Source organism: Anopheles coustani, chromosome 2, assembly GCF_943734705.1.
Source record: "Anopheles coustani chromosome 2, idAnoCousDA_361_x.2, whole genome shotgun sequence".
NCBI classification, from domain to species: Eukaryota; Metazoa; Arthropoda; class Insecta; order Diptera; family Culicidae; genus Anopheles; species Anopheles coustani.
In genome coordinates this window covers 76,248,246-76,391,797 of record NC_071289.1, presented here as the reverse complement: position 1 = coordinate 76,391,797, position 143,552 = coordinate 76,248,246, and the positions used below count along the sequence as shown (strand labels likewise).

Sequence of the window (143,552 nt, the reverse complement as noted above, 5' to 3'; positions counted from 1 at the left end):
AGGAAATTAGTTGATTTCAATTTGCTTCGCCAGAACGAGGGACGATCGATTCGGTTTGGTAGCATGGTCGTTTTCTAAGGTTACTCCCGGGGTGTAGCCTCAGGAACTCGCTGCTCGCAGCATGTTGTAGCTGTGCGCGGCCATGTCGGGCTGTCCATCACGCTGTGGCGAGCCTTTCCGCAACTTCACATTCGTAACGACCGCCCGGAAGCCTCGCTCACCGTCTGCCTCGTACTCGACGATGCGCTGCGTTCCGTCGGCCTCCTCGAGCATGTACACACCCTTCACAACGTCTCCGGTGCGCCGCTCCCACTGGTCTTTGTGGTCACCGGTCACCGGATCCCGCACGCCGTACGCAAACTCGTACTCCGGCCCGTGACCGGATGGTTCCTCCTGCGCGCTTCCCAGTTTGGCAGCCTGCGGCGAACGTTGATCGATGTCGTTGAGTGAGGTGGACTCCCGCACACCGATCGATGGAAGGGCCGCCACGATCGATAGAACCACCAGCATCGGGATCAATTGCTGCAGAACACTTTGCTGGAAGTGGGCTGGCATTTTTTCGTTCTAAAGTTTCACAGCTCGAAATGGAATGTAGCAACGACTCCGCCGCACCACGATTGGCCGCAACTAAGCTGCCGAACAAGTCCGAGCCCCGTTTATAAGTATCCTTAGGTGGCGGAACCTTCGCGAGAACTTCCTTAGCCTACTTCCAAGCTTCGTGCTCCAGCTCGGGGGCACCGCGATGTTATAATTATCGAATCGATCGACGGTAAATCATATGCAAATGGTGCGCACGTCCATTATGCATCGGGCCGGCGAGCTTCGGATGCACTGGATGGTGCCAAATGCACCAAAGCCCATCGTTAAGCGTGGGCCGTTGGGTTTGATTGCAGACGATCGAATGCAGTCGCGTGTGCAAGGCGAAGACGCGCTATCGAACGCAATGCGGTACAAGGCATGAACATTCAATTTTGATTGCGCGTTCTCATTTTTGGCCGTTGTAAACATCGGTTCCACCTTGTAGAACAATTCATTTCCTCAAAGAACAGTTTACTTTACATGTTGGAATTTCCTGCCGAATTGGTTGCGGTGGAGAAACGCACGAACACAGACTGCTTTGATAACGATTTGAATAAAACAATTTAATAAAAAGTGGATTGTTTTTCATTAAAATCAAAGTCAATCAACAGACAGGTCGCAGCATACCATGTAACGAGCCGAAAACCGTGGGAAAATTGTTGACAGTTGGTTAAAATTTTTTTTACCTCTCACGAACAGCGAAGAAAGTGGGGTAAAACTGCAAATTTGGTATGTTTCATCAACAGAACAAAGAGTTGAGGCGTTCGAAATATGTTCTAGAGGAAGGCTCCGTATAAGGCAGACCAACACACTTAATTTCGGCAATCACGGCGAGCAAAAGGATCCATATCCCATGATTTCACACAGAAGAGCAGTTTCTATTAGCAAGACCATGGATACTGTGATCTAGAATTACCAACTACCTATTTCGCGAAGATTTTAGTGGAGAATCTCCCACAAGTATGCTGGAAATTTTTGTAAACACTTTTTTAACCAACTGTCACAACAATGGCGGAGCAAAAAAAAGCTTTGACCCGACCTGTCTGTTGATTGTCTTTGATTAAAATGAAGATTTTAAAATCAACATCAATCAACATTTGGGGGTTGGTTTAAAACAGCGCATCCCTATTTTACAACTTTCATATTTTTATTTTAGTCTTCATAATGATTTGATAATCTGTACATTTACTTTTTCTCTCTGTTTACTTCTTTTTGATACCAATGGGTTTACAGTATTTTTCTAAAACTTATGTCCAATCGTAAAAATTCAGCTTCTTTGCTGTGTTATTTCATTTAGCACTTTCGCCGCTTAAGGATCATAATCAGCATTATTTTGGCAGATGGGTCTCTTTATAACTGCCAACTCGTTAAAGTGCGGCCCCGTTTTGTTCGACTGTGTAAGCGGTGCATTAGAGAGACAATTTCCCACGATCATTTTCTCCATTCAATCATTTTATGTTACTGTTCACAAGCTTCACCCGCGGCCCATCAAGATCAATTTGGCAACACGAACCACAACATTGCAAAAAAACCCGACGCCTCCACGTGCGATCACGATCCGCGGGATGTAATTATCGGGCGCCCAAAAAACAAAAAAATGCATTTACCGCGGGGGGTTTTCAGCGAACCGAAACGAATTTTATGACCACTGATTAAACCGCTCGCTTTTGTCTCCGAAAAGGAAACCGGTCGGATGGGGCGGTCACTGTTTCGCACATAATTTCGCACCGGACCCAGCCCGCGCGCAATGAGTTCGAACCGGCGATGCAACGGTGACCTTAGCGGCCACCTGGCCAGCCGTTCACCCGGCGGCTCATTTCCAATCGGGCGTCATGGGAAAAATGTGATGCTCGCGCCGGTTGCCAAAAAAGCTTTCCCCCCCGCTGCCATCGATGCGCGGCGTCGTTGTTTTTCCCCCCCGAAAGCCGTTACAATTAGTTTCAAATAAACATTTCAACACGTCGGACACCTTTTAAAACACCGTGCATTCCACCAATTCCACTCCGTGACTCAACGCGTGGAAGAGACCGTTGCGGACGGATTTCCACGAGCGATCACGTTGATGCGGCTTTTAAAATCGCTAGAAGCGTGTGAGAATGTCATCGGGTGCGTGAACCTCAAGCCGGTCGACAACGGCGTTCTTGTGAAATGCATCCACTGGTCGTGATGGAGAAAATTGCATTAGGCAACGCGAGGCGGACGCAACCGGGAACATGTTTCCGAAGAAGTCCTCATCATGCTGGTAGTGGCGCCACGCGAATTTTCCGCATACACTACCGACTTGATCGATCGATCGATTGGCAAGCACAATCAATCAAGGGTTCGGTGTTCGAACGGATACAAACGCAAAGATTCTCTCGTCTCGTCTTACATCCAATTCGGGACCGATCTCGCTGACGTTGGGCGTGTTTTTCCCATCGAACCCATCGATTCACCAGCACTTACTCGTTTGACGAATTGCATCAATCTTACTTCACGAACGTGAGTGTGTGTCTGATGAACTGTGACTGTGTAGGGTTATCTTTTTTCATTTTACACGATGTAACTAACCCGGTGACATACCTGACCTCCGTTTATGATCGCGTGCGCCTGCTCTGTGCGTACGTATGGTTCATATTTATGCTTCGCAAACGTAATAACAGTAATAGTCGGTCGAGAACCATGAATCATGTCAAATCGACGCCACGGGGGCTCGGGGAAGGGAGGTCAGCTGGCCAGCTGATCGTTTGTCCGAAACGGAACTGCCCAAAGGGACGGGAGGCCTTTTGCGGGAGATTTCTTGCCGCTCCCACATCCCACCTCCCGCCGAGCGTATATTAAGCAAAAATAAAACGGTATTTAGCTCCGAGGGTGATTAGCTAAAATCGCGAGCCACCCTTCGGGTTGTCCGGTGTTTTCTTGCTGCTGCTGCTGCTGCTGCGTACGCGAAAAGAAACGTTCACACGCAGACGGACGCGTATGGCACTCTGCCATTCTGTGACCCGCATCGGTCAGTGCAATTGGTCATAGTATCAACAAATTGGTTTGGGTCTTTTACAGCTTGGAGGCGATCAGAAGTATCGATTTGTGAGAAGAAGGTTTCGTTGCGGAACTCTGCAGCGGGCTACGTTGTCGTTGCAAAATTGTCCACCATTTTCAAACTGAAGTAACTGAAGTAATCGTCAATTCCACCGCTGAAGAACGTCGGCAATTAAAGGCACTTTGGGTTGGAATTCCTAAAATGTCTTTTCGCACAGTATTTTCTACATTTTACAGCCAACAAGCATATGGGTGGTTTAAATATTGCAGGTGTTACAGCAGTTAATGTCATCAGATGTCAATATTAAAATGAGACACACATGTGGTCTGTAGCGATCTACGTGAAGCAATTTCTGGAATGGGTCATAATATTCGCTGCTTGATTGCAATGTGCTCTTCACCATTGGTGTACATGAGATCGAACCGTCTGTCTAAAGCATGTTGATAGAGATATTAATGTACAGTACGATCGTTCTTAAACATCTAGTTTCATGGTCCAGCGTTTTGACTTGGAATGATCTGCAATTGCTGGTTGCATCCAAAGCTTAAAAAGCTTCTTTTCCTAGGTGTACTACATAGTATACATTTAGGCGTTTTCTGGTGATTGTTACTAACATACATAGTTAGTATAACAGTTTCAAAATAGCAAACTTCATTGCATGAATTATGGACCCAAAAATAAAAAGAATCATACATCAGCAAACATTTGAGCCAACGAAGAATAAAAAGTTTGATAAATTTTTGTGACACTGGTTGAACATAAAGTAATCATGGTTTCACATTAGCAATTTTTAGTTCTTTTTCTTTTGATATGATTGTTATTCCAACGGTTTCGATAACAGTTTCAGAAATTGAGGAATGGATTGAATGGATATAAGATAACAGTGTAATACAAAAACTGTCAATTTGTAAAGTTTTTCTAAAGTTTATTAACGCCATTGACGTTTAACAACTGGACGAGCAAATCCGAAGTAGAAGTAATGATTAAACACACTGTAGAACAATCGATATCGGCGACACAAAGTTCGTGAATGTTCGAATAATTCAAAAGGATAGTAACTAATCGCAAATAAACATGAAGTTAGTATATGTAAGTGGTACACTTAAACTTGCTAGAGTACTGTCAAATCCTGAAGATTACGTTATATCATTCTGTGCACTGATATTTATTCAATGTTTAACTTCAATTTCCTAATCATTCTTCTACATTCGTAATAATAAATCATTATCAGATGAGAATTTTCAAACATAACGTTTCTGTATCGTGATCAGATTGATCTCCAGAATCAGACCAAAAGACATCGAATTATAATCATGATGCATGCCTCATTAGAGGTTTGGAGAAAACGTGTATTCTGAAATGAATTGTTGAGTATGTTCTGTTAATGATGTTTAGTTTTTAATTATTTTTATACAAAATTATAAGTAGTGAACAAAAAGCAGCAATGAACATCTAATGTTTAATGTAGTTTGCAGTAACCGCAATTAAATTTTCTAAGTAGGTTCGGAATGGCATGATCAAACAATAGCCTTGTGCGTTATCTTCGATGGATGCCCATCGTGTGCTTGTTTTATAAGCCGGGTAGGGCTGATTAGGGCAATTATATGGTTAAGTCACTGCATAATTATCTTTTATCTTGTGAACGATTCTTCGGTGTGCTATGAGTATTCATTGTTGAGGTTGAAAAGTGATGCTTAAGGCGAAAGATACATTGTAGCAATTATTATATTTACAATCACAGTTAAATTTTCTTCAATTGCAGCACACTGTCTAAAACCAAATCAAAACAATGCAATGAAATCAAAATCTGTGAGCAAACCTAGTGAAAGAAAGTTGTGAAAGAACTATTACTAAGCCTTGGTCCAGAAAGAAAATAAAATAAACGAAAACATATTTCTCGAGTGAAGGAAACATCAACATTGGAGAGTTCGGCATGGAAATCAATAACTGTACAAGGGATTTAAGGAGACAGGTAACAACATCATAATCAGTGTCATTCTTATTATTTACATGCAACAGTAATTGTCTTTCTTCTTGCTCGCTCCGTTCATCTTACGCATCTAACTTCATACAAACTAATGCTATTACGCAATACTGGTGTGAACGCGTTAACGAGAGGTGTATGATATGGTTTTGGAGCGTCGCTGAGTAGCCACCGAGGGCGATCCTCTTCCTGGGACTGTCCCGGACGCAACGAGAGCACCGTCACATCCAGCCTTACGAGCTAACGAGGCTTTACTGGCGATGGTTCCGCCGGCTTCAGTTAGTAGTAGTGGCTGTCATCGTAGTGGCCATAGTATCCGTCGTGGTAGTCACCGTAGTGCACGGCCGGGGCATGCTCCGTGTAGTGGCCAGTCTTGGCAACGTGTACTGAAAATGGGAAGAAAAATTAATCGAAATAAGTTCATCTGGAAATGATAAATGACAACGAACAAGTAGAAGAAAAAAGAGCAAAGTCACCAATCGGCCAAAGGTCAGGACAATTTGCTCCTCTGCCCTTTTGATTAAATGGATCCGGTCTGTAACTAGCCGCTATCCTACTCATACGTGAAATTATGCTTCACTGATGCGTTTTGACATTTGACGAATCGATCAGATCGCTATGTTTCACAAACCGATGCAGCTACATCGCAATAGATCGTGGCCATCAAGTGAAACTTCTCGCTCGTGATCCAAATTGAACGAACACGACCGCCGGCAACCGACGCTGCCGCTAGGATCGTGATGTCACGAACCATTTTCCTCCGGCAGAAGAGGACGCAATCGCGGGACCGACTGTCCGACAACCTGCTCAATTTTTCCCGATGTTCCACCATCGACCTGTGGACGGGCGCCATTCAAAAGCCGATTACGGTGATGCAAATGCAAAGACACGAAACCCGTAAAACAAACTCGTTTGTCACAAAGGCAAACAAAATGTCAGTGGGGATGCATTCAATCTTCGCGCCCGAGTGGACCACGATTGATGGCGACGTGCTGTTCGCTTCTGCTAGTAATTATTTTGTTATGCAAAATAACATAACTGAATTGTTTGTGTCGACAAGAAAAAATCAGCGATTATGATTGCTCTTTATGCGATTAAAATCGCGTAGATTCCCTGAGAAAGCGATGGAACGAGGGTTCGTCGCTTAAGTTTCGATAGCATCTCCGTTGAAGTCTTTTGATCGTTAAGCGCTCAGTACATGGCTCAATTTCCGTCAAATGGCATATTAATTATTTTCCGTAATCGATTCCAAAGCAGACCAGTACGGGGCAAAGGCAACCTCGTCACGTCAGCCGTTCTAAAATTGAATGCTGCAGAACGATCGTGCGATCGATCTCATTTACATCGACAAGCGGTGAAGTGACCCTTGCGGCGATCACGACACTGGACGTGCGGAAAAGCATAGAAAAGGACAGAGAGTGCTTCGTCGCATCGAGCCACCGAGGAGTGCATTATGATGGAATGTTTCGGAAAAAGGTGTACAAAGGGCAAATGATTTCCGCGCAACGGTCGAGCAATGGTGGGAGACAACTTAAAGAAACATACACACATTCTTGAGCTCATTATGTTCGTCCGGCGGTGGGTAGGTGTGTAATTAACCTTTAAACAGAACCGTCCGGCCTGTTTACATGCCGGTTACATGCAAATTAAGAAAAGGCCCCGAACGAGCCAGTGTGGACTGTGTGGTAGTGACAGTAGAACGAGCTGTTAAAGAATATAGACCTTCGGCCGTGCCACTGGCACAATGTTGCATTGTTTCCGTCGCGGCGAAGATTCGCATCTCAAGAACGGTGGTGAAAAAATGTGTGGCGGTTTTTCCTCCCCCCCCAACAAGCGGATGGGAACTAAAAAGGTTTAGAAGTGCGGTGCGTTTGTCGCCCCGACTGGCATGCACGTGACTTAGACATCGGTGTGGCGTCTCTTCACACGGTCTCTTTGGCATTGACCTGATTATTGCAAATCTATTTTCGACCGGAGCCTCCACTAACAACGTTCGTTGCGTGTCGTTTACACTTCAGGGTGCGAACGGGGTACGTACGAAAATATTCAAATTATAGAGGCTCCTGCAGGGCTTGAGCGATTGGCCTCATTTCGGCCCAGCAGCGGATGCGCTTGATGAAAGGCCAATTCGGTCGTTCGAAAGATTTACGATAGAACCAAACGACCGAGAAAGCCTTCTGAGGAGGGCTTAGTGATGAGCGTTAATACTGACTAATTGGTTTATATGGATCCTGCAGATTGATTTAATAAGGAATAGTAAAAGTGGTATATTTCTCATTGAAGTAAAAACTACCCTTGGGTGTAGTCTAGAGAAGAGTGAGAGTATCAACATCATTATTTTAATTTACCAAAACTCGATCTGGGAATTGGAGAACTGTTTTAGTCGGCCTTTAAAACAATCGAATGCAAATGGTGTAACTCGAAACGATTTTAGTTTAAAATATGATTTGTTTCGCAACCTACTCCTCTACTTTCTTTCCCCGAGAGGTAAAATATCCTGAGGTGAAAATCATTAAACAGCACCACTAGGAAGTCCGGAAGCAAATCCGTAAAAGTGAAAGGATTCGTGCCGGGCACCGATCGGGCATGAAACGGAATTATATCATTCCCCCCGAATCCTCCAAAAATCCATTCGTTGGCACAATCCCACAGGTTGACACATAATTGCCCCGTTAAACATGAAACCAGTATAACTGGCCGACAGTATCGCAAAACCCCGGCGGAAAGGGGTGGGAAGAGGTGGGAAAAAACAACTCACACCTCGCGCGGGAAAGCATCTCGTTTTTCGTGGAAGATTACCGCCAAGACGCCGAAAGTATCAGAGGGGTTTTATTTGGGAGAGTTTTGGCAACAACAGAAAAAAAACAGAGGCACACAATTATCAAATGAGATCGGTTTGTGAAAAGTTTTAACTGCCTCGTCGGAAGGTTCAATAAAGACTTCCGAACCGGTCCCAAAGTGTTCGAAGGTGATGGGAGATGTTCCGCTTACGTAAAGTGAAGCGAACGTGGATTTTCAAGTTATCAAATAAAGGACTTCGTGCGTCATCACTCTTTAAACATAACAATGGAAGCTAAAATATGATCAAGTTCACAACTGAATAACCGCTTGTTACATATCGTCAAGCCTTAGTTGGCCTAGTTTTGTCTCGGAGGAGCCGCGTTTGTAGGATGCTCCAAATAAAAGTGATCCGATGATCTTTCGATCGTCCAACAGTGAATGTCATGCAAGCGCAATGCCTTTTTCGGAATGGAACATGACCATCGAACATAAGTGTGTACCGTGCCTCTGCACCCATTATGCTCGGCATAAGTGTTTTCCGTAGGTTTTTCCGAAGTGCTCGCGCGAGTTGGTGAAGTTCAGCGCCACCACCGTATTTACTTACCGACGGGCTCGTGAGCGTAGACGACCTTCTGCAGGACCGGGGCAGGTTGCACATGATGGACGGCCTTCACCGCCGGGACGACGTGCTTGACGACGGGGGCGTGGTGGTGGACGAGCGGGGCCGTCTTCGACACTACCGCGTTGAATCCGTTGATCGGATCGGCGGTGTAGTCGACGGTGCGCACGGAACCGTCCGGCTCGACCAGAGAGTACTGGCCTGTGAAGGGGAGGGGTGGAAAGAAAAGTGCATTGCAATTAAAAGATTCAACAACAAATTAGTTTTCTTCGATCATACGCATTGCACCACTGCTCTCTGCGATTCGTTACCGAGTTTTTGATTTCCTTTTCAAAAATATCTTCATGTTTAAACCTCCTTTAAACTTGACTATTGTTAAACATTGTTATCGCTTTTCTAAATTATATCATGTTTCATCAATATGAATAACAATCTTCAATCTTTAACCAATTGTTTATAACAATGTCGATGATAAATCAACGGAAAAAGATGTAAACCGAAAAACAATTTCTTTCTGTGCTCACTAGAGTTGTGAAAATTTGATTCAGATTCATGAATCGCTGCGTTTTAAGGGATTCATAAATCTATCGTCGAGAGATTCATGAATCCTAAAGAAACACTAACTGATACTAACCTGCCTTGCCCACACCTATGAAAGGCTATGATTCATGAATCCATCGGAATGAATCTTAGGTAAAAGATTCATATGAATGAATCTCGGCAAAAGATTCATTAAGCACAACACTAGTGCTCGCCATGAAAACAATACTCGACAATGTTACGTCCCGTGGTGCGTGAAAAAATCATGATACTATCAAACAAATACCCCCTGCTTGATCGTGTACGTGATGAATCGGGAGGATAAATTCGTTAGCTTCGTTTTTTTCGATAAGATAGTCCATAGCAGCTCGCTAGGAGGCCACCACAATGAGGCGGCTAATTTAGCATACGCACGCCGCGTTTATGCTGCGCCAATCATCAGCGAAACATCGGCAACGAAAAGGGGCGGCAAATAATTTGGGCCTCCCAACGCTCCCTCTCCCCTCGGGCACGTGCCCCAAGCGATGAGCAAAAGATGCCCCCGGAGATGAGATGTGGAGAGTTTGCAAATTAATTTTCAGTATTGTGTTTCCCACCCGTTCTTCTCCTTCGGCCCGAGCCGTTTTCACGCCTCCCAACCAACCGCCGATCAAATAATGGTTATGCAATGAGGCATGTCGGTTGTTTCGCGGCTTTGCACAATTTTCTCTTGCTCTTCCCACCCGCTTTGGGTGAAATTATGGTTCATTAGCGGCTTAAATGTGTGAACCGGTCAGTGCAGCGCCGAGCGAAGATGAGTTAATTTTCGCTGCAGTTCTCGCGTTGCAGCGGAGTAAATCACCTTCGATTGACGCTGAACCGGAGCCAAACGGTCGCCATTGGTTTTTGAGAGTTGCCTCTGTTGAAGTGTTTGAGGATCGAACCTGGCAGTACTTCGAGGGAGGTATTTTCGAACGGCTTCAGGAAAAATAAGGTGCTAATCGGGTGCCTCAATCGGATGAATGGACGTGCGAATGGGTGAATGAATAAAGAGATTCACCACACCCCGTACTTTGTATTGTGTGGCTGTGTTGACGCCCTGCCCGAAAGTATGATGCTGAGGTGGTACCAATCGCTGTTGGTTTGTTGATTTAGGGGGCAGACTGTTTGCTTGAACCTGTTAAGGTGCTGTTTGCGCTTATGCTTTGCAACCTACGCCAACCAAGGTGGGCAGAAAATGGTGCAATCGTGCGAAAAACTGCAGCCACATTATGCGAAGCAGATCGGCGGCTAAATAATGTGACGGAATGTGTGAAATATGGAACTGGAACACAATGACAATGGTGTTTTTCATCAACCGTTGCAACTATTTTTCCAGGGTTAAAGGCGTTCTGCTGAACTCCGTCTTGTTTTCAGAGACACCCGGCGAGCTTGTTCCATGTCACCATGGCCACACCGATACTACAAAAGAGCATGAAAGTGTGTTGTGAATCCACAACATGCTGCCAGAGATCCGCAGGCAGATGTACTATACGGCGCTGAGATCTAGTTCTGCCATTTTGCAATTGCATCGAGGGTGACTTATGGCCGCACTTACCTTTGACGACGTCTCCGTCACGAGTTTCGTGTTGCGACTTCACGTCACCGGTGCTGTGATCGGCCACACCGTAGTTGAAAGCGTACTTGGGATGGTCCTGAAAAGTGGAGCAGACGCGGATGGATACGGATTATTCAAACAATTCTTGAGTGCATCATTCGAAAATAGTCGGTTTAAATGTCAAAACTAGATAATTCTTTTCGATACAAGAAAAGATCCTTTAAGTTATAGTAAGGAATAAGTTACAACTTGATTCATTCATCAAACGTTGATCGAACTATGAAATTCTTATAAACATTTTTGTAGTTGTGTTATTTTACAGCTTTTTACAAATTCGTATCATGACTCAGCAATTTTTCTAAGTTTTATCTTTTAAAACTTATGGTCGTTTGCTAGCAAATTAAGTCCTCAAAAGGAACGTTAGAGAAACAAGTTTGAAACAATTAATGCAGAATATTTTGAATAACCTAACTCTTTTCATGTGATCATGTTGATCAGTCTTCATTTTTCTAACACAAAATTATTACTTTCAAAGCACGTATCTCGACGTGCTTCATGATTCATAACTTTTATGTCATCTTGTACAAACAACCAACTTGTTACAACAAAATCTCCTTGTTTTTTCACACCAAACCGTCACATATCTTCCACATTTCGACACTTGCACCTTTCCATCCCCGGGGGCGTCCCATGGAGTGGAGCGATTTTTCAGAAGTTGCGACGGAGGAGCAAAAGTAAGAAGTTCTAATCGGTGTTGTTTGTCTTAACGTGACGCGTTGGAGTGCGTAGAACGATTCTCACATAGTAATCGACGGCGTAACCCGGGCGTGCCAGGGCGCAGCTTCCGAACATGGCCAACGCCAGCAGCAGAGTAGCGCAGGTGCGGGAAACCATTTTGCAAAACGTAGTTTGTGTTGGCTTTCGTGTTAACTTTTCACTAAACGAACGAACTGAACTGAAACACTTTGCTTTTCCGGATCGGTTGTTCTTCGGGATCGATGCGATGCTACTCGAGCGACGGCTATTCCTGACCTATCCTGCGCGTTGCTTGACGAGACACTGTACGGTTGTTGGCTGGTAATTTTGGTTTTATATAGTTTTGCCGTGCACTGCAACGGCGACCACAGCGGTGGCCGACCACGACGGCGATGGGCTTCAAAACCCCCTCTCTTTCACGGCTTTTCGTTAGCGTGAGCCAGCGTCACAGTCCACCATCACCACCTCCACCGCTAGCCTCGATAGCCATTGTGCCCCGGCCGATGGAATTGCGCGGGATTTCAGTCGCGCTCGACGCGAGAGGAGTGCTTTCTTGCGCGGGGAAGCTTATTCCCAGCGGCTCGGACGGCCTTTCGGTCGGTCGGTTCCGAGTTGGAGGTTATGGTCGGATCGGTGTTTGTCATCGATGGTCGATGGTTGACACATCAGTGTGTTGTTTTTTTTCCCCTTATGCCAATGGACCGCAGCAAGAATTTGGATGCGGTTAGTAATTAGCTTTAATTTCAGGGAATATAATCGTCATTCAGCTATTACGCTTTGATTTCCTAATCAAACGAGTGGCGGCGAGAAATTTGCAACGGTGTTCATAGCCAAGAGTTTCGCTAAATTAATCATCTAAATGTAAATTGTGTAAATTAGAGTTAGGGAATTGCATTTTTCATGAACCGTACGATCGTTTGGCAGCAATTATGCTAAATACATCTGTGTCGAGCTGAATTGACTGAGTTCGACATTTCTCTTCTCTGGCAGTTTCTTGAAATCTTTCAACAATGGTTCAATTTTCAAAGTGTTTTGAACTGCGTGAAATATTTTTATAAATTTATTTTACTTTTTCTACACTTTACTTTTTGAAAAACTGTGTTATTTTGAGTTGCTATCCGGTAATCCTTTATTAACAACTGGTTGAAGTTTTATAGTTTCTCTTTGCTCGGAATTATGAATTCCTCATATTTTCTGGAATATGTATTTGTTAAAACATCGTTCTTGAAGAAAGTAAAGAAACATTTCACAATTAAAATATATTTAACGGACCAGTTTTGAGATAGTTAAAGAAAATAATAATCATGATTCAGAAATGATTTCACCATGCTTGTTCAATAATTTTATCTCTCATTCTTCAACAACCCCAAGACGCAGTTGAGCTAATCTCTATAATAAGTTACACGTTTGTTCTTTGCTCTTAACGCTACTCTTTTTCCAGGCCGACCACTGTTTAATCAAGCAACCAGATTGAGTGGGCGGAGGACTGCAATCTCACGGTGGCACTGTCGACGTGCAGACGGGTTCAACACCGGTGGAGGTCGCGTCAGTCCCATAACGCGGTGTCCCATTCGGACACCGTCACCCGGGAGATGCATTAGGTCACCGCAAGGAGGTCGCTCGATCGACCCGTCGGTTACTTTTTCGGCCAAGCGTTGTCGAAATTCGCCCGTTAGATGCTCAGTGCTCTGGGTTGATTAATTGCCGGCGAATTGTGGCCACCATCAGCGGAGTCGTGACGGATCTCTTACTTCTGGCGTTTTTACATCGCGGACTCGGACCGAGTCGAGTTTGATCTCCCTGCACTGATGGGTTCGGTGGGTGATGATTTACATTGTAAGTTCAAGACCGTCACCGGACGCGCCGATGCCGCAACCGGTCGACATTCCCAACCGGATCGGATGAGAACTTCTGTCCATCTCGACCGAATCAAACACGACCTCTCGCCGACATTTGCCTAGCCGTCCGGTGAACCTCGGGTGCGACTAAATATGAAGCGGTAAGGGACCACAAGGCCACGCCGGCAATCCGGTTAGCATGCCTTTAATCTGTCTGATCTGGATTCCACACGATCGAACCATGGTTCCCTCTAAAATGCGGCATTAAAAGGGGGAAAAATGGGTCCCTCCGAGAAACAAACAAAACCACCAAAGCAGGCGTTGGTGGATTGTTTTGAAACAATCAAACAATCGCTCCCAAATTAGCGGTTGATGAAAATTGAATCCCAAGCGAAACACAGAGGTGTGTACCGGCCAACACCTTCGTTGTGGCGGGAATTTGGGCTACCGTCCGACAGCTGGGCCCCATTATTATTATTGCTACCATTCCGAGCAACCCAACAAGGGATGATATAATAACACGCCACCGATTGGTTTTGTTGTGGGCGTTGATAATGTCATCCAGGGACGGCTACTGGAACCGATTTACTCGAACCTTAGAAGCCCCACATCGAGTTTCAAGGACTTTGCTAATTTGCTTTGTCGAGCAATTGGTCTAGCAAAATAAAGTAGTTCAAACCCGAAGTGTTGCCATTTTTTAACGCTTTTTTAATTGAAGGTTTAACCCTTCGGTTCATGCAAAGAGAGATTCAAAAAGGGAGAAAACTCCCTCCACCGTTTGAAGAAACCAAAGAAGAATTGCTTGCATGTCCGTACCTATCCCGTCAAGGTACTCCGATGGCCGACACCGTGCAGGGGGAAGACAACAAAAAACAACAACACCCCATCAAAAGACAAACCTTTCTCAGCCTCCGAGTGCTGGGCTTGGTGCGAAAAATTCGCCCAAAGACGCTGGCCGAGCCGGGAAAACGGACGGCCAGACAATGGGTGACGGTGAGTAAACAAAATGGTCCTCCACGGGCACATTTTCCGCCCCGTTCACTCGCCCCATCGCGTCGTTTCGTGGGTTTACGGATTGTTTCTTTGGCGCACCGCTTCGGATTGCAATCGTGGCTAGGTTGCATGCTAATTAACACTCTCAGGAGCTGCACGTTGGGCGTTTCGGGCGGGGAGTTTTCAAGGCCCGATTCTGGGGTCGCAGCGGGTAAAAAGGTGCGGGCAGAACATGTTTTTTTTCGGACGAGTTTCCACAGAAGGCCCGGCTCCGTGGCGTGGTACAAAGGCAAAGACACCCCGGTCCGATGGGAGAGTTTCGAGCGATATAAAACCACCCCTCCCTCGGTTGGGGCGGATGCCTACAATTATCGCGTGCACACAACGACAGCTGTAAGCTTTAGAAGATTTTTCTCCCCCTCCCCTTCAGCTCCTCCCAAGGTTCTGTGAGTCGCGAGTGCCTTCGAACCGCCATTTTCTTCTGGCCGGAAACGCTCTACAATCGGCTGCGAGGAGTGGTGCCGGGTAGGAATGCATGCTTCATGGAAGGCTTTTTGTAGTTGCAGCTCGCGAGACAAACCGTTTTAACGCGCCACCGAAAAAAAGGCATACAAGACCGACACACCACTAACAATGTTCCCCTGGTATTCCGGATCCGACCAGGGACGAACTCCTGCATTCGTCGTCCCGCCAACCAAAAGCGGATGGAAACGGTTAAAGGTTATTTGCTAAGGGTAATGCGAGCAATTTGTTGCAGATCGCGAGGCGCGAATTGATTTTCTATTTCGTAGACAAGGTACAAGATCATTAGGTGACTTGAGCTAGGTTGGCGTATTTCGCAATTGGACGGTTTCGATCTGATAGAATCAGTGCAAATTTTGCTTTTTCTTTCGCTTCAATCCTTGACCGTTTGGTATAAATTCGTCAAGATTGTATTTTTCACTCAAAGTATCATCATGAAGGAAAATCAAAATTTTAAATTAAAATGGCGTCAGAATTTGTTACGACTTTATGCCTCTTATTCAAATAACATCTCTTGCTCTAAACTAGCTATCTTGCTTTATGATGTTGCTTAGTTCGATCTGCAACGAAACCGCCAGCGGCAAGGCCAAAACAATCATGTTTATAGCATGCCTGGCACCGATGCACGTTTTCGAAATGCCACCGACCGGTGGCAGCCTCAAATGTGGCTAATTTCACCCGTGGCCGAGTAATGCCTCGGATCATGATTTCATCCATTGCTCCTTCGCGATGGGCCAAACAAAGACACACCATTGTTATCAGAATGGGATTGCGGCAGAGATGCAGTTTTCCATCCCACCTCGGGGCCCGACATTGCTCATAATTTCCGCGCCATTGACAAACTCGGCCCAAGAGTGTCTCGTGGTTTGATGTTTCTTTCTTCTCGTGCCTGTTCAAAAGGGTAGCCTTTGTCGTCTCCAGCTGCTCCAAAATTCGCTCTCCGGGGCGGCGAAGTGTTGACGAAGTACTCCCATCGGTTCCAGCCCGATTTAAACCGAAGCATTCCCAGGTCGCCGAAGGGCCAAGATGCACCGATTTAGGAGTCACTTGTCGGCACGGGGTCACCGGCGCAGCAGCGCGTTGCTCAATCGGTCGGAGGTGCAGGAAATTGGTGGTTCAAATTGGACGCCGCATGGTACCAATTAAAAGGCCCTCCAATTCCACCCACAACGGCACGGTGTCTCTCCCGGGTAATAAGGGGGGACTTTTTACGACACCCTGAGTGTGACGGGGTAGGAGGAGGGGGAGGGAGGGGCGTTTTTCAGTGCCGCGCATTATGCAACGGCGGCTGCATGCAGCTTGCACGTACGACAAACATTGCTCTCGGTCCGGGTCGGAAGGCGGCGTGGCGGTGGCGATCGTAAAAAAGGACCACTTAATTTCAAGAGCATCGACGCGCGGACTGTGTCGTCCTGCTAACGCGCCGGACCCGGAGGTCGGTCGGAAAATGGTTCAACCTTCCGTCTGGCACGAAAACGGTCAACACCGCATTGGATGCTGAAGCTTGATTATTTGCTTCGACACGTGATTAAGCCGCTAACGATCACTAAACTTGGTCGTTTTTCCTTCATCTTTCAGCCAAGTTGAAGTTTTAAAAGCAGACAAAGGCCAATGGCATGTTTTATGACTTCGAATATTCAATTTTCTAACACCAAGTGGTTCTGGAGTTCGAAGGCATCGTATCGTATTAAAACAGCAAGTTTGTTTTTACCCAAATTCCTAGAGAAAGACGTCCATTTGATAAAAAATTGTAAAGGTCCGATGATTAATTCATAGTCAGCTCTATAAAATTACAATCAAATCAAACATACCAAACCATACTAATCAAGATCAATGAAAAAAGAGGTCGCAGCATACGCTGTAACGATCCAGAAAACGGGAATATTTTTGACAGTTGGTTGGAATTTTGTTTACCTTTTACGAGTAATGGGGTAAAACTGCAAATTTGGTTTGTTTCATCAACTGATCAAGCAATTGAGTAGTTCGGTATCCGATGACTTCACACATAAGAGCAGTTTCTATCACCAGTACATTTAGACTGTGATCTAGAAATCTCAATTACCTATTTATGCGAAGATCTCCCACATACTGCAAGTATGTTTGTAAACACTATTCAAACCAACTATCACAATAATGGCAGAGCAGAAAATAGCTTTGACCCAACCTTTCTTGGTACTGATGTTTTCTTTGCGTCCAAAGCCTACTGCGTCCAACTCAGCTTCTCTGTAAGAAAGACTTAATTGAATACAAGCTACAAAAGGTATGTGCGATCGAACAACAACACGCGCGAAGAGAAGCTAATTCCTTCCAATGTCATCGTATTCGCTTTCGGCCGATTATTGCTCCAGTAACATTTGCTCTTGGGTAGAAAAACGTAACATTCTTCAAGACACGATCCGCGGGATGACGGCTCCGTGCCTAAGCTGGGCCAGCTACCGTGAAGATCTACTTCACCACGCGACACTCCACTCGTGGCCACACGTAGGAATGTTCATTCGCTACGTCAAGGTGTTTTTTCCAGCTGCTAGTTTCATATTCCTCTTGCACGGCGTTTCAATTCGAGTCAAATTTGGAGCAAACAAGTCGCAAAGTTCATGAACACGTGTCTTCGGGACGGAAGAGGTGATGCTTCGGAGACTGAAGTGCTGTTACCCTTTGGGAACTTGCTGGACATGATGTGACGGACGAATGGATTTTTGCAACACTCCCAACGCGCTGGTTCATGGAGTGTCGCGGGAGCGCGCACACGCGTTACTTTTATTACAGCACATTAGTGGCGCCCGAGTAATTGCAACGGTAGATAAAAGTGGTAGGTTGCCCCCGTTTGGAAGCGGTACGAGTCCATCTGCATGCACCCATTTGGTGGGATGCATTTTTGAGGGAGATTTCACCGCCGCGAACAAGGAAGGATGACATGTGGTGAAACATTAAAACTCTAATGGTGTCAGCGCATCACCAAATAGTTGTCCGTTTGGTTTGCGTAATGCATCATACTGGGAAGAAGGGTAACATCTTTCAACGCGGACTTATGTATAAAGTTATGATTAACAGTTGCGATTAATGTGTAGGTGATAAAACCGAATGCTTTAAATGAATGAAGGGATATTTTTTACCTCGTATTTGAGTTTTAAAAAAAATTATTGGGACAAACCTTTTGGAAATTTGTATCAAACAGGAAGACGTACATTAAAACGGACAAACTTTCAACGATCACGACTCAATAAAAAAAAAATTGTAACATTTAATCCACTTGACATTCCTCAAACGCGCGTGATTTTTCTCTCACGTTCTCATTCATAATTGAACTAATAGCCACTATTTTAGTCGCTGGCGTCGATGTTAGAATTGCGTAAACTCTAGCGCTCCGCACTGCACACACAAAAGTGTGCCCATGAGAGATGTATCGACAATTCAATTAATGCCCTTCAATTGTTAATCCAACGAAGCAGAATGCATTAGCAAAAAAAAAGAAGCAAGCTGAGGAGTAGGAAAAATCTTGAAACCACGTCCCGGGTGAGCTTCAGTTCCATGCGTTGACAAACCTTACCGGTGGGTTTTCGGTTTCGGTTTGCAACCATGATAATTATGAGCTACGCAGCGGAGCGCAAAACGATGCCCGTTCACCTTGTGTCTGTATGTGCGGCTTATTCTTCGGTTGGTTTTGAAGGTTTTCAATGCCAATTAAGAGTTTTCCCGATGAAGGGTTTTTTTTCTTTTGCACATTGAATGAAGATGCTGTGCTTTTGTAAAGAAGATCAAGGTACATATTTTTATATATCTTGTTCATTCAAAATAAATTACTTACACTGCTTTACCAAAGCCTCATCGTTTTATGATCTGATTTAATGCTGTTTCAAAACCTTCTAATAATCACGTATTATGAGTGAGATTAATAGGAGATTAATTCCGCTAAATTAGGTACATATTATCGAACCTTACGGAAAATTGCACCCTCGTCTTTAATTGCCTTACCACCATCGATACTAAAACCAACTCCTCTCACATGCCCTGAAAACATGGTCACCCACTGCCCTAAAGGCCGGAGAAAAAAAATACAGATCTCCACCATCCAAACCCGAGATGCAAACGAAGATGATGAGTGGCCATAAGTGGATGACCGGCCGTCGGTCTGCGAGTGACATAAGCCACATACACAAGCCACCATCGCCAGCTGGTCGCGCGCGGGGCCCGTAATCTATTTATCGTCGGAGGGCCACCCCGTTACAATCTGCGTTCGTTCGATTGCTGCTCGTTTTGTTCGATTTGTTCCCGGTATCGGTGGGTGCTTTGCAACATCACGGTTTTCACCCATTTTCCACCTGCTTCGTTGAATGGCTTCTCGATCGTAATAGATCCATCAACCTCATTCCGGGGCACCCGTACAAGCGAGGGAAAAGCTGAAAACTCACCCGTGGACGCCGTCCGGCTCGGATGACTTTTGTTGTTGGGTCCAGTTATTATTTAATCAGCCAGCTAGACGCCGCCCCGACGGTGTCTTCCCGGCCGACGAAGATTCGCCTGACGGCTGACGAAAGATGGCAGTTGTGGTTGTGTGTGATTTTGTTTTTTCTAGCGACAACAAACATAAATCTTCCCGAAGCGGGAAATTTTGCATATCTAGCTGTGGTGAGGTGCAACAATTTGCGGTTTTTATTTCTGGTTGGCTTTGGGTGCCATATGCAAAAGTCGTTTCTTCCGAAGAGGGCCCGCTCATAATAGTCGCTTGACGAAGCTCGAGCACGATAATAAAGTCGCACTTTGCGGCCATTTCGGCAAATGAGAACGATCAATTAGGAAAGCGAAGCAAAGCCGGTTGGGTTAATAATACACGTGTTTAAGTTGCTCCCCGCCGAGTGGCCGAAGTCGAGTGGATTTTGTTAAGTTTTCACCTCGAAAGCGAGATGCCACCCGTTATGGAGAGAGGCTCGTTCACAGAAGCTTCACTTGCATAAAATGGTTTTTGGCGAGGCTCCGATTACAATCAACAACCTCCCAGTTAACAGATGCAGCACAAAACCAGCTGAAGATCAGATCGTTGTCAACTCTTGAGAAAATGCTACATAATGTACACTCGAACCCGGTGAACGTTCCTAGGTCGGAACGCGGTGAAACAAAAAGCTGCCACCTTTTTGCAAATCCGCAACCGTTTGTTTAGTAATGAGAACCGAAAGTATAAATGCAGCGATACTAGTGGCGAGATAAGCGGCGGCTAACGTGCTTTCAACTTGCGCAAAACGTTCCTCTCGACAGGTGATTAGCCTGATTTGCATTATTTGCAACGATGCCGTGCATCATGCGATTGGAGCAAAGATTGTGACAATTTTTCTCACCACAAAATAAGTATTGTAACAGAATAGTCAGAAGCAAACTTCATGGAACGAAGTAGGAAATAATAACGAGCCAAAAATGTTCCATGTACCATCCCAAGTCTTTTTAGCACACGACCTTGTCTATGTCTTCCGACATCAAATGTAGTTGTTAACGCCACAAGACAGTGAGACGAATTAGCAAATTTGCTGCAGAAGTGGTTAGTAAATGGAATGCAACTGGAATGTGCAACCCATCAGTGCCGCCAACCAGAGTTGTCAAATCGTCAAACGTCCGCTCGTTTGTCGGACTGTTCGATCAAGCGAAACGAAAGTGATGGGATAGTAACGGCTTTCAACAACCATGTTTCAACAGCCATTGTACGGTGAGTTGCGGCTTAGTTGTTAATTTGTTCTGGACGATGCAACAAAAGGTTTTGCAAACACTTTAAGGAGTAATTTAACACGAATATTATTTTAAAATGTATATCTTGAATGACAGTGGCTTTGTAGATTAATAATTAATGCGTATATTGGTTGGTATCTTCAAAATCTCGAATAAATTATTCCAAGTCGAAAATATTGGGCTTCAATACATTCCAATTTTGTACGATTTCAATTTCATTCAAAGAAAAACATTGCGCCTAGATGTAGGCAACCTACATGGCAGCTACTACATTCCGCATGACGGACGTGATCTGATTGTGAATACATTTCGATTATCATAAATAATTGTTTCAGTACTGAAATATGCTGTACTTTCGTTTTTCTCAAGTTTTAAAGTTTAACTCAAACTACTGCAGATGAGAATCTCATCGCTATTTTAGTCTGTTTTTGGTATGCAATTGCAATTCACAAAACATTGTAAATTATCTTCAACTGATCAACAACATCTTCCTTCGGTATTTAGTCCAGAGCGTTTTTGTTTGGCTGTTATCAAATCTTTTCACAATTTATTTTTCTAATTGAATCTCTACATTTATCAAATTTTTCAAATTGACTACAAGTATTAGCTATCGAACGTTGTAATTAAAACTATTTTTCATAAATATAAAAATCATCAAAAAAGCGATAGTTCGAATTTGCTAATCAAATTGAAATGAATCAAAACAATGTGAGTATTTTTTCGCACATTTGAGTTTTATTCTTCGCATTAAATTAATATCATCATCGGTATTCATCAGGTTTCTGTACAAAGTTGGCTTCCTCCCCGGGTCGCCATGCTGCGCGGGGGCAGTAGGCAAGTCGTGAGAAGAGCCGAGAAGAGAAGAGAACCGGAAGCACGCCCAGCTCGTCCGCCGTGAGTTTTTTTTTCGTTTGTTTTTGCTCGGTGTACATACTGAGTATTGCGATTATGAAATCAAGCCCCAAACGCAACCGGAAAGGGGGGAACGGAACGCGGGTGCAAAGCAAAGCGGCTATAACGTTGAAAATCGTCGAGAACAGTGGAGCACAGCGAACCGAGCGCCATCGATCGTCCCGAGTAGCAGTTCACAAAACCGTCCGTCCGTCGTTCGCGTGCCGCCCGTGATGCGTCCTTACATATATACAAGCAACTGGTTGCACCGGAGAGCGTTACCCAGGTGCTCCGAGAACTCTTCCCTCTATGGGATAGCGTTGGCCGTTGTGGGTGGATGGGGAGAATGAAGCTGCTGCTCATCGTCGCCACCGACGGCGCCAAAGAACTCGTAAGGGAGGCAAGAAAGAGCTGAAGGGGATGAAATAAATATCCGCACACGTTTGGCAGTGAGGTTTTGGGCAGGTTCCGAGGGGCAGCTAGCGGAGTTTGGATGCGGAAGAGGGCGGGATGCATTGGGATAGGATGCGTGGCTTAGTGGTAGTAGGCCAGCGGGGCGGCGGCCTTGCCGTGGTACTCGACGGTTCCGTGGGCCGGGGCGTAGGCGTGCGAGGCGTAGACCGGGGCGGCGTGGTGCGCGGCGTACACAGCCTGGGCCGGGGCGGACACGACGGTCTTCAGGACCGGGGCGGCGTGGCTGGCATAGACGGCCGGGGCGGCGTGGCTGGCGTAGACGGCCGGGGCGGCGTGGCTAGCGTAGACGGCCGGGGCGGCATGGGTGGCGTAGACGGCCGGGGCGGCGGCGTGGTGGGCAACGACGGCCGGGGCGGCATGGGCGACGACGGTCTTGGCGTGGACGGACGGGGCCGACTTGCTGACGACGGCGTTGAATCCGTTCACATCATCGGCGGTGTAGTCGACGGTGCGCACGGAACCGTCCGGCTCGACGAGGGAGTACTGGCCCTTCACGACATCTCCGTCGCGGCTCTCGACCTGCGACTTGACATCTCCGGTCAAACTATCGTGGACACCATAGTTGTAGGAGTATTTGGGGTGAGCCTAGGGAGGGAGGAAACCAGAACAGGAAGCGGGCGGTTAATAGCGTGCGTGAACACGAATCCGGTGACCTTCACCCAAGGGTGGGTGGGCCCAGCCTACATTCGGAAGGCAAGACAATCGCTTGCTACCGTTCCGGGCCGAGAGGGTGCGTCCACTGAATGGATTCACTCGTTATCACATTTTCCTTATCTTGCATTCGAGATGAGAACGGCTTCGCTTTTCGGTAGCCGATTTTTCATTCGCCTTTTTAACGATCCCATCCGCCAGGCGTGAATCGTTTCAAGAAACATCGCTTCAACAAGCAATAAAAAAAGGCCATCAAATTCGAAGCGATCGAAGCGTAACGCCGACGATACCACTAATTAAATCACGATATTACAATCCAATCAAGCCGAAATGGTTTAAAGCACACACTCTTCAATCTCCGGTCGTGAACGGGAGTGATTCGTTGGATGATCGAAAGCATTGTCAGTCACCTTCGATAGAGCACATCCATAAAATATAAAGGAAATTGACTCTGATCAGTTGAAAAACGCTATCAAGGGCAGGCGTAACGCGTTTGTAACGCAATATTGCAGTTACAGTTACGTTCACGATCATCAACATTAGGGGTTGAGAAATATTAAAACGCTGCTTGATTGTCTCAAAAGCATTCAAAATTCATTACACAAAGTTTTTAGTTCGAGAAGGGATCTAAGAATATTGTCTGAGAAGGGATCTAAGAATATTGCAATAAGAACCATGATTTTTTTTTTAAGGTAAAGGAGACGAACCCGAATTGTTGTACATAACAGAGTTTACAAATTTCATCAAGCAAATTAATTTTGCAGAAATTCGTTTATGTAAATTGAATGTATTAAATTACAATTATGCTTAAGACTTGCCAAAATCGCACAACAGACATGTATTTTCATCCAAAAGTTATTGGATCGCATGAAATTAAAACAAAATACTTAAAGTGACGAACCTCAACGAAATAGTTAAACTACAAATTTTATCCGTTCATGTGAATCATTCCTTGGCAAACCAAAAAGATCAGAATGTACTGCCACAAAATACCATTCTTGAGTAGGAAAACACAATTGAGAGCACTTTTCGTTTTGGTTACTTACGTAGTAGTCTCCATCGTGGGAGTACTCATGGGCGAGCGGGACCAGGCCAGCGGCGGCGACTCCGAGGACGGCCAGGCACACAAACGACTGCGAAAGAGTCAGATGATGAAGATTGGATTAGAACACTGCACTAGCTTTAACACTTTTCTTCCTCGAGAACCGTTCTCCGGAACGATCCTGAGCCGGTTCGCCGATCGGATGGGAAACTCACTTTGATGAAAGCCATTGTAGTAGGTTTGAGGGTTTTTTAAAACAAGCGTTTGCTTTGCTTTGCACTAGGACGAGTTCTGAACTGCGAATGATATCTGACCGATTTGTGCTGACCGCTTTTATAGTCAACTCCACCCGTGGCCGCGTACTGGCCGTGTTTGGAGCGAAGCCGGTAGCGTCTCGGGTGGATTTCGTTGTTCCTCATCTCCCTCTCGTCCGGGGGCCGCCTCGTGGCCTCCAGCATCACCGCCATGACGGTACGGCTTGCTTCATTCCGTTTCCCTTTCACTCTCAACTGGCGGTTCGCGCCGTTTCTGTTTCGTGTGTGCCTTCTGAATCGTTCGCTCCTTACGCCCGAGCGGCCAGGCAGCGGTGACGTCTCATGAGATTCTTTAGACCCGTCGCCGACTGCGGGGATGTGGAGGAAAAGAGACGCTTGGCGATCGACGCACAATACGAGCAACAGAGCCAGCGAGCGAGTGCGAGATTGATCGTGTACTAATCGTAATAGTGTCCGGCGTTAAGCTTGAGGGGTTGCAAAATGTTGGCCGGCAGGGGGTGTTGAGTGGACAATTGGGAGTGGACGGTGGTGTATCATGCGAGGTACCGTTCCGTCAAGTGACGTCAGGACCGGTTGAAAGCGTAAGGGAGGGAAACTGTAGCAGTCGATCATTATTTTACCACTCAATCGATCATTACAAGACCGATCTCGTGGCCAACAGGGTTCTAGGGGCAGACGAAAGGGTGTGGAAGAACAAGACAAGGTATATTTGATGTGACCAACACGATGCTGTTTTGGGGCGGATGTCTTTGGCCACACTACCGGATGCGTTTTGCGGTGCTCGTTTGTAAAACGTCACGAAGCCACCCTTTATTCAAGAAGGATAGACCACGAGGGAGAAAAAAAGCGCCAACAAAGAACTTCGGAGAATGAAGCATGAAATGAGATGTAAACCTCAACCGGATGGCTTGATCCGGCTGTGATCATATGCATAGTCCAAATACCGATCTATATTCATGCCTGATGTTGATCACTTCGGGGAGTGATTCGAGTTTTGTGGGTTTCTTGAGCTTCGTAAAACGGGCCTTTGTAGACACTTGGCTTCTAGTGATTCCGGTAATGGAATACGATCTGATGGCTAGCTGAAGGTCAAGCTGTGAACCCTTTATAATAGTGCGAAAAGATATGCTTGGTCATAAGGTTACGATGGCTATTGGTTGTGTTACATTTTTAATTTATATCGGTAGTTGTAATAATAACTTATGTTTCAGTACTATTTTTAGGTAAACTTATTAGATAAACAAGTCAGTGCACTTTCCCTAAAATAAGTTCAAATGTAATACATTTAATAAAAGTGCACCAACTTCGTTAAACAATTTCGTCTTGATCCCTAAATATTGCGATTAACTTATTTGAAAGATTTAAACAAAAGACTTAAAGCGACGAACCCGACGAAGGCAGCAATTAGACAATTAAAACAGTAACAGTTTTGGTTTTGAGCTGAAAGATAATACATCAATTTATTCGTATTTGCAAGCCCCTGACATGTTGCCAAATATTAGCTCAACCCATTGGTGAACCACAATTTGAAAGTAGGAAGCTAAAATTTGGTTTACGTATTCAAACTCATTTGTTGAAAACAAACATTCCCATTAGCTTCAATCTGATACTTTTTATAACCGTTATAATCATCGGTTTCAACGTGCATTGTGTTCGTTTATGTCGCTTCCAGAACCCAGTGTCCCTCTAATGCGTTTTTAAAGCCAACTCCGTTCTTAGCGTTCTCGCTTAAAGAAACCATAAAATTTACTGTACTGACGGGTGGAACAAAAAATAAAAATACTAATGCACACCCCTGGCACCAACCACCCACGGAAGAGGTACGTCAGAGGTGTGATTGACCACCGGTACGGTTGGAAGCGGCGAAACGGGTGCGGTACAGAAGTTCAAACTTCACTTCCCGAAACAACCGCTCGGCGATCCGGTTGGCAGCCTGAGACGCCCCGAGACGCAGCCCATCAAAGCCGCGAGACAAGACAAATGAACGACAACGCGCGCGCCGGTGAACACGGAGACGCCCAAGTCCCACACCCCGAGGGCAGAAACATAAAAGATCGCGTTCGATCGTATGCGCCACGAGCTGAACGGCCCCTCACACGGCCCGGTTGAGGCTTTCGGAGCGAGCATTCGACATAAAGCATCGTTTCGAAATGGCTATGCGTGTTTCGCGAGTGCGTAAAGCTACGGTCGGCACGGAGAACGGCACGGAGGGAAGGGTGCCCGGGCCGCGGGACGCCTCGAGTTCAATGTCAATGGTAAAGTTCTCGGGCAAGGAAAAAGTCACCCTGCGGGCTCGCTCCGAACCGTTGCTTTGACTTGCCATTTTTCTTGTTACTGTATTTTTGCTACACTTGCAAAACCTGCAAGAAACCGGCGAACACCAACAAGCCGCGATCATTGATCCGTCGGTAAAAGTCGTGCCGGGTCGCGGGTCAACAATCGGCGAAGAGCTCGTAAATCCCTTTTCCCGCTCAAGTGGCGCGTCTCTGATTGATTCGCCAAGAGAGCGCACTTCAATTAAAAGGCCGACGCTAACGGTGCACTAAAGATGCACTGGGATGCCTTTGCTGTGTGCACCCTCGATCGGGTTGCAATTGCATCGGTTTGCCGGGAATGGGGTGGAACACTTCCCGTGCCTTCGATCGGGTCGAAGCGCTGATTTATAGCGATAGAATCATACCAACATCGTCGATACTCTGTTCCAAACCGCAACCAAGCTTTCGAGTGCGCAATGGTAGGAAAATTATGAGCTCAGTTCTTCCGGGGCAAGAGCACTATTTCACGGTACTGTTATCTTTTCTCTTGTCAAGACAAACTCCATTTTATGGACTGTGTCAGTTCGGTTCCATTTGCTCTATTTTATGTGTACCACTTCTATTTGGTATCAAATATGTTCATCCCAGTAGGCATTTCCCATGCGAAAGGTTTCCGTTACATCTGGATCTGTTTTCGTTCGGTTTACATTTTAGCTTCCATTGGAAGTCTCTTGTCGTAGCAACGCTATTGAAATTTGCGTAGGGAGCTTAGCAGGCCATGTTCTGTTTGTTTCTGCATTGACAGCATCGAATAATTCAATGTACAATCAACTGTGCTAAGGATTGGTAGGTACAACACACTTTTCTACCATTTCAAATGCTCATGCTGCCTCATTCCCAACCGTTTTCCCCTCTGCAGCAACCTCCTGAACACCAGGCGTGCCGGATGATCTTGAACTTTGTGCACAAGCGCCCTCACGAAGCATTCTGCCCGTGGAAGGAATAATCCCACTGCAAGGTAAGTACCGTCCGCTCCCGAAGCAGACGACAAGCTCGGAGCGCGTGATCGGGCGCCAAAAATGGAATCCCCGTGGTTGTTGGCTGCCGTAGAACAGCTGCAGTGCATGGGTCGATCCAGATACAGGTTTTGTCGTGGGCACATTCTGCAACAGCATGGCGAACGTTCGGTTCCACGCAGCCAGCGGAAACGGTGTAGATCCAATTCGGATGATTGATACATCGGCCGGGCGAGGGTGTTCGAAAGGTGGGGGTGGGTGACAATTCGGTACACCCTTGCCACCCTTAAGTAGCAAAATCCAAAACATCTTGTTTACCGAGCCTGTGTTGGAGCGGCCCACGTCAACCAGCGAACCGAGTTCTTTACTCGGCATGAGCGACGTTTCTGTCACAAAACACTTACCCCGAAAAAGTTGGTTCCGATCGTCGGCCCCAAAAACGTGGGGTGCGTCGGGAGATAGTGCGCTGGCCTCGACCCGGCCAGCAAAAACTGCGCCACTATCCCGCGATATTCGAACGACGATTGTAAGTGAGATTATTCTCCAAGCTGGATGTTCATTGACCCGGATCTGCAAAGGTGCCGAGCGTGATCTGGGGCCAAACCGATTCTAGACACGGGTTTCGGACGATAATTTACCGCCCCGCTGATCTGTTTTAATGGCGCGCCGGTTGAGATTCGTTTCGATTCGTTCGGTTTCGTTCGCGCACGAAGGGATTTATCATCCACGTGAAAAACGGACTCTTGCAAACCTGCTCCGGACAAATGTCACTGCAGTGTATTTTTGGCCTCCCCTCCTGGATCATTAAGCATAATGCCATTCCCAGTGCCTTTATCTCACGCAGTAAAGCTGCGTGACATTTCGATCTTTTCTTTTGCTACGCAGCATTGGTTTTACGGGTGAGAAATGAATAGAATCCATTTTCAAATTTCTAGCGTTTTTGTGAGGTTATTTTACCCGCAAACAAATCGTCCGATTGGTTTGACTCATTTGAATCCTTTTCTTCCCGCGGTTCGGTTTATCTACACGATGTTTACTGTCGTTGGAAGTTTGTTTCGTGTAACTAAATTCATTTTAACTTATCATGGACATTTCCGGTCAAATAAATCCCTAATTAAAGTGTTCCGTGTGTCTAGACAACAAACGAACTTTTATTTCGTTAGTTCTCGTGTTGATTTATATCTCATTTCGATTTTCTCAAACCTCAACACATCTGCTTAGTTGAAAAGGTTAAACTATTTCTGGATCGTGATGTCGTATTAAAAAGTAAAACAAGCCTAAAGAAAACTATAACTTTAGCTCGATACGCTTTGGTAGTAACCATTGTGCAATAAAGTTTATTGGAGGCCAACGATTTCTAAATAGGAAAAACTGGTTTATTCTACGACTTCTTACGATTACGGTTTCTGAAATCATTACAACCGCCTCCCCACACTTCCGTCCTATAAGGAACGCCTAATGGGGGAAGGTGAGTGGGCGCCGACTTCTTGGCTATTGTCTCCATTTAATGGATACGAATACACGCTCGGAATCGGTCAATCGAACGGGACTTAGCGTGAAGTTGTACACCATTCTGCACACTCCCGGGATCGATCGAACGAAATGCGTTCATTAGCATCCGGCCGAAGATCATTATTTTGCAATTGGTGCTTTGCAGCCGTTGGCGGTGGAAGCACCCGGTCAACTTCGGCCAGTTACACCTCGTGACTCATCGACAATAGAGTTTCTAGGAGCTCGTGGATCCCCCGTAGGGTTTTAGATTAAGATCTCCTCCAGTGCTTACCGCATAGGTCCGCATCCTTGACTTGCACGAGCCGATCGGTGATCGATAGTGGAGTCGGCTTCCCCGAAGGAACAATTTTCAATACCTCTGAGGTACTGTGGTTCGTTCTCGCCTCGTTCCATTTTTCTGCAGGCTGCCATTTGCTGTCGGTCGATTACGTAATACGTTCTAGTTTCCTCGGTTCTGGCTAGCAGCTGTTGATGCTGATTGTCTTTTACGTGGGAACAATTAAACGGTAATTGTGGTATTTGTTTGTACAAAGTCTGTAAGTGTTTCAAGTCTCCACTCGACCCGGATCCGAATGAATGATATTTTGAGTTAAATATCATTATTGAACAAATTTTAGTACTAACTTATACAGAGGATGCTAAAATTAATATTTATTACAAATCTTTATTTTTAAAATCTTAGTTTTATAACTTTAATAATGAATACTTATTCCTTCCAGCTTCTTTCCCCTTAAGCATTGATCCTTTCTCCAACATTGCTTTCTTAGTAGACAGAACGTTTAAATAAGAACCGATCCGTGGGAGAGATCGCTTGTAGCCAGCAAAGATTGTTTGATTGAAATTTTTATTAACATATCAATTCTCCTACTCATGCCATTCCACTAGACACCATGGGTTCAGTGGGAAAAAGAACGCCCCTTCATCGAGACAGTTCTGTCAAGGGAGTTTTCTCAACCAGCATGCCGGTCAATAGCTCCGGGGAACGGACAACTCATGCTGCCAGATGTGGACGGGATTGCGCGTTGGGCGCGTTTGTCGATTGATTTTCATGGTTCGATAATACCGATTTTTACGACCTGCTTAAATTATGAGAAACTGATAATTTCCAGTCCCAAATTGCCGCGAAGGCGACGGTGCAAAAGCTGGCCACCCGGCGAAACGAGCCGTAGCCAGCTGTTGGTTTTCTTTTTTCGCGCGCGTCGTTTTTCGCGAGCTTGGAACGGGGAAGTATGTCCGTCGGCCGTTGAAGGCAATCGCTTTCGTAATACGCTCCGCAAAAGACCTTGTCGAGGTCGGGCACGGGTACAACGTTGGCCGGCACGGTTGTCCGGGTTTTCCCAGCTCAACCCCACGATCGGCTCGCCAGTGGAAACGGTTAGGTTCTGGTTAAATTGCTTTCTGGCCAGCGAGTGCCAACGGTCAGTGAACGGATCGTATTTGATCGCATTATTTGAGTCGTTGGAAATCCCGAATCGAAAAGGGCATGGCATGAGTTGTCGTGCTACTTTGATGTTTGATTAACGGCACGCTTTCGTAGTGGAAAAACAAACCCAATAGTGTACGTTCTAATTTTCATGGGTTGGTTCCAATTTCACAAAAGGGGCGTAATAGTTATTTGTGTATACATATGTTCAAAACTACAAATAGAAATAGAATAATTGTTTTATTGTTTTGCGTAAACTTCAGTTAAATTTTTCTGTTTCTACTTCAAAATATATATTAAGCTTAGTGCTCCTATAGTGGTGCTAGTACCAACAGTGGATGTAGTGGAATAAAATTCTAGCTCTACGACGAAATAAATACAATGGAGATATTTGTTCTTCTATGAAATGTTCTTTGATCTTCTGTGATGTGTTTAAACGATAAACCTTCTCATTCCGTAATAAATTAGGGCTCCAAAATTAATATTTTCCAAACAGGTTGTACTAATATGCTTGATTTCTTTAGAATTCATCAGGTATGCCATGATTTCCTTCAGGGCTAAAAATCACTGAAAAATGAATTGGTTTATGAGATTTCTATGAGGCCAATGCATTGGTCTATGACCAAGACAATGCATTGGCTTATGAGTATTTGGCCATTCTGTTTTAAATATGCTTCAAAAATAAGTCACAGTCAAAATATATTCAGTCATTTCCAAGTACTACCACCACTATAGGAACACGATATCACCATTATAGGAGCAACCAAATCGGAAGAAATATACGCTTTTTTCGTGTATAATAGATGTTTTCCAGAAGAAAAGTCGTGTTTCGATCATAATTAATTCAAATATGAAAAATATTCTGTTCTTAACACTTATAACTTACCGCATATTGTTAGTTACATTACTAATTGCACAACTATTGGTACCGTTACCCTAGTAGCTTGATAAAAAGAAAAAGTATTTATATTTTCTCGTATGCTTAAAAAAATTATGTATTACCGAAGGACTTTGCAATCGACCAGCAATGAAAGAACTTTTAATAGAACGGTGAAATACAAAATCTTAACGTTTGAAACAGTTAGACAACCTGCTGTGGATAGCTTTCATCGATCTGCCACATGCAGCCACATGAAACGGTATACGACTACGAGCAAAATCCTTTCCACTGATGACAAATGATCTGAGCAGCATTAGATCAGCCCAGTAACGATTTTCTGCCCTGGCAGAACTGTTCTGAACAGTAATAGCTTCGAATGCCGCGAGACGTAAACTCCAACTTCAAAGGCCAGGAGCAAAGATATGGAGACACACCGATGGGAAGCGGTCATCGGAAGCGGGGTATAATGAGTTGAATGTTTCAATTACTCAGCCGGTTCGCTCACACACCGCCCGGGAATCCGTCCCGACTCGGGACAGAATGCTCCGAAGATCATTTACTTATGGATGTCTGCCAATCTGCACTTTGATCTTGAGCATTATCTAGCATACGCCCTGGTCAGCTCTAGGTCCAGCCCGTTCTTGTCGTTCTATCTTCAGCGAAGCAACGAGTGTACACTTGCCATATAACAGCATCGTCGATCGTTGAGAGCGACGTAAATTAAATGCACCCCATGCACTGTGGAACACTGATTGGCGACGGAGGGCTCCTGAGAATACCGCGTTCCATTCAGACAGCTTTATTAGCAGTCATTAGGGAAATGGGCTTATGACAACTTAGCCGATGCACGCGGGCTTTTCGTACGATCACACGGTCCGTTCCATAGGGCTTCGAGGTCGTTCGGAGCGAGAAATCGTTACAAATGGATCAATTTTTGTACGCTACATCAGCTGAGTAAACGATTGATCGATCCCGTTTCTACCGTCACGGTCTTAGGGCAAACGACGTGTTAGACAAATTGGGACAATTATCGCAGCAGTGAATTCAATTCCTGATCCACCGTTCCCTTTGCCGACCGATTGACACAATCTCGGCCGTTTGGAATCGAAAAAAAACCACCCAAAGTAGACGCCTTGCCGCTTTTATTGCACAATTTTCTCACCTCTCCCCTCCACGTCCCTCGATCGGCTCGACCACCTGCTGGCCACCGCCCGCGCTGCCCGCCCGCGAAGTAATGTCAAGGACTGCGCCGGTCAGCGTAGAATTTATTGATCGTTATAAAATAACTGCCTCCAAGTGATCCAATACAATTCCGCCCGATCGCTCGAAAGCTGCTAATGATTGTGAACCCCGATGAAGCCGACGCACCGCACCGCTGGTGCAATATCTGTCCGGCGAAATCGGTCGTTTTTCCGCCGACACCCGCTGGAAATCGATCGTCGATGGACAATGTTTAATTTAAGCGTTCCGTACCATTCGTGGCTCCGTTCGGGTGTGCTATCATCATTAAGCTTTAATTATCGCTGAAATGTGACCCATTGTCGTATTTCTCCCGATTTTATGTCCCGAAAAACAGCTTTTCTAGCTCACGTTTAGACTGATTTGATGGTATATTATATGGAAATGTTATTGTATTGACAGCTTTGGTTATTACCATATTTTTAATTGTTCATAAAGTCATGAGAACTCGTTCAACATTATTGCGGATGTTAATTTATCATGCGTGGACGAGGTTGTACTATTTAAATAAACCCGAATGGAATCACTGCTTCGCGTGACCTAGGGCCCATAATCCCTCGTCCGGAAGCGGTTCGCTTTCGATCGGTTCAACGAATTCCCTCGAGGATAAACGCTTGGAACCGAACCGATCCGCCTCCAAAATTCCAACAATTCGTCAACGGTTGACGATCATGTTCTAAGCTTTCATTCGTTGGCGCCTTAAGCTGGCGTTGTTCGCTCCTTAATCTGGGCCACCAGGTGTTGTGCATGTGAAGTTCCTGTTGCAACCGTTTTGATTGATCTATTTCTGCTACCAGCTGGACATGTGTTTTCGTCGACCTCTTTCGAACCGGCCCGGAGGATTGATGGAGATGGCCTTGTAAGGCCGTGTAGAGAAGAAGGTGGATGGATGATGGATAATGTGGGATGGGATCGACAAGGAGTTACATCAACTTTATTGTTGCAATTGCAAATGGAACTAGTGGATTTATTTTCTGTCTCTTTTTGGACTGTTTTTAAAATATTAATCTTTAATGTGCTGCTTTTCCTTAATTTTGAAAGTCTTCTGTTTAACGTAGAAGAATAAATAAAAACTGAATATTTTATCCATCTAATTGTTTTCCATTCTAAAATCGTTCTCGTTAAACTAATTTATTAGGTATGTTAAAACAACAATTCGCAGATCGAACCGTTTACGGACGTGTCCGAGGTGGAATACGAAAAAGTACGATTTCGAGGGGTTCGTGCCGCACGCTGGCGTTGATGTCTTTCAACCCCGAGACCTTGGATGGCCTTGACGGTCAATTGCTCCTTGCCGCTCCTCCGTCGGCCGTTAGCAACGGTTGACCGCGTAAAGCCGTCTGACCGTTTGGGCCAAGCTCGAGATTTCGAGTTTTTTCTCCCCTTCCACTCCTCCACCTCGTGCCAGCCAGATGGCTTTCCGTTCGATGTTGATACGGTTCATGTAAAACCAAATGGTTTCCCGAACCCGTGGTCAACATTCATTACGCTTGTTTGAAACTCGTTTCAGCGAGACTATTTTCGAACCAAGAAGTGCCGGCTCCCGTTCCCTTCCTCTCCCTTCCCCCTCCCCCTTGCAGTCCTCCTTTTTTGGGGGAGACTCTGGTGAAGTGGAACTGTTTTTGTGTGTCACCGATAGTTTTTCCCGTCATGATAGTATGGGCAAGATATGATCGTGATCACCGGTAGATGCTGGTTGTGTTACTTTTTCTGTGTTTTTTTTTGTCCTCTAGCTCTTTCTATTTTTTCGTATAATTAATCTCATAGAATTTGTTGGCAGGTCGCAACCGAAACTAAACGTATGATATAAAAAAGAAGAAAAAAATCCTACAGAACTACAAACCGGCAGCAATCAAAAACGACAATCGAAAAAGGGCTCACCGAACCGCTGGGCCCCATTTCGGTTACGTTGCATAAGATCATAAGGTGACCCCAGCCGCACTAAAAAAAAAGTGTAGGGCCCCCGTTTGCCGTCCGAGGTCCTGTCTTTCTTTATTTTATTTCACCACCGAGATTGTCAAATTGAAGGCACGAGAGTGGAATGGAGTTGTTTTTATTTTATTTTTAGCTTTCCTGCTATCCTCCACCGAGTGTGTGTGTTATTGTGCGGCCAGCAATGGTACACCGGTGGCACGTTCGACAGGTCTGCAACCTAATCGGTGTGGCGGTATCAAATAAACGGAACGGTAACCGAATCGCAACGCATCCAACCACCGCGTCGAATGCAATTATGAAGGGCCGAGCGGAGGCCGCCTCAACAATCGCTTGGCGTGTTGGGTGATTTTTATGCTCGTTTCATCACCACACCTTCGCACCGGAGGCTACCGAAGGGTCCTTGTCGGGGCGGTAAGTGTCAAACCGGCGCCCGGCGCAATGTAATGCACAAACACAGGCACGCACACGACACGCAACTTCGGGCCGACAAAATATTGGGCAATTCGATTTGAGGATGCATTGAATTCGTATCGATTCGATTCCGAAGGGTCTAGGAGCTTTGTTTTCGACAAGGTCGCTCTGAAGGAAATCAATTCTTATTACATTGAAGTACAACTGGGAGTGTTATTAAGATCAAATGTAAGGGATAAGAAAGACAATGGTAGAAAATGATACACTTAATAGGAGTTATATGCTTTTGAATCTTGAGCCCTTCAAAGTATGAAGTTTTTGATAAGAAAACAGGGTTAAAATATTTCCTTCAAAAGCAATACACAGGAACAATTGAACACGTGTTTGGATGAAGGTTTCCACTATGAGGAATAAGAATCGTAAATTAATTGCTACCGATTGCCTTTGCTAAATCAATGTCAAACAAGTTGTTAGTTAAAATATAGACAAATCGACTCTTTTCTTTAACTACCACACACACTGACGGGCCGGGGTCACAATTGACTACAATTTCTGAGTACTCTCCCCGCCATTTACCCCACGTCTGGCGCGAAGGACGTTACCTCGAATTTTTAACCCTTCCCGTACCTACCGGCATCAAGCATCTCGTCCAATCGTGATCTAATCACTGTACGTATGGTATCAATTTGCATACCTCGTGGTTTGATTCAGCTATGATTGTGACTCGTTTATAATAAAAAAAATACAGTCAAACGTGTTACAGAATTAGAAGCAGACATTTTCTCATGGTCCTCAACGCTGCAGAGTTGGGCACGAGAAACGGTATAATTACATTAACCACACCATCGGCACCGCAAGCCGTTGACGACGTTGGTTTCTGGCCTGGGACACGTCACCGAAGTTGCAGCAGGCTAAAGTGAAGCCTCGGACCAGAAGCGGAAAAAGGAACACGGGGGTCGAACCGGCACCCAGAACTAGTGTCTTAAGTCACACCAGGTAGTGATACAGTTCACTGCCGGACCGGCGGAGACTGCAATTATCCGACTGCGGGACGGCACACACATTTGTTGCTTGCATCGATCGCCAACCGGTTGTGGCGTCAAGTTCTAGGTGAATCACGCAGCGAATCACCAGCTTTGTCCCAGGAAAGGAAATCGTGATTTGGAGTACGTTTGCACGAAACTCCCACCGTCGTTGGAGGTGTGTGCTCATTGTGACCTTCTCCCACCGCGCACTCGGTATCGAATAGACGTGCCGCTTTAATTTTCTACCAGCGAACTAGGTTACAACTGATCGAAGTCAGCTGGATCCGGTTTCCCTTTCATTGAATGAAATCCCCGGCGAGGGACTATCGAACGCTGGTCAGCACGTTCCCACTTGGGGTTCGTGGGTGGCATGAGAACCTGCCTGCTCGCTTGATATATGATTGACTTCCCTTGGTGACAACCGACTATGTAAGCGCACTCTTATGTCATAAGCTAACTGGCCTTAGCGGAGCGTTCTTGCAGATCATCAACAAATCATCAAAACCTTAACTTTTGCCGATAAAGAGGCTCGTTTGGAACGCATATAAATTACCTTTAATTAATTTGTCTTCAAATGTTGTACCTCATCAAGCAACTTCCTGGCGATGGTCGGTCGTAAAGGATAAAAAAACCAAATAACATCCATCCAAACCGTACGCAAGAACAACTTATCTTCCACATTGAAATATAAACAAAAACTGGAAGCTTACAGTTGGGTTTACGATCAATTTAGAACGAAACGACTCGTCCAGTGCATCACCGTTGGCCCCACCGGGGGTTAGTCAAATATTTCGGCAATTAGCTGCCACCTTTTGAATACCGCGGATCAGTAGCGCTCGTTGGCGTGTGGCATAAAAATTAATTAAATCTTCATTCTTCCCCCCCAAGCAAACCACCGTCGGGTTCACAGGCCCCCCCTCGCAATCATTTTCCTTCTCTTTTTTCCCCCGTTCCAAACCTTTCACAACAGTGATTCGCAACGCTCGTTGAAGCATTCGGTTCGCTTGTCGAGCGTTACACGATTTTGGCGGCAAAACTAACCTTTCCAAACCAGCCAACCCATCCAACGTTAAGCCTAAAGCCATTAGGTGGGCCTGCCTTTGTTTGTTGGGGGATTTTAATTTTGCAGCTACATTGTGACTTCCGTCTTGCAAACACACACACACAAAATAGCACGCGTCTAGACATTCTTCATTTTCAGCGGGTTCGTCGCTTGTTTCGAGGGGTTTAAATCTTTCGTCTTGAAGAGAAGTATCAATCAAAAACAAACGATGCTTACGCTTTTGTAGCGATAACTCATTGTTCTAAGCCACCCCCCCTCGGGAAAGGATTTCATGCCAGGTGTGCAGGAAATATCATTCCCGACACAATTTAAATCAAGCGAATAATCTACCCGACGAAAAAGGTATGAAACGGATGAATTCATAATTTGGCATAAAATCATCATTTTCCAAATTGAAATTCGCTGTTGCCGGGCCACCAGGTTCGTGGCGGGCAGTTGCTTTGCAGCTCGGTTTAAATCGAGTCTTACCACAATATCCGCTAATGGATTGAATTGGTTTGCTTAACCGAAGAACGGGCAGGGGAAAAAAACCCGCCCATTCTTCATCAAGCCCCGCGATTGTATCGTTCTTGAGATTTCTTTTTGTTCGGCTGCTTTTCTGGCGGAAGTGACGCGGCGGCACAAACGGTGGTCGGCGACATCGGTGTGGCTAAGCCGCAAACCCCGGCGCGACCCTAGGAGTTGTTGGACCGTCCCGGTAGAAGTAAGTTACCACATCGACCGAGCGGCGACCTTGACGGTAAGGTGTGTCTTCGTCAATTGAATGGCGCCTACTGGCGGAGTTAAAGTTGCGCCCTTAGGAGACACACTCACCGTATTATTACGGGAGCGGATTTTTCTTCCATCCACCGTCGCTTTTGTTCCCCTGCCGCCCTTACTTCCACGGTGTCCCACTGTGGAAATGTCGGGATATATGGAGGGAATAGAATCGTCAAGACACGAACTTTTCGTTCACGACCGTTATTATGCTTTAGTGCAGGTCAAGTGGGAAGTGTTTGCGAACAAAGGCGTTAGGAAAACGAACTTAGAAAAAGGAAGTTCATGATCATGAACCCAACTCTTAAAGGCCGCATCGAGTACTTCCATCTGTTGCTTTTAATTTATATTAATTGTGGATTTATTGTTGATCATGATGGTCTTGGAAAATTCGGCCCGTTGGTAGATTTATACAAGTTTTTCTTGTTATGCCCTTGAAAGCCTTACGAGCTCGTTTATTTCTTTTTTAATTTTTCTAGTGTGTTGACATAAAAGTCAATCAAACATTTTACTACCCAATGTAGATTAGAGCGTCGCAGTGGTTCACCTTCACGCAATCGTCGTCACGTTGAATGATTTCGGTCGCTCTACCCTTTTATGATCGATCCTGAAAGTGCGCGCTAAGCTTTCACACCTTGTCTTGAAGCAATACAAATGATTATCTGTATGCAACGCCTCCGCACGTCAAGCCGAAAACGGTGGACATTTCTTTATCTCTTCTCGATCGCGGGTGCGAGTGCGAGTTCCTCGGGTCCGGGCCATTCGAACGCTACTTGACCGCAGGTTCAGTGTCTCTGCACGCGACCCAGTAAGAGTCGGTCGGACGCCGGCTTTGCTCTGCTCTCATTTCCTTGATCTGCTTTTCGATCGCACCGCAAACGATTCGCGATTCACGATTCCAACGCATTCCTCACCGGTGACGATCGCATACCGCCGAAGGTTGGCCACTAACGAACATGGCCACGTGCCTTTGAAGGTCCCGTTCAGGCTAGTTGGTCGTTTGTCGCGTCGAGGAAAGCATTCCTTCGGTGCTGCTGCGGCCGCCTGCACCGAACGAAGGGCATCAGGTGGCAGTCCATCAACATCGCCATCGGCCCGCGCAAACATATAAAGTTATTAATTAAGCGAATATACACACGTCACCCTTGCGGGCTCGTGTCGTCAACGGTAACATTAAATTAGTAAAACTAAAATCAAATCCTCCTTGGTACTTGGCCGCGAAGTTGTGATGTGTAATGGTATCAAGGCGCTTTGTATGCGTTTTCAGCGCCATTTAATTGAGCCTGATCGGACGTGTCGATGTTGGAAATCTGGAGGGTATGATTAATGGCAGATGAAAAATCAAGCTATCGAAACACTTCCATCGGGACAATCGATGAGAGATTGGATATGAGCCTAATTGATGGATGATGTTATTTTTAAAGGAGAGTATTGATTATAGCATAAAATGCACCATAGAAACAAATCATATACGATAATTGTTTTGGGAAGTTTCCAAACAATAAACATTTTCAGGAAATTTCCTCCCGAATAAAATCGCTCGAAACTAACAAAAAAATTGTAAATTTAAAGAACACTCACGGAAATCGTTATTATTAGACATTCCATGTTAAGACATGGTTCCATGTTCCTCTTGCATCCTCCTTCCGCTACTCTGGAGAAAAACATGCATCGCCGATACGCCACGCGACCGCTGCTACGGATCATTAGGGGCGAGCCACTTTTCGCTAGTGGCGATCCTCCGACCTTAGTGGAACCGGTAGCCGGGCAGCGATGGAATGGAATGCGTTACGAGCGGCTTGAACGGTGACAAAAACATAAAACCTTAAAATGGCGTTAACATAGTTTTCAAGTACGCGCCTTAAACCCTTGACTGCACTGCTCCGAGCAGCATTTTCCTTGCACCATGTGCACACGCGGCCGCCGTTAACAACGTGTTCCACCCTACCGCCAACGAGTGCGACCTCGGTGTACAGCTGACTTCGGTTAGCTGCCGGTTTGGCTTTTTTTCGATTCGTGTCATTTGCGCATATGTGCACATGAGTGTACGAGTAGTTGACGCGTCCACCGCTCAGCGGAATGGCGGAATTGTATGCTAATAGGGCATTGCCACGGTTTTCGAATGAACAAATTACCGCTGCTCCGGTTGTCCGCCGAAAAGCACTTTCCTCTCGCGGGCAACAGCGTCGGTCAATGAAACGATCACGAAAATGCGAAGGTCCTTTAAGGTGGCTTAAATGCTACCACAATGGTGGACTACTGCTGCGGCGTAGGATGAAAAGTGCGGCCTATGTTTTCCGTAACCCGGTGACGACAACGGACAAATAGTAATCCGATAGAGTGAAAAACTACTAATCGGATCACACATAGTGCAAGAGTCTTTTGTTTAAGTCGTTAGATTTACGCTAAGCAGCAAACGGGTTACCCGTAAAAAGGGGTAGGATGATTGAAACGGTGGAAGCGGAGGAAGCACACATCGTATCCAAGCCGTTTCTGGTAATAAAAATGCCCTCACTGGGCGGATGGTCGGGCGTACAGGCGCAGCATTAACCAGACGGCCTTCGCCGACCTTGCACGCGGTAGAAAATGAAACAAGGTAGTAATTATGCAACATTGCAGTACCTCAGCAAGTAAGAGTTTTTTCAGAACTGTAAACAAAGTGGTTTTTCCTAACAATGCTTTAACCTTTAGTCCTTTGGTTTTTTCCGTCGTTGAAATTCTTCTGCTGAATAGAATCCGTTCAATTTATTATCAGATCAACTTATTTGATAATAAATTCTGTTTTCCAGAAATGAGCAATATTACACTATTTAAACAATTTTTTAAAGAAACAATCAACTCGTACAATAACATTAGTCAATAACTGCATGCGTAACGTGCGTTACGTCTTGCATGCTTGTAGTGTTGCATACATTTAGGCGTAAAGCGTTGGTTTCATCTTAAACAGGCTATACAGCAGAATATATTTTGAGTTGTATTTCGTTTGGTTTGTTTAATCTTATAAATAAAATATGTAAAAAATATTAAAACTTAGTTTAAAAAAAAAATCACTCCACGACAGACACTTTCGAACAGAAATGACATGAACGAAATGACAATTTAAACCTTGTTTCAATTTTGGATTTAACTAAAACTGCCTTGCCATTTTTCTGGAAAATGTTCACATGAAGGTGAATTGAATATCCATTCAACATAACGCAGCTCTCCTCGACATTCGATATCGATCATGGTTTGGTAGGCTTGTTAGACTTTAAGTAAAACATGCTACGCGTTTTTCCTATCATAATAAGGCTTCCGCCTAAATAAACCACGATCATAATAGTTGACTCGAATCCCTAACATGGCATCCTGCGGTTTACACACGGTTGACCACCAGTCTACAAAATACTGCAAACAGATCAAAGAAACTTTTCTTGGAGAAGACCAGGCAAGTAGAAGAACCAGGGCAAAGGTGTCATGCAACGTAAGCTTCACCGAGAAAAATATCGCTACAATTTTCCCAACCTCCCCTTTCCCAGTAAACACGTTTCAACTACATTTTAACTTCCTCTTTATTCGCTTTGATAACGGATAACAAGACAAACATTATAATTACATAAATACAAGTCAACAAGTCTCGCGAGATGGAAACGTAACGGGTTGTGGTGTAATAGAAGCTGAAAGAAACTAACAGGAACGGCGCCAAAAGGTGGACCACCAACTATGCCGACCGTCGCGTGCCGGGAGTGTTTGTGTCCGTAACCGGCAAGCGTAAACGTTTCCTCCGCAGCATCACGTACGTGTTTTCCATTCGGGCGGGACCTCCCCCGAAACGGCGGCGCGTAAGTGAGCGTTTGCGTAATCCAGGAAATGTGGACTCGACTCCGACAGTGTTCAGGAAGAGAACCTGCCACGGTACGCAAACCGGTTCGGTAAGGGAAGCAGGTGGGATGTTGTTCCGTTACGCGGCGCGTTCCTAGAGCGCTCCCGGAGGGGAAAGTCATTGGCGCAGCTTCCAGCATCCATCGATTAGATTTAAATTTGCTCGTTCAATTTCGTTCCTTCCTAGTCCTGGTCCAGGTGAGGGTCGTGCCTCCCAGGAAGCGGGCCCGAGTGGCCAGCACCAACATGGGGAGGAGCACCGGCACACTCTCGATTCTTCGATGCAGAATTTGTTAATATCACAGCTTGCTCGATGGAGATAGAGAGCCGTCGCAAATGGAACGCTTTTCCCAGAGTTCTCTGTCGGGGTTAGTTCTTCTAATGTTGAGGCATGTAGATGGGTTTTCCCAAGATGGGAAAGAAGATGGCAGCAGGGTAGCAGAGAGGAAACGTTTCAGAAGATTACTTGGCTACGTAGTTGTCCTAGGCACTAAGAACTTGGCTCGCTATCGGGCAGTTCGGCGGCCCACTCCACCTCCTTCCGGAAGGGGGCCGCTGTTTGGAATGTGTTGTGCTGGGTGGCTCTCCGCGCTTAGTAGTGTCCGCCCTGGTGGTGGCTGACCGGGGCCGTCTTGTGCACAACCGCGTTGAAACCGGAGTGCTTGTCGGCGGTGTAGTCGACGGTGCGCACGGAACCGTCCGGCTCGACCAGAGAGTACTGACCCTTGACGACATCACCGTCGCGCGTCTCGTGCTGCGACTTCACGTCACCGGTGTGGAAGTCGTTGACTCCGTACTTGAACGCGTACTTCGGCGGGGCCTGTAGATAGGGGGAGGAGGGTGTGATTAGGGCGTGATAACGAACCACAAGGAGTGAAAGCGGGGTGACACAGCTTCGAAGAAGCCTGTGCAATTACTTACGTAGTAGTCAACGTGCTCATCCTCATGGTAGTCGTGGTGTCCGTGGCTGTCGCCGAGGGAAATGCGGGCAACCTGGCCGTACTGGTGGCCACCTTCCAGCTGGTGCTCGCCACCGTAGTACTCCTCGTAGCCACCGGGGAAGGCCGCGGCGAAGGCGACGATCGATGCAAATAGCACAAACTGAAAACGAAAGCGGAAAACAAAACACGGGCTGATTAGAGACGATAGGAAGTAAAGGGAAATGGCGTTATCTCATCGGTGGTTACGCAACCATCACGGTGCGTACTCTTCAGTTCTCCACGAATGCATGATCGTGTGTAATCTTGCCTTCTTTGGCTTGGTGCATTACTACACGCAAAATTCCGAAGGAGACAGGCTAAACGGCTAAACGTCTCTACTCCTGCCTATCAAAGATCGTCAACCACTCTTCCGGAGCGTAGCTCTTCGAACTCGATCTGACCGGCTCTCTACCGCATCCAACCACTGCGGGTCATCAACACGCACGCGTGCGTTTCCCCACCCCAGCGAAGGAAAACCCAACCAGTTCAGGTGTGGGAAAACCGACCACCCCCTTTGATTGGCCTCACACCTTTTCACCACACCACACCGGGAGAAAGGTGGCAGAACTTGTACCGCGTCGGGGCGCATTGCACCGCGTGATTATGCACGGCAGCTCGGATGCAGCGCCGGGCTGTGCAAACGGAGAAAAACAAGCAATAGCAACCCCATCGCGCCGATGGGAAACCGGTAATTACGAAACTCGCGCTGCCAGCGGCCGGAACTGGACCGTTGTCGCCTTGTTAGTTGGGGAGTGGCTTGTGGTCGGCCACTCGAGAGGAGAGGGGGGAGGGGAGCGCGATTAAGCGGAAAGTATCATCCTGTCGCGACCGACGTATGGGTGACATCGTTACGATCGAAGCCTGTTTTGGAGCCGGATTCACACTAATGAGGCGGCAAAGAAAGTAACAACTATTGGAAAATTGACATTAATTGAAGGGGGCACCCTCGGCAATTATGTGATCATTGCATAGAAAGATGAAAGTAGCAGAAAAATAAAAAATTTCTCTTTCTAGAAACATCCCCAATTGGTTTATTCGCATTAGGTGGCACTCCTGATTTTATTTATGTTTATTGCTACCGTAGGTGAGCTATATTCAATTTTTTTAACTGACGCTGCTCCTTAGACCCATTCTTATTACCCAAAGTGTAATTTATTTTTAAAAAGGACACTCCAAAGGGTCTTTTTGTGAGAGTTGTGTAAAGAATCAGTATTAATAAATCATCAAAAGGGGAAAATTAACCTAGATGCAACCTTCAGTCGATCATTTTATATCGGATTTTAAACAATTATTTTCAGGAAACATTCTAACGAAGCATACCCTACAGCCATTAAAATGGCAAACGTGACAGAGCATTTCATCTTAAAGCACGATTTCTTTGAAAAACTAAAAAAAGGAAAGGATTTATGCTAGCATGAACAACAATTTAAAACAATCAAACTGGTTCAAGTGGTAAAAAAATGGTGGTAAAAGAAATGTAAAAGATTTATGCAAAAATTGAACAACAATATAAAACAATCAAACTGGTTCAAGTGGTAAAAAAATGTGGTAAAAAGAAATGTAGATAAATCCTTTACATTGTCCATGCAAAAATGAACAACAATATAAAACAATCAAACTGGTTCAAGTGGTAAAAAAAAATGTGGTAAAACGAAATGAAGATAAATCCTTTACATTGTCCATGCCAAATTGAACAACAATATAAAACAATCAAACTGGTACAAGTGGCTTCCAATTTCTTGCAAACTTAATGGACAAAAGCTGGCGACGGTGGTTACGAAAATAATGTTCTTTTTCATAAGAAACATTTGTAAGTTTTAACAGCACACTGAAGAAATCACCTTTCGTTTGATTCTTCTTACAAGAACATAAGGTGGAAAAAAATACTTTAACAAATTAAAAGAAAAATTGAACGAAACGAAAAACCCGCTTTGATGCTTTTATAAAACCAATGGTTCACATGCACCGTTCGCTCTTAGTAACTCGTATATTACTAATATTGCTCCATTAGTTTTCAGTAATGTGAATGTAAAGTCGAAATATTACAAATCGCTACACTGTTTTTTCTATGCGATGGACAGTTTTGTCTGTTGAACGTCCCATATATGTTTTTATACAAACAGTCACTAAGCCACACTAGTTACAAGATGATCGGGTCAATACAGAATCCTTTCACACAGCTACCGAAACGCTCCTATAAACACTAGCTTATTCCATTACCTTGAAGGCCATTGTTGTTGAGTAATGCGAGCAAACTTCACTGCACCGAGTTAATCCTCTAAACTTCCGACTTTGTTCGGGCACCGTTTGGTGTGTTTTGGTGGACGGTTTGTATAGCGTTTGTCTTCACTGACTGTGCACTGCGCGGCGGACGACGGCTGACTGATGTTCGAACCATAAAATTTCACCTTCTTTATATAGGACGAAGCGGTCCCGCGGCCGGCACGCGAAAGAAAGCGAAAACCGACGAGTTTTCCACCGCCTTCTCGCCGCGACGCAACGGTACGAGCCGGCCGAGCCGGCCGTTCACAGACCGCGTCACGTCACGAAACACGGCGCTTACACCGCGCCCGCTTTTTCCCAACCCCTGGCCCACTCCAATGGCTTACGAGAAACGGCAGTGGAAGTGGAGATGGAAACCGAGCCGTGCTGCTGGCTGCTCTCCCAGTTGCATCCGTGACCTCGCTCGAAGGAGCCCAAAGACCGATGGAAGGAAGGGAAGGAAACTTGCACGGGAAGATGAGAAGCACGTGCATCGCGAAAAGTGCAGGGAAATACCGTGGCGCGCGGCGACGGTTCGGAGCCGGCCAGGTGCATTTTGATGGTCGGAATCGGGATTCACACGACGTAAGATTTAAACATTTATGCAGCCGCAGTTGGGAATGCTGTGTGCGGCATACGAATGCAACGATTTCATATTTGAGACATTTGCAAAAGTTTTTCATATGAATCCCATTGTAAACGAGCATAATTTTTAGATGAGAAGCATAATGTTTAAGATAAATCATATGCTTAGAAATATTAAAAATTTATCATTTTTGAAACCCAAAGCAATATCAACGGTAAAAAATCCAGCCTCGCGAATTCGCAAACCAATTTTACATCGAGTACGAGTTTTTCCATGAAAAGTTTTCCATTTTCATCGGAATCACTTATCGCAACAAGGCCTAATAATGATCACGATTCCGAACCATCGGAGACACAAACAATTATTGCTCCCGTAACAACCAGGGGGGGGAGGCCCGAAACGCTCGTCAAAGCAATGCAGCTCGACGAAAATTGCAGCACCACCTGGCACAGTTTCCACCGAAAATTGCCCGCTTGCATTTACCCGGCCGACGGCAAAATGATTGTCCCGTGTACGGTTGCGTTTTGCATCCGAAATGGGTGTCGCTCGGAGGAGGTGCACACACAAACAACAAAGAACTCTCCTCAAAACAAACAACCTCACACCAGCGACAATTGAAAATGCGGCAGTAAAACGTTACGGCTTAAATTACTATTATCTCATCTCGGGCACGATCTGCACATCCACGCGACGGTCAGTCGAAGTGTGAGGTCATTTTCAGGGATAAGGTCACAAGCCGTCATCATTCAGATTGGTGGACCAGTTTGCAAACCCTTCTCGGCGTTCGGTGGGTTGGTTGGGCAACGAAAGCCCGATAGGCTTTTCCAGCATCCGAAAACTCAACCTATTGTTTTGCTTGATTCTTTCTTGCCATTCTCAATTTGACTCGACCTAATTGCATCGCAGCCCGGCGCTTTGTGCTCCAATGTTGAGCACCGAAATCGAATCGGTTTTGTCATCGAATTGCACAAACATCTCAAACGCCCCCAAACTTCCCGCCGGCGGAAGATTTGGCAAAGGATAGCAATTGGAAGGCCGTTGGGTTTCTGACGTTTTTCTTTTTCGCCCCAAACCGAACCGTGTGACTAATCATTAGCATCGGCGTTTTGGTTATGCCTCGCTGGGAGCTCACGAATGCAAGAAAACCGTCCGACTTACTATCGAAATGAAATGCAGGGCCAACGAACGATTTTTTTCGTGCCGAGGTGCATTGAATGTGTCTAATTTCATGCTCCACATTCGGGGGTGAACGTTGGTTTGGGGTGCAGGACGTTTGTGTTCGCCACGGGGGGAACGGAAAACAATAACCGCTGCGTCTTGGACGGGCGGATTCGCTTGATTATCGTGTTTTCGCGCGTGCATCTCTCCCTGCGCTGAAAGTCATCCATATTGCAAGGCGTTTGATTTGTTGTGAATGGAAGGTGATGGTCCAAGCTTTCTATTAATTTCTCACAACAAATATGCATATTTAGATGTGCTTAGTTATTCAATTTCTTTAAACTGAATATTTGTGAGCGTGAGTTTGGCACAGCGTCCGCAGAGAAAAGCGTGAGTTTGGCACAGCGTCCGCATTTATGATAAGGTTCACATAATGCTTTTAAGGACCACTACATTACACCCACGGACAGCAATACATGCTGCGTTAAAAAGCTACAAACGCTGCTCTAACATTCGTGAAAGACAGCTTGTCAGCGGGAAGGAAAATAGGAGAAGAAAAATGTTGCAGTACGCAAAGGCAATTACTCTCGGTGCGATCGCGAAAACTGCAGCATTTTCTTCCCGTACACCGCATCGAACACCATCGACGGTAATCGATTATGCAACGCAGTTACAATTGTGTGCCGCATGCACGGCCAATCCGGTGGGTTTCGGGAGATCAACCACTCTTCCCGAGCCGGGCGTTTATGACAAAGCAGCACGGTGGCTGGCTGCACAGTGGGCGAAAAATAGGCCACTACCGTTGGCCGAGAGGGAAATGGGAAAACGTGATCCGCGGTTCGGTCAGCTCTAAGAAGGAGGAAGAGTAGGAGGTGGTGGTGGTGAAAAACATGCGGTGATGCGATCGGAATAAAAAGAGAGCATGCCCATCCGAGCAGGCGTAGGGAATAGATGATCTAAAGTGGTGCCATGAAACAACGCGCACCTGGACCGTTTATAATGAGTTGGTACTTGTGCAGGGTCAGTATGTTGTAGAAGCGATTCTCAAGTTCATTTTGGTATTTAATAACCAATGGAAAAGTTTTCACAATCAAGAAAACTTGCTGTTTTATCTCGCCAAATATATCCTAGGTTTGAAATAAAATTAATTCCCTGAAACATTCCACATCGTTGAAGTCTGCATAGATTAGTTTGAGAAAGGCTGTGTTGCAAAAATAAAGCCCCACTGGTGGGAGGTAGTGCACCCATTTTTCTTCCGCAACCCGAGCCGTACTTCATTACTTTTGATCCCGGGCCGATGTGGCACATTTGCCTCCTAACCCACTGCCCGGTCGGACCAACCCCGGCCTCCCGGCGAGGTGCAGTGGCACCCGAAGACAAGCATAAATAGCACAAGGGATCACTAAAATCCAGCGTACGTCCTTCGCCCGGTCGCGAACGATGAATGCACAATTGCTACCGCGTAATACCAGCAAGACCGGGTAGATTAATTGGATGATTGACAGTGGGACACTTTCCATCGAGCGAGGAAAACCGGGGGGTTCGCAAACAAGATAAAAGATAATTTCCCCCTTTCAGCGACGGAGTGTTATTTATTTATTCCGCAGCACTCCACCGTTCGGCCGGTCTGGTGGATCGATTTCGGCCCGAATCCCGATTAAACCCTCCCCCCCGTTGGACGATGGTTACTTTACATAAACGGTTCGATAGACGCGGCAAAGGCAATTGATCTTCGGGTGGAAAAGTAGATTTACCCAAGATTCTACTTTTTCTTCGCACAACCCGGTGAGATACCGCACGATGGCGAACGTGTAATTTTGAGCGAACCGTTGCGCACTGCAAAAAGTCCTTTCTCCGTTTATTATTAGGCAGCAAAATTGCTGCTTTAGGCCTTCTGAAACGATGGAGGTTTTTTTTTATCGTATCGTACGCTCTACCCCAGTGCACATTTTTGAGGGAGGATTGGTGTGAAACGTTATGAGAAGCAAACTAGAGGCAAATGGATGATTGATTGTGACTTGATCATAAAGAGCTTAAGCCTGAACGGTGCTTCATTAGTCTGTGCAGAAAGCTGATAATTATACGATCGAATAATTTGACGAGCAATAAACCCGATTTGTTTGAGGCGGCTTTAAAATTGGGTTAACATTTCTGCAATTAAACCGACACATACAAAATCCTTACCCTTCTTTAACACACAGTATGCTCGAATTATCAGTCCAAATTATGTAACAATCTCAAGAGATAAATAAGCTACCAAGCACTCAAGCAGCATTTAAAGCTTAAGATAAGCACTTGATGTTTGTTTTTCGCTCGCGCAAAGGAATCTGGGAAAGAAAATGTCAAAAATCGGTTTATGAAGCAAATCGAAGCTGTAATTCATTGTTTAACCAGTTTTTCCCCAAAGAATTGTTTAATTGTTTTTAGCCTGTACATAATTTATCTCATACCTTTACCTTTTTTCAATCACTGCGTGCACCAACGTTGTGTTATGGCGTTGTTCACCAACGATTGCAAGCTTCTTGGCGATCCCACATAAACAATGGGGTAAAAAAACAAACAAAACAAAAAAATCACAAACCCCCGAAAACCGATGCTAGCGCTTTTTTCCGTTTGAATTATTCGAGCGTTTTTGGGGGGTTGGAAGTTGCGTCACCGTGTCTCGCACCCCCTCGCAAGGGTGAGATCCAATGTTTAATGCATACGGTCGCGTGATGATTTAGGACCAATTAAGGAATTCCACTCAACACCATCGCTACCGGCCGGACAGGTGGGGCGGCGATGCTCAAGAGGGGGGAAGTTGAAGCAACATAAATTTGGAAGAAACTAATCCGAAATTGAAACTGTCCAAGAACCATCATCGTTTTTCAAAATCAACTTTATCGGTGATCGCCATCGTGAGACGGCATTGTTTACGTCAACCCAGCGAACTTTATGACAGCCATTTTTATCGATAAAGATATCAACCATGCTGAGAAGGCCGACGAGCGCTTTTTCTTTTATGCACATCTTGTCATCGAGTGAGATATTTATTTAAGCAGGATCGGCGTAGAGATTGTGATAGAGGAAAAGCAACTCCACTTCGATCAATGTGTATTTTTCGGTTTTTTAGTATTTTCCGCCGGATGTAGAGTGAACGGAACGGTTATTAAATTAATTACAACGATGACTCAATCAATGATGACAGAGCGAGATTGGGGTTTGGTGGATGTAATGACGTATTTGATAAAGAAATGTGAATTATTATTCGTAAAATAAATGTTTATATAATTTTCACTGCTTTAGAACCATGATATTTTTTCGATTTGCTTAAAAGTTATTATTATTATATTTTTAATGTCGAAATTGTTGCTAACCCTACTTTGTAAAGTCTCTTGAAAGCCAGCCAGAACATCCATTGACAAACTCAACGTCACCCGGGGGGTGACCGGGCTTCGGATGGGAAGCGGAAATGCTCAGCAACTGCTCGGGACGATAAATTGCGCAACGCTCGGTGGCACGCTGGTGTCGTACGCAACCTCATGGCTACGCACGTTGCTCCAGGGGCGAGCTCATGATCGAATCAAGACTTAACAGGCAAACGGCTCTGTATCAGCACCGCCAGCCACCAGTTGGCCACTTTTCTTCAGGTGGAAGTTGTGCCTTCCCTTTCCCATTAGGCAGCCACCGCACGGCAAACGTTACGATCGGAAGTAGGCAACGGTCCGTGGGAAGGGTGGCGGAACTTGGAACGAGCCCCAAGAGCGGTCGGAAGGAAATGAAGGAAAACGTGCGAATTAACCTGTTGACGCTGCTAAATGATGTAAAATGTTGCAGCCCGCTAAAGTCGTTAAGAAGTTCGGAAAGTGAGCCTGTTGGAGGGTTGCGGGTTTCAGTTCGAAACTTGTTAATTGAGACATAAAAATGATAAATCTTTTTTGTTTCGCTCTCGGGTGTTTAGCTATCTTACACTAGTTAGTTTGGATATAGATTAGGAAAAGCACTTTCCTTTCGGCACGGTAGCTCGAGTGTTTGCTAGTTTTTCTTCACTTTATTAATGCTATGTTTCGATCTTGAAACGGGCATTGTTTTATGCAACGATAGTTTTCGGGTGACATCCGTTTTCAATCCGAGCACGGTTGACGCAATCGCCGTTCGCCCGTGTGCGTCAGTTTCGTTCGCATCTGCAGACAACCGTTTCGCGAAGTGGAACTTGTGACAAAAACCTCGATTACCGTTTCCTCCGTGTTTTGGGCCAAACCGACAATCATTTTTTGAGTTTTGAGCTATTCAACAAATGGAATATGATGAAAATGCGCCACCACACGGCGCCGTAGCCTTCGTGTGGCCCGCCCGGTCGCATTGTTCTTCGTCACACGCGAGCTAATCAGCGAATAATGATGGCGCCCTTGTGGAAGGGGCACGTCTGATAATTAGATTGTCTTTTTCCTCCCCTATCTTTCTTCAGTAGACGATGCGTGGAAATTACGGAGATTGCTGCTACTTGTGATTGCTCAACCGAGGTTGGTCTAATTTTTGGAAAGCGAAATCTGCAACAATGATCATATCTAGGCGTTTTTGACGAAATGGCATAACTTATGTTTGCATAATCGACGAAATTTATTAACGCCACGAGTATGTGGTGGAGAAATGATGCTATGCTAAATCCGCGTGGGTTTGCTAAATGAGTGCAACTTTTCGCTAATTATTGCGCTGGGAACGATCGATCTGGTTCCGAAAACGTGCTGCCTGCCTACCTCGGAAAATATGTGCGACGTATTGCGTTCAAACACGCATACCTCGTTGATTTATGGTACACCCACCGTACGGCCAGTTTTAATCGTATCTGTGGCGTATTTCTTCCATGCATGAGTCTAGTAGACAAAATTAAAACCCTTCAAAATCCCGCACCGGTCGATTATGTAGGAGAGACGTGGCCGAACAGTGATTCAACATTTTATCCGGCTCAAGTAGGAGCACTGGGAAATGAGATCTTTGCCATGAAACAAACGTACTCAGCCCCAGTAAGGGATAGTCGAGGCGATTGGACAAGGGTCTGGGATGTTGAGGATCACCACGCTGTGCATAAGTCGAAACGTATGTAGAGCGGTGTTTAACATTATTTAATGAATAATTGACATTGACATGTGCATGAACGGTTCAGTTTGTTGGAGCAGTATTATGCAAGTGAAAACAGTGTGTCCGCTTGTTGCAATGAAACCGCTACTAAAGTGAAATAAATAATCCCAGTGGACGTCGTAAACTTGTGCTGATAGAAAACCAAATGAACGAAATATAAATCAATTATTTAAGATAATACAACTAGAAAGATCAAAAGACTTTGAAGCGAATATTTCTCCAACTAAAAAGGTGTGAGAAACCAAAAGAAAAGTTGTTGTAACATGCAAAATGAGCGAAAAGCTCATAAAACGAACCTTAGTCTGAAACAACGGCTGCGAATTGGACACCCCGAACCAGGAAATGAACAAGATTCGCAGCAACACCGGTACCGCCGCCGTTACCCAATTCCTGCACAATCTGGTTGCACCGATTTGCATGACAATATTATGTCGGACCGGCGGCGGACCCCGTCCGGGAAAAGCGAAATGCACGTGCGACCAGCCCGAGCGGCCCGAGGTGCTTCACGGGGAGATGTTTGTACGCGTACGAACAGCGAGACGATTTTATGTCATCGTAAAGCCCCGATCCCATCTCCGCCGTGGACCGGGCCGCAGTTAATTCCTGGTCGGCGATACAACCGATTAACCTCCGATTGAAATCACCGGCCGGCCGAGGAATTGGAGGTTTGGTTTCGAATTGCCCCTTGGTAATCCATCGTTTTCTAGCATCGTTTTGTGTCTTAACATGCGGCTTATGCCACCTTAACGGACTTAGGAAGAAGGGTTCGCGGGAAGCAGACGGAAAGCCAAAACTGTCAAAACGACGTTCGTCACTTCATCGTGTGTTCAAGTCACCGTAGTCACTCTTTAATCTTCTAGTGAAACTAGCGAATTTCTCCAATGGCAAACGACCACCTGTCAATAGTGGGTTATAGTTCCACTCAACTTTATAGTTCCACTCCCTCATACGAGTTGATCCGATATGATCTGATTATCTTGAGTGTGTTGATTGTACTTAATAATTTAAGCTAGGACCAAGGAATTTTAAACGCCGTACGTCTTTGTGCAATATAATTGTCGCGCCATCATTTAGAAGCTGTTTATGTAACCTCTTATTCATGGTTTTGAAAGATTGTTAAAGAATACTCTACATAAAAAATAATGAATGTTACTTGAAAATAGTTAAAATTCGATTATACAACTATTAATATTGATCTGTGATGACAACGGTTGAAGTTGCATTGGTTATTTCATCTCTTCAAATCGATCTTCTCAAGTAATATTGCACTCCACTGTCTTCGTACCCCCCACGCTCTAAGCCTTTTATTTATCCCCGCGACTTCAATTTCATTGATGAAAATTGAGCAATATGAACAACGTTTCGGATTTCCACCCATTTTCACCGGATTAAGTTGTCGTTTAACAGCGACCACGATTCCTTCACGCTCGGTCAACCAGCAACCGTTTGCGGTTAATAAACTAAATGATCGAACGAAGAAAGAGACAAACGAGCTGGCGAGTGATCGAGTTAACCTTGAAAATATTTCTTCCATGTAAGAGGATGACGTCGAAATGTAATAAATTGATGAACGACGATTGCTACAATCTTGGCGTTATAGATGCTTATGTACTTGTTGTACCTTCCCTTTCGCAAAACTTTTCCACAAAAAGCGAAGATGACCCGAAACCAGTGCACCGCATTCATCAAACCATCGTGTTCCTCTCGATTGCCTCACAGCACGGTTTTTCTCCCAATTCACTTTCGGTGGACAAACGAAAGCGAATGAACTCCTCGCACGGAGCGCGCCGTTCCGTCGGCGCAGATAATTGGGTTCGAGTTTCAGGAAACCCGGCGGGTTTTACTGCACCACGGCAGCAAGGGCAGCATTTCTCTGCACGCAGCCCTACGTAATCCCAACCACCCACAACAACGGACGCCGCACGGTACACGGCCGGTACGTACACACGGGACTAATTAGTAGCTTCGTAAACTGTGATCACGCTCGTCCACGGTAACCGATCCGTCACTCCGGCTCGAGCTGACACTGTGTGGTCGAGTGCATCGTGGCACATAATTTCTCTGTCCCGATGTTCGAGTGGGGCTCTAATATTTTTACATTACCTCCGGCCCGGTGCAGGTGGTAAGTGATTGAATTTTTAATGGTCCAATGCACCACCGACCGATGCTGTTATATGATCCCCGACCATTTTTGCACTCCTTTTCTGGGGGCGACTCTTTTCGGCGCTGAAGAACAATTTTCTAAGTGTTCCATCTCAAGAGGAGCGAAAAAAAAGGTAGAACTCCACCACAGTATGGCAAAACAATACGATGCAAATGCATGTTGCTGGTAACCATAAAAAGGAGCTCCCGACATGGAGGACGGTTTGAGAAGCAATTACCAGAAAAATGAAACGGCATTGCGAAAACTGAAGCATAAAGTTTTCATTTCCAACACGATGTGTGCCATGTTGTGGCACGATCGATGAGGAAATCGAGGGAATTTTGGTTTCTTTATTTATTTATTTGTTTATTTATTTTTTAATTATTTTTTTTATTTATTTTTTACATAATAATAAACTATGATATAATTTATACAAAACCATAAATTTGCACAGACACGTTATTTAGTTGTAACTATATTAAGTTGAATCGGGCGCGTTCTGCGCGAATGTCGTTCTGTAGTTGGTTCATGCATTCTAATAATGAAAAAATGTTTCTTTTGTCCATGTTTTTAGTTTTCATTTTTCTACCATCTTATTCTCTAGCGTTCTCTTATGTTTCTCTTCTTTTATTTCCTTCAAACTACATGTCTACTACTTCGCATTTTACAATTTTAGGTGTTAAGCCTTATTATTTTTATATATTGATGAACTGAAGGAATGCTCTTATGTATCTCTTCTTTTATTTCCTTCAAACTGCTTGTCTACTACTTCGCATTTTACAATTTTATGTGCTAAGCCTTATTAGTTTTATCTATTTATGAACTGAAGGAATATCTGCAACAATTGGTGGAGTGTCAACCTTAGTATTAAATCCCTTCTACATGGAAAACAATCTACTACTTGCAAGTGTCTGTTGAATACACTTTCTCTTTCCTCTCAATGATTCATTTGTTCTCAAAAAGAAAACCCTATTCCAATTCCAATTCTCATTGATTCATACAGTGGGATTCAATTCACCATAATGTGAATTAAAAAAAGAATAACCTCTTTCAATATTATATAAATAAATTTCGGACAGTTTCTTCCATCTCGCACAGCACTGTAGTCCGCGCTCTAGCATCCATCCATCCTCCGATGCACGTGCGCATGGTGCAACCCGACTTTTCCTCCCGGCTGACGCGGATGCAGGTGCAGCAGGCAACACTTCCCACGGCTGCCGGCAGAGAGCGGCCTACATTAAACGCAGAAGTACCCATCACCGGGGACTCCCAAACGGTGTGTCGGCCGAGGAGTGTGAGGTTCATCCGCGTGAAAATCAATACGCCGTCGCCGTCGCGGTGGCGCGTCGGTCGCTTTTACCACCAGCTCACGGAACGCTGGCCAAACATCGCCGGTGTGATGTGGGTGAAATGAGCCTTCCCTTCTCCCAGCCCAATGTTCGTAAAGACTCTTGCGCAATCAATCCGGGCTGCGATCTTCCAATTTGCATTTCGCGCACACCGAAAGGCGCAAGGTGGAAGATGAGGAAGATGAAGCTGCAGTTCGCGCGGAGGTCGCACTCACTCCGGAACACCTTAAGCCGACAGCAGTTTCTCATTACAACTAGGTGACCAGCTATAGATTTCCATCGGTTTTCACCTTTCGTTTATGATTCACTTTTCCATGGCCTACTCTGGTCAATCGTTTGCTTGGGAAAACTCTTTTCCTTAGAGACCAATCTTACGGCACGTAGATCTTCCAGGTCGAAAGGGCTTTCTCTGATCCGCGGACTTACCACCAGGGGTAGATTAGTTCGAAATTTGCATTCCAAAGGAAAAGGAAGAGTACCATCCGGCACATCCAATCATTTCCACTTCCGATCCGTCGTCTCGCGAGTTTCTCGTAACCCCGTTGCATTCCGAAACAATGATCACGAATTAAGTAGGGGAGGGAAGGCAAAACAGCACCCACCTTCTGCGCGATCCTCGCGATAGAGAAGCACCTTAAACAAGAGCATGCAGCAGAGGAGGAAGAAAAATGTGCAATTGATATTCCCCCGATGATGCAACTGCCTGCTCGGGCCGACTGGGAAGGGGTGGAAGCTTGCAGCTGGTTTGTAAAAGTGAAAAGAAAAGAAACGCTCACGCGAATGAAAGTGCACCGAAAGTGTCCAAGTGGACTGCGGGTCCGGCGCCCGAGAAGTCATTAGAGAAGCTAAGTGCATAACTCTCCACCTGCCTGGGGTTGTGATGCGTTACCCCGTTACGGATTTCGGTATGTGACGGCGAGCAAGATGCTAACGTGCCTACTTTGTTGCACCCCAACCTTCTTGCCCTCATGTGCATGGCGTACACTAGACATGATTTGTGGGACATCTATCGGGTCGAGGGACCAGATCAAGATTGGACTCCCGTTGTGGCAACGAATTCACATATGCTTGGATGTGGATGGAATTGCTCCCAAACCTACGGGAAACTCACACATCGTAGGATTTATTACTCCTAATTTACATAACACCCGGTGATGGGTCGGCGGAAAATAGGAAGTTAGTACCGGTATGCTGCGTGCCGTACATACTTATCTTGCACCAAACGGACCCAATCCGGGACGGGAGACCCGAAGGAAACTGTGGAAGAGTGGTATAGCACGTGATGGAAGCAGGAAATATCAGCACGGTAAACGATTCGATTAAAAACCGATTGGAGGTGTTTTGAAAGAAATTAGTTAGATGATCGTATAGTACAAACCATATCGTTACATCTTCATTCTATGCGTCCTTTGCATGAAAGTGAATCAGTAAGATAGTGAAATTTGGAAACCTTTTGTGTTGTTGTTGTGTGAGAAAACTAAACAAAGTTCACTGTCTATAAAACTGAAATAATTTAATGTTTTTACTTTCGATAGACTCCAGAAAGTTGGTTTAATGTTAACTAAATCAAATGTGCTGTACCACGCATACATGCAGGCGCAATCACCAAAAGCGCCGATCAACATAAGCTTAATGCTATTTTACTTCAAGCTCCACTGCAGAACTTTGTCTTGTAAGAAATAGTACAACATTGAATGCAACACAAATGAAAGGCAAGATAAAACGCAAAAGCACAACGAAAGCACAATCGAAGCCAAACAGGCACGCTTGCAAATTGTAAAATGATATTGTTTACCGCTAACAAATTCATCCTCGCAAAATCCAAATTTTATTGTGTAATAAACCAAATGCAAAGAAGCAATGTACGGGTAGTTGAAAACGCGTTCCCACGCTTCCAAGTAGCATACGACTCATCTCAATATGACACCGCAAGATAATTCTCACGATTTTGGGTGCACATGCAACCGCGCCAATAAACAACATAATATGTTCAACAATAAAAGTACGTTTATAAACACATCAGATACAATGTATGGATTCCCACACTTTCAGGTAAAATAATGAACCCCAAGTTAGGCAATCGAACATGTTCAATTATGATAGACACGAGTAGCATTATACCAATACGTGTAGCAAACAAACCAATCATAGTTAAGTAAACAGAAAGTTAGCAAGACAGTAAATTGATATCAAATCTTTAAACAAAAAATCAAAATTCAGACAAAACTGTCAAATTGTAGTGACAAACAAAAGTGTTAAATGCAATATTGTTTTCTTTATAAAAATGCTTAGTAATTCAGAGCAAGACTCGTGGGAACCCATTAGAAATAATCCAAAAAGAAATGTTAAACATAAGGAAGTTGTACTATAAATAAGGGGCCAAAGACTGATCGAACAAGTCTCAGTTGAGGAGAAGGCTCAGTCCAGTAGAAATCTCAGTTTAGAACTGAGCGCAGGCTCAATTTCGTCCCAATATGAAGGCAGGCAACAAGGTACTATTGAAAGAAGGTGCATAAGGTGTCTCTAATAAAAAGAAGGATGACACAATTCTGTTGAATGTACATAAATTTCCTCGCGCATTTCGAAATGTTTGCGCATAATGTTTCGATAACATTATACACACTGCACCTCATTGGGAAAGGGATAGAAAGTGGTTCTCCAAGGGCGTTCTTGTCCAACGACATCTATTTGGTCAGAGGTCAGCCAACATTATGTTTACAGTTTCCATCGATGCCCTTATGATGCAATCCGATCGACCGGCGGTGTGCAGTGTGTGTGTGTGCTTCTTAAAGAGGACCGTTTTTAGCAAGGGCGTGATAATTTCCATTTCCGTCGCTCAATTGTGCATCAAAACATTACTTCACGCACTGTTTGATCGATCCATTGAAGCAGTGGATGGAAAAGGTTTACCTCGAATCATTGAAGCAGCATTGCCGAAACAAGCATCGCTTATCTCCAGCCCCTTCCGGCGTCTGTAATGGTCGCTCACCACCGGACGGCGTGGCCTACGGATATGCTAATTTTTTCCGATTTTGTCACACAAATCGCACCTGTGTGTTACCCCACGCGGTACTGAAATGAAGGAGTCTGTGAACTCGTGTGAAGCGCATGAACCAAACCGCGGTCCGGTGACGATCACCGTCGGGATCCATTTGGGGGCCAATGTCAGTGTCACGTCGACTGACGGTCGTCTCCGGGTTTCACCGCACGGACACGGCTACAGACTCCAATGTGCTACGTTAGCAAACCGGCAAGCGTCATGTTCGGTCGCTCCGTGATGTGATCTCGCTATTTCGGAAACAGTTCCGTGGCGAGAAACGCACACCAGGTGTTGGTCACATCATTTTTTTTATTGAATATTAAATGATTGCTCACGTCGAATATCGGTAAACATTTATGAAAAATATTAATCAAACCATCGTGCAGATAAGATGGAGATATCTAGGTGAAGATTTAGCATAAACACCTCCACCGATTAACGCACCCATACACCTGCTTATGGTGCTTGTGAAATCATTTTTCCCTTCTGCAGACCGAGAGAAGGTTGTATCTTTTCCGAACTCTTGACGCTGTGAGATTTTGGTTCAAGGTACAGAAATTTGCTCAATTTCCCGATACCCCTTCGGCGTAAGCTATGGGTAAATATTGACCCTTCAATATATGTATTTGTTTGCCCCAGCCAATGTATCCGCCTTTGAAGAGCGATGCTGGATGAATGAACCTACGTTATGAGAAGGCAAACAGATTGACCCCTCCCAGTTAAAGTGCACTGAAATTCGTAGTACATCTTTTGTATTTTCATAGACTAATGGATACTGCTTTACCACGTTTTTGTTAAAAAATTTGTACAATAGTATCAATTTTAATAAGAAAAATAATAATGATTTCATTCATTTAGGTATGTAATTTTAACTTAACGCCAATACCTAAATAGTGCTTGCTGTAACTTCTCTTACATATTTGTTTGAAATTTGCAAATTAAATTTGAACTCTCATACTACTGCTTGAGAGAATTTCTTGACACAAACCTGACAAAATGATGATAAGAAGAAATTATAAGCAGATAGAAAAATTATCTCTTCATTATAAAGAGACAATTTTATTAGAAACAATTAGGAAAAAATTGACAACGTTTACTACTTTTCAAGTCAATCTAGCCATTAAGTTTGTATTAAAACCATCAAAACATAAACATAAAATATAAAGTTCTATTTTGAAACTAACATTACTCGAAAGTAAAGTTGTACATCGGACATGCTTAATTAGACGTCAATATATCCATTATACGTCAGTACACCGCAGTACGTAGCTATTCTTAAATTGAATATTCAAAATATGATAGCCAAAAATCCCCTTCAAGAACCGTTTCCCTTTCATGCCAAACCATTAAGTGTTACATCATCAGTTGACGGACTTCATTCATGGTAGAGGATACCGTAGAGTCTTCGTGACTCGCACCGTACACACACACACACGCACCGTTGAACGCTGATACAGCAACACCGATGCTAATTTATGCGACTTTGACCATCGTCGAGCCGGCTTCAGCGGCTTAAGAATACGAAATCAAGTGCGCTATCGTCGCCCATCCTGCGACAGACACGTTTGTTCGACAGGTTAACGCGTGTACCGGTGATTATCTTGGCAATCCATCATTCGATACCGTACCTCCTGTATGTGTGTGTGTGCGTGTGTATGTACTGCAGCGTGCGGTAGGTAGGCTGCATTTTGTTGCGACACTTTGCACGCTTAGAATTCAATCCGAACCTGCCGAAAGCCGCTATTTGGCGCTTGTTTGTCAAATAAAACCGCGTGTTTGTTGGATCAATACTCACAGCGGATCTAAGTTGGCTTTGGAGGATGACACCATCCGATGGTGTGAAGAAGTGGACCGATCGAGGCGGATTTATGTCTGGTTGCTACGTGCGAGATGGAAATTCACGATCGCACCAGCTACGTCTGTCAAGGCCTCCGTGATCTTACCGATTCCATCGATTTTTAGGTCATAATTTCTTTCCATCTATCAATGCCATTTATAGTTCGAAATAAATATACGCAACGTTGTTTCGTTTTCGGTACATTAATTTTATTACTGTCATGTTGTACACATCCCAAAGAATCGACACAGTTCCTCACGGTTCTGTGAGGGTGAAGAACCATTGATTTGGCAGTACCCGATCGAACCCGTGCCGAAATGCTATTCCGACTCTTCCCGAACCGTACACGTGGCCGTTTCCGGCGAAGAAAGCGCCTCGTAATGTTCCACTCGGTTTTGTTGGTTTTTCATATTAGTTTTTATTCCAAAAACGTTACCCTTTGGTTCCCCGTCTCTTCCGTGTAGTTACGCTATAAATAATCCCACTTTGACACAAACACGCCCATTGCCTCATTCGGTGACTTAGTTGTCAATCACGGAGGGACCTAGAGTTGACGAGAAAAACAAGAAAGAAATGTTAGGAAACATTGATTTCGTGTGTCGTAAGCTAAATTTTTAGTGAAGCAAGATTTAATGAAAAGGTTCACTCACTAATATCCACTTCCGTGGTTGCAGTTAGACGCTGGTGGAGGTCCGTAGACTGGAGCCGGGACTGGTGCTGGAGCCGAGTACAGAGCCTTCGGAGCCGGAGCGGGAGCTGGAGCGTAGATCTGAGGCTCGGGAGCAGGTGCAGAGTATAGGACGGGAGTTTCAACGCGTGCCGGAGCGGGAGCCGGTGCAAACTGTTGAACAGGAGCTGGAGCTGCGGCAGCATAGCGGACTGGAGCTGGAGCGGGTGCCGGTGGGGCGTAGTGGACTGGTGCCGGAGCTGGGGCAGAATAAGCCACAGGAGCAGGAGCAGGAGCTGAATAAGCCACAGGAGCCGGAGCTGGAGCAGCATAAGACACAGGAGCTGGAGCAGGTGCGGAATAAGCCACAGGAGCTGGAGCTGGAGCAGCATAGGCTACCGGAGCAGGTGCCTGATATGCCACCGACACGGATGCGTGCACTGGCGCAGGCTGAGCGTAGTACGATTGGTGTCCCGAAGCGTATCCTTGCTTCATACCAAACAGTTTGTTCAGCAGCTCCTTCTTTTTGGCGAAAAGATCGAAATCATAGCCACCACCACCGCCTCCGCTTCCGTAGCTGCTGTAGCTGCTATATCCGCCTCCGTGGCCACCTCCAAAGTCCTTCTCGAGGTTGAACTTCGAGAACAGCTTATCGAACGTTGCCTCACCGAGGGAGGCAACCACCACGAGCAGACACACCACCGACAGGACACGCGTCATCTTCAATCTGAACTGGGCGATGGCACTGAAGGAACCGAGCACTGGAGATCTGCCTCTCGTTAGACCGTTTGACAAGAACCGCGACCACACCGAAACTGACGCTCGCGGATCCGGATGTTGGTCTTTTTGTTGCGGCGGTCATCTGTCCCACCGGCTCATTCTTGGGGACGCTCGGATCGGCTCACCAACACACGGGACCGACACACCTAAACCTTCACACCGAATCCGGGCGTTAGATGATACCACCGCAACGGGCAGATGGGTTGGTCCGGGGCCCGTGTAAAGCGTTAGAAACCAGTTTGTGAAGATGTTTGGAGGCTGCGCGGGGTTAGGCAATCGAACGATCTTCGGCTCGCGACCGAACTTCGCCACCCCTAGGCCGAGGGCGAGCTGGTGGGAGAACCGAACGGTCAACAGCTCTGCGCGCTTGTGATAATAGATTTATGCTAATTCCTCATCTTGATTCATTCTGTGCCGCGAAACGGTCGCCACACTCCCCATGGGCGATATCGTTCGGTTCCTGGTTCGCAACCCCGTAGTCCCCGGGGAGAGATCGAAGTCCCAAACGATTCTGTCAGCTGGCATTGATCTCCCCCTTTCGGGTGGGAACCAGTTTTTATATGTTAGAAAATCTCTTTTCTTCACTTCTCTCATTTGCCAAATGGTTCCCAATGTTCCTAACGCTAGAAAAGAAAAAGCGTAAGCTCAACAGCACATCGTTGTGCCGTTTGTCACTCTCTCCGTTGCCGGTGGAACGCGGAAGAACTCCACCGGCAAGCCATCCCATTTACCATAAACCCATAGAGGGCCGTTTTGGCAGACTTTCTTTGATCTGTAAATTTTGTCATCTTTACCCAGTCCGTCCCGTATAATAATGCATGTAAATGAGTAAAACTGGTTTTTTTTTCTTCGGCACTGTTTCGTCTTTTCTTTCCTCACTTTTTGGTGTCATGTTGCGAAAAAAAAAAGCGAATGAGTCGAGCCCGGAGGGAGGAAAGGAACCTGTTTCCATCCTATCTGTGAAATCGTTCTGGGGTCAGGAGCGCTTCCTGGTTCTTCGTTCGAGCAAACTGACACATTTTGCGAATCAATAATGGGATGTCATTTAATCAGGCTTATATTCCAGAACGTGACCGAATCTTGACCGGATTGGAAATGTGATTTCGTTGACAAAATTGAGATTCCTCGGAACTGGGTGCCTCACTTTTAGATAACGTGCCCATCGTCCTCTTTTTCAATCAAGCGTTGCATATTCATTCAAAAAAGTCATCCAGAACAGGTCTTCGTTACCTGATATGTATATCCTGTGGTGCTTTAAAATAAAAATAGCACAAACATTTCAAGAATCTGTCTTTTGAATACGAATGTACAACCAAAAAATCCGGCAACTCCTGAAAAAGAAAACTTGCCAACCCTCACACCTTCAAGAATGGAAACGACCTCATAAAATCTGATGATCGTCCGTTAAGCTTTTTCTACTTTCAAAAGGGAAATCACATGGCTTAATATTAAACACTTGTTCGGACAGTCTTTCCTGTTGTGTTCCAGGCAGTTGATGCGGTTGAAGGTGATTACAAAATTAAATTAACACCCCAACGCTAACACCTTCTGTCCACACCGACCTAATCCGATGTAGTACAAATGTGTACATCACACGCTGTTGCATCAATTTATTATTTCATTCTTTCAAAACCCATCAACTGCTCGCACTTACCCTTCCTTGTGCCAAGGGTTTGGAGTAGAGTTGTGTATTTCAGATTCAGATTCATGAATCTGAATGAATCTTTCAACAAAATTAATGAATCTGAATCTCTGAACGAAAGATTCATGAATCTTTGGGGATTCATGAAGATTCATGAATCTCTCGGGATTCATGAATCTTTCGGGATTCATGAATCTCTCAGGATTCATGAATCTCTCAGGATTCATGAATCTCTCAGGATTCATGAATCTCTCAGGATTCATGAATCTCTCAGGATTCATGAATCTCTCAGGATTCATGAATCTCTCGGGATTCATGAATCTCTCGGGATTCATGAATCTCTCGGTATTAATGAATCTTCATTGACTAATGAATCTTCATTGATTAATGAATCCTTAGGGATAGGAATCTTTAGGGAACAGCAAAGCGCGATAGAGGTAGGGAGTTTTGGGAAATATATATTACATTTGAGCACAAATTCGGCCCAAAAAGTTTGTTGAATTTTGACACATTTATTTACCCAAGTAACATTTTAAGTTTTATCATGGTTCTAACGTTGTTGTTCATGCTCATCATTAAGTCTCATCTGAAGAGTTAAATATCTTAAAGGTTGTGATAAAACCTTCATAAACCCGTTTTAAGTGTAAGAGGGCCCACTCTACAGAACGTTGTCAAATCCATCCCTTAAAACCTTTTCTAGACCAAAAATCACTGATTGGTTTTAAGAGAAGGTTTTAAGAAGGACTTTACAGCGTATTTACAGACTCTTCAAGTCTACTAAGATTTTAAACTTAATGAGCGGTTTTATAGCTATCCTCAAAAGGTTTTAAGGATGCCAAAATTATTAAAACTATTTTGCCTGCTAGGAAACCTCTATAAAACAAATTGGACTTGGTACACCCATGTTAAAACATTGATAAAACTTGTTGAAGTATAATAGGTCTTGGAAATGTTACTTGGGTAGTTACGTATTTCATTCAACCTTGGTTAGTTTGGCGCAAAAGAAATTCACTGAGAAAACAAACTAAAACAGACAACGACGATGTTTTGCCCCACCGTAGGAGGTATATATTTTCCCATCATCTCCTATTTTAATGAAGTGCACCCGGTTGACAAAAATTCAAATTTTTTGCAGCTGTCATGTAGTAACAGCAAGTTTTTCCATGGCAGATTGCTGGGACTCTTGCTGGAACTACATGATAGCAGTAAAAAATTAAATTTCTGTCAACCGGCCAGTTTGTTTTCGTTTCGGCACCGGAAAAACGTTGGTAAGAATATCAATTAAAACGGAGTTTTATAACTGAACTACATTTCAGAAGAGTAGAAATAAGTAGTAAAACAAAAACTCCGATGTTTCGTGAAGAATATTGCTCGTTTTGTTCGCGTTTGTGTTTCGGTTTGTCTACCCGGTTGACAAAAATTCAATTTTTTTGCAGCTGTCATGTAGTACCAGCAAGTTTTTCCATGGTAGATTGCTTGGACTCTTGCTGGAACTACATAGTACCAGCAACAATGTCAATTTCTGTCAACCGGGTACATTTTGTCCAGTTGTCGGTTTGTTTACGTTTTGAATTGACATTTGACAAGAGCTAAAGCGACGTCGCGTTTTTCGCGAGCTAATTTACCAAACTTAAAATTTCGAATCTTCCCGACGTCTAGATAAAAAGTTATTTGGTCTGAAGTACAGGAAAACGGAATCTCCCATACAAAATGTATGGACTACCCGGGTAGTCCGGTTGAACGTTTGAGGGGTATCAACCGAAAAACTCGAATAAAAATTATTTAAATTCCTTGGAAATTTTTTTTTATTTAGTAAAACGATAGAAAGTGAGTTTTTCTAGGCATTCTAAAAGTTTCATGCCGATACGCCAATCCAATCCAGAGTTATTTAAAAACATAAATCCAAAAACTACCCAGGTAGGCGGTTGAACGGGTAACGGTTAACATGTCTATAAATAATATGTATAATTAATAGTAAAGATATATTATCAAAATGGGGGTCCGCGACAGCCGAGCGGTAGCGCCGGTTAGAAAATCGGCCCATGAGCGCCGAGGCTCAGCACCTCGACGGCGTGGGTTCGAATCCCAACCGAGACCGGACCCTCCCCTGTACGAGAGGACTGACTATCCACGTACAACAGGGAAACAAGTCTCGTAAGCCCTTAACGGGCAGGCATGACCAAGAGGTCGTTACGCCAAGAAGAAGAAGAAGATATTATCAAATATATATATTATTATATATAACGTCTGGAGTATGCGTTTCGAGTATGCGTTCTTGCTAAGCGAACCGATCATGCGTTCCAAGTGCATTCTTCGGTAATCGTAACTACATGAAAGCTGCAAAAAATTTGAATTTTTGTCAACCGCAACCACTACATTAAAATAGGAGATGATGGGAAAATATATACAGTCTGACAAGAAAGTATCCGTACAGTCACCAATTTCAACTTCAAGCCTAGTTATCTCAGCGACTACGTGACCTAGGACAATCATTTAAACGACATCTCGTAGATAAACTTCTATTCTATCCAATGAGGTCTTAACATTTCGAAAAAGTTACTTGTAGGTCACTTTGTTCTATAGAAACTCAAAAAAAGGCTCAAAATCGATGACAAAAAAGTATTCATACACCCGACTTTCTTGACCAAAAACACCGGTTTGGTGAGGTTCTAGTAGTCAAAATATCAGCCTAGTCATTATTTAGAGTTATCAAGTGTCTAAAAGTATGGCGGCAACAATTTTATATCTACTATTTTTATATTTTAACGTGAAATGGCCGGTGAAACTAGGCAAACAGCTGCAACCGATAGAGAGCTATCTTTTTCTTGTGATGTAAAGGGAACCTAACTTGGCAAGTTTATGAACCCTGTGAAAAATCTCATGCTAAGTCTCAGGAACTTATAATTTGTCGAATTAACCAGGATGCAACTAGACTAAACCCCGCAAACAGACACCTTTCGTGGTTACTCAATCGCTATGGGAGGGTGATTGCTCGAAAAGCTATTAAGTTCTTCATACTTCGAGTCCTCAAACATGACGAACGAAGTGTCTAGTGCATCAATCATATGATTTGGATTTCAACTCTTAAGAAGGTTTTTTGTAAATAACAATTACATTGCATTATTGTAAGTTGCAAACTTTTCATTTCCTAGGAAAGAATAAGAAAGACTGGGGATTTGCAAATCGCTGTATTTTGATGCCATTGGCGTGTAGGGTCAATGTTTTATACACTATATACAGACAAAATTAAGCAATTTTGGCCAAAAAACGAGTAACAATAGACACCAGACGTCGAACTCAACCATCATTACGAGCAACGTTGTTCCAACTATAAAACACAGTAGTTGAGAGTTTGTGTTATGGTGTTCCATTAAGACCATTAATCGAACTGGAAATATTGAATTAAATATGAATCATCTGTGGGACATAGTATACTTCGCCCATTTTGTCACTTGGACAAGCCAGGGCTAGGTTAAACTTTAAATGTTCAATAATATGCTCTCTGAGTAAAATAACGATCCCAAGAATAGACCATGTATTGTCCAAGAAATACCACTTTATGAGACTGTACAAGTGTTGACGATACTCCCAAAGTCTACGGAATCGATCTCTGAACAACATTTGTCGAAAGACCCCTTTAGAAACATTATAGAAATCGGGTCAAATTTCCAGCATCTTTCGAAAAAAAAAAATGATGCCTTGGCACTTGCTGGCCATTATTGAGGCAAGTGGCATTGATTGTAACATATTGGCACATCAGGTACCGATGGCACATCATCAATACTCATCATGTACGGATACTTTTTTGCCATCGATTTTGAGCCTTTTTTATGGTTTCTATAAAACAAAGTGACCTACAAGTAACTTTTTCGAAATGTTAAGACCTCATTGGATATAGTAGAAGTTTATCTACGATATGTCGTTTAAATGGTTGTCCTAGGTCACGTAGTCGCTGAGATAACTAGGCTTGAAGTTAAAATTGATGACTGTACGGATACTTTCTTGTCAGACTGTACCTCCTACGGTGGGGCAAAGCATCGTCGTTATCTGTTTTAGTTTGTTCCCTAAAGATTCCTATCCCTAAGGATTCATTAATCAACGAAGATTCATGAATCTCTCAATGAAGATTCATGAATCTGAAGATTCATGAATCCCGAAAGATTCATGAATCCCAAGAGATTCATGAATCCCAAGAGATTCATGAATCCCAAGAGATTCATGAATCCCGAGAGATTCATGAATCCCGAGAGATTCATGAATCCCGAGAGATTCATGAATCCCAAGAGATTCATGAATCCCGAGAGATTCATGAATCCCAAGAGATTCATGAGTCCCGAGAGATTCATGAATCCCGAGAGATTCATGAATGATTCTGAATGAATCTTCCGTAAAAGATTCATGTGAATGAATCTCGTCGAAAGATTCATATGACCCAACACTAGTTTGGAGTTATTTTATGCTTCCGTGCATGCCAAGCTCTCGTCACGTCTTAAGGAGTGGCCAGTTTTTTGGAGGCTGGAAAATTTCGGAGCTTTTAAAGCACAACAACGCGTCGGGATTATTTTTTTATTATCTGAAGCTTCGTGTTGCTCAACCGTTGGGCTCGGCCGGCCACGAGCTCGTGGCGGGCAAGTTCTTCCTCGAGCTGGGCGATGTTTTTCCGCTGCTGCTGGTTGAAGCTCTTGTACGCCTCGATCAGCCCGATGTAGGTGCTCATCAGTGTGCGCAGCTCCTTCGGCTTCAGGTTGACCATCACGTCGGTGCGAAGGGTCGAGCCGAACGCGGGAAGGGTTGGTGGCTGTGGCAGTGGCTGCAGCTTACGAAGGACAGATACCGGGGCGCGGCATCCGTTGGGTAGCGTCTTATGCTGATGTGCTTCGGAGATCGTTGATCCGGGATCGATCGTTTCACTTGTACCTTCGCGCTCTGGTGGTGGTGGTGGTGTATTTTTAAGCGTGGTAGTTTCTATTTTTGATAAATCGACAGAGTGATCGGTCGTCGGCTCCAACAGGGTCATGGTTCCATTTGCAGGTCCTTCATGATATGGTACCGTATTATCTTTAGTGTCGTTTTTAACATTGACACGATCCGCCAGGTTCGTGGTTGCTGTAGATGTCTTCCTTTCATCAACCGATGTAGAGTCGGTAGTATCACTGACATAAACTGCAGTAACTTTTTCCTTCACTAGGCCACTTTCAGTCTCTGCAAGCGTCGTTCGATCGTCTTTCAAATACTTCTCCGTACTGATTATCGTTTGAATGGTCGTATTTCCCGGCACTTCGACCGATGCAACGACACGATCTTTCACATCTAGATCACTACCATTTCCCGACGAATTCTGCTGCTCAAAAACCGTGTGAACACCGGGACCGTACTGTAACAGGTACGAAACCTTCTCTATACCCTCCCCGGTGCCAAAGTGTGGCGCTATCAAGCATTGAACCACAACCAAGCAAAACACTCTTTGGATCATTTCTGTTCCGATCTACATTGCCTCTTCTCGGTGGCGAAACACAAACTGAACAAGTTAAAATACGAAGCATGTGATGCCAAACTTACCTTCTCTGCGTACTCACTCTGATACCACCGTGGGGTCTTCAAGGTGGGTCCTCGGGCTTGAACTTCGACTAAAGAAGAACGCGATAAGATCTTGTTCTCACGCGTGAATGTCGGGGTAGAATGTTCTTTCCTTTTTGTTTCTCAGCTTCCCGGATGTGTTCTTGTTTCGATGAGGTTTCTTTTCCCCAAACAGGAATAAGAAAATCATGCAACGTCAAGGTATGTAAAGTGAAAGGGCTGCAATTTGCCGTCTTTAGACTTTTTCCAAGCTGGAAAAACTTTTTAGTATCGGGAGGAAACAAAATTTACTAACAAATCGAAGCTATATACGTATTTTATTAATAGATTTTTGTTGCTCGTCTATCTAGACAATTTTAATAAAATCGTGATCAATCAATCGATCAAATCTACCAAATTTTTTAACTAAACCTAAAATGCAATGAATAGTTACAAATCTAAAAATTGAAAAGAAAACCTGTTCATTTATCGTTCTGAAATCTATTTTTAGCACCTTCTTTCACGGCACGTTTCACTCTGATCATAAGCAAAGCGTTCAAAAACCAATAATTACTAACGGTACTCTCAAACTTGACTCGTTCAAAATTGCCTTAAATTGATCAGCTTTCACTCCATTCTCGATGAGCGTTAATATACTGCATGAAAAAATAACTTTTCAAATCAACAGTGTTTCCTCCATTCTTATAAAATACGTCCAACTCCTGCCAAAACTCATCAGTTTGTTGAAAAGAAAGCAACAAAAATGTCCAGCTCGTCATCTTCGATCTCGGTGATCTTTATCCTTACATTTCTCCTGGCTGCAGTTTGCTGGAATGTTTCAGCCACCGACCAATTGGACGCCAAGCCAGGATATGGCGAATACTACAGCAAACCGAGAGACTCCTACAGGAAGCTGACCGAAACCGTGCGCGAACGATGTGATGAAATTCGACCAGAGTGCGAAAAGCTGAACGCGAAGGTTAAAGAACTGCACGCTCGAGTAGTGAATTGGAAGAATAAAGAACCCTACGGGTACTATCCCTAAGTTCCGGAACCTCACAGATGGAACAATTCTTCTACCTAAGCGCCCATCTAATAGTTCTAGAAGCTACCCTACGGGTACTATCCCTAAGTTCCGGAACCTCACAGATGGAACTATTCTTCCCTACGAACCTAAGCGCTCGTCTAATAATTCTAGAAGCTACCGAAGCGGAAGATCGGCCCCAACGTTCTTGAACAATCGTAAAACTTTTGGTTACAGAACACAACCACCAGCTCGTATACCTTTCACCAGAATGTAGAATAACATGATGCCCGACATAAATGATCCGTTCTTGTTTTAACGGAACATCAGTATCCAAAAGCTGTTCAGACAAAAAAGACGTAACAATGTTCGGTTGCTCGCCAAAAGTGGTTCTGACGTTTGCCTGCCTGCTGATATGCTCTGTCCTCGTGGATTCTTTGAAGTTCGTCAATCTGAAACAGCGGCCCGACTACAAACAGCTCACTGTAACGTCTACGCACCACGTGGATGGACTCATTTTGGAATTTGCCAAGTTCGTGGAACAAATCCAGCGGCTGTACGAACGAATGCAACGCTTCTCCAATTATAACTACTCTTATCGACGAATGTGGTTCTATTGAAACTGTTCCACTAGAAATACATTGAAATAAATTATCTTCTATAGTTTTAACAATATATGTACTGGCATCATTATTTTATATCACACTACATAAATTATGGAATATTGCTGATGGTTTTCTTATGGTCCGTCTATATTCTAACACATTTTTCGAGGGTGAGCTAAATAAAATATGTTAAAAGTTTGTAATGATTTATTCAACCCGGTCTTTTCTTTCTATCTTGTTCATTTTTTTTCAATTATCTCATGCTGATAAGTTGAACATTGAACATTCAAAACCATTATATAAAAATACTTTGAATGAAAAAATCTCACATAATCCATAGTACATAAAGTAGGTTAGCGTGTTAAGGTTTCATGTTTCCCTTCGGCAACTCCAAAGCACATGACCGTTTTTATTATATTTTTTACATTCTATCAAAAATGTGAAGCAAAAGGAGAAAGGATGTACCAGATGGCAGGTGATTGGTGAAAGTAAATTTTCAAAATTTCAGGGAGGAGCAAACGTACCAAAGAAAGTTCATATAAAGAAGCATTCGTCTGCGTGCGAAACGCTTATTGCATCGCTAACAGTTCATGAGGTGAGTTTACCGGAAGGACGACAAATGTCTTACAACAAACCAATATTTTATTTTCGCTCCATTTTCCATCCTAAGAATAACACCACGATGTCCTGCAAACAGCTTGCCTACCTGTCAGCCTTCACGGTGTTGTTGATGCTGCTCCTGAACGTATCCAGTACCACAGCCGCCTCCAGCGCGTCCGAAGCAACGCACGAGGAAAACGAGGCCAAATCGTACTTCGGTTATCAGCCGCCGCAGCCGAAAGACTCCTACAAAAAGCTAGTGGAGGACGTGAATGAGTTCGTGTCGCTGTACTCGGGCGAATGGACGCGGCTTTGGGAGAAAATCGACGCTCTACACAAGAAGCTGTACTACCGGAAGGACAAGGACTATGGTGGCGGTGGCTACGATTACAACAAGTTGCAGAGGATGGAGCAGCTGCTAAGTGACCAGAAGGCCACGATCGATGCGCTGCGCAGCCAACGGTTACAAGTGCCAACGGCTTAAGGCAAACGACGGTTTCAAAGGACACTTACATGCTGGAATTATGTTAAGGAAAATCATTATGTTAACTAAAAATGGGCAGAAAATTTCGAAATAAATAAAAAAGCATACAATATCATTCAAATTTTGTATAATTTTTTAAATTTGTGTGTTGCATTAAGCTATTCAATTTATAATGGGAGGCGAATTTGTTCTTTTCCTCTTTCTTCATTCCCAGATCTAATTGTCTTTGTTTGAAGCTAAGAATTCATGGGACTATTTCATTTCAAGTGTTATATTTGTGCAATAAACAATTTAAAACTACACAATTTTCGTTGTTTTTATTTTATTCGTTAAAGTTATGAGTTTGACTGATAAATTTTCAGCTTGTGGTATTTATCTAACTACCTAATCTAATTACCAATTTACGAAAAGATGACATATACAGCTAACTAAAAACAATCTGCCGAGTTTTGCTACCCAGGCTTTAATTGAATACAATTACTTATTTCTGCTATCTTGGCTTATTTAAGAGTTATATTATGCGTTCTACATTTACTTGACATTTGAATTTACCTTCAAATTTTATGTTGAGAAAATGTGCGATGGTTTGAGCAAATGTGTCCATCAAATGTCTAATGTTAATCAATTTTATCTTCACTAGCATAATCAAAACATAAGGCATAAGTTGAACAAATGGTCAAACATTTGTTTTACAATATTTTTGTAATTTTTGAGACAGTTCTTAACAATATAGTTTACTGATACTTTAGAAAACAGATTGGCAATGTGAATTCAAATGAATTCCAACTGTAAATGTCATCAGGATCATTATTAGCAGAGAGTTAGTTAATATAACCCTTCAATCTACAAATAGATAAGGAAAGAGACATGAAAAAAGCCTCCTTTCAAGCGGTATCAAATTACAAAAAAATAATTACTATCCGGTATAGTAGCCTAACAATATTTCAACTCCCTTCATTTTTGGCGCATGCAACAAATGTAATAGGAACAAATAATTGTCAACTCTACGGAACAACGTTTTGTTTCAGTAAAAACACGTGTCATCGATTCGGTGAATGAAATAGCAGCACAATTTAGAAAAGGAATGAACGATATATTTTCTTCTGTGGTTGGTGAAAGGGCAGGACACCTTTTCCTGGAAGGAGCCAATGGGAGGAGCTAGAACTTTCTTTTGGAAAGAGTTGGCAGACGAAAATCGCGTCCATATAAAAACGAATGCACTGCGCAACGGTATGCTTATTGCATTAGCAGTACTCTCGGCCAACAGAGCACGTGAGGTAAGATCGTCGCTTCCCAATAAATCCTATCCAAGATCGAAAGAATGAAGATTAATGTGTGTTCTGTAATTTTTCCTTTATTTTTTCCAATCATTTTAGACAGAAAAGCACTGATGGGTTTGACAGGCAAGGTGATTCTCCCGCTGTTCGGGGCGTTGATGCTCTGCGGGCTCGTTATCGGTGCCTATTCCGGATACGATGACGTCAACAGCCTGCCACCCGAGGAGAAGCGTCGCATCATTCGCGAACTGATACGCGCTCAAAAGGACATCCGGAGGGCCCTGCTGAAGGTGCACTACAGCCTGAATGGTGAGGAATCCGAAGGATACGATGACGATGATGACGAATTCAGGCACGGCTGCTGGGACAAGGAGCTGGCCGGCTTCCGCGCAAACCTGGAGGAAAAGATGGCCTCCCTATCGAGCGGTCTTAAGCTATCGAACGAAATGATGGACGAGATCGCGGAGCGCATCAAACCTGGCCATCATGGCAATTACGAGTCGGGCTACGGAGGAGGGCCGGAGTATGGAGGAGGCCCGGCGTACGGTGGAGGCCCGGAGTACGGATACGGCCCAGGATATGGCGGTGACTACGGAAACCCCGGATACGGACCGGGCTATGGCCCGAAGCCACGACCACCGCGACCAACGAAGCCCCCACTAACGACGACACCGGAAACGACCAGCTGGAGGCCCACGACCACGGAATCCTATGGAACGGGTGATAATGATGATGATAGCAGTGAATACTACGCACGGAAACGCGGAGCCAACCGACGCTACGGCCGAGACCTTAATGTGGACGCCGCGGTGGAGGAACAGGAAGTGAAGCACGAGCCAGGAGTAGCCGTGGACGATGCGGAACAGCCAGGAATCGATAGCGACGTAGCGGAAGCTCTGGATACACTCTTCGAAGACAAGGAATAGACACACAGCGCGTGGACCACAGGCTTAGATTTATTTATATAACACCACCCAGACCAACTCCGACTAATTACAGACAGTTTAGAGACAAACACACGTACACGAACCATCGCACAATAAAATCACTCTGTAGAGAATTGCTTTCTTTTAATTAGTGGGTCATCTTTTTATTGAACAATTCCTCGTTTGCTTGCATCACACTCGCTAACAAAGCCTCTAAGGCCTCGTAGTATCCTGCTGGGACTTCCGTTACGGAAGCAGTCGTAGTTGTTGTTACACGGGTGATTCGTTGCACTGCCGACTGTGTCGTTGTTTCTCCCTGGAAGGAACTCCAAAGCCCAGCGAGGGAATCAATCACCGGATGTATGACGATGAGCTGCTTCGTGCCCAATTGACTGATTTGTTCAAGCGCTGCACTCAATTCGAGTCCTTGCGCGGCGATTAGAAGGACGGCTAACAAAACCTTCGGCAAACACATGTTTAAGGTGTTGAGTGGAAGTCTTTCAGTAGTCGAAAAGCGATCGTATCTGTGGTAATGATCACAGGCAACTGACGATGAACCGCTCTCGCGCAAACAAACTTTCAACTTTCACCCACCACTTTTCGTGTGGTCATTAAACGGTAACGCCATTGCTTGGGAACTTCTCGTGGTGCAATCGGTAATCGAGAGGTGTATTTGTTTTTCAAACTAAATGGGATGCAAAGCGCATCGAAGTTGGAATGCAACCGAACCTGAGAATGTAAGGATCGCGCGACCGTTTATTGCTTTTAAAAACGTTCATATCGTTGTGTAAATAGCGTTTTGAATAAAAACAAATTTAGATTTTCGAGAGTTTCGGTTACATTAACATAAACATGTATGTAATTTGAGTATGAACATAAGCTAAAACTAAAAATTGGTTTTTGTTTCAATTACACACCTGTTCAATAAATATCTTCATTGAATCGGGCAACACAGAATTGAAAAGACCTTCGTGTTTGTATATCTGCTTCAACAACAACTATTTGGCATGAAGCATTTTTAAAGAGAAAAATTTTTCATAAAGAGAGAGAAGTACATACAATAATTGTTTCAACTAACTTTTATCTATATTATTCTAAAACTAATTTCTGACTTTCGCCTAAAACTTGTAAAGAAATTTCTATGCAACAATCATTGCGGACAATGTAAAATATTGAGTACGAGTAGGTCCTTTCAAGATTTCTCTATTAATTAAATAAGGATTTTTTTAAACCAAGCGATCCAGCTATAGTTACTCAAAGACATGTAGAATCAGCTTTGTCCTAAATATATTCGATTTAAACGCAACTACATGCGATTTACAAAATGGTTTTAGTTAGAGGAAGTTTTACAAACAAAGGGTTTTTTTGTAAGATTTAATTAACATTTCTTTCTTGCTTGCAGCATTAGCAATAGTTTTAACAAGAAGTAAATGATTTTGTTATTATTTGCTATCCGGAAAACATTTTTCAATACATATGCGTAGTTTAAACGCGTCAGAAATCGGTTGATTTTATCGCCACATTTCACTGTTCATTATCGTTACTTTTAATCGACCCTTCACACAAAATATCCCTGCGGTGAGATATTAAATTACCGTTCTTTCTGAATTGGCTTCATCGTAAAAGCACACCAAGCTTTCTTCAATTCAACTTAACCAAATGGGATTTCTTTCACCACGCGATCAAAAGATGCTCGTGAAGGTAAATTTATTGCCTTTAATTGGCTTCTTCATTTCGTTCTCGGGAGCATTAAGTTCCGATTAAATAAGCTCTGTTTGTCCCTTCACATCCTGTCACTACCGACCTGTTCAGTACGGTGGGAGAACCAGCTTTTCCAAAAATATCAGCCGCCCTTCACTTTGACCTACATTTTATGGGGCTTTGTCCCTCTATGGCACCAAATGTGTTGCTTTTTCGGGCATTCTCAACCGGTCGGTAATTATTATATTCCATCCAAAAAAAGAGACGACTTTGAACTTGACTGTTTCCCTCCATCGGTCGTGTTGCAGAGGAAAACAAGTTTTCCACGCTCTGCCCCGGTGGCCAAGATCACGCATTTGAGCACCTTGTACCTTCAGCATAAGCCTCACGAAGTGGGAAGTTGTAATAACGCAAACAATACGAAGATGACCCGAACCGGTCCCCCAAAGTGAAAGGAGATTTGCAACGGTACAATTTCATAAAGGATAAACCTGCTGCAATAAAAAGAACTGCATCGAATCAGCTGGTTTTGGGGTGCATTCCTTTTATCACCCGGCGTGCCCGGGTTTGCACCGAAATTGGGCTTTTAGAAAGGTTCTTCGCGGGTTCTGCCGCATCAAAGATGCAACCGTCCGCTCGCAAAAACAATCTCCGCTTTTACTTCTCGTGCGATGATTTTGCACCAAAAAGTGAACGTCCGCTTTCCGATTGCTCATTCTCGACTTGTTTTTCGACAGCAACAGCATTCATTACATTAATTCGGTGCATTTTCGTTAACTTTATGCTGTTCTCTTACGAGCACATCGGCCGGGGTGCCCCGTTTGGGGACACAATAAAACCGCATCACACGTGATGCTCCGCGGAAGTGAAGGGATAACTGGACTGCTAGATAACATATCACAAAGCAGGGCAAGTAACGGGTTAATATTTCGTTAATTTTAACCATCTTTATCGTTTTTTTTGGTTTCCCATCAAATCGCCGTCTGCGATTGAACTCCTTTCAAACATGAAGCATGCGAGCCGCATCTCAAGAATTGCTAATTGGCTGACCGTCTGTCATGTATCGGACAGCAAGGCATCCGGTTCCACCACAAAGCATGGGCACAATTACTTTAATTTCTTAATTCGTATTTAAAGGCTCCGACAAAGTGACTGTGGTTTGAATGTGCGCCGCAAATCAGGGCATTTAAGGTAAAAGACGTTTTAATGTTATTTCATTTCAAATGTCTTTACAGTTGACGTGAAGTTTAATTTAACTTTATACTTAAATTAAAGACAGATAAAAATCCATTTGATGTTCTATGGTACAAGGATATAATTATAAATGTTTAGTTTCAGACATTTACCAGATGTTTAAAAATATATACAGGATGATTTTATGTTGCGACTTGGAATCTTTTCCATTCTATGGAAGAAATACCTACCCCATTAGGAGATTTGTCTGACAACAAATGCCATTCCTAAAAAGATCGATCATGTCGTGAGAGAGTTATATTAATTCTTTGTTCGAGTGAAAAGCTTAATAACAGATTATTTTATTTCATATATTGTATTTTTATTTCATTAGAAGTATGTGTTAGTATCCTGATATAAATCAACGTGATTTTTGATTCGCAAATGCACCACAAACTATTGTTCTACCTTAATTTAAAAAAAAATCAATGGTTTATTCTACCCAAAAACATAGTTCTACTTGTAACAGGAAAGAAAAAACTACTCTTCTAAAAGATACGCTCAGAGAGCGGGTCCGACAACCCTAGCCGTTCTCTGCTCCTGCTGGTCTTTATTTTTCTGCTTGTTAAACACCTTCCGGACGAATGAAAAATCGTATCCATCCCAACCGTTCCGCTCGATTCCTGCGACCGGCTTGACGGTGGTTGGGATGGAGAAATTCCCCATCTTCAGCCCACCGTTCAGTAGGCTTTCCAATGAAAGTGGCGTTGTGGAGCGCTCCGTGGTCTGCACCGATCGCCTGGGAGTTACCGGTGGCTTGTCCGCGGTCGGACCATTTACCTTCCGCCGTCGCTCGAAAAATGCATCTAGCTTGTCGGTGGAGGCTCGTTCGGGTGTTGCGAGAATCGGTGGTGTTAGAGGCTTTGGAATTTTGGGAACATCCTTCGGTGCTTCAAACCTTTCGAATGCATCTGGTCTCGAAGGACGTCTGAAGGGAAGATCGTCACGGAACGGATTTAGCAGAGGTGTGCGCACTTCAGTGGGAGGATTGTTTTCGACGAAGGGTCTGACTGGAGTTTCTTCGAGAGGTGTAATAAGGTTACCATTGTTACGCCATCTGTACGCACCGTCGTAAGGATACGTCGGAGGTGGTGGATCATACGATGGACGAGCATCAAGTGGATGAACTCTCAAGTTATTTCTCAACATCCCTGGGCGCTCTTGATCATTCATTGGATTTGCAAAATTTGGTGGAAATCGCCAGCGAGCATCTACCGGAAGTCCAGTGTTCTCTTCTTCCAGTGAGTCATTGTAATCCTGCTCAAAACTGTGCCCACCGTGTCTACGCCGATTTGCCGCTTTCTGGGAAAAGTGTCCATTCTTTTTCCGATGCTTTGGAATGGCGGGTCGTAGGACATCCTTCAGCTGTTCCTCGCTCGGCGGGTACATGAAGTAGTGCACGTAGTTGTAATACTGATTCCCATAGATTTGAGTTTGACCATTGGATGGATGTTGAGGAGCGATCTCTGGAGCTTGAACCACTGGAGGCTCTCGTTCAACAATGGTTTCGCTTGATGTCGACGGAGACCGCTCAGAAGTTGTACTTGTACTAGCTGCGCTTTCCATTGTAATGACTGACGGTGCTTCGATTTTCTTATCGATCTCTTCCGATTCAGTGCCATTGGAAGCTCCCTGAACATTCAGCAACGCAATCGATCCATCTTCATTTCTCGATGTGGCGATATGTTCCTCATTTGCAGACTTGCTACCATTCGAGCAATCAGTCACATCGTACAGCACGATCGGTATCTGCGAGGTGCGCTCATTGTACCGCCGTACCAGCTCGTCGTATGTTTGCGAAAGGTTGGCCGATTGGTTTCGCAGCATGCCGATCTCGTCGTTAACCTTCGCCACCAGCTGTTGAAACTCGTTCAAGCTGATCTGCCGCTTGGCGGACGGTTTCGAAGTGGTTCCGGTTGTTGCGGAGCCCGTGGTGATCCTCTTAATCGAAACACTACCTGACGGTGTAGTGTTTGCTCTGGCCGAGGGGAGTGGAGGGCGAGGAGTGGTGGAAGTAAAGGGCTGATCTGAAGTCCTTGTTGTAGGTACCGTGAAGGCTGATGTTGTGGACGTGGTGGCGCCCGTTATATTGCCCATCACCACCAAATTTGGTGGAGTTGGTACTATCGTATCCGGCGTATCCTTCCCAACGTCGGTTGACAAGACCAACCCGACGCAAACCGTTAACAGAAATAGATCCCTGTGTACTAAATGCTGTAAAAGTACATCGAAAAAATGATCCCAAAAAATGAGGTTATGATCAAAAACAGCTTTCGTTCCCGTAGCCACCGACTTACCATGACTTTCTACGACGGCTCACTGATCGTTCTGGCCGAAAATGCACTCGACGATAGAATGAGCCACCCGGGATCCCGCGGTCTCGTTGCGGCTACTTTGGCGCAAAGTCGCGAGTGAAGGGACTCCCGGCGACCCACCGCGCGAAAGACAAAAGAAAACAAAATTCGCGCGAACCGAACGGCCACCAGGTCCCGAGCCCACGGGACCCGAAGTTTGGCACCGGCAAACGCATAAAGCTGGCGAGATCGCTTTGAACCTCTTTCATTCTTCTTTCATCCACTCGCAGCTACATACGCATACGGTAAGCACGATCGCCGACCCGAAGGCGGTCATTACTTGGCCATCGAATAATGCTTTCAAACATTCTCCTCCGGATCGTTTGTCTCGTTTGTTTTTTATTTGTTTTCCCCCCTGTGCGATAGTTCATCCCGCTAATGATCGTTCCCTTTTCACCTCTCGCTCCATTCCCAGGTATCGTTAGAATGAATTCCCTTGCAGTCTTGTGCACGGTGGTTCTGTTCGCCTTTCTAAAAGCCGGTACCTGCCTCGATCCGGCCGCTGGAAAGCTGATACCGCTGGACACCCTGGATGTCCTGCAGGAGGACAGTAACTTTGACCCGCTAGCTCCCGTCCCGTCGCAGCACTCGGAGATGTTCGAAATCGCCAAGCGGATCGCTCAGAAGAAGGATACTCTCGAAGGCCGGGAAGGGTACGAAGGGGGTCACTATGGATTCCGGAACAACATGGATCGATTCGAGTACTTCACCAAGCAGTTCATGGAGCTTACGATTGACGTCTCGTACTCGGCCGTTTACTTGCTGCAAAACTACACCCGATTCGTGCAGAACGCTAACAACAAGTATATGATTGTGTTTGAATAAATGGACGGTTCTTGCGGAATACAAATTACCAAATGCCTCGAAATCGATCTAACAGCGAATGATAGTGTAAGCAGCGATAGGATACAGAAAAGAATATTAACTTATTAAGAATTTATGGAACAAATTGGCCCAATAAAGCAAGCATGATCAAATACTAAACAAACATCATAAAATGTATTTTTCAATTTCATGCAAAATTACCATTTCCATTAAATACATATTTTTTACAGAACATATTTTTCCGTATTACAAACAGATAAACATATATTTAGCAACTTGAAGCAAATTTGTTATTCAAAAAGAAAGGAAAATCCACTTTTCAATAGTATTTTTCAAAGCAACCAATCGTTCACAGTGTTTAACTTTCAATGTTTAGTTGTATTTTAAAGTTTTAAGGAAACAAATGATATATAAATTACTTGCAATTCTTCTTCTAAATTTGAGAATTTAGGACTTATACCCGCGTGTTTTACACAACTTTTATATGATTTTTGTTTTCTCAACAACATATCTTCTATCAAATTTCAATTCAATAACTAACAAATAGAACACATGTTTCAATTATTCTAAGCATAACTATTTATTTCAACGCATTTATCCAAACTGTCTCGTTTCGGGGGTCGTTACTGTTTTTTGTGCATTATTTTCTTGAAGGCGCTCTTGATTTCCGGGCTGAGCTGCAAAATGTTCTTCACCGTGCGTTTCTCCAGTGCCTTCCTCACGACTTCCTCGACCGGCTTCAGGTCCACCTCATCGTTCGTCACCTTTACCACGCGCAGCTGGGGTGTTCGTTTCGACGGAATTCCACTACCTGGTCCTCCGAAGTACTCCAGATCCGACCATCCCTGGTAGTAGAAGTCGATGCCGTTGTGCAGGTCCGACAGCTTCGCCACCTCGACGCCGAGCTTCTTCAGCAGATAGTTCGCCTTCTGGTAGATGGGAATGCGTGCCTCGAACCATTTAATCATCTCCGCCAGGCGGTTGTCCAGCTCCTCGGGGATGCGGCCGGCCTCCACCGGTGGAGGTGGCGCCAGGGCGAGGGCTACGATCGCCACGCAGAGAACACTAAGGATGGTACGCATGTTACGGCTGGGACGTGTTGCTTCTCGGGTGGCTCAAGAACTTATGCTTGCAGTTGGTGAGGTGATCGTGCATGAAACCTTCGGTACGATCAGGAAAACCCCTTTCACCTGCTGGAGTGAAAGTCTTCCCGAAGTGCCCCGATGAGAGTGGGGACAATTTTCCCGAACAGACCCGAAGGAGAAGATATCCAAAGTAAAAGAATATTTGTATGTTTTGTTGAGCAGCAGAACGGTTTTTATTTATTTTTATAATTAAAGATCTGTCAAATCGGTTTCAATTAGCGAAAGAAAGGTTGCTCAGTCCCTCTCGTGAAGGTAGGGATACCAATCGTACGAAAATCGGAACTCCTTCTCGTAGCCCGACGCGAGCCGAATGCGATCGTGGAACAGCCAGCGGAACAGGGACTTTCGCGGGAGTTGCGCTTCCAGCTCGGCCAGTACCAGCTCGCAGTAGTCCAGCTTTTCCTCGATCGTGGCGGCCGGTGGCGGTGGGTCCGGGTAGCTGACGACGGCATTCAACAGCGCAATGCCCTTGTGGAACTGGCGAACGTTCGACGGGACGCTGCTGATGACGCCAGGTGAAACTGGCTCGATGGTGAACAGGGCCACAATGGCAATCAGGGCGAACACGGGGGCCGAACGGGACATTTTGCGGCGTCGTACGTCGCGATGAGAGTGAGTGTCTTCAAGAACTTCGCCTTACCGGTCCGGGGACGAATGGTATGGTTAAACGCTGGGATGGCCTTTATATGCTCCACTGCAGGTAAGAAGTATCCGAAGCACCGAAAGTTGGTCTGATTGGTGGAGTCGCCCGATTGGAACTGATGAGCTTTCGAGAGTGTGTATATAGTTAAATAGCTCGTACCTCTGTGGGAATCCAGTGACCGTCTTCATGTTCCAACGATACGTTTCTTATTGCGCGGAATGATTTTCGACGTTTTCAATTCCTAAATGGAAGAAGTTTATATTAAGGTTCTCCTCCTTTTTATCATCTTTTTAAATTCTAATTTCACTGTTTTCACATCTTTGAAGCATGCACGTAATTTATTATGCTCAAAAGTTAGAGCTATAAAATTACTGTTTGATTGAGCTTTTCGTTTACATTCTCATAGATATTCTTTTGTATGATATTAACTTTTGTAGTATAATCGTCCTCTTAAGAGAAATTATGTCCTGTATTCGTCTCCTGTAGAGAAATTATGCGTCTATAATTCTGTTTGACAAGACGTGGTGGAAGAGTTATTTTATTTGTTGGAGCTGAAAGAAGACATAATAAGAGCAAAGCAGGAGTGAAGGAAACTGAAGAACGAAAATTGGAAAGGGTAGAGTTGAAGTCGAAGTGATCGGACAGATTAACGTTTAAGTGGCGCATTGAAACAAACAGAGAATCATTTTCCCGAAACCGGTGCGACACTGATCGACATTAAGAGGAGCAAAAGGACGAATGGAAGGGACGTAGAACTCTACGCGGGCCAACAACTCTGGGGCATCAATCTTGTCCAGGATAACTCCTGCCATGAACACGGTCTGACGAAAGATACATCTGTTCGAGGGAGAGAAGGCCCAAGAACAGGCAACCGTACGAGTACGGTGGCATCTGCTAGTCAGATCTACCGTATAGACGAGCAACAGCTAAACCAGTATAAGTATACACAATAGGACGAACGACGGCACAGAATATGACTTTTAAGCATTGAGGATCATAGAACCCATGTGACAGATGTCTGAGTCTTAAAACATTTACATAATATCGTTTCATAGTGCAGATTGAAAGAGAGTATGCAACAAGAACACGGATGGACTTTATTACGTTGCAGTTGGCAACCATACAAAGAATGAGTACCACAACAAGGAGTTCATTGAAAAAATAACAATAAATCAAAATGAATCAAGCTGACATATGAGCCGTGCTTCAATTTTAAGTTGAAGTTCTCGTTTCAAAATGAATCGGAACGTGTTCCAGCTTCCAAAGTAGCAAAAACCAGCTACACACAATTTTCCAGCAGCAGCGCATGATGAAAATTAGGTCAGTTCACATAAACCCATGTGTCGTGAAGAACAGAAAATGAAGGATCTTCGAAGTGCTTTCAAAATATTCAACTTTTACGATTCCCTTTCACCAGGTCGCCTAGTATATCTCTGTGGGAAGCTTCTTAATAAGACCAAGCTAACGAACCCTGGCGAAACAAGTGCAGAGGAACTCGTCGAACAGCACGGACCGAGCCATTGCTCAGAATTGACCATGGGATATTCCAATTGCTACGCCTACGTGGTAGTACTGATAGCACTCATCACCATGGGCGCCACGTACAAGCCCATCATCGACGACCGGATGGATAAGATGGTGGCAAAGTTTGCGAACTTTAAGGATATCGTGAATGTTAACCTCTTCCTGTATGAAATTTTGGAGATGATGTCCGATGTGAGACCGGAATACGGAACAGTTCACTATTACCATAACATGCAACCACCGGAACCCGGCAGCGGCAGCGGAAGTGGCAGCGGAAGTGGCAGCGGAAGTGGCAGCGGAAGTGGCAGCGGAAGTGGCAGCGGAAGCGAAAGCGGTAGCGGAAGTGGATGCGTCACCGGCAGTGAACCTGAATGCTGACAGCGAAATTGTCAGCGACAGCAGAAGTGGAAGTGACAACAGCAGCGGAAGTGGAAGTGGTGAAAGTGGTCTTGGAAAACTTATCGACGCCGATTAAGGTTAAACTACACTGGATAGTTCTGTTGAAACGCAACTTTGGCAATTTTACTTCTCTGAATAGGTATCAATCATTTTCTTAGTTTCATACAGAAAAAACATGCCTTCTGTTAATATACAATATAAAACCGTCCCATGGAAGTAATAATTTCTAGTTTACAAAACATCTCTTATGCCCTTAATAATAACGAATATCTGTTTCAGGACTCTGGACAAAAATAGTTGCTATAAAACCGCGTAACAAAAAAAAACCAAAAGATTGTAATAATAAACTATCCCAGCTCTTATTTCTTTACTGCACTTCTTCCATGACTATTTCATAAAGTGTTGGCTTGATATGCCAGTTGTACACTCGATGAAATGCCATAAAATGGTTAACATTTATGTCCGAAGCTCAATTGAATTCTAGGAACGAAGTGAAATGAAAGAAACATAAAGTCCACCTATCTGTTTACAACGTGTGTAAACAACTTTCACTTCGTTTTTTTTTATTTTTGGTTCAGTTGTGCCATAAGAACAAACGGTTCTCGGGAAGGCAGTATAAATGAACGGAGGTTCATCGATCGTTCCAGAATAGTTATCTCAGGAGAAGCATCAACTTCTCTCGTCCGTGTGTGATCCGAAGGCCCATTGAACGTTACCATGGGCTTTTCGAAAGCATCTATATATCTTTTGCTTCTGATAACCGCCGTGAGCTATAGTGCAACGTATCAGAACGATTTGGACCACAGATTGGATAGAGTCGTAGAACTATTTTCCAACTTCAAAAACATCGTCAACCTCAACCGCTTTTTGTACGAACTTCATCAAACGCTTTCCGATGTCAACTCTGCTTTCGCACTGATGCATGTACACCACAACCGGGAGCCGCTTAAACCTGATGCAGGGAACGGCTATGGTGAACATAGTCACGGGAGCGGCCATGGAAACGGAGGAGAACATGGATGCGGAAACGGGCACGAGAACTGTCACCAACAATCCAACTGCCCCGTACACGGAAGCCAGAACGGATATCCGCATGGTATGGAACACGGCCATGGAGGTGGTGGAGGTGGTGGACATGGAAGTCTAGAAGGCGGTGGTGGTGGATACGAAACTGGAGGACATGGCGGTGGAGGTGGTCATGGAGGTGGTCATGGAAATGGAGGAGGAGGTAGCAGCGGGTGCGGAACTGGAGGACATGGTGGTGGAGGCGGAGGAGGTGGTCATGGAAATGGAGGAGGTGACCATGGAAATGGAGGAGGGGGCCATGGAAATAGCGATGGTGTGGTAGTTTGCATCGATAAAGGAAACTGCGATGGTGAAGATGGAGGTGGTGGACATGGAAGTGTAGGAGGCGGTGTTGGCGGGTACGGAAGTGGAGGACATGGTGGTGTAGGTGGAGGAGGAGGCCAAGGATGTGGAGGAGGTGGTCATGGAAGTGGAGGAAATGGCCACGGAGGTGGCCATGGAAATGGAGGAAGTGGACACGAAAATGGAGGAGGTGGCAATGGAAATGGCGGAGGCGGTAGCGTCGAATGCGGAAATGGAGGTCATGGCGGTGGAGGTGGAGGTGGAGGGCATGGAAGTGGAGGAAGTGAACATGGAAATGGAGGATGTTGCCATGGAAGTGGTGGAGAAGGTGGTTGCACCGGAAGCGGTAACGGAAGTGGCAACGGAAGCGGATGCGGAAATGGGCATGGAAGTGGCGAAGGAAGTGGTAGTGGATGCGGCAGTGGAAGTGGACAAGGTAGCGGTAGTGGAAATGGAAACGGATGCGGTAGTAGTAGTGGAAGCGGAAATGGTCATGGAAGTGGCAACGGAAGTGGCAACGAACACGGAAGCGGTAGTGGATGTGGCAGTGGAAGTGGATGTGGCAGCGGTAGCGGAAGCGGCAGTGGACACGGTAGTGGAAGTGGAAGCGGTAGTGGATGCGGCAGCGGCAGCGGAAGCGGAAATGGTCATGGAAGTGGCAACGGAAGCGGCTGCGGAAGTGGCAACGAACACGGAAGCGGTAGTGGAAGCGGCAGCGGCAGTGGAAGCGGTAGCGGATGCGGAAGTGGCAGTGGAAGTGGATGCGGAAATGGTCATGGAAGTGGAAGCGGAAGCGGCTGCGGAAGTGGCAGTGGAAGTGGATGCGGAAATGGTCATGGAAGTGGTGAAGGAGGTGGCAGTGGAAGTGGTAATGGATGCGGCAGCGGTAGTGGACAAAGTAGCGGATGCGGCAGTGGAAATGGCAATGGATGTGGAAGCGGCAGCGGAAGTGGAAGTGGGAGCGGATGCGATAGCGGTAGCGGAAGCGAAAATGGTCATGGAAGTGGCAACGAACACGGAAGCGGTAGTGGAAGTGGCAGTGGAAGTGGAAGCGGTAGCGGATGCGGCAGCGGAAGTGGCAGTGGAAGTGGATGTGGCAGTGGACAAGGTAGCGGTAGTGGAAGTGGAAGCGGCAGTGGAAGTGGATGTGGCAGCGGTAGCGGCAGCGGAAGTGGACAAGGTAGCGGTAGTGGAAGTGGAAGTGGAAGCGGTAGTGGAAGCGGTAGCGGATGCGGCAGCGGAAGTGGCAGTGGAAGTGGATGTGGAAGCGGTAGTGGAAGCGGAAGCGGTAGTGGCCAAGGTAGCGGTAGTGGAAGTGGAAGTGGAAGCGGGAGCGGTAGTGGAAGCGGAAGCGGTAGTGGAAGCGGCAGTGGACAAGGTAGCGGTAGTGGAAGCGGTAGCGGATGCAGCAGCGGAAGTGGCAGTGGAAGTGGATGTGGCAGTGGACAAGGTAGCGGTAGTGGAAGTGGAAGTGGAAGCGGTAGTGGATGCGGCAGCGGCAGCGGAAGCGGAAATGGTCATGGAAGTGGCAACGGAAGCGGCTGCGGAAGTGGCAACGAACACGGAAACGGTAGTGGAAGTGGCAGTGGAAGTGGAAGTGGAAGCGGTAGCGGATGCGGCAGTGGAAGTGACAGTGGAAGTGGATGTGGAAGCGGTAGTGGAAGCGGAAGCGGTAGTGGACAAGGTAGCGGTAGTGGACAAGGTAGCGGTAGTGGAAGTGGAAGTGGAAGCGGGAGCGGTAGTGGAAGCGGAAGCGGTAGTGGAAGCGGCAGTGGACAAGGTAGCGGTAGTGGAAGCGGTAGCGGATGCAGCAGCGGAAGTGGCAGTGGAAGTGGATGTGGCAGTGGACAAGGTAGCGGTAGTGGAAGTGGAAGTGGAAGCGGTAGTGGATGCGGCAGCGGCAGCGGAAGCGGAAATGGTCATGGAAGTGGCAACGGAAGCGGCTGCGGAAGTGGCAACGAACACGGAAACGGTAGTGGAAGTGGCAGTGGAAGTGGAAGTGGAAGCGATAGTGGAAGCGGTAGCGGATGCGGCAGCGGAAGTGGCAGTGGAAGTGGATGTGGAAGCGGTAGTGGAAGCGGAAGCGGTAGTGGAAGCGGTAGCGGATGCAGCAGCGGAAGTGGCAGTGGAAGTGGATGTAGCAGCGGCAGTGGAAGCGGAAGCGGCAGTGGACAAGGTAGCGGTAGTGGAAGTGGAAGTGGAAGCGGAAGCGGTAGTGGAAGCGGTAGCGGATGCAGCAGTGGAAGTGGCAGTGGAAGTGGATGTAGCAGCGGTAGCGGTAGTGGAAGCGGCAGTGGACAAGGTAGCGGTAGTGGAAGTGGAAGTGGAAGCGGAAGCGGTAGTGGAAGCGGAAGCGGATGCAGCAGCGGAAGTGGCAGTGGAAGTGGATGTGGCAGTGGACAAGGTAGCGGTAGTGGAAGTGGAAGTGGAAGCGGTAGTGGATGCGGCAGCGGCAGCGGAAGCGGAAATGGTCATGGAAGTGGCAACGGAAGCGGCTGCGGAAGTGGCAACGAACACGGAAACGGTAGTGGAAGTGGCAGTGGAAGTGGAAGTGGAAGCGATAGTGGAAGCGGTAGCGGATGCGGCAGCGGAAGTGGCAGTGGAAGTGGATGTGGAAGCGGTAGTGGAAGCGGAAGCGGTAGTGGAAGCGGTAGCGGATGCAGCAGCGGAAGTGGCAGTGGAAGTGGATGTAGCAGCGGCAGTGGAAGCGGAAGCGGCAGTGGACAAGGTAGCGGTAGTGGAAGTGGAAGTGGAAGCGGAAGCGGTAGTGGAAGCGGTAGCGGATGCAGCAGCGGAAGTGGCAGTGGAAGTGGATGTGGCAGTGGACAAGGTAGCGGTAGTGGAAGTGGAAGTGGAAGCGGTAGTGGATGCGGCAGCGGCAGCGGAAGCGGAAATGGTCATGGAAGTGGCAACGGAAGCGGCTGCGGAAGTGGCAACGAACACGGAAACGGTAGTGGAAGTGGCAGTGGAAGTGGAAGTGGAAGCGATAGTGGAAGCGGTAGCGGATGCGGCAGCGGAAGTGGCAGTGGAAGTGGATGTAGCAGCGGCAGTGGAAGCGGAAGCGGGAGTGGACAAGGTAGCGGTAGTGGAAGTGGAAGTGGAAGCGGAAGCGGTAGTGGAAGCGGTAGCGGATGCAGCAGCGGAAGTGGCAGTGGAAGTGGATGTAGCAGCGGCAGTGGAAGCGGAAGCGGTAGTGGACAAGGTAGCGGTAGTGGAAGTGGAAGTGGAAGCGGTAGCGGAAGCGGTAGCGGAAGTGGTAGCGGAAGCGGAAGTGGAAGCGGAAGCGGCAGTGGACAAGGTAGCGGTAGTGGAAGTGGAAGTGGAAGCGGTAGTGGAAGCGGTAGCGGATGCAGCAGCGGAAGTGGCAGTGGAAGTGGATGTAGCAGCGGCAGTGGAAGCGGAAGCGGTAGTGGACAAGGTAGCGGTAGTGGAAGTGGAAGTGGAAGCGGTAGTGGAAGCGGAAGCGGATGCGGCAGCGGAAGTGGCAGTGGAAGTGGATGTGGAAGCGGTAGTGGAAGCGGAAGCGGCAGTGGACAAGGTAGCGGTAGTGGAAGTGGAAGTGGAAGTGGAAATGGAAGTGGAAGCGGTAGTGGAAGCGGTAGCGGATGCAGCAGCGGAAGTGGCAGTGGAAGTGGATGTAGCAGCGGCAGTGGAAGCGGAAGCGGGAGTGGACAAGGTAGCGGTAGTGGAAGTGGAAGTGGAAGCGGAAGCGGTAGTGGAAGCGGTAGTGGAAGCGGTAGCGGTAGTGGAAGCGGCAGTGGACAAGGTAGCGGTAGTGGAAGCGGCAGTGGACAAGGTAGCGGTAGTGGAAGTGGAAGTGGAAGCGGAAGCGGTAGTGGAAGCGGTAGCGGATGCAGCAGCGGAAGTGGCAGTGGAAGTGGATGTAGCAGCGGCAGTGGAAGCGGAAGCGGCAGTGGACAAGGTAGCGGTAGTGGAAGTGAAAGTGGAAGCGGAAGCGGTAGTGGAAGCGGTAGCGGATGCAGCAGCGGAAGTGGCAGTGGAAGTGGCAGTGGAAGTGGATGTAGCAGCGGCAGTGGAAGCGGAAGCGGCAGTGGACAAGGTAGCGGTAGTGGAAGTGGCAGTGGAAGCGGTAGTGGAAGCGGAAGCGGTAGTGGAAGCGGCAGTGGACAAGGTAGCGGTAGTGGAAGTGGAAGCGGAAGCGGTAGTGGAAGCGGTAGTGGAAGCGGTAGCGGATGCAGCAGCGGAAGTGGCAGTGGAAGTGGATGTAGCAGCGGCAGTGGAAGCGGAAGCGACAGTGGACAAGGTAGCGGTAGTGGAAGTGGAAGTGGAAGCGGAAGCGGTAGTGGAAGCGGAAGCGGTAGTGGAAGCGGTAGCGGCAGTGGAAGCGGCAGTGGACAAGGTAGCGGTAGTGGAAGTGGAAGTGGAAGCGGAAGCGGTAGTGGAAGCGGTAGCGGATGCAGCAGCGGAAGTGGCAGTGGAAGTGGATGTAGCAGCGGTAGCGGTAGTGGAAGCGGCAGTGGACAAGGTAGCGGTAGTGGAAGTGGAAGTGGAAGCGGAAGCGGTAGTGGAAGCGGAAGCGGTAGTGGAAGCGGTAGCGGCAGTGGAAGCGGCAGTGGACAAGGTAGCGGTAGTGGAAGTGGAAGTGGAAGCGGAAGCGGTAGTGGAAGCGGTAGCGGTTGCAGCAGCGGAAGTGGCAGTGGAAGTGGATGTAGCAGCGGCAGTGGAAGCGGAAGTGGCAGTGGACAAGGTAGCGGTAGTGGAAGTGGAAGTGGAAGCGGTAGTGGAAGCGGTAGCGGATGCAGCAGCGGAAGTGGCAGTGGAAGTGGCAGTGGAAGTGGATGTAGCAGCGGCAGTGGAAGCGGAAGCGGCAGTGGACAAGGTAGCGGTAGTGGAAGTGGAAGTGGAAGCGGAAGCGGTAGTGGAAGCGGTAGCGGATGCAGCAGCGGAAGTGGCAGTGGAAGTGGATGTAGCAGCGGCAGTGGAAGCGGAAGCGGGAGTGGACAAGGTAGCGGTAGTGGAAGTGGAAGCGGAAGCGGTAGTGGAAGCGGAAGCGGTAGTGGAAGCGGCAGTGGACAAGGTAGCGGTAGTGGAAGTGGAAGCGGAAGCGGTAGTGGAAGCGGTAGTGGAAGCGGTAGCGGATGCAGCAGCGGAAGTGGCAGTGGAAGTGGATGTAGCAGCGGTAGCGGTAGTGGAAGCGGCAGTGGACAAGGTAGCGGTAGTGGAAATGGAAGTGGAAGCGGAAGCGGTAGTGGAAGCGGAAGCGGTAGTGGAAGCGGTAGCGGCAGTGGAAGCGGCAGTGGACAAGGTAGCGGTAGTGGAAGTGGAAGTGGAAGCGGAAGCGGTAGTGGAAGCGGTAGCGGCAGTGGAAGCGGCAGTGGACAAGGTAGCGGTAGTGGAAGTGGAAGTGGAAGCGGTAGTGGAAGCGGAAGCGGTAGTGGAAGTGGAAGCGGAAGCGGTAGTGGAAGCGGTAGCGGTTGCAGCAGCGGAAGTGGCAGTGGAAGTGGATGTAGCAGCGGCAGTGGAAGCGGAAGTGGCAGTGGACAAGGTAGCGGTAGTGGAAGTGGAAGTGGAAGTGGAAGCGGTAGTGGAAGCGGTAGCGGATGCAGCAGCGGAAGTGGCAGTGGAAGTGGCAGTGGAAGTGGATGTAGCAGCGGCAGTGGAAGCGGAAGCGGCAGTGGACAAGGTAGCGGTAGTGGAAGTGGAAGTGGAAGCGGAAGCGGTAGTGGAAGCGGCAGTGGAAGCGGTAGCGGATGCAGCAGCGGAAGTGGCAGTGGAAGTGGATGTAGCAGCGGCAGTGGAAGCGGAAGCGGGAGTGGACAAGGTAGCGGTAGTGGAAGTGGAAGTGGAAGTGGAAGTGGACAAGGTAGCGGTAGTGGAAGTGGAAGCGGTAGTGGAAGCGGTAGTGGAAGCGGTAGCGGATGCAGCAGCGGAAGTGGCAGTGGAAGTGGATGTAGCAGCGGTAGCGGTAGTGGAAGCGGCAGTGGACAAGGTAGCGGTAGTGGAAGTGGAAGTGGAAGCGGAAGCGGTAGTGGAAGCGGAAGCGGTAGTGGAAGCGGTAGCGGCAGTGGAAGCGGCAGTGGACAAGGTAGCGGTAGTGGAAGTGGAAGTGGAAGCGGAAGCGGTAGTGGAAGCGGTAGCGGCAGTGGAAGCGGCAGTGGACAAGGTAGCGGTAGTGGAAGTGGAAGTGGAAGCGGAAGCGGTAGTGGAAGCGGTAGCGGCAGTGGAAGCGGCAGTGGACAAGGTAGCGGTAGTGGAAGTGGAAGTGGAAGCGGTAGTGGAAGCGGAAGCGGTAGTGGAAGTGGAAGCGGAAGCGGTAGTGGAAGCGGTAGCGGATGCAGCAGCGGAAGTGGCAGTGGAAGTGGATGTAGCAGCGGCAGTGGAAGCGGAAGTGGCAGTGGACAAGGTAGCGGTAGTGGAAGTGGAAGTGGAAGTGGAAGCGGTAGTGGAAGCGGTAGCGGATGCAGCAGCGGAAGTGGCAGTGGAAGTGGCAGTGGAAGTGGATGTAGCAGCGGCAGTGGAAGCGGAAGCGGCAGTGGACAAGGTAGCGGTAGTGGAAGTGGAAGTGGAAGTGGAAGTGGAAGCGGAAGCGGTAGTGGAAGCGGTAGCGGATGCAGCAGCGGAAGTGGCAGTGGAAGTGGATGTAGCAGCGGCAGTGGAAGCGGAAGCGGGAGTGGACAAGGTAGCGGTAGTGGAAGTGGAAGTGGAAGCGGAAGCGGTAGTGGAAGCGGTAGCGGATGCAGCAGCGGAAGTGGCAGTGGAAGTGGATGTAGCAGCGGCAGTGGAAGCGGAAGTGGCAGTGGACAAGGTAGCGGCAGCGGCGGTGGAAGCGGCAATGGACAAGGTAGCGGAAGCGGTAGTGGTCAAGGAAGCGGAAGTGGAAGCGGAAGTGGAAGTGGAAGTGGAAGTGGAAGCGGAAGCGGAAATGGTAAAGGAAGTGGTAGTGGAAGCGGCAGTGGTCAAGGAAGCGGAAGTGGAAACGGAAGCGGTAGTGGAAGTGGAAGTGGAAATGGGAAAGGAAGTGGTGGAGGAGGAGGTGGTCAAGGAAGTGGTTGAGAAGGGGGTGAAGGTGGTGGAGGTGGTAGAGACAGCGGAAGCGTTAGTAGAAGTGTCGGTGGTGGTGTAGGAGGAGAAAGTGGCGGTGGCGGAAGTGTTGGAACGAGGAAGTGGAAGAGAAGGAGGTGCTAGTAGTAATGAAAATAAGAGAAAGTCGTTTCGAAGGATGCTTTTGCATGGGTTTCGTCGTATTGTATTGTATTTTTTACATGTAACTCGTGGTTTGCACATTTAACAGATGGCCGTGCTGATTTTGTAACCTTCTCTAATGCCGTTGTTTGTTAAAAAGACGTTGTTCAGATGTTGCCTGTACTGTGACTCTGAAATACAGAAAAAATAACACGTTATCGTATGACTTGAATGTAACCGCGAGTTGTCCCATCGGTCCATTCTACGCTGCTCCTTTCACTTTGAGATTCAATCTCACACGAAGGGTTTTCGAAGCGCAAGAATTCAACAAAACAGGAATGCTTTCCCTCGCTCCAATTTAATTCTGCTCACGCTGTAGCAGCAACAGGAAGTTTGCCTGATTCATATACAGTCCGACGAAGAGACCCAACACTCGCACCAGGAACTACTGACCGGCGAACGTGAGTGCTCTCCTGGTGCTGTCTATGATCAATAGGAGCGCCGGATATCAACACTCCATCGTCGACAACCGGATGGACAAGATGGTGGCCAAGTTTGATAACTTCAAGGATGTCGTCCCCCTGAACCTGTTCGTCTACGAGCTGCTTGCAATGATGTCAGATGTTTGGCCAGCGTACGGTACGATCAACGACTACCATAACTTGCCACATCCAAATGCACCTGGGGAAGGCTTATAGGATCACGTAGCGTAAGTCCAATAAATTGCGCGACCACGAATGTTCTTGTGTGGTACTTTAGAACGGCATACGGCAGGAAAACTGGGAATTTCAAAAATGATGTTAACAGTATATTTTATACATAAATAAAAATCAAAATTATAATGCACAAAAGTGTTTCCTTTAACGTTTAGACCACTGAACTCCAAATAACCAAAGCATTGTTGCCGAATTGCATTCGAATATTGTATTTATTTACATATTTAACCACACAAGGCATAACAAACATAATCGGAATCAGCAAGAAGGCGTGTCTCCAAGTGCATTCTACTGATCTTTCAAAAGTATACATATTTAACCACACAAGGCATAACAAATATAATCGGAATCAGCAAGAAGGCGTGTCGCCAAGTGCATTCTACTGATCTTTCAAAAGTGCTGTTTACGGTATGAAACTTTCACCAAAAGACTTGGGTGACTTCGCAGGTACCTTTCACTTCGGTGCTCTTCCCGAGCGACATCGTAATGTCTTAAAATCTCCTAGCTTTTCTCAAGAACGGTTCAATTCTGCTCCAACCAGCACCGAAGCAGCACCGGAGTGTTACAAACACTGCACCGAAACAAAACAGGACAGCCCACCGAAGCCTGATCATGAACTGGCCGGCGATCGTGAGTGCTCTCCTCGTGCTGTCGATGATCGGTAGGAGCGCCGGATATCAACACTCCATCATCGACGACCGGATGGACAAGATGGTCGCCAAGTTTGCCAACTTCAAGGATGTCGTCAACCTGAACCTGTTCCTGTACGAGCTGCTTGCAATGATGTCCGACGTTTCGCCAGCGTATGGCACGGTCAACTACTACCATAACATGGACCATCCGGACCCAACACCACCACCTCCACCACCTCCACCAGCCTCGGGTGAAACGCTGCTATAATACGATTTACAAACTTATATTAAAATAATAAAAAAAAAATTCAAGAGCACATTGTCTAGTCGTGGTAAACTTTTATTCAAAGGTTCGATGGAAAGAAATTCATTCGTATAACACCTATGGACGATTTACTTTTACAAACTGTTTCAGATGTTCTTTTCCACACTCTTAAAAATTGTTCCCGCAGATACACCCATTTTATTCATTCGCAAATATATACTCATGTATTCCCCAAGACCACCTGGTTGTTCCTTAAATGCTTAAAAGAGAAATATTTCCGGTAGTACGTGCAGCATAAAGTCCTGGGATTTCGCAGCACGTTAGTTAGTTCCTACAGAACGCTCGCGCAGAGTGAAAGGCTCTCTCCGGCTCGACCGCTGGTTGAATACGACTTAGGACCTCAATGTACAAGATTTAGTTGTATGAGCGTATGGATGATATTATGACACCCTTATTTTTACCGGTAATTAAATGCAGCATCCTATTTTTATCATTATGTATTATCAGATGTACTCGTTAGCTATTCTGTCTACGATTCTAATGGATCGCTAGCCTACGTACAGTATTTTAGTGCCATTTGAGATTGACTTAGCAAAGTGCAAAGAAAGTCCGAATTACAGAATCATTGTCGCGTCCCGAAGGAATGGGCGGGGAGATTGCTTTCGTATCCAAGGCAACACAAAACGCGGTTCAACTATATTGAAGCCCACAAGGAGCGACGCATATAAGCCGCTATTTGATGCCGGTTTACTTCATTCTGCTCCGATCTGCTCGGTCGTTCGTGTCCGTTCGTGTGAATTCGTAAGACAATTTTTGGGAGATTGTGCACGATGAACTGCCGTTTGTTTTTCGTGCTGGTAAGCGTCGCCGTCGTCGCGGTGAAAGGCACCGCCGGTGCAGGCGAAGGCATATGGGCCAAGTATGCGCTGAAGCCCGCACTGTTGACTTCACCCGTTAAAGCACCCGCCGAGCAGCTGCAGAAGAAGGAGCAACCCAAGGTGAAGGCGACCGTGCCGGAGGGCCGCTCCATTACCACCACCAAGAGAGCGAGGAGTGACCCGGAGGAGGAGGTGGAGGTGGAGCAGGAAGTTGACGAAACCCCAAGCGAGAAGGTACCGATTCCGACCATCATTCTGGACGCCCCACCACCGAAACGGGAGATTCCCATCTTCGCCAAGATGATTCTGGGAGACCCGCAGCGTCCGAAGCTGGCGTCGGTCGAGGAATTGCGCAAGCAGGACCTGCGTAGCGTTTCCATGACGCTGGAGCTGCCGAACAAGAACACGCTCCCGCTCACCAAGGAACTGCTCAAAAAAACCGAGCAGATGTTGCGGTTATTCCAGGAGATTCAGGAAGAGTCGAATAACTTCGTGCTGGACATCGAAAAGCACAACGAGCACAGGAACACCGATTACATTGGCTACCACAACTGATAAACGAACGAATAAAAAATAAACAACAGCACATTCAAGAACGCAAATTTAAGCATTTCACTCACTCTGACTCCGCCCCGAATCCGAACGAACGAAACGCCAGAATATCCCCTCCTTCGCAATTCGAAACCCTCGCCGGTGAAAGTAAGCCGAACTTTTTCCCAAAATTTCAACAAAATGCAGACACTCGGCTGGCCGAGTCATCAGTCCGCAAGCGTCCGCTCCAAGATGCAGTCCAAGTTCTACGGCCTCTCGCTCACCGTGCTCGCCCTGCTCCTCGGCGCTTGCACTACCCCGACGCACGCCGAAGAAGTCATCGAGTACATCGACATCCCGAACAAAATAGCCTGGCTGCCCGAGGGCACGGACATTGTGCTGCGCTTTCTCGTGCTGCTCAGCGATAACATGCTCAAACAGTACGGCCTAGTTCTGGAACGCATCAAGGCCCTGCGGGAGACCATACAATCGTACCCGATGGCCTACAACAGCATCGCGCTGTTCTACGATAACGATATTCAGCATCCGTCGGATAAGGGTTTTCCAGGCCCTCACAAGCCGGGCCCGTACAAGGCAGGCAGTAAGGAAGCGTTCAAGGCAGCGTTCGAGACGATCCAGAAGTTTGCCGGCCGCCGAGTTCAGCCGTTTGTGAAGCACTAAGGACACTGATAAGGAAAATAGACTCTTAACATCAAACATCAAACACTCTTGTGTATTTTTTTCCAATCAACGCGACTATCCGAAAATGTATTGCATCCTTTGTAAACCGGAAAGAAACGAGAAGCCAGACTTTTTTACATTTTCAGCTAGACAGACATACAGAACCAATGGAAACATTTTCAGCTTACATTACAATTAAACGTGGACGTTATAGGATGCAGGCCTAGGTGTCCATAGTATTTTTCAATTGAATATTATGAAATGATATGAACTGAAGGAACTACTTTGATTAACGCAAGCTTTACTTGCATAAATTGTTACAAATTGGCCACAAAATTGTTTGCACCCGGTTGTAGACCACTTATAAATCCGCAAGATAATGAAACGTATGAAGCAAAATGCTCAAGAGATGAGCAAACAACAAGGTGTTATTTATTTTAGAAGATAACAGATTTTTTATCTTGTAGGTTTTAGATCTAGATTTCAGCAACAAGGTTTTTTTAATTTAAATCTAAAAGCTTGAAAAATCTGCAACACCGTTATTGTGGAACGCATAAACGTTATTTGACCGATATCATTAGAGAATTCTTAAAAGAGCTTGAAATCATTAACCAGCAGTACCGCAGTGAGATACACTAACTGTATTGCATTGAACCAGAAACTATTAAAAGAGGGTTTCCTTAAAAATTCTTCTTCTTACCTTCCAATAAAGATGGTGTTCATAAAATGATTGCTAGATTATGTTTTGATAACATGTTGCGAAGTCACGAGAATGAGATAGTCCCTCAAAAATAGCCACAGATATACATTTATTCCTACACCCTTCTTCTTTGTGCCTTCCCAATTGTCTGTGGCGTACGTTGTTCCATACTAATATTGCACCGAATCGACAAGCTTACAACCGAGCTGATTTAAGGATCGTGGTTAAAGATACTCGTGGTTCCTAACAATAATATTATTGATCGTTGTTACATTAGCTACAGCTTATATCATCTATAGTTATGTATACCAGGGCACAATTCGACCGCACTGCGATAGCACAAGTTTAATTACTTGATAATTTACAAAACGACATAAATATGCCATATTGTAAACGTTCCCTGGTAACGAACCTATCGAACCACCGCATAACTTCGGATAGGTTTATTTATCAACTAAAGCCGTTTCAACAACTCATTTAACACTTTTCTCACCTTTCGGATTCAGCCAAAAGCGACATTATTACAGGTTTCACATGATCTTCCATTGTTTTACATATATGAAAACATGTTCAAAACAAACTACAAACATATGAAAAAACCACTGCAAAGTTTCATGTGCCAATAAAATTATATCCGATCAAGTTTATTTCATATCATGCGCCTCATCCATTATGTCTACACTTCGGGCCGGTTTCTTATGCAAATAGTCGTACTTGTAGTACGGTGGGACCTTATCAAGGTCTCGCACGAACAAACTCAGCGTGTTGGGGACACTCAAGGGGAGATCGATCAAATCACCGTTGAACCCGTTCAGTGCGCTCAGTTGGCTGAAGCCAACAGCGTTGGTGGCCGCCTCGATCAGCAGATCGCGCATCTTGAGAAACATCTCCACGTCGCCCCATTTGCGGTGTCCGTGGCCACCACCGTAGCCGCCGTAGCCGCCATCGTAGCCACCGCCGCCGTAGCCACCATCAGAACCTCCGCCGTAGCCGCCATCGTAGCCACCATCAGAACCTCCACCGTAACCACTGTCAGGGCGGCCATCATCGTCGCCACCACCGTAACCACCGCCGTGGGCCGCTCCGTAGCCACCGACTAGCTGCACGTCCACTTCGCGTTCGGCCGACACCGGTCCAGCAGTTAGCATGGCTAGCGCCACCAGGGTAAAGGCTAGTAGATACGTCTTCATCGTTCCGGTTGTGCGAAAATGCTACGTGCGTCAACTGTGGATGTCCAAGATTGTCCAAGAATAGTCGCCAACGATGCCGCTGTCCGCTTCCGTGCCCGGGTCGACTCGCACTGAGGTCCTTCGGGCCGGGATGTCTTGACGAAAGTTTCCCAGCTCAACGGTGATACCGCGCGAATCCGATCGGAAGCCCCGCGAGTGAAAGGTACCACCAGAAGATCCCGGTTTGGGAACACCTTTCACCGAAGGCAGCTCGGGATCCCGACTTTGGGGCCCGAACGTCCCGTGATTGGTCGGTCCGGGTTTCGTTGGTTGCCAAGTTCTGGAGGTGGGAGATTCGACGGTAAGAACGAACTGATATTTTGGGGTACCTAAAATTTCCCAACTCCCGTCCCGACAAGCACAGTACGATTGCAGCCGCCATCGCACGTGGACGTTCCCCGCGAAACAAGAAGCCTTACCAGTTCCAGAAGTCATCAGCAGTTAGTATCAAACACTGTGAAGGAATCTCAACGAAATCGACTCAACATGGCCCGATCCACCTTGTTCATCTTTGCCGTGCTGGTACTGGCATCGGTCATCATCGCCGAGGACCCCAAGCCACTCTCCCTCGAAGACATCCGCCAGGAGGTACTGGCGCGCATACAGGCAGCGAACGTGACGTTACCGGCCGGAGGGAGTGGAGCCAAGTCGCTCCTGAGCTATCGAGCCATCGATCCGTACATCATTGCCGACCTGCTGAACGCCATTGCCTACATCTACTCGACGATCATCAGCGAGAACTATCCCGACTTCGTGCTGTACGATACGCTCGACCTGAAGCTGCTGAGTGTGCGCTACATACCGAAGCGCATCGAGTTCAACTACGTCAACCGGGTATGATAAGGGCAATAAAAGGATAACTGGCGGATCGCGCGACTGTTCACTGCAAACTTCGGCTGCGATCCCGATGGTGTTGGTGTTCGTTCGGAAAGAAACTACGCGCAAGGTACGGTTTTCAGTTCGTCTATTTCACGTTTCCATCTTTTTATGTTTTGTTAGTGATGAGGCAACAAAGTCCTCCAACGGGATGGTTCATCGCCTGCTTGACCGATGAATCTTCCGCTGGATGGACTTTGTTGCAAAAATGATAATGATGATGATGACGATGATGGGTGATGAAATGATAATTGAAATGAGCGCAGCAAATCGGTTTCTCATAGAAAGGTTCAAACATGGAAGCACATCACAAATGAGCTCCTTTGATTCCAGATGAGTCCCGATCCGAACCCGTCACTCTTTTGGGGTGGGTTTTCGTTTCAGTCCGCTTCTTCACACTTTTGCCTCGTGTGGGCGAAGGTGTGTATGAATGTGTTCATAAGTGTGTGTGTGTGTGTGTTGTGTTATCTCCACTAAGTCTAGGCGATCCTTAAAGGCTAATGAAAAGAAATATCACGCATTGGTTTTTTTTTGTGTTTTGTTCAACCGGAAACTGCCTCATCTTTCTCTCTGGGCGTGTGAGAGTGTCCGCAAGCGTCCGGTTGTGGTCGAAAATGGCTAAATTTTGTCCGCAATCGCTCCTCCTCCGCCGACCGTGTGGTGTCCTCGATGGTGGTTCCGTATACAGCTATGATCCTGATGCCGAGGGCGAGACCCTTCAAGGCTCTAGTCTAGTGTGATTGTGTGTGCGGGGTGGGTGGGTAGAGGGGCCCCTCTACAGCTTCTTCTTCTCCTCGTCCTCGTCCTCGAAGAAGTTACCTGCAACGGAAGTGGCCGACGGTGAAGCCAGAGCTAGACCATTCTTACCGACGACGGCCGTGCCGGTGGGTGCCGAGGCGGCGACTCCACCGCGTCCGGCCAGCGCAATACCGGAAGGCTTGGCGGCGGCGATGGCCGGATCGTTCACGCTGCGCTGCACCGCTCCTCCCTCCTTGCCCTTGGCCGGTTCCTCCTCGTCCAGGGCGGCGACGGCGCGCACCACGGCCGGCTGGCTCTCCGGGGTTTCCTCGTCGTCGACCGACTTCGAGCGACCCTGCACGACCACCGGCTCCTCCTCGAGCATCACCATCACGACCGGCTGCTTCTCGGGCTGCTGCTGCTGCTCTTCATCGTCCAGCGACCGGGCCCAGGCACGGTCTATCGTCTGCTCCTTGTCCTGGTGCGACTCGAGCAGATCGTTCTTAAGCTGCGCGGGGACGGCGGCCGGCACGGGGGCGATCGGGGCAAGCGACGACACGATCTGCGCCTGGAACTTGGGCTGCAGCTCGTCCTCGGCCTGGATGTCCGAGTTGGCCCGGGCGTGGATGGCCTGCAGCGGCTGCAGGCTGAAGATCGGACTCAGAGGGTTCTGCAGGGCGTCGAAGTTGCCATAGAACTGGGGCGTGCCGCTGAGGATGTAGTAGCGCTGAGGTAGCTGCTGGGCGGCGGTGGTTGAGGCCGGCGTTTCACCCGCCTTGGCCGGCTCGGGCGCAATAAACATCAGCTTCTTCTCGGGCAGACCCGCCTTGCTGCCCTCGGCCGGAGGGGGAGCCTCCGTAGGTTCCGCTTCCTCGGCCGGCATCTGCGTCGTCGGAGGCTGGAAGAAGCCGAACACCGACGACCACCAGTTACCTTCGTCCTGCTTCAGACTGACCAGCCGAATCGGTTTACCCTCGGTGTACTGCGTGGTCGTGGTGGTGGTGGCGGCCAGCGGCAGCGATGGATAGTAGTACAGGTACTGCTTCGGTTCCAGCTTCAGCTGCTGAATCGGTTGGATTAGCTGCGGCTGGATCTTGAGCGTCGACGGCTGTTGCTGGATCAGATAGTACTGGGCCGGCTGCAGGATGGCCGTCGGGGCGGCCTGGCAGGCGGCGAACGCACCCAAAAGGGCAACCACTGCAGTACTCAGGTGACCCATTCTGCGAATCTGCAATGCACACGCGAATGCAACGAGAGAAGAAAACGACGATAAAAATAAAACCCCAGCCGACAGAACTGGTTCCCCGGAAGGGAGATGTTATTGAACTTGGCCCTCCTGAACACGCAGTACACTCGGGCGGTGCACAAGTCTTGATCAACTGGGCACCCTTCCCACCCTTTTCACTCCCATTCCCACGGCTCTTGAATGCCCGAAGAAATGTGTCCCGCAGCTCCAACCGGTCGTCGGGCAGAAAACCGGTCTGCTGCAGAAGCCATCGCAATCACTGCACCCTGCGTTATGCCGTTTTTGCAGTCTTCTTGCCCGGGTTCGACAGTGGGTAAGGTCAGGAACTGCACCAGAACGGGGCAAAAGGTATGCAATCGTAACAGAACGGAAAGAAAGCATAGGCAGGAACAGTTTTTGTCCCCAATAAAAAAGGTTTGTGGTTTTCTTTTCTTTCGCGATCCTGTGATTTTCAATGGCCGGCTTTATCTTAATACACCTAGGTTTAACCAATTTTGTATAATAGTATTAATAAAATACAAAAAGTTAATTTGCAAACTCCATCCATTTTGAAAGTTTAAACTTTGTTAGGGCTTAAAATCCCTTTTCGAGCTTATTTTCAGTTTCTTGATTTCTATCTACCATTTTTTTCTTAAAATGGTTAGTGATTTTATTGGCTTAAAAGAAACCGTAGTACAACTCTAATACACGTAAAAAATCGGTTAAAGTGTTTGAAATTGCTTGACTTTGCTTGGTACCTCTGTTTTAGCCAACAACTGCCAACATTTACTAACACGACTCACCAATCCAAGACCGCTCAGCAATTGTAGTACTAATTAAGTAAGTAAAAAGGTTTTTTAAATGAGTAAGTGAGTGAATAAGTGAGTAAAAATTCAAGTTATTGGAAAAGATACGTAAAACGATTTCCAACAAGCGAAGCAGCGACGGGAAATTGCCTTTTCTTACAAGAACATATTATGGTTTGTACAATTCATTTTCAGAAATGTGTCCAAAACAAGGAAAGTCGAATTCATGAGACGATAGTAGAAACACAGGTTTCGTTTTGAATTACTAAGTTACTAGACAAACTAATACAACGATTGGTAAAATAAACCATACACATGCCATTCTTGCACCACACCAAACGGATGTACACTTGAACCTTAGAGCGTCAAGCCAACTAACCTACCTTCAAAACTTTCTGCCCTCTGCCCGTGCGCCGTTTATAACTGGCTGGAAACTGCTGGGAAATCCTAGAAGAAATGGAGCGCACACTTCTTCAACTGATTTTTCACTATTCCGTGCCACCTAACACCGACTAGATCCGGAGCACTAGCAGACACTGACTGGCCGCATCCGCCCCGAGAACGCCCTTTATAAGCTTCCTCCCTTGCTGCCTGGCGCCCACCGGGCACCGAAGGATCCGCCCGGCCCGATCCTCCATCGATCGCGGCGAACGAGTCTGTCCGACATACGACCGTGCAGCCTCTGGTCTATCCTGCTCTATCCTAGTGGTCGGCCACGGTGCAATTGCACGCTCGGTTGCAGTATGCGTTGGCGTACTTACGGCCTGCCGTGGACGGATACCTGTGGTGGTGCGCTCTTTTACGAACCCCCAGCGCAAACTAGAACAATAAATGATGTACATCAAGCCAACGATGGCGAACCGATGCGTTGATCAAGGAACACGGAATGGCTTTATAAAAACCCGGTTGTCTGGGTGAAAGAGTAAAAAGTAGCAAAAAATGGTCAAGAAATTCTAGATGACTGAATAACAAACAAGCTGCTCGGAGCGAAGATGGAATGAAGCGATCTTGGAACAGTTTTCATTCTACGAGGTTCCTCGAAGTTTTTTCTACTTGAAGCAACTAGTTGTGTTTTCCTTTTGTTTTGTTTTCTGCTGCAGATGCATTTGGTCATCTTCGCGATGGAGTGCTGCTGAGGTGCAAAACTATTGCCGGTTATTTTTCAGGTAGAACACGCAATAAATCGACCGAATACGGGAAACGCGCGATCGTTCTACAGGTTTGTTTTTTTCCCAGCGTTCTTTCCTTTTTGTACCCAACATTAAGCCCATTTTCCTCCCGGGATGGAATTGTTTTATGATCTCGCATCGTCAACCGGTACCGAGAGGCAGCCGAAGGAAGCACTATATTGCGGTTGCTGCTCCCGATCAGGTTTATTATTTACGTTCCCACAGCATAAAACACTGGATGCATAATTTAGCAGTCATGCATACCTGCAGTGATACCGCACGCATCGTTTCTCGAGAAGGTTGAATGTTATTCAACATCTCTTGAATCCTTTTTCCACGCGATCGCCAACGCTTTTTGTGACCTTTATTGGATTGCTTTTCTAACGGTTTTATTTATTGCATTTTCCTTCGTTCTCTCGATCGTTCCTAGCGGAACCGAGGCGTGACCATCCTAGGAAAAGGGTTTGCTTCCCCCAAACGCCTCCGAAAGCCGATTCCATCCCGATTCGTCCGACCGTCCAGAAGAGCCCATTTCCATCGGCCCTGGTACCACTTCAGTCTTATCGATCGATAGATTTTCATCTGCACGATCGACCGGTTCTTTTCAGCTGCCCCGCGGTACCGGATTGATCGCTGAGTCTTCCCAATGGTCATCTTTATCTATTGGGAGTGCAGTTGCAGACTTTTCTAGATGGAGTTCTTTGCACGGAACATGTTTCGAATGGGGTTTATTTTTTTCTTCTACACTCCAACACTCCAAGTTCCAATCCTGTCCGACCGGTCGTCGCACTCGCTGTAACGATGGCCATTTGAAGCGACAGGATAGAACATCGGTAGTGCTGGAGCAGATGCAAAGCCGCTGTAATTGTGTGCAGCAGCAATTATAAATGGCCAGATCGGCTCGTTGCGATGCAGCAGAAGACGTCTTTTATTGCAAACTGTCAAGAACCGTTTGGAATGCCACATAATTTTCTCATTAATTATTTTTATTTCATCCATTTATTTTCGTTCCATTCCGCAGGTAAATGTAACTAGTAATCATGGACTATATTTCAAGATTGTTTGTTCTTTTGCAATATTCAATCAACTAAAAAACCACAACAATTCCAACATAACCTTTCATGAAGAAAGCATGATTAGATATGAATCAGAACGTAATAAATTAAAACTAATCACCAAAACAGAGTTGAAAATGTAATTTTTCTAACATAACATAACATAACACCAAATAACACTTCATTCTACATTACTATTTATTAACCCTGCGGCTATTTGCAACATATTTTTTGTACCACATTTTCATTATCTGTAACATTAAACACATCGGTATCGAGCTGAGAATGTTCAATCATCATCTTCTTCACCCACATCCCCCCTGGATAAAAGCTTCAAAAACTGGTTTCTTTTTGATACGCTTGATCGTGAAAAAACAAATGACCCAACACGCACCAACCATCATGCTCCGCGGTACACGAAGTATGTTGGTATTTGCATAAGTTTCTTAAGATCGACCATACTACGGCGGCCCCGTTTGCTACTAGTTGTTGGCCCCACTCGTGAACTGGTCGCTGATCGATCCGTTGCCGTCTTCACCACCATCAAGCCAGTCAAGGTGACTGTCCCCGAATGTCGAGCCTCCACCTTCGGGCACCGGTCGGCAGAAGACCCCTCAACGCCCTGAAACACACCCAGCGCCCAGCTGAGATACGGCGCGGTCGGCAAAATTGCATTCCGGTTGCGATCGGATACAAGGGAACGGAACGAAAAACAAGTACGGACAATTGCAGAATAAAATAACAAAACCATCCCTTGCTGTGAGAAAAAAAACTGCATCCAGTCAACGGAGGCCCAGACCCGGCACGGTCGTCGATAATGGCACTAACCTTACCTCAATAAAACTGCACCTACCGCAGGACGTGTTGCTGGTGCGCACGGTAAACAGTTCTTCGGCTGTGTGCGTACAGGAGAGGGTTGAGTTTTATGTTGCGTGAACTTTCATGCGCTGCATGCAGAGTGCCGGGCAAACGAGCTGTGTGTGCAGTGGCTGTGCTGATCGAATTTTCTAGTCGGAACCAGCGTCACTAGCTGGCATCCACGCGCCAGCCCCGAGGCATCCTCTTTCTGCCAGCAGAACCGGCCAGTTGACCGGGTTGTTAGATCAAATCAGCACGATAATGTGCGAAGCCTTTACGTGCCACAAAGGAGTTGCATTTTATGACGCTGCTTTATGGTCCTGCCATCAGCTGGCAATTGAGAAATAAACGAGTCCTAGCTAATTGATCCCTTCCGTACCATTTCGCTGCAGGAAAAATCCACAGGTTTTTAATGAGCGTCCTGCTAGAACCGAGCGTATGATCTGTTAACTGTTTTATGTGTTTAATTTTATTGCATTATTGTAAAGGTCTGTAATTGAATGAGAGGGTGGGCAATGTACCGTAAAAACTGGTAAAAAGACAAACTTGTGTATTTTATTCTACTCGCTGCTAGCTGAACTAAACATATGGCTTATGCAAAACTTGATTTTGAGAAACGATCATGCTCCTTATTGGTGAGCCTGTGAACCCCTCTAGCATATCTGAATTTATATAAAATCTTCATTTTACTTTGCTACAATTATAACGCATTCCAATCGTTTCGTTTACTGAGAACGGTCAAAATGAAAATACAATATTATTGTGATAAGCAGTAATTTTTGTAGACTCACCCTGTACGCTTCGGAAACGTGAGCTTAAAAGCTCTAGTCATGAGCTTTACAAGCTCTTACTGAAGCAAAAAATAAGCGCGTAGCTCAAATTGCATCAACAACGCAGGAGAAAAGCGAGATCTAAAGTTTTGAATGCACCCTTGATGGATTTTAAATGCTTTTTGAAGGGGTTAAAATGGAAAATTAGAATTCTCAAACTGAATATCCAGCATTGATTTCGATCGATAACACAAGCAAATTTAACCTTCAACTGTGCATTTAACAGACATACAATATGATTTCAAATTCGACATAATGAGCTTGAAAGCAATCGTTATAAATCTAGAATACTGTGCTGTGCAGCATGGTATTTAATTTAGTTGGATATCGATAACTAATTTTACAGATTCTCTTTCAATACTATGCTTTATTAATTTGCCTTATTTTGATTTTACAAATAGCAAAAATATTCAACTGATTACATCACCAGAAATCGTAACAGCTTTAGGTAAAATTTCCCATTTTTCTTTCATTCAGAAACTCACAAAACACAAGCTAGTTATTATTTTATCAAGGGTTATCACTAGTGGAAGCTATTCCGTTTGTTTATTTCATTCTTACTGCTAAAAGAAATGCACTTATCAGATCGGGACGCACTAGCGAACGGCGAACGCCATCCACTCCATGCCTACCATTCACTATTGTAGCTAATTTAATTCAACCGATGAGATGAGGCAAATGTTCCCTGCCCACCTCCCTCCAGTCGGGTTCGGTTTTCGTATCCTATCTAGCGTAAGTAATCGATGTGTCAGTCTCGTAAGTCTTAGGATTAACGTGCCGGACGGTCGGACGGCCGGCGACCATGCAACCGAAAGACTTACAAAATGTCATTGGCCATTTAAAACCTACACTAACCACTAGTCATCAACCGTGAGTGAGCCGCACCAGGCCCGTTGGAGACGATGTTCAGAACGAAGCTGTCCCCTGGGCCGCTACCGATGAGCAGGCTAATAGTAGAAAAATCTGTATGGCGACGGGTTGCTGTAGGATGCGTAATTGTTATAGTTCGAGTAGGCAGCGGCCGGTGAGCTGACCACGGGCGATGGGTTGTAGAGGGCAGCCCGCTGGGGATAGTCATACTGCTGAAAGGGATTCTGGGCGAGGGACTGCTGGAGCTGGGGCTGCTGGTAGCCACCGTACAGCGCGTACGGGTTGTACTGAGCGGACTGGAGGGCGGCCAGCTGGTAGGCAGTCAGAGTTCCTAGCGCGCCCGACTGGTACGGGTAGTAGGTCGAGGGCCAGCTGTAGTACGGCGTGATGATCGGCGTATAGACGGGGTACGCGCTCTGACCCAGTCCGTAGTCGGACATGTACGGTACGGCTTGCTGAAGGTACGACTGCGGCTGCGGGTAGGCGGTCAACTGTTGCGGAACATTGGGTGTGACGGTTGGCGCGGCCGTCTTGAGGCGCAGATTGGCCAGGAACTTCTCCGTGTCGAAGTGGGCCATCGCCTGCTGACGGTTGTCTTCGATCTCGGCCTCGATCTCCTTCGGGGCAACGCGTGCCTCATAGTCCGGACCAACTAGCACGCCACCGGCAGCTTCGTCCGAGGCGGCCACCAGTCCGTACTTGCCTTTGGTGAGTACCTTTTTGTTGAGAGAAATCGGTAGACCCAGCGATCCGAGTTCGCTCGGCTTGATTCCAGCAATGGCCGTTGCGACTGGACGTGCGACTGCTAGACCACCGTCTCCAACGACGGCCGTGGCAACAGGTTTCGACGATGCGACACCTCCTTCTCCAGCAATGGCAAGACCTAGCAACAAGCAAAGGATAGAGAAGTGACCGTTAGAATGGCTACCAATCCTCTGCAGAACTCGTTAGCGCCCTACTTACCGACGGGTTTCGCCTCGGCAATGGAAGATTCCTTCTCCTGCGTTTCCACCTGCACGCTATCCCCACCGGATCCTTCTTCCCCGACGTTTTCCTCCTCCTCCTTCTCCTTCTTCTTGTTCTCCTCCTTGCCCTTGAAGCCTGGGAAGGTCAATTTCGTGCTACTGGGCGACTTCTTTTTCTGGACCTCGCCAGCGGACGCCGGATTTGCAGACGACGGCACCGTCTCATAGTTGGCTGTCAAGGCGGACACTTATGGGTCGTTAAAAAAAGAGAGTTCCAAGCGCGAAAACGAAAACAAAAACCAATGCCTCCCCTCGACATTGCCTCACAGAGTACTTACAGTCAAACAGGAACCGAATCGCATCGTGATCATCGTCGGCCTGCTGAATGTGAGCCAACTTCTGCGCGGCCACACCCAACTTTTCGAGGTTTTCCGTGTACACCTTCTTCTGGTCAGGCGACAGCTTGCCCGTCTTCTTCACCGAGTCCTGCAGCGCCACCAGCGAGGCGGCCGCATTCTGGATGTTCACCAGATAGTCACCGAACGATTGCGTCACACCGCCCGCCTCCTCCTCGCTCGCTTCCGGTTCGGGTTCCTTCACGGTGGGCTTTGGTGCTTCATCCGCCACCTGGTGGACCTTCAGCTCCATGTCTTCGTCGTCACCGCGCAGGATCTTGCTCACCACCGTGCCATCGCTGTTTTTGCGGATCTCCAGTATCTGCCCACGAGCTCCACCGTAGAATGGAAGCTTCAGCACATCCGTGGCCGTCCGATGCTCCGGGCTACATACCGAGCAAAACAAGACACACAAAATAGTTAGCATTTGCTTGTAGTCTTTAAAATGACAAAAGATTTTTTATGTCTCAGCTCAATCTTAGTAACCTTGACCGAGTTGACACCACCCGTCGTCAAGGTTACGTGGGGTTTACCTAGGAAGTAGATGGCCATGTTCAGGACGGGCAGGAAGTGGGTTTGGAATAAATGACAGAAGATGGAGCGGTTGTAGACAGCAGTTACTTTGAAATGGTGTCATGCATATTAACTACGGGAGAAATTGTAATACCAGAGTAGGCTAGGAGAACCAAGGTAGGAAAGAAGGAAACTATACACAGTGAAGATGAACTATGTACATTATAAACACAAGTCTTTGCTGACTCGATCCGCTGAGATGATCCTATGGTTGTAGAATGTTGCGTTGGAACTTGGAAGTAATGAAATGATTATTATTAGCTCGATGGTCATATGTACAATTCGGATGATATTCGATGACGTGAGGTGGTTTGGATTTGAATCACTGTTTATTGTTGGGTTACGTTGATTACTTCACATAATCGACTATCAGATCGGCCTGCGCGTGAGCTCGTCCGTTCGCACCGACGATTGCGACCGATTCTGGGCGGAAGAGAATTTTCGTACTGCTGCCTTGCTTCAGGATGGCGTGCGAAACCGGCGTAGAGATCGCCGTGCCACCGTTTCCGGAGATGGCCTTCGACGAGGGTTCCAGAATGAGCGACGCTTCCTCCCGTTGGTCCGTCATCGGTGAGCCATAGAAGGGATAGTACTCGGATACGGTCGGTGCTACCGGAACGCGTCCTACCGGAGCATCGGCCGTGGTGGATCCAATGGAGCTCACTACGACCGGGTTCCCCGATAAGCTGGCGGTATTCGTCCCCGAAGTCTGTGACTTTGGTCGTGATGGTTTGGCCGGTGGAAGTTGCTGCCGTTGAAACTCCTGCTCTTTTTTAAGTGGTCCTTGGGGCTGTGCCTGTTTTTCCGAACCCACCAGTTCGTACGACTGCAGCTTAAACTGACCACTCGGTTGCTGGAGGGCTTGCAGAAACGGTGCATTCATGACCCGTTTCGGTTTCTTCGCGCGCGGTCGCTTCGACCTAGTTGACAACGTTGACTTCGGTTGTTCCAATTTCTCTGGCGACGCGTCTTGTGGTGGCGGTGGTGATGATGATGACGGTAACCTTACCCCATGCTCCGGACCCGTAGTCGGTAGTGCGGGGTAAAATCTCGCCTGGTATGGCACCGGCACCAGCCGGCTGAAACCACGCCCGACACTGCCAACCGCGTACACTGGCGATACGGCGAACGGCGGATATGGCGCCGGCAGCTCGGTCGCATGGTAAGGGAAGAAGCTTTCGAAGGAAGGAAGAAGGAGAAACGGGAGAACGAAGGAGTATAAGTTGAGCGGTTGAGCAGTTGGAGCACCGGGTTATGTCGTCTCACCGTTGGCAAGCACACGCGTGTGCGAGGGGTTATTCTACACGGGATGATGCATTGGTTATAAGCGCAAGCGTCGATCGATCGATCCTCTGACACACACGGTTCCGTTTGTTGTTAGACGTTTTGGCAAGCGATATAACCGTCCCTATCAAGCCTTTTCCCTGGTGAGTAGCAGCTTCCTCGGCGATAGACATTCCTTCGACGCTCTCGGATATAAGAGGCGCCGAATTGAGGTAGGTGTTAAAACCGGACAATTTGGTTAGTAGCACACATTGAAGTCCTCGTTTGGTTAATACCATGACCTCTTGTTTTGGCACAAGTTTCGTTGATCGTCCAGCTACGAGGATCTCCAAACCGTCCGTAGGCAATTATAGGCGACATTCCTCCGCAGCGTCATAAGCTATGGGATTTATACAATGATCATGCATGAAAGTTGACAACATGAGTTCATGAGTAGTTTTCCTCAAAATAAAACGCACACCAAACGGAGGTTCATTTGTTAACCTTTTTTCGTTGTTGTTTTGTTCTTTATTTATCTGAAAAGTCCGTTAAAATTCCTTACGTCTACAGTATACGCATTATTAGTAGTTAGTTGATGGAAGATGTCAGTCCTTTCTAGGCAGTCGTCATTCTGATGAAATTCGTCAGTTCGAGCTCGCTGGCTTCCCGTCTGCATGGCAAGTGCGCTCTCCCGGCGCAGGAGTTTTGTACAATCTTATTTACAGCCGTCTGTGTTAAAGGGAGTGCATTCCTAGTGGTGGAGTCGACTACGTCCGATAGTACACAACCGGTCCACTGGCAACCAGTACCGCATCGAGCGGCAGACTACGTTTAGTCGCGTTGATCGTATTCGCCAGATCCACTGTCTCCGGTACGGCGTAGATCTTCGCACCTGGGCCGGCAATCGTGAGGCTGCGCGGATGCGTTATGGCCGTCCCATTCGGACCGACGATTGCCGTTCCTCCGCTACCCGCCGTTGCCACTCCCCCGGGCCCTGCGATGGCAATACCTCCGTGGCGGACTCGCAGTCTCTGAATCACTAGGCCGCTGCCAGCGTCTGCCTGTTTCGTCCCGAAGATCCCGAACGGGCCCTTGTTCTCCGCCGGCGGATCTTCCTCCCCGGTGAGTGGCTTCTCCTTTAGGTCCTTCAAATCCTGGGCCGTCTCACTGGCCTCCGTCGAAAGCTCCGTTGCTGGTGTGGTCGAGTGTATACTGAAGCGCTGCGTGAAGTTGTTGAACACGTTCGAAATGTTGAAGCTCTTTCCCGCGACCTTCTGCAGCATAACCATCTCAACGTCCGGCTCTCCATCATCGTCCTCCTCCTCCTCCGTTTCCGCGGAGGCTTTCGGAGGGCCACCCATAAACTTATCATTTGCCAGCGCTGGTTCGGCATTGTCGGAAGTTCCCGCGCCCTTACGCTCGTCATCTTCCTCGTCGTAATCGACGGCTTCAGCGATCTCCTCGAGCAGTTCCTCCTCTAGCTTGGTACTCTGGACAGCATCGGCCACCTCCACCACCTCGTCCATCACGCCCTTCGGTTTCTTTCCCCCCCGCCTGCCCTCCAAATCGAGTGACTTTCCTCGCAGTTGCACTCCCCCGAACGAGGCGAAGTTGATCGTGCTGGGAATGTAGCGAATTTCACTCGACTTCCCGTCGGCTGCCGGCACACTGATCGGCAGTATGTAGATCGGGTTGGACTGGCGCAGTTCCTTGCCGGTGCGCACGATCTCCGGCATGACCGGGGCCGAGAAGGTGGCCACCGGAACGAACTGGAACGCCCGCGGGCTTGCCAGCGTCGGAAGCTGGAGATACGGTGCGGGATAGAAGAAAGATTGCGCCCGGAACGGGTGTGGCACGATGCCTTTGGACGCTTTCTGCGGCTGCGGGGCCACCTTCAGCTGCACCAAGCTCGGCGGGAAGTAGGCCGGCCGCGGATAGAAGTAGCCCGCACCGTCGAAACCCTGATCGCTCCGCGGGAACGCCACGTCCGGCTTCTTCTTGTAGCCCATCGCAATGTTGATGCGCTCAATTTCGCGCAGAATGCGGTCCGTCTCCTCGACCGAGCCACGCTGGTTGGTGAGCAGCGGCTCCAGCGACCGACCATCCGGCAGCAAGCGTATCACCTGTTTTTCGATCCTGCAAAAGTCGAACAAAACGAGACCGATTAATGGCGTTGGAACGGCTTCATCTCCGGTTTGGGGTGGAATGGTGAAAAGAAATGGAAAAGGGACGGCTGAGGTGCGGTGGAAAAGGGACGGCTGAGGTGATGCGAGGAAAATGTGACGGAAAGCTGGGTGCGACAGATTGCGAGTCCAAGAATACGATTTTTGCCAGCTTTTGTCTTCCCAGAGCAGTAAAAATGGGTTAATCAATTCATCGCGACCAATTATGGTAATCAACCTCGATAAGTTTTTTTTTTTTCATCCGCCCAACGCTTGACGCTAGTGCTAGTTCACATCATGCATATTAATTTCGAGGCTTAATATTCTGAGACCTAGAAATAGTCTAAAATTAAGTCAGCATTCGCTTCGCTACTTTCCCCAGGCTGCCAACAAACAACTCTAAGAGAAGGGAAATTTATGCAACGTTTGTTACAGGAAATCCAATAAAATCTAGATCAACTGGAATAATCACGATCGCAGATAGGATTACTTTTAGTTCAATATTTTATTTAAAATGTTTTTAAGCACCTCGCCAAACGTGGATCGTTTGTTAAATGGATTAATTTTGGTTCTTCATTTAATGTTTGTTCAGTAACAAAGTGAAGGAAACAAAGGATGAGTAAGAAAAGAGAACACACAGATGAAAGAAAGATGAAGGTAACAAGAGTAATATTAATTTCAGTTAACATACCTGTACATTTGGTTACTAGAAGCTACGCTGTTATTTCTGAGCTTTATTGGTTTGTATTATGGCCATAGTATGGTAGTACTGTGTTTATTAAGTGTCGCACTTTTCGCCTACCACCGCCATCTGCACACAGTCACACCGAGCCGCACAGTTCCGCCAGCCGATATATCACACCCGAGTACGAGGAAGGGCCGAGCCCCGGAACGCGAATAAGGGAGGGCACTTGAGTTGGGCATGTTGGAAGTGGCAACAACCGACCAGGAAAACACACATCACATAGAGGACTAAGACTTAACTAAGCTGATTTGTTTGCTATGCAACTCGAATGAAGCTGTAAAAGAAATATCGAATGATATATTTTCCCCTCGTTCTGAACTAGATGTATTTTATCTTGTTGCAGATAAATCAGCTTATCTGAATACCATTTGTTATCGGTAACTATAACTTCTTTTATTGATCACACCTTTGCAGCTCTTTGAACTGATACATTTGTAAAGAAACAATAATAAATAACTAATCATTAAAAGACTGAACTTGACAAATGACAGACCGCCAGATAACATCCAATGATGATGATCTTGCCTAGGTCGCTGGAATTACCTTATACTAAGATTTTTTTCTTCTCTTCGTTTGAAACGGTACACTGGCCATTCGGTAAGCATTCTATTTGCTTCGCCTATTTGTAGCGTGACCGTGACTGCTAACTGCATCCATTCAGCCATTGTACGGAAAGGGCCTCCCTGAATAACTTGTTTTCTTTTCCTCATTTCATCTTCCTACAATTAACAAAGTACCGAGAACACTTGTAACTGGTTTCGAACGGGGCGCTTTTTAACGCAAGCATAACCATGTTAGAGCATTAGCAACAGTTAAAGCATGCCATGGTTAGAGAAAATGGTGGTGTACCAAAGGGTGTAACGTTAGTTCAGGTGGAAACGCGGGGCCCCGGCTTGCTGCGACGAAAGGGATGAAATAAGGAACTCGATCCATCAGCTAACTCGGCCACTGCGCCCGAAACTTGCCCAGAAGTGCTGGCCAAATGCAGGTACAGTTAACAAGCTGACGAGTTTGCTGCCACTTTAATGTAATTCGTGCCGGGGGTGAAACACGCACGAGCTGAAGACCAGTTCTTGGTCGAACGGTTGCTAGTTTGTAATCCAATCAAAATTAAAAACTTTTACAATCTTAAAGACTTCAACTTATTTTAGTGTTGAACGATCACAACTATTATTACTTTGTATGTAATGTTTCGAAGCTGTGAGTTTTATTCATAATATTGTTAATTGAAGTGTATCTGACACTTACTCTGATGCGTTTCAAAACCCAAAATTCTAATACAAAAAAAACATATTATACCAATGTTTTTTTCGAATTTGGGCTGAACGAATTGATTTAACCAGAATGATTAAATCAGCAGAAAAAGTAAAGAACCACTATACTTAATTACACAATCTACATGTTCCTCTGACCATGACCATGACACAAGAAGAAAGAACTCATGAAACAACCCATTCCTGAAGGTTATCGATCGTTATCGCCTCTTGACAACTCGTTTCGTGAATGATTCAATTCATCCTCCTCGGGTTTTCAGCACCGAAAGCAAAAGGTAAAAACGGTTCTGCTAGCCCGAAGATGGTCTAACGCCACCACAGCGGATGGCGCGGTCCCGATAAACTGTTCTTCGCCCATTCATCAAACTCTATAATCAGGCGCGCTCCTGCGCCTCGACCCCACAGCACCCGACTCCTCCCCCAAACGGTATTGGATTAATGAAACCGATCAAAAACACGATTCCGAACATGATGATTGAAGGTCCCACCGGCCCCACCGAAAGGGGTTGGATCCCTCGTTGCGGAGGGAGTCATTTTCGCAGGGGGCACGAATTGGCGATCGTTGGCACACGGGCAAATCCACATCCCTCCCCTTCGCGAAACGCGGCCCAGCAGCTTGTTGTCGATTAACGGTTATTAAAGCAGGCAGCAACATGGCGCGGACGGAACGCGAGCACGATCGCAGGACGCGGCCGAGTATTTGCAGAGTCACGAAGAACATCCGCCCCGTTTGGCATAGAATGCCCACTTTTTTTACTAGAGACTATGGGAAGATCGATAGACACGCGAGAAGGAAGCCGATAGACGTGTTATTACGCACGATCAGGGAACCGCTTCATTCCGGCCGGAACAAAAAGAAAACAACAAATAAAATGACCGCAAAAACAATAAAGGGGAAAAAAAACAACACACACACCATTCAAAAATTCATCCCATTACCACACAGCCAACAGCGTATTAGCGGGACAAAAGGTATTAAACTCTAGGAAAAAGGGCGCACTAGAAAGAATGGAGGTATTATTTTTAGTACAGAAGCTTACAGCTAAACACATTCAATTACTGACACGACACGCTCAGGAAGAAAGAACGCCCCGCGATCGTGAGGATCGTTGCTCCATTATGGAAAAGCCTCAATAAGGAAAAATGCCCGAAAGAGGGCTGATTATAAGTGAAAATTAAGAGAACCCATCAAGAACATGAGCACGCACGCTGCTTGAAAGAAAAGAGAGGGGAAAAGAGATACATTGAAAATCTGAGAAGCAAGTCTACGCGTTTGAAGCCTGCAAGGAAGCAAGATTAATTTTAGAGATTGTCTTCTTCATCGCACTACGATGATGGGAGGAGGAACATGGGAAATGGGAAATGGGAACCGCGCACATAACCACGCAACAGACAGCAGGTCGCGTTGTAATGAGTTTTAATGTAAATTTTCGGCAGCACATTCTCATGTTCCGTTCGTTTGTAATTCTATCTTGATCTCATTTTATCTTCCTTTTTTTAAACCAAGTTCAGCTCATGCTTCTTTTGATGTTCATGAGTAATTTTTATAAGGCTGCAATTAATCTCCTTTTTTTAATTTAACTTCACTAAAACAGAATCCATTGCACATCAACACTTACTGTACGGCCTGTGGACGGCATTGTATGCTAAGCAGGGACGTCGCGAATGTTAACACCTGGAACGAGAATGAAGCAAACAAAGAAGAGATGAATATCGGTGTTGAAATAAAATTGGAACAACGCTGGTTTTAAATAACTAGCGTAAGTAACCTTCCTAGCGCGATGAAACTTCTCCAAAATGTTCAATAAATATTCCAACATAAGGCAAGGACCGTAAAGGAATGTTCAATTCTTTCGCTTCTAACGCTGGTCGCAAACAAGTGTAAAGTCTTGCGAAAGTACAATCACCATTGCAAGACGTGTCGGAGATGAATTATTCATCGTCGCAAAGTCTGTACGATTGTCATAAAATTTGGTTGAAACGCGCAATGACAAGAAATAAAGCGAACAGCAACCTTACTTAGAAAGACTTTAATGCTCGGAGCAAGCGACGAACACACAAAATATACAAATACGTATCATTTCTAACGAAACCACGTAGATAGCGAGGTACCGTCGATCATACTGATAGTATTGAAGGATCTTTTTTTAAATTACGAGGTGAATTGAACAATGATTTCATCGTTGTTTCCTACCTCTGATATAAACTTACTCAATGTCAACTAATTAAATTGTTACACACACCTTGACTTCTATTTTGACCAAACAGATGTCCAAACCAGCGAATCTACTACTATAAATACTTGATTTAGAGGTCAAGTTGGTCCGGAAAGCTGATTCAACTTTTTTCGTGCCATTTTAAGCCATCCAACAGCTCGCCAAACGTGCTGAGCTGGTGGAACCATCTTGGATTCCCGGTTAGATAGCTCATTAGGGGGCATTAACGGTACGCACGTGGTGGTGAAATTCTATTCTCTTCAGAGAAGTTCTCTTCCAGCAGTTTGCAAACCCAAACTCGTTGACCCCCCATGAAGAGGCCCCATTCTGCGGACCGGAGCCGGGGCATGAGAAGTTTTGCTACCGTCAGCTGAAGAACGTGGAACAAAACCATAACGAAAGGGGAAAAATGAAGTCAGACAAACTAGCTGTTGGACACCTCGTCTGGTGTGTCTTCAGCTGACACAATCGACACAAAACGGGTTCTTGTGAGGAACAGCAGGAATCTTTATTCTCTCTGGTTGAGATGAGTCGAAAGCATTCCGCAAAAAAAGGAAACGCTGACAAGAATGGAAATTACATGGATGAAAATTCGTTTGTTACCATTTGTATGCGAGTGCGACATGCCTCAGAATAATACACACTCCCAAATTTTGTGGAATGCATGGTTGAATAAAAATGAAATAAATGATTCATTCTTAAAGCAAAACACATTTAAGTGCGATGCAATCAAATTTAATCAAGTCGTTCCCCTAAAATTAATCAGTATTTTGTGTGCCAGATGAATGCCGACGAGAGACGATATCCCAAATACACAAGTCACACAAAAATGTGTGAAAGAAGAAAAACAACCTTATCCTTCGAGAATCATCCCCGCAAAGCGATTTGGGTCATAAAAGCCTATCTTTAACGATGCTATAAATTTGCCTAACAAATTTATTACCATCGATCCGTCGACCGAAATGTGAATTTGGCAAGCAGAAGAACCGCGAAACGAAGAGTGTGAGTGACAACACTTTAAAGCCGGACCCGAAAGGGTTAACTTTTTCTCGCATGATGGCACCATCTACATTTTTCAAAACTTGACGAAATAGACATTTGCGTACCTTCGTCAACAGTTATGATAGCTACGAGAACGAAACAATACGATACGCAACTCAGAGCAAAGAAGGAACTGAACGAGTGTAATATGATCCGTACGGTAGTGGAAACTCGCGACTCGTCAAGCGCCAGCTCGAGAAAGGAAGTACACGAATGAAAACATAACTCTTCGCACCGTAATTAGCCACAAATTGCCGTCTCACTTATCGATCCATTAGGACCACTAATGCCCATTAAAAACCTGCCAGCAGGCGAACGTCCTTTAGGGATGGTAAGGTAGGATATCCAGCTCCTACAACAACCTGCAACCGCGATCCGATTACAATCACCAGTGGCGCAATGAAAGACAAATATCACCGTACGAGAAACTCCACCTTTCGGGCACCAAGATCAAGATGTGTTCTTCACAGTACGTCGCGTGGAGCTTGTGAAAGGAATGTTCACTGCATTCACTCCACTCTGTGTTGTGTTGTTGACGCCCTCCAAGACGAGGATCTCGGCAAGTGTTCTGCTACGCTTAAACAATCTCCGACGATGCGGAAGGCCAACCTTGCACCGACTCTGGCTTTGCAGTTCTTCGTTCTACGTTCTCCCTCCGAAAGCCGTAACGCCGTCCGGTGAATTTATCGCACGCATCAAAAGGTCGAAGAACCTCTTCGGAGTGTAATTAAAGAGACTTTCCTGCTGAGTGCTTCTCCGGCCTGGTGTATCATTTTCAGCACGACGGAATGCAGGCTTGGTCTTCAAAGAATGAGCAGCGTGGTAGCTCTTTCATTTGGATTTAGCTCTCACGGAAACATTACTACCATTACTACTACCAACTGTGCCTTCTTTCTATAACCTTGCACTGTAAACTATATTTAAATCCCTTACTGAAGTGTCAACCTCAACTTTATTAAGTATAGGTTTAACTCTAAGCCATCTCTGATTAACACATTTCGCCGTCAACGCTGAACGAAAACCCCGTCGAACCTGTCATCGTCTACACGAAAGATCATCATCATCCTAATGGTCATTTTTAAGATGTCAGCATTGATTAGGCTACAGGCGAATAGCCTGATGTCGAAGAAGTCATTTGACCATAGGAAAAACATAGAATAAGGCATAAAAGGCTACAGACGAAGTAGAACTCTGCGGGACGACCCGTTTTGTGCGATGGTCGGTGAAGATGTTCCATCCGTTTCTTGCCTCACGTTGTCAGCGAAGTGACAGCTTAGCTTGGCCGAGATTGAGAGATTCTAGCCTCCTAGGGGCAACGCCGCAATCATGGCCAACTTAATCGCTGCTATAGAGCGCAAACTGTAATACTTCACTCCGCGTCCTGTCTCGCGAGCTGCTGTGATCCGTGCAATCAGTGCGTGTGTGAGCCTCGGCGAAATGTCTTCATTCGTTTTCTGGACAGCTTGGAGTGAACTCTCGCCGGAGTCGCGGGGATGCGGTCTTAGGGCAGCCACTAATCATCGTCAAGCGCTGATTTGTGTATTTACGTCGTGTGGGCTTTTACCATCCATCTTCATCTCTTTTTTTTTGTGAGTATGTTCTACAAGCTGAACCATCTTGTTTCCACAAACTTGCATGATGAAAAGGGGCAATCCGGGGTGAGTAGCTATGATTTTATTAAATGACCATAAATTTCCACACTACAAAACTGGCTCAGAATGCAACATTTATAAATAGCCTTTAACCGGCTGTGGGCTAAGTGATATATTTTCCTCTCATTACAACTTGTAATCGACCACGACATCGAATAAATTTCCATCCGCCCAAGACCTTCAACGCCTCCCCGTGGTGCTCATTAACGATGTAATTATTCTTTGGCAAAATATTTCCCTTAAGGGAGTGTCGTAAACACCGGCGATCCTTGCAACAAACCCACCTTGGGCCTACGATAAAAGAATCCTGCGTCCATCGTTCGGGATAAAGGGAGCAACGAAGTCGTCACTCGTGCCCTTGATACCGAATGCCAATTATGGCCAATGGTGCAAAGTGTGGTTTTCTCCCTTGAAACTTGGTGCGCTCCTAGGCGATTCGAAAGGAGGAAGTGATTTTCAGCATCCTTTAGTCGGAATGAGACAAAGCAAAAGATCGATATCGAGTTCAGTCCCTACAGAACCCGGCGAGATTTGCTGATTCACAAACAGGTTTTTTGGACATAAGACGTCGGCACCGAATCGGTGCCATGATTGGACGAACCGGTAGCCAAGCGTGATGAAAGCTGCTAATGATAATCGAAATCAATTACTTTAATCACCAATAGTTGAAAGCAGGCAAGCATGATTGATGGTCCGAAGTAGAGCTTCTGTGATCTTTCATTCTGTTCCAAACAATAGGAAGATAAGGTACGTGGTTCCTATTGATTCGTCTTCAACATGCGAAAACTTTACAGCCACAGCTATTCTGTAAGAAATACAATTTATTACCGCAATAAAACACCGTTTGCCACTGATTAGCAAACATCGTTCATGCACGCTCCTTTTTTTTGCATCATTTTTGCGCTCGCCTGGAATGCGGTTCTCCGAGCGACATAATGTTGGTCAAGCCGGGCGATGCAACCGAACGGGACATCGGACCCGGTGGCCAATTGTTTCGGGCCGGCGAAACCAGTTTTACGGTCTCCCGTCGAAGTGTCCCGTTTTTATTGCCCTCCAACCACCATAAGTCATCCGCCATCTTGAGGGCGAACCCCCGTCAGGGTGTTTCCCTCCCCGGGTCACATGAAATCAATTATTTTAAGCCAACCTTTTCGGTGTTTTGTTGCCGTGCGAACGAGGGCTGTGTTTTTTTTTTTTTTCATTTAAACAAGCTCATTCGGGGGTGGAGTTGGTCGTGAAGCGGTTAACATTCCTCGGAACCATCGTTTTTCGCATTCACAGTTGAGCACACAAAACAACGAAAAATAGCCAAATGTTTCACGCGTCAATCGCGTTTTCGGCTAAAACTGGGCTGGAGAGAGCGACCGGTGCACGTCAATTAACGTTTCGTCCGACAAAGGCGTAAAACGAACTCACTGGAAGGATTTTCTTCTTGATTTCCACCCTCCCTCCTGGTGCTGGGGCGGTGGGATGGGCCTGCCAGCCTAATGATCGGTCTAATCAATCTCATCCGCTTACGGCCGCCGGCTGGGATAACGATCGTTTAATTAATCGTTTTTGGATCAGCATCACCTCCACCACGATTGCGCCCGGTTCGAGTTAAGGCCAAGTTAAATTAAACAAGGAAAAAATAGCGAGAGTATCGTAAAAAAAGCGGAACAAACTGCAACGCGAAGACTGAAGACGCTCCCGGCACGCACGATCACGAAAATGTACCGTTGGCAGCACGGTTTCGCCCAGCCAATCGGGGTGCAAAAGCTCTCCTTTCCCGCCCGGCAGCTGGAGGACCGGTTTTTCCTTCCCTCCCCCCTCCCCCTCCTACCAACAATGTAGGTGCCGTACGTGCCCTGGAGCCCTCCGGACGGGGGAACCCACCGGTTTGCAGAACCTCCGACTGATCGGATTATTATAATAAAGAAGAAACGGAGGCAGACGGCAAAAAAAAGTGTATCGCTTCGGGTTCTTCGCACCTCCGCCCCGGTGTTCGTGGGACCTCCCGGTGAGGGAGGGGAGGAAATATTCCGCCAGTCCGTTGACCCGGGCTCGAAATTGGTCCCAAAAAGCAGAACGGCCCAAATGCAGACGGCGAACGCACAAGATCGAAGTCGAAGTTTGTGGAGTGGAAAATGGTGCATAAAAATGTTAGAACCAATGGCTTCATCCTGATTGAGGGCGAGGCAACAAAAAATCTAAATCCCCGATCGCACGGGGGGTTGGGATTATCCGGTTCTATTTATATTCTTCCTCGCCCAACTGCGGAACTCGATCAAACGATCTTTCTCCGGTCGATCGATAGAATCGCTTCGCCAAACGATGGTGTGTATCATGTGGAGCAAAGTAAGCGTCGGTTCGTTTCCTTCATTCGCCCAAGAATGAAGCTCCCGAGCAAACTTTCCGCTTCGTTCATCCACCGAGGCAACAAAGTCAGCAAACGCTCGGCCACAGGAAATCCACCACGGCGAAGGGCGGGAATCGCAAATAGCAGCGAAAGCGAACGAAATGCGCTTCCCATAATTCCCATAATTGGGTCGGGCGCGCTAGGGATGGTCGGAAATTTATGATTTGCGTACCCCACCGTAACTGGCCAGCAACTAGCCAACGCGGCTGGGATGGACAGTGAACACAAGGATAATTGTCCACAGCCACCCGCCTCAGCGGGGTATTTGCGTTGAAGAACCTTGCGGTCGTCGCCCTCCTGTACGATTTCCGTGCCGCCCGGTTTTCCTTCCCCCCGACGAGGCGCTGGGAGGGAAGCTAAACAAAGATATATTTTCAAACCGAGCCCCACCGCACATTATCGTCATCATTCACCTTCGTCATTATGCCACGGCGGGGCCAGCGTCTCGGTTGCACCGAACAACTGATTGCAAATCACTGCAATCACAATCGCGGTCCCCTTTTGGGCCACCGTTTCGGGGTGGAATTTTTCCGGAAACAATTCGCGCGAATCGGGAGCTGCTAATGATGGGCCGGTTGCTGATAGTTGCCCGCATTTGGTCCTATTTGTTTACACCTATTACACATCAGAGCTCCTGCAGCTTTCGATAACAAATCGAAACCGATCGAAGGCGGTAGGTTAGGAGATCAACGTTATGTTCGTCCATCGTTACCACACGCTGTTCTATTTTCCTTCCGCCAGCGTTCATTCCCGTTCCAGAAATGAGAGTTGTGGTATGACACAATTGTGGTCTAAAGGCGAGATATTTTAACCACCTCTGGTTTGCAGCTTAATTGAAATACCAAGTGCATTCAAATGAGTAGTCAATTTCAACTGTCTGAAGATGAAATTCTTTTGAAGGATTTAAATTTACATCTTGATTTATTTGTTTACAATGTTAAATCATTTTAGGATCCTTTTAAATAGAATTATAAAACTATAAATTAATGTTTAGAACCTGTTCTCATTTTTATTTTTGCACACTCCAATCACCTTCATCCGTAAAAGTCAATGTGACTGACCTCACACACTCCAAAAAGGGGTCGTTATAATGTATCTTAATGACTCGGGTGCAAGTCGTCCGGCGGCTCTCTTGGAAATCCCCACCCAAAACCACCCAACGAGAGGCAACGTTCTTGCGTCGAATGGTAAAAAGCAAGCAAGGCGTGCAGAACCAGATCACCATCTTCGGGTGGTGGACGACCGACGAACGAATGCAAAGCCGTTTATTGTGCATCGTATTGTGTTGTGTTGGTAGCCATAAAAACGACAAAACCACAGCCCCACGAACGGTGGGCGTGCAGCCAACGCTAATGACCAAAGCACACGGCCAAGGACATTCAAGGGCGAGGATTCTTTATCCGGCTGTGATTTGTTTTCTTTCCCGTGATCTCATTTAACACCGATTTTATGTGCCTTTAACGAGGGCTTCTTCTAGTGAGATTTTTTTTTTAATATAACGAGGTGCACTCATGCGAAGGGAAATGGGCAAGGGAAAACAATTATCCCGAAAAGCTGCATGTTAAAGGAACTCCTTTGCATACTCGCCCGGGCAGCCCGTTTATCGCTCCCGCGAACCAATTTAATGTCATCAACGCCACCGGCTAGACGATAATAACAGGCTGTCGCCAACCGGGGGCACCTTTTGGTTCTTTTCCCACCCCGCCAACAACCCGCGCGCAAGTAATTGGTCGCCCGTACGAACTCTGATTAACGATCAGATCTGTGACGATCCTCGGTGACGATCCTTTCGTGCATCCTTCCCGATGCACATTCATCAGCATCGTCCGGGTTGACTGATTGCAAATTGTGTGGCAAATGATGATGCAATTAATGCTGCATCATGTGCTTCATCTGCTGAACTTGGGTGAATCAAGGGAATTAAGAACTTCTCCAAAGAAAGCAAATCGATCATTCACTATTGAAAATTCTCCCCACCGGATCACGCGATGAAATAGGACCTGACATTTATGTATGCCCGTAAATCAGTAGCCTTTTTTTTCCTGCAAAGCACATGGGAAACAGCAACAATTGCATTTTAATGAGGGTTTCCTAGCATCTCCTACCATGCGCCGCCTCAGGTGGTCGCTTCATTAGCCCCAAGGGTACGCGCAACACTTTCCTCGCATAAATCACTTTCCCAGCGTTTCTTCGAGCACCATCTTCGGACCCATCGGGGCGCTACCCCGGTTGGAAGTTCTTATCGCTTCCTTTTGGGGTGAGTGAACAGTTGATTAATTCGATTAACACCCCACCGGAGGCACCTATACCCAACCCTTATTTCAGTTTCCCATGTTTACAAATTAGTCAACTATTTTCTAAAATTGGTAACATCCTCAGCACACTTAGAACCATCGTCGTTTGATTTATGAGGACGGAAATAAGCCGAAAAGTCTTCTAGCACAAGAATGGAGAAATATTAGGCCCTTTTCTACCGAACTCGGAAACTTTGCTCGAGTACATTCCGTTTCGACGAAAAATGGGTGATAATTATGCACGGCGCAGAAATATGGTCAAGGGTGGCCCTTTCTACACCGGGCAAGCAACACCCATAATTAGCATTAATGTAATTACGTTTTCCTCTGCTTCACACTTGAACTTCGTCGTCTTCAGACCTCCGCCAGAGCTGACAAGCGAACAGGGGAACATAATTGACAAAAGATGAAAAATAAAAAATGGAAACCCATGTCTGCTCGGAGAAGTGGCTTCATGCAGGAAATGAACCAACGGAGCTCATGATGTTGTATGCTAAAACATCTCTCGGTTTTCTTCTGCTGAAGACGAATGCTGAACCGAGTGAACAAAACAAGCATTAAGACTGGCAAAGAATGCACGGATCGTTCGGATTGTTTGGCAACAAATTATAAGACACACACACGTACACCACAGGTACCATGAACCAACAAACTTGACGACAAACTTTTCCAGTTCCGATGCAAAGCACCCCTTAGCAGAACAGGAATTCGCGGTCGGGGTTTTTGTATGCAAATTGATTCTAATTTGGTTACCCTCAATCGTTGCACTGACTGAGGGAGGCTGGCGGAAAGATATCCGCGGGAGGGGTATCGAAATTCATACCGGCATGACATACCTTTCGCTTGATGGCCATTCCTCTTCTAGACAAACACCACTTAAACTACTTCGCCTGGCAAGAAAGTACACCACTCGTGAGAGTGTTGAGGAGAAAATATTTGTTCAATGTTTCGCGGTTAACGCCACAGCAATACGAGTAGCTTTCAGTTGTGAGTTGCTTGCCAGACCATTTAGCACCTTTCGTTTCCTAATGTGAGATTTGACAAGTGAGGAAGTGTTCAAATCGTTTGTTTTAACACTTATTTGATATAATATATCGATAGTATCCATAAGTATGTGTAAGAACGAATTAATGCATTATAAAATTATTAAAAAACCAAACCAAAATTTCCTATAGATAACGGAACCCAAGTTACCCATCTTCCATGCTTTTCCATCTCGTCAGTACTGATTGCAGCAAATCATCCCAAAGCCTTTCAAATTGGACTAATTTTATTATCTCGTTCGATTCACAAGTATAACACCAATTCTTTCTTCGGTTTTCTCGTGAATCGTATTATCTAGCATTCTCAATTAAAAATGCATTCATAAGAGGCAGAGGCTGCGCGTTGGGAATGATTTTGATTAGATTTTATAAAATTAAAAACGGCGTAAATGACCAGATGGTTAAAAAGGGTGAATACAAACATTTTCAAAGCTCAAACTTCCTTGGTGTGCTTTCCTCCGTTACGTTACGTGCTTAACTAACGAAGGCTGATTGAATTAATTTACCAATTCCTAAGCCACCACTAACTTCTGCAAGACTGCCAACAAGAAAGCTCCTCAGAAAGGCGAAATCATACAGTGCACTCTACGAAGGCATCTTCGAACCGGTTGGATGGAGTTCGCAGAACCGTTCCTCATCGTGATTGATGACGGTTACGGCTTTCGTGCCGGTCCAGAGATCATGAACTTGAACTTGAAACCGTCCGGCGGTCGTATTTAATCCCAACGCTACGGCTCGCTCGCAGCAGATTACAACATCGGACGCGTGTCGCTCGGCTGTCGGTTGCCTGTATCTTTAACGCTCCACTGACTCTTTTGCCTGTCGACGCCGGATTACGCAGGGAAAGGGCTACAATTATGCCACCCATCGATCGTACGATAACTGTAAACAGCATGGACGGTTTTTTGTTTTCTTCTTTTCTGTCACGCCATGTTAAGTGATGAACGAATGGCAGAAGACGCCGATCGAGTGAGCGATCGAAGGAGGGTTATTGTGCAAAACCGCTCGATCGATCACCGCACGAAAACGGGGACATCGAACGGCTTCTCCAACACGGACGCGTCGATCATCGCATCGTTTCACTTTGCGTACGCGGAATATCAAATAGCATCGAGACGAAAACCCCCCGTTCCCGATCATCGCGACGATCAGCAAAACCCTTGGTCAGAAAAAGAAAAGGTTTCACGAGTTGCCGATTGAAAACCAAAAAAAAAACAAAGGTAAAGTAGCGATGGTTCTAAACGCACTCCAAATCAAATACACTCCCGCCCGGAAATAGGAACATCAGCAAAGTAAATGGGAAACTTTTGCTTACCGCTAACAGGAGCTTCATTTTGATGCTGACCGGTTCCTGGTGGTGGTTCACCCTGGGTGCTGCTGGGAGTGGGTTTTACTTTTTATTTTCCTTTATCTCAAACCCGTCGTTGATCGCGCGCCGGGCACTCTGTTTCCGCTGGTTCTTTGTTTCAAACTTTTCACTCAAACGCTCAAGGTTTGCGCTGCTGTTGCTGAAGAAAATTCCTCACTCACTGTCGGCAGGCGAAGTGCGCAGAAGCAACACAGGAAGTCCGAAACCAAACTAACTGCACGATCACGAGTTCGCGGCTTTACTTTACTGTTTGTTCTGGGTCTGCGGTCTCGTTCGGAGCTAAGATTTTCACCAGCCTTCTTTCTTTCCGCTCGGAAATTGCCGCACACGCACACACGCACACACAGAGAAACCCAAACAACGACCTTCGCGACGAATGAAAGGTGAAACTGGAAGATGCTCCAAAAGGGCTTCAACACAGAAAAAACCCACCGAAACCCACGGAACGTACGCGTACAGAACCACCCGGTCAAGCTTGCCCTGGTGCACGGAAGGGGGATGATTCTCCGGCCACTGCTACAATGGAACTGTGCGCTCGGCCGACCGCGCAAGCTGGTTTTATGAAGCTTTCCTTTGGGAATGCGAGCCGCCCGTGAGCCACATCGGGGCGCATAAGCTAAAACTGTAGCAAAGGAGTCTCTGTAGCGCAGCCGAACCCGATGCGACACGGGAGGTTCGTCGTTCGTCGGGGGAACATGATCCTGATGTTCCTTTTTTTGTGGTGGGGGGGGGGGGGGGGGGAGGGGGGGGAGGGAGGACGAAACAAAGGGAAAGAAAGAAAGCAGCTCTTGATGGAGTCAATATCCACCCCATGGGCCGTATCAGTGGTGAAGAAGAACAACCTGAACGTTTTCAACCACGGTCTACTGCAATCTTTGCTCGCCGAACTCGGTGTGTAGAATCTTTCCCCTTTCCATGTGTTTGTGAGACGTGATCGTGGTGAGAAGAAGCACCCGTGGGATAAACCTGATTTTGGACGGGAAAGAAAAGACACTCAGGTCTAAAGTCTCACTCCCCAAGAACCGTATGGATTTCGATTAGTTGATAACGAGCGAAAATGGTTGCTTGTTAGGTAATACCGAGCCAAAACCGGAACCGTCAGTTACTATTCCGGTTCGGGGATGCATTTAACCCGCAAATACCGGGCCACCATAAAACCGGAAACCCCACTGACCGGTTGAATTCTCGGATGGCTCAAGAATGGCATCGATTAATTGCTATTATGAGCGAGAGAAACTTCTTCCTTCTGCCAAAGCTCTAATTGGCAGTTGTGCAATAAAAACATTACCCTAATGCCGCCCCAGGTTGCCCCCAGATGCTGTCTGCACTGACGGTTATGCCGTGATTAAATATGAAGCAATAAAATAATAAACAACAAGCACCGGTGCGAAGGGGAGAAGAAGCTTTCACACCCGGCCACAGGGTGCGTCCGAAGGTGTCAGGGTGCTGTGAGAATCTTCTTCAGTTACCCCCTTTTTTTATTTGTTGAGCTGGTTTTGGAATTTTCTCCCGGCCCCCACCGACCCGGTGCGTGGCCGGAGAATTCATGCATCATTCATTCCTGTTGCCAATTCCCCTTTTTTCCGTGCAGAAATTTTCTTCCTACCTCGCTACCTTTTACCCTTTGGACGGGAAGACATAGATATCGTTCACAACCACGACCGCGAACCAGAATTGGCATTGACAAGGCTAGATTTACGATCGTATAATCAAAAGACTGCCGCCCCGGCCGAACAAGCGACGAACCTTGCATTGGGGTCAGCGCGACCGCGGATTGTAGCGCGACGCTCGATGCAACTCCGAGCCGGACGTTGCAACGTAACGCGCGTTACATGCGTGACATGACGCACATGATCGTCGGGCCGTGACATAATTCGGGGAATCCACACAAGGAGGGAATCGCACAAATCGAAGAAAGTTCGCCCCAACATAACTAAATTCGCGGACCACGGGGACTGGGGATGAATTTTACGACTTGATTATCGGCCAACGCAACCTGCAACCGGGCGGCTACGGCTAGAGAATGGATGTGGTGAGGTGTATCTTTCCAGCGACTTTTTTTTTGTCGTTCTCGTGGTCTACTATTATTATTCGATTATATTAGAGAAACCCCATAAAATGTCCAGTTAGAATCTGGATCCGCTTGCCAAATGAAGCAAACCCGGTGCGTGGACTTTTCTCCTACGCTGCTTCCGATTGGCGGATACGATAGCTTTTGAAGTGGAATTTACGTTACGACGTTCCGTTCGACGGAAGGAAAAAAAACATACAAAATAAAAAGATTTCACGTGTTTGTGTCGTCTTTTTATGTCTACATTTAGACCACCACCATCATGGCTACCAATCTAGAGCTTTGTCACATTAAACCGGTGCCCGGGTTGGGTCAATGAGCTTCGTATGTAAATAGCGTCCCATTGGACATTAAAGTGTACCTCCCGCAGTAGGCTTTTCCCGCTTAGGAAAAGTTTCACCGCCCATCATTTCCCATCCCACGGTTCACCGTTCACATCCAAACGGAAAGGATGGGAACTTTCGTATGAGATCAGTCAATCTTCTGCCCAGACACAATGGGAAACTGTCGCAAAAGACGTTTGTTGGACGATGGTCAATGGCATTAAGGCACGGTAATGATCAGGCGTTGGCAGAACCCTTAATTGATGATCATTAATTGATCGTTTGAAGATTAAAGGGGACGTGTCCGATTAAGTGACGCTGTCCGATACCGATGACGTTGGTTTTATTTTAGCAGGAAGAAAGTTCTATCCCAACTTTCTAACGTATATTTCCCTAATCTAGCTGATGAAAAATTATCGTGGAGATACCGATCTAAGCTTTAATTTAGTTCAACGCCGCCAAATATTTGTTCAAATATTTAAATACCTTAATGGAGCATTATTTAATTCTTCTCTTCTCACATTCGTACCATTCCAGCCGTGGCTAGACGTGTATCACACTCCCAACCGTACCATTACAAAACAATGTAATAAGCCTGGGTTTCATATTCCAACGGGTTTTAATGAGCGCTTCGTCTGCCGCTCGGTCTGCCAACTGCATTTCCTTCCAGGGTGGTGAAAAATTCTAACCTTGCAGCCACTGAAACGGTTCATGAAAACCGACCCAAACCTACGGTTTTGTGCGCATTTAGGCACAGCATTAAGCGGCTTTTTGTTGCGTTCCACAACGTTTAAACGCCCGTTTTATCCGCTCGCCGTGGGTCATTTTCTCGCAATTAATGGGGAAAACAACACACCCCGGCCAGAATCAAACCGGAATGCTGAGTGTTGAACCCATTTTCACACCCGAGTTCAAGTTTAATGGTTCAGAAGTGAAGTTTATGCACCTTTCGGGCGTGTTGTTTGGATTGCTTTATGCCGCGTTGGCATGAACGTGCTGAGTCGAAAAGGGTAACAGTGTCACGCTCGTTTGTAAAAAAGAGCCGCCAAGCTACTGTTATCGAAATCGGCTCGTAAAGTTCGTTCAATTCATTATTCCATCTTTTAGAGTGAAAAAATCTCACCAAAAAATCATTTTGCCTACATTTTAGCCATAATCCTCGACAGATTCTTTTGCTTACGATCCTCTTGGGTGATCATAATAAAATTTCGTATTTTACAACCCATGGTGACACCGGGGCCGGAAAACTCTTCGGAATGAAACACTCACCCGAAAATGAATGCAAAGTTATTCAACCCCAAAGTGACCCGCTGTCGTAAATCAATCTAATCCCATCGAGCCCCACTCAATCAGTTCTCGCGACGTTCGCCGTTGATCATCGCCTTTGGGGATGATTCACTCTCGTTCTCTCACACCGCACACCGGCAAAGGCCGATCAATGGGGATGGTTTTTTTTTTCATAGTGATTTAATTTGCGGTCCCGTGCTGCAGGCGAAGGTGGATGAGAACCGTACCACAGAATAACCGTTCCGAAAGATTGTGATCGCTCACCGATTGATATGAAATGCTAATCCGATTTTCGAAAAATTCGTTGGAGAAAGTAGATGGAGTTTGGCTTAAGGGGACCAAAACTGTCACCGATAAGCACCCGTTTGGAGATAAATGAAAGACGTAAACTAATAAGCCGCTTAACGACTTTCTAACCTCCACTAATTAAATTGTTTGATTTTGTACGAAATATGATCCCATCAAGCTGCAATTTATGTGCAACATTGAAGCATAAATCGCCACATATCGGTCCGGTTTTATGTGGAGCAACGTGTTCCAGATCAGATGAAAATAAAATAACAAACCAAAATCAATTTTATAAATATTCAGCGCACATTGTAAGTCTACGCGGATAAAGGTATTGCGCACCGGAAGAAAGGAAAACAACTCCTCGAAGGTCGCGTCGGATGCCCCTTTTCCACGCGGTGGGAAATTGGAGCAATTACAACTTCTTACATGCCGCTAATTTCCCATCACGGCGCTAAACTAAAAACCCCGATAACATTACCCATCCCCCCGCCTTCATCGCGCGAGTTTCCCCAATCTTTGCCGGGAAGACAGAGGCAAACAAAAAGAGACAAAGGCAAAGAAGAAAGAAATAAGAGCAAACTTCCTAACCTATTGTTCTAGTTGTGCCGTTCGAAAAATTTACCGATTAATTATGGCAATAAATCGTTTTTTATCGTTCTGCAGCGAGGAGGCGGCGAGTTGTGGTTGGGACCCCAATCGCCGATCCAGATTAAGGCGAGATGGCTGCAGAGGAGGGCATAAAAGGGCAGCGCATGCCGGCTGGCGTGATGTTATTGAATGGCTGACGGAAGGCATTGAACCACGGCTTCGCGATCGCACGCACGCGAACAATTGTGGAAAAAGGCGAGCGAAAAAGATACAAATCACTGCAAACGATGCCTTCCTGGCCGGTTGCGCTGTTGCGGTATTGGAGGGAAGGAAAATACCAGCCGCCCCATGGGGAGACGCAGACCGTTCGAGGTTCGAGGCGGCCAACCATCACTGGTAGCATCCGGCGCCGTACCATAAACAAACATAACTGAACTTTAAGTACGCCAGCATGACATTGTACCCGTTGTTACATGACGCCTTGCCATCGGGAGTGCCTGCGGTGCAAAAATGAGGCGAACATATAGAACCTGGGCGATCGGATGAGAACGGTTGAACGGTTTCGAGCCCATCAGCCCATCGTTATCGTGCACATCAGGAGATGATGTTTCGAATTGGACGTGTCCAACACCAGGAGTGGTCCATCAGGAAAGGTGTCGCCATGTACGAACGCTGGAAGCAATGGGCAGTCCCATCTGCTGACCACCTTTTGAAGGAATAATTTTCTACAAATCCCCCTGATGCTTTTTCAATTGTGTAAACTCTTAATAAGGGGTATAAAACCTTTTTCAGATAATGTTTAAAAATGAAAAATAGATACAAAGGAGGAAATTAAATTTCATGTTATTCCAAAAATGAAAATAAAAACAATACCAAAACTAATAAAAATTACTTCAATAATAAAAGCAAGCTAACTAATCACTCCAATTCTCAACGAGTAGGTAAAGATTTTTCCTGCTTCTCTTGCCTTCAATAGCTGCGTTTACCCACCGTAACTCAATTCCGTTTTCCATTCGTTTCTGTTCGTTTTTCGTTCAACTAAGTAAACTTGCGCCCGTCGGAATGTGCTAAATGTTCCGAAATCTAAAGCTCAACCGGCCCCATCCAAAACCTGCGCGCGATCGCTCGAAAAAGCGGCGAAATTCCGTCAGAACGATCGCTCCGCACAGACAAAGCGTAATTGCGTTCCAATCTGGTGCGAGTGCGCACCCGTTTGCATTTTGGATTTAAGTTTAGATGGGTTACGGCCGTTTGTGTGTGTGTGTTTTTTTTTTTAATACGATCTTTTCTTTCTGCCGACTTGCGCGAACGATAATGGATTGCAAATGGATCCTAACATTCCGTGCGCAAGGCGCGTGTGATGTTCTCTACGCATGGCGCACGGGGCAGGGGTTTTTGAGAAACTAGGCTACCAAAAACGCCACAATAAAGTCGAAACAGTTAACCCGTCCTCGGCCCAAGACGCCACCCGATGCGGCGCACCAAGGTGGCAGAAAAAGGTCAACCACGGGAAGAATAGCTTTCTCTGCCCATCTCAAGTCTCCGGTTTGCGGATTCCCCGGGACTTGGATTACCATTCTCTGATAGCGTTGTTATAAAATCAAAACTAGTATCTACTCTTCTTGGGAAACCTGTTCCCAGAAGAAGAAAAACCCTCCAACCCGTACGAAATAAATGCTCCTATACTAATAAAAATAAAACTTTATCAGCTGGCAAAATTTTGCAACCGATCTGGTGAAACTGCGTGCATCAGAAAACGTTTGCCTTAGCAATCACCGTTTTCGATCATCACCTTCGTCATCGAGGCTGTCTGGCCAGGACTGTCCCGCTATCGCAAACCCGACCAACCACTGGAAAGAACGACCGGCCGCTGACGCATATTCGATAGTCGACCGCATCTGTTCGCCGAAAAGCAAAATGGAAGAAAAACTCATCCCCAGATGGCACAGCGCTTAATAGGTCATCGATTGATTCAGCCCCGATTGGAGCGCCAAATGATCGCGACGACTCCATTTGGGGACGTTGGACACCTTGGGGGGGCCAATCGGTGGCTATGATATACCCGCTGTGAGAGAGTAGAAACCGCATCAGTCATTCATTCGGCGTCCCGAGAATCAATTATTAGATACCATTTTGCTATTTTCAGATCAATTCGGAAGAAAAATGTATGAACCAAATTTTGTGGTAAACAGATAAATCCCTTTCTGCAGGACGATGGGGGGGGGGGGGGGGGGGGGGGGGGGGGGAGGGGGTTGAAGGGGAAAAGAGTATGAGAAGAGGCCCAAAATGGCAAACGTCCATGCATAACGCAACATTGAAAAGTCGGCAGGAATATATAAGCCTACCGAAAGCCGAGAACTTCAACGTCCGATAAGGCAACGAACCCGTTTGCATATTTTTACAACAAATCGTCACATGCGTTTGTTCAAACGTTCCGCAAAAACACGACAGGGAAAGATATATGCTGGAACTACCAAATAAGTGGTTTGTTGAGCGTGACGCAGTGCGGCGAAAACGAAGCAGGACGGGAATGTTTTGTCACGAAATTTATGCATCTCCACCGAGAGTGTTCGATGGAAGGCATTAGATAAGGAACCGTTTGTCCATGCGGTGGCACGGTACGGTTTGTATTGGGCCAGGTAACATGGGCGAACACTGGGAGGAAGAATCTATTTCACAACACAATTAAAAGATTTCCTCCAAACGATCGCCGCTGGCAAGATAAATTAACAGCACGGTGCCGTTCTCAGGTGTGGCGAAAAGGAAAACAGAGTATTTTATCGACTGACAAAGGTGTCTATTCTAAGGCGATGTTATGATGCGGCTTATCCGTCGTCCGGTGTTGAACATGCATTATAAAGGGACCACCACTGGAACAAATGCCTGAACATGATCGTAAAGAAGGTGATTTCTACTGCTCAACCGACCGCGCAGTCACGGAATGCACCCTGGCAAGAAGCGCTGAAATGGCAGCATATAAATTTGAATTTCATACAGCCACCCGATGTACCATTTTTTTGTAAAATGCAAACAGCACCAGTTCAATCCAGAGTGTTCCTTCATCTTCAGTTTCGTAGCCCGTTGAGTTTGAAGTGTTATTGCCCGCATCATAAATGCAGGCACGAGTGATGTTTTCGCAGCAGAGAATTGAATTTTACAAACGAATCGACCATTCTACGATGCATTAAACATGAGTCACAATAAAACGGTTCACGATGCATCCCCACACGGCACGAGTTTTACCACATCAATCCAAGTTTATTGCCAACAATCTTTTAATTTAACACATTTCGTCGAGGTTTGATGGATTTCCCTCCAAGTTTTACATTTTTTAACTCTCTATGAAACCAACCTAGAAATAAATGTTTAAGTGCCATGGCAGTGTAGTTAATAATGCACCGATCCCACGAAAATCTTCTCACATTAGCAGATTAGCCTAACTATCGTAAATTAAAGCCTTATGCTTCCGAGCCCGGTTTCGATTTCCTCCCACCACATCCACCCATCGTTAATAAAGGGATTCCCAATTGACACCCAGGTGTGATCTGCGCGACCGTTAGCTTTTCGGCCGCATCTTCCCCAGCACCATTATCGATCGCACACGATGGCGTCTGCCGCTGCGTTAGACCGAAATCAAATTTGTCACCACACACGGCCCCCAAACCCGCCCTTCCCTTCGTCCGCGAGACAAGCCTTGTTCGGCGCACCGGACCAGATCGAAGCGATACCGCCGCTGACCTACTAACTCTCGTCTACTACGGAGAAACAAGAAAAGCGCACGGGCAGCGGAACGTAAAGCAAACAGACGGAAATGTTTCTCCCCTCCCCACGCCCGGCTGAGAACTCTCCGGTTTGTTTCACCCCGCCGAAAAACTCCAAAGTGCCCCACGGAACGGGGTTGAAGTGATTCGAAAGCTGCGCGATTCCGCTTATGGTCAGCGCGGCTGAGCCGAAGTTGACCCCAAAAAAACGATCGGTGGTGATGGGAGGAAGATTAAAAGAACAGACGTAAGAAGCGTGGCGCACCTATGCCCCCGATCGGATGCGCTTGTTTACATTTTCCGGCCCGATAAGCGATCAGTGCTCTTCAACCTCTTGGACCGGAGATTATATTTATTACACGCGTTACATTATCGGACACAACGATCTGTTGTGGCTTGAAAAGTCTGTCATAATGCTGGACTCTGCTGTTAAATTAATTTCTGATCGTCATAGACATAAGAAGGAAATTTATCTGGCATTCCATCTTATTGGAAAGGTCCTAACCTTTGGCATGGTATTTTTTTAAACTCGTTTTCCTGTCTTTCTTGTCATAACTAAAGCATTCTTCCACTAAACCTCTTTTCGATAACAGTGCCATACATCCTGTCCCTCATGACCAAAGCGCCAAAAATGTGGGCCATCGATTTTCTTTTCGCTGACGCGCCAAAGTCTACTTACGTGCAATTGGTTCTACCTTCCGGAACATTCATCATACGATGCTAAAATGGCCCGTTTTTTTCTGGAGATCTTCTCCAAACAGTGCCGAACTGTCGATCGGACAATGCGGCCCAATGATGACAGCTATTTTGTCCATTTCGTGCCGGTGATCTTCCGTTTCTCATTTCCCGTCGACCCCGCGAAACGTGACCAGCGCCCGAGGGTGGGAGACAATTGAAACGATTCTTGAAACGCCTCAAAACACGGTGAAGTGAGCAAAAATCTACAGTTACGCAATTGCGCGGAAAGGTCAGACTGTGTCGGAGCGTCTGCTTTTTTTTATCTTCTTCCTCCCGCGCCAAAACGCGAGCTCACGTGATGCTGTTATTATGCTGCACATACATCTAACTTCCTCCGAGTAACCGCGAGTGCGCCATTTTCCTTCACCTCGTGTATCTTTGAACTGTTTTCATTCTTTTCTGCCGTTCGATGTTTTTTGCTCTCCGCGATTATCGATGGACTATATTTTTTCTTGGTTTAGCAACACTTTTTTCGTAGCCATACCGAAAAATGAAAAAATTGGACGCCCCCCCTCGGGCGCACCAAAAACGGAAAATTGATCCATCAGTCGGGCAACACGTTACCACAAGAAACGCAAAAACACCACTTGTCTACAACATGGGTTAACTAAATGGATAGTTTTGCGACAGCGGTCAGATTGATGTCAGTGCCTTTATTTTGCACAAACATAATGAGACACTGTCAACAGTAGTCGAGGCGAGGGAAAGGCAAAACAGGATTAAACGTTGCCGATCGAAGCGGATATTAATTAACTCCGACGGCCAGAGTCTATCTTTTTTGACAGCTAGAGAACGCGCGTGAAAGTGTGGATGGATTAAGTTTCAAGAAGCGAAAGAAGTTGTGTGTTTGAAGAATTTAAAGTAAACCGGTCCCGTTGCGATTCGTCTGCGCGATACATGTCTGACTATTCTTGTCCCGAACTAGCGCACACGCCAAATCTTAATCCACACGACAACCGGTACGGAAAACGGTCGCGCGCGCTCGCTAAATGGGTCAAGTTTTGTAGGTTAAACCTTATAATCAATCATCAAATTTGATACAACTGGATGATTCTATGAGACGGGGAATTGCAGACATCAAATTCATGAATGATGAAGATGAATTGAAATAAAGACCATTAATAAATATTGCAAATAAATTTCGTTAATTATCAAGTCTTTGAATTTTAAATGTCTTCAAATTTAAATTGATTTGTATCACCAATCAAATCAAATCATCAAACAAACTATCACAAATATAAAAATTGAATTAATTTTGTAATTTAATGGTTACTAAAACATTATCACGAATAGTATTTTCGTTTCATATTAGAAAAATTCAACATTAAGCCATTTAAATTCCATTTTTGTTACATAAATTATGAAAAGATCTGATCAATTGAATCATAACAAGTTAGTAAAAAGAATAATTTCATCCTTTCTAACTCAATTTTACATATTTTTCTGGAAGACACGAATAATATCTAATGAGAAAAGATAAATGCTATCAGAACCGCATGTAAAGATTGCGTTTTAAATATGCATTGTAACAGGGTCTTTGGAAGATTTGACACGCCCGCCCTCAGACTGTTTTGCTAAGTCAAATATAAAATATCAAGAAAATATAAAAGTCGGAAAGAAAGTCGCTTCCCGCTCAAGTGTTCACGAAACCGTGTTGTCAGAGTAAATACCACCTCGAGAAGGGCGAGATAGTAGTGATTCCCGCAACACATGATTGACTGATGGGATGGTTTAATTCCCCTGTTGTTTCCCCCTTTTACAATATTGTGACCTATTCGCTAATGGATTCCATCGGTCGGGTTTCTTTTCCGGTCCATTTTCGGTCCCGGCTCCCACACGCTGCTTTCCATCTCCAAATGATTTCCATTCTTATCATCAATCTCGTGCGTGTCTTTGATCCTTTGATCCGTGCCGGACGCGACACGACGGGTGTAACCCCCTTTTTTCTGCGGTCAATCGTTAAAGGGCCTCACTTCCAGTTCCAGCCACAGCGCGAATGAGTTACCAGGTCACCGGGCGATTCGGATAGGGACGCGCCACACCACATAAACACATGCCAATTTGAACGTCCGCAAAACACTCCCTTTCCATTGTCTGGCCTGCGCATCCCGTTGACCTTCGTCAATAAAGGAGTGGAAAAGGGTCGGCCCGAAATGGGACAAACTGATTGTGCCAATTTTACCATCCGGCGTACTTTCCTGCGCGGATTGCTGCCATGCAGGGGTTAGCATCGGGCTGCTGGCTGCGCAATTATGCTCGTCGATCGTCCGATAATCGGCTGAAAGATCACGCTCGCTTGCTTAATCCACTGCATCCATGCGTCCCGTTCTTCCTGGTTGGCTAAGGAAACAAGCTTTCTATGTATCATACAAACCAAGCGGAAAAAAAAGGAGAAAAGCTACACTCGATGTGAACATTCAATTGCGCAATGCCCATCACCTTTGAACAATCGGTTGCTCGACCCTTTTGTGGTGAGGGGAATTGTTTATACGACGTGGGAAGCCGGTCGGCAAGATCACATTACACTTTCTTGCTGCGTGTTTTGACCCGAGCATAATATATTTTCTCATCTATAAAGACGACTCTTCCGTCTCGCAAACTTGACCTCGTTGGTCAAACAAGAAAGATTTTTTTCTACTCTCGCTGCAGGCGAACTATCGACTGTTGGTTGTTACAATCGATACCAGGCGTTTTTTTTACCTAGTGTAGCAGGTGAATTACCGTCCCAAACCAAAAGAGGAGAAACAAGATCGTTAACTGTGGAGGCAGTTTGTTTATTTGCCTCAATAAACGTTCCTCGGGAGAGACAAACACCTTCACCGGGCCTTCGAGTGCCGACTCATAAATGTCCGTAGAAGATGATCTCCAGTTGTGACTTTTGCCGCCGAAAGTTTGGCAAGTCTCGTCATATTTGGAGACTTCCAAGGCATGACCCATTTCTTTTGGAACTATCTTCCCAGAACATGCTGGTCGCAAAATAATCGAAACACGTCTATCGCCGCACAATCGGCGCCGGTACAACCGAATCAGGTTTCAGCAAAGGAACATCCGTAAATCCCACGTCAAAATGACTCACCGTTCTTTTAACGGGCGTTCCAAAAATATTCCCAATCTCTCTTCCATTTTTCCAAACAATCTCCGCTGGAATCGCAAACCCAGGGTAAACTTTTGACACTAAATCGACTTACAATCTTTTCGGTTACAAACAACCAACGCATCGAAAGCTGGCAGAAACCAAATGCCATATTCTTTCCTCGCGGCGTTTATAAGTTGAGCGAACTCGTTACGGCGATAAAGAAGAACATTTATCGTTAACATTTATATCCGTTCTTGATGGAATAAGTTTTATTTTGTGGAACCACATCCTTTCCTTTTTATGGCCATGCCCAACAAATCATCCACGCCCGCCGGTGGATAGCAATCAAATGTTTTAATGAAATGCTTCCTTATTAGTCAGGGCTTAAGCCTGACGTTAAATGAAGCGTAACGAGAGTTTTGCACAAACGATTCGCTCAAAAAGAATGAAGCGTAGAATGAATGATTTCGTACCTTTGTTTTCGATGCAATTCTTCACAATCAACACTTAACTCAAATGATGTGGTGTAACATTTTGGGCACTTATCTCCACAAGGTTGTGTTCGTTCAATCACTTGCCAAACGTGAAGTTGGTGCAAATTTAAACCGGAAATGATAGGAAAAAAGTTAACAACATTTTTACTAATTGAAGAGCGTTAAGAGATTTGTCAAAAGTATAAATTTCATTAGAATGCAAGATGGTTCTTAGAAAGCAAAACAAATAGTTCTTGGAAACATACTCAACCGAGAGAAATAAACTGTGCTTTTATTCGCTTCAGGAACCGTCCGTATTTTGAAATGTGTTTTTGTCAGAATAATTCTTCGTGTGCAATGAGCCAGCAACGTCCAGTAGCATAAACAGCAACGCTTACCTCCAACCATAACCGTGCAATTTTCTTCACTGTTCACGATGCTGGCGCGAGGAAAAGGAGCAAAATCAAAACAGAACCACAACAAAAAAATACACAACACGAACGAATAATGAGGCAACACCCGTTCTACGCACAATTTAGCCGTTTGATTGTACATTCATCAGAGGTGGGATGGTTGGTCCCCTCTCGGAGAACCCATCCCATCCCTTCCAATCTCCGGAAGGGTGATTATGGATGGAGCATTCCTTCCCGGCTCCCCCCCCCCCTCACCCACAGGCACAATCCCTGCTCGCTGACTTGCATTCGATTCGCGAGGGTTTAAAATTATAGCGCTTCAGATGTAAATTACAACCGTTCCGATCGGCTTTCTCAGTAGCTGGCTGGCTGCCTCAGCTGATTGGAACTGGCGTTCGTCGCTTGGAACACCCAGCGAGAACTTCCTTGGCGGCTAACAACCCGCAATGGCTCTCCGCTCAAGCTTGCAATCCCTTAGTACCCCGTTCGGCGTCCGCTTGGATTTTAATTCTTGCGATACAAATTTTATCGCAATCGGCCAGATCGGTGCTCCCCGATGTGGGTCGGGGCGAGGAAAATCGTTCTTGCAGAAGCGGGGCAAGCCGAGAGACTGAAGTCATATTGGCGTGCAGTATTTATTAATCGCACTGCTAGATAGATGTTCCCCTTCGGATTTAACGGCTTCCCGTAATGGTAGAGGGATTCCTTTTTTTTGTACAAATCCGTTTTCCTTCGTTACCATTTCGCTCCTTATTATCACACCTAACTGTAAAGCGTCGGAGATATCACCGGTTCGATTTCGTTCGGTTAGCATATGTTCTTGCAAACGATTAAAATGGAAAACGAACATGGAAAAAGGGGGCATATAAAGGTTCCATTTTTTTTTTATGCTTTATAATTCAATAATGTATCAATTATGCTCACTCAACGGTTTAATCGTTACGATGCTCTCTGTGCGGGAGGGAAATAGTGGAAAATTGAACTGAAAAAAACAAAACTGAAGTTTTTTTAAAAATACTTGCAAACAGCATTGTTTGTTGGTTCTTGTTGGTTAATGAATTTTTAAATTAATGTTAATTAAATATTATTCATTTTTTCTACGACGTAGAAACAAACTTCAATAAGAATTCGTTCTTTAAAAAAGTGCAATGATAATGCATTTTTATACACCGTGTTAATACATTTAAAAGGCACCACTCCGAACTAAACTTTCTTCTTGTGTGAAAAACATTTCCACACAATATTAATTGAATAACACTTACCCAATGGAATCATGCCAAGAGACCAAAACGAAAGATTCGGCAAAACTAGTAGGAAATGTTAAGCGATCCATCACACTGCAAACCACCTACTCGCCCGAAAGCTCACGTAGCATAAATGGAACCGTGCGCACCGGGCACGCACTCGAAAAAAGGGCAAAAAATCGGCACCCAACGCATCCACGTTATCAGAATACAAAATGTGATGGCAGGATGTGAAATAAGGTTATGCTCGCGCACCGTCTAAACGCCAGTCGGGGGCAGATAACCCCTAGCCGGCCGGTCGATTAATCAATCGGACACTTCGGCACACGTCGTTGGCAACGGTTAACCCACAATTTAGCGCCACAATTTTCGGGCCCCTCAGAGTGGCGCCCCTCCTACATGCTTGCGTTTTATGTTGATAAGCCTATCATGCTCCGGCCGGGTCCTCCTTTATTGTTATGCAACGACGCCGTGGACCTACGTCTCAAAAATCGAACACTTAATTGCTGATGACACACGTCACACGCGAGCGTGACGCCATGACGCCCCAGGCGAGCTTCTAGACCACGTGCCACCCACTCTCCCCTCTGGGACCGCATCGACCAAGTTAGGTCATTTCGATTCGTTGGTCTGTCGTTTTCGAGACCTAGTTCGTCATCGACAGTACGGGTAATAACTCAACGTACTACCAATATTGTTCGTTCTTTTTTCTTTTCCTACACGAGGGAAAGTAGTCCCCAACCGTCTCGTGTTGGTAACCCAAAAAGGACAACCTTTCTGCAACGAATGCAAAATGTCATGTCATGTCGTGACGTAAGGAGGGCGTAAACACTCTAATCGCAACTACGCGATCGTTGAAGCGTTGTTTTCATAATATTTGGGCAATCAACAATGGAACGCTCTTCTTGTTTCACGTATTCAGCTATAACCAAGACCAGTATGAATTCCGAAGTGTAAACGCAGAAAACCTAGCCGGAAGTATGAAGTACGCCCAAACGTTGCTGAACTGATAAGGCAAATTTGTTTTCGAAAGGGAACGACGTGCAAGCCATAATCCGCTCATGCGAGACACAGAGACAGTTCGTGATCTTCATGTAATCTAATTATGAAATTATGAAAATAATCAGGAGTCAATAACCAACTCCTTTATCTATGAGTCAGAAGAATGAAACACTTAAAGAATATATTGCAATCGTTTGTACAACCCTTTTTCCCTTTTAAACTTTCCCTAAGTTCTATTTAGACATTTCGTTAGTTATTCTGGTACATTCTGTATGATTCTTTCATCTGATGAACAGAATTGTAATTGGTTAACAGAAAAATTGCTTCAACAATAAGTAAGGTTTAATGTTTTTCGACGTTCTTTTTAAATATTGCAAGCACGGAAATGATAAGCGTTGCTTCACATGGTTACAATCAATTTAAAGAATATCAAATTATGTAGCCGGTTTCATCATTTTAATAGCAAGTAATGTAATGGAGAAAAACCGCTTTATTATTTTCTATTATAACTGAACCTTTCCCTTTCCTCACGCTGAACCAAGATTCTACACGCAGCAATAAAAATCGGGTTCCGAGTGGAAAACGTATGATTGGATTATAGCCATAATTTAATAATCTATCATCTTTCGAGCGTTTTTGGTAGCGAAAATTAGATGTGCACGTTCAAAGTAAAACGATTTTGATTCCGATCTAACGGGTTGTGTTTATTAGCTTCTTCCTTTACTCATCGTTGCAGCCAACATTGGTGCAACTGTTGATTTTCTAACCGAAAAACGGAATGCCTCCTCCCAGGGGATTCCCGGCAGCGGGAAAGAACGATGGAACGCTGAAGTTCGAGAAGTTCGCCAACGTCGGAATGCCCAGCGAAGGGAACGTCAGATTGGTTGGTAGGAAACGGCTAAAGTCCGGTAGCGACGGACCGGTTCCGTTGCCGGCGCCGGAAAAGTTGAACCCGCTTGAGAGGCCATTCTGGAATACATCGAATGCGCCACCACCGAAAGCCTGAGGCCACTGCGGTGCCGGAAGGGCCAGCCCGATCGCTAACAGGGTCGAGAGGCACAGCACAATACACTTCATCTTGCTTCGATGGGTTTGATGAGCCTTGTTGTTTCAACGTGGTGACCAACTTGTTGGTCAACGAGTGACTTTCCCGGGAACGATGGTCAGAACGAGAATGACTCTAAACGCTCACCTAACGCGGTTCTTTATAGTGGAATTGAAATGTTTGCATAATGACGCCCTTTCCGATGCATTCCCAGTTGTGTCAATGTTTTGATGGGTTTAGAGTGAAAATGGTTTATTCACGGACCTGGAACAAACATGTTGAAAGTCATTTTATTAAAAATGATAATTGAATGCATGGATCAATCATCAAACCGAAACTGTCACGATGATTATCAACAACGGAAATAAATAAATTATGACTTTCACTTGAAGTAGTACAAGTTTTTAACCAACCAATCGATTGATAATGTGTAAATGATCCCTGTATGGTCGCTCTATGAAACCATCAAACAAAATATTGCAAATTGTGTTTGATCAACATTTAGGTGAACATACTATTTATTCAAATGGCAATTTTCTGATGTTTGGAAAATTTGTTGCAACCCTCTTTTAACCGTATATAACGACCATCGTTCAGCAGATACCTTCAACAGATCATTCATCCAGCTTCGAACTGAACATCGTAGCGATGAAGTTGTCCTTAATTTTCCTGGCAGTCGCCTCACTTGCGGTGGGACTTACGGCTGCACAATCTGCCGACCCTCGTCCCGGTGGTCCTCGGCCACGCCCAGGCCCCCCACCACCATCACCACCGCACACACAAGACGATTCCGACAGCGATGTTAGCAGCAGTAGTTCTTCATCTTCTGAGAGCAGTGCCGATAGTGATTCCTCTTCTTCAGACGATTCCGAGCCGGAAAAGGTCGATATAGGCCTTTTCAGACCTTCCCCCCGAGATCATTGGTGGACGAACCCAAGGTTTCCACCGATCAGCCCACCGTGGCGTCCTCGTCCACCGCACCACGGAGGCCCCGGAGGAGGTCGACCCTGGTGGTGGGGACCACCGTTCGGACATCGTACGACCACCGTCGCTTCAACGACAGTAGAGGCGTCGTCAACGACGGAAGCCGACTCAACTACAACGGCCGCAACCGAGGCTGCTTCAACCACTGAAGAGGCAACAACTACGGAAGAGGCGACAACTACGGAGGAGGTCACCACTACGGAAGAGGCAACGACTACGGAAGAGGCAACGACTACGGAGGAAGCAACGACTACGGAGGAAGCAACAACTACTGAAGAGGCAACGACTACTGAGGAGGTAACGACCACGGAAGAGGCGACCACTACAGAGGAGTCGTCTTCCACAACAACCGGATAGAAATTACTTTGAAGAACACACCGAAAGTCAAGCATGGTCCTTTCGAAACAAACCATTTAATAAATATCCACGAATATCCAGCGCAACAAAATCTTTGTAATTCTGATAATTTTCGATTGTGGGAAAGATTGTAGCCAAAAGTCAAAATTAACAATCCTAATTTATTCTATTCCAGTCTTTCCGTTAGTGGGCAAGCCAAATTTAACGGTACGATTACTACTTTCCTATCAGCTTGCTTGCTTGCTTAATTTCCTCAATAACAACAACCAAATAAAATAGTAAAACCCCCAAAGAAGACACTATCAGCGTGTACATTGTTCATCGTGTACAGATAATGGAACAAAAATATAAAACAAAACAAAAATCTCTAGAAAGTAACAAGGCTGTACTCGCGGTTGTGTATGAAACGAAACTATTATAACACTTTCCTGTCTTTGCAGCTTTTTGAATCGA

The 143,552-nt window shown here is 46.0% G+C and overlaps 11 protein-coding genes across 11 annotated transcripts; 4 read left to right on the top strand and 7 right to left on the bottom strand.

Moving 5' to 3' along the window:
* Nucleotides 1-99: 99 nt before the first annotated feature.
* LOC131265046 (pupal cuticle protein Edg-84A-like) lies at nt 100-555 on the bottom strand. Its single transcript, XM_058267307.1, has one exon. The coding sequence runs from the start codon at nt 553-555 to the stop codon at nt 100-102; it is 456 nt and encodes a 151-aa protein (XP_058123290.1).
* Nucleotides 556-5,861: 5,306 nt separating this feature from the next.
* LOC131265045 (cuticle protein 19.8-like) lies at nt 5,862-24,207 on the bottom strand. The gene is made up of 7 exons (XM_058267306.1): nt 24,193-24,207; nt 23,982-24,068; nt 22,360-22,869; nt 11,900-12,016; nt 11,099-11,195; nt 8,968-9,183; nt 5,862-5,968 (listed from the first exon to the last, which is right to left on the bottom strand). The coding sequence occupies exons 1-7, from the start codon at nt 24,205-24,207 to the stop codon at nt 5,862-5,864; spliced, it is 1,149 nt and encodes a 382-aa protein (XP_058123289.1).
* An 18,013-nt stretch (nt 24,208-42,220) lies between these two features.
* LOC131265044 (cuticle protein 19-like) lies at nt 42,221-44,840 on the bottom strand. The gene is made up of 3 exons (XM_058267305.1): nt 44,829-44,840; nt 42,550-42,729; nt 42,221-42,448 (listed from the first exon to the last, which is right to left on the bottom strand). Exons 1-3 carry the CDS (start codon nt 44,838-44,840, stop codon nt 42,221-42,223), a joined length of 420 nt encoding a protein of 139 aa, XP_058123288.1.
* A 26,217-nt stretch (nt 44,841-71,057) lies between these two features.
* On the top strand, nt 71,058-71,459 carry LOC131262868 (uncharacterized). Its single transcript, XM_058264953.1, has one exon. It carries the CDS (start codon nt 71,058-71,060, stop codon nt 71,457-71,459), a length of 402 nt encoding a protein of 133 aa, XP_058120936.1.
* Nucleotides 71,460-72,849: 1,390 nt separating this feature from the next.
* Nucleotides 72,850-73,662, top strand: LOC131265043 (uncharacterized). Its single transcript, XM_058267304.1, has one exon. The coding sequence runs from the start codon at nt 72,850-72,852 to the stop codon at nt 73,660-73,662; it is 813 nt and encodes a 270-aa protein (XP_058123287.1).
* Nucleotides 73,663-79,376: 5,714 nt separating this feature from the next.
* Nucleotides 79,377-79,775, top strand: LOC131262869 (uncharacterized). Its single transcript, XM_058264954.1, has one exon. The coding sequence runs from the start codon at nt 79,377-79,379 to the stop codon at nt 79,773-79,775; it is 399 nt and encodes a 132-aa protein (XP_058120937.1).
* A 17,269-nt stretch (nt 79,776-97,044) lies between these two features.
* Nucleotides 97,045-97,590, bottom strand: LOC131265042 (protein suex-1-like). Its single transcript, XM_058267303.1, has one exon. It carries the CDS (start codon nt 97,588-97,590, stop codon nt 97,045-97,047), a length of 546 nt encoding a protein of 181 aa, XP_058123286.1.
* Nucleotides 97,591-99,280: 1,690 nt separating this feature from the next.
* Nucleotides 99,281-100,462, bottom strand: LOC131265041 (uncharacterized). The gene has a single exon (XM_058267302.1). The coding sequence runs from the start codon at nt 100,460-100,462 to the stop codon at nt 99,281-99,283; it is 1,182 nt and encodes a 393-aa protein (XP_058123285.1).
* Nucleotides 100,463-106,024: 5,562 nt separating this feature from the next.
* Nucleotides 106,025-123,888, bottom strand: LOC131265040 (uncharacterized). Its single transcript, XM_058267301.1, has 6 exons — nt 123,871-123,888; nt 115,053-115,108; nt 108,343-109,164; nt 107,360-107,802; nt 107,020-107,268; nt 106,025-106,939 (listed from the first exon to the last, which is right to left on the bottom strand). Exons 1-6 carry the CDS (start codon nt 123,886-123,888, stop codon nt 106,134-106,136), a joined length of 2,394 nt encoding a protein of 797 aa, XP_058123284.1. The 3' UTR covers nt 106,025-106,133.
* A 17,391-nt stretch (nt 123,889-141,279) lies between these two features.
* On the bottom strand, nt 141,280-141,809 carry LOC131262878 (uncharacterized). Its single transcript, XM_058264963.1, has one exon. It carries the CDS (start codon nt 141,788-141,790, stop codon nt 141,476-141,478), a length of 315 nt encoding a protein of 104 aa, XP_058120946.1. The 5' UTR covers nt 141,791-141,809; the 3' UTR covers nt 141,280-141,475.
* A 597-nt stretch (nt 141,810-142,406) lies between these two features.
* Nucleotides 142,407-143,177, top strand: LOC131262865 (serine proteinase stubble-like). Its single transcript, XM_058264951.1, has one exon. It carries the CDS (start codon nt 142,407-142,409, stop codon nt 143,097-143,099), a length of 693 nt encoding a protein of 230 aa, XP_058120934.1. The 3' UTR covers nt 143,100-143,177.
* Nucleotides 143,178-143,552: the final 375 nt, after the last annotated feature.

What these genes read in the sequence shown, in the direction of transcription:
- LOC131265046 (XM_058267307.1), bottom strand. Translation starts at nt 555, where the DNA reads ATGCCAGCCCACTTCCAGCAAAGTGTTCTGCAGCAATTGATCCCGATG.
- LOC131265045 (XM_058267306.1), bottom strand. An exon ending in CCCACGATGGAGACTACTAC is followed by an intron (nt 22,870 to 23,981) that starts GTAAGTAACCAA and finishes CTCCCTCCCTAG; the next exon opens with GCTCACCCCAAATACTCCTA. An exon ending in TGACGGAGACGTCGTCAAAG is followed by an intron (nt 9,184 to 11,098) that starts GTAAGTGCGGCC and finishes TCCCCTTCACAG; the next exon opens with GCCAGTACTCTCTGGTCGAG.
- LOC131265044 (XM_058267305.1), bottom strand. An exon ending in ATGAGCACGTTGACTACTAC is followed by an intron (nt 42,449 to 42,549) that starts GTAAGTAATTGC and finishes CCCTATCTACAG; the next exon opens with GCCCCGCCGAAGTACGCGTT.
- LOC131262868 (XM_058264953.1), top strand. Translation starts at nt 71,058, where the DNA reads ATGTCCTGCAAACAGCTTGCCTACCTGTCAGCCTTCACGGTGTTGTTG.
- LOC131265043 (XM_058267304.1), top strand. Translation starts at nt 72,850, where the DNA reads ATGGGTTTGACAGGCAAGGTGATTCTCCCGCTGTTCGGGGCGTTGATG.
- LOC131262869 (XM_058264954.1), top strand. Translation starts at nt 79,377, where the DNA reads ATGAATTCCCTTGCAGTCTTGTGCACGGTGGTTCTGTTCGCCTTTCTA.
- LOC131265042 (XM_058267303.1), bottom strand. Translation starts at nt 97,590, where the DNA reads ATGAAGACGTATCTACTAGCCTTTACCCTGGTGGCGCTAGCCATGCTA.
- LOC131265041 (XM_058267302.1), bottom strand. Translation starts at nt 100,462, where the DNA reads ATGGGTCACCTGAGTACTGCAGTGGTTGCCCTTTTGGGTGCGTTCGCC.
- LOC131265040 (XM_058267301.1), bottom strand. An exon ending in TGCCGTCCACAGGCCGTACA is followed by an intron (nt 109,165 to 115,052) that starts GTAAGTGTTGAT and finishes TTCCTTCGAAAG; the next exon opens with CTTCTTCCCTTACCATGCGA. An exon ending in GATTCGGTTCCTGTTTGACT is followed by an intron (nt 107,269 to 107,359) that starts GTAAGTACTCTG and finishes ACGACCCATAAG; the next exon opens with TGTCCGCCTTGACAGCCAAC.
- LOC131262878 (XM_058264963.1), bottom strand. Translation starts at nt 141,790, where the DNA reads ATGAAGTGTATTGTGCTGTGCCTCTCGACCCTGTTAGCGATCGGGCTG.
- LOC131262865 (XM_058264951.1), top strand. Translation starts at nt 142,407, where the DNA reads ATGAAGTTGTCCTTAATTTTCCTGGCAGTCGCCTCACTTGCGGTGGGA.